A 108,156-nucleotide genomic window follows, 5' to 3' on the forward strand; every position below is an offset into this window, starting at 1 on the left:
TTTTCCTTTTTAAATTAAAATGTTCAAAGCAGGCTTGAGGTGTAAGTGTTTAAAGATGCAATTTGCGCTTTCGTGTTGAATTTCATACTTCGATACAATCACAAGGTCTTTTTGTGTTTGTACATTCTTCCTTGGTCTACCCCTTTCACTCATTAGAAAGCATGTTACATTTTCAGTTGTGTTTCACAGCACAGTCTGCGCTTGTACACAGTCCATTGCTGGAGCTGGCATATAGTTGTGTAATACAATTTGCTGATAAATGTGAAATCAGAGTGGTCTGCTTGCTGTACTCCATGGATAGAGGAACTTATCCCTGAGATACGTGAATGAAATCCTGCTTTCAAAATCAAATTAAAAAGGCTTATTCATACTGTATAGTACTACCAGCCCTTCTTTATTAATTGCACTAATTTGGAGAATATTTAATCTTTTTATAGACAAGCTTGGCTTCAAGCAGTCTGTGTTTATATTTGTATTACCCTAAACACGGGTGAGCCCCAGTGAGAGTGCAGCTCTGTGGCACGTCTCGGCTGGCTTCCTGGGGTTAGGTAAGAGTAGAATACAAGTTGCTGGTAGTTACACAATGCCAGCTTGTCAGTTCCCACCAGAATACTGTGTCCAGTTCTAGTCCCCTCCTATACAACAAATACTTTCTGGTACAGAGAAAGGCAAGCAGGCTAATCCATCGCACCTGTTTTGCTGTGTGGGTCTCGTAAGAATTGTTAAGAACGATGCTCATCTGGTTCCTAGTAGCCGATCGATCTCAAAACTTTTTGAGGTTGGGTATTAAAGGATTTAGTGATTCTGTCTCAACATGAGGTAACCCATTCCATACCGCACCACTCTGTGAAGACGTGTTCCCTACCCTCTGTCCTTATTCTATTTCCACTTAAAATTCCAACTGTGTCCTCTGGTCCTGGTTTCTGTGCTGCACTTAAAGTATTAGGGTTCATTTTGTCAACTCCTTTTAACATTTTAAAGACTTCAATCAAGCTTTATTCTTTGTTCTAGACTAAATAGATTCAGAAATGCAGATTTGAAAATAAGCACATTTTCATTTTACAAAACAGATATCTGGTATCGTACTCTGCTCCGTTTGCTTGCCTCTCTTCCAGGTGGCTGCACCAGTCTGTTTACATTACTTGCAAGTATTTCAGCCATGTAGACACACAAGCGTCCTACCTCTTTAAAGAATGACCTGTGTGGGAGACTGTTTACTATATTTTATCTGTAGTTTACATTACTGCGCACTCAAACGTCTTTACAGACTAAACTTGCTGCATCTCTAGTTTGTTTATATTACAAGCTTGCTTCCTCCTCAGCTGTGAGTCTGCTCTGACCGCCCCTCTCTCGTCTCCATTGCTGGTGTGCAGCTGTGAGTCTGTGCTCTGACCGCCCCTCTCTCGTCTCCATTTCTGGTGTGCAGCTGTGAGTCTGTGCTCTGACCGCCCCTCTCTCGTCTCCATTGCTGGTGTGCAGCTGTGAGTCTGTGCTCTGACCGCCCCTCTCTCTTCTCCTTTGCTGGTGTGCAGCTGTGAGTCTGTGCTCTGACCGCCCCTCTCTCGTCTCCATTTCTGGTGTGCAGCTGTGAGTCTGTGCTCTGACCACCCCTCTCTCGTCTCCATTGCTGGTGTGCAGCTGTGAGTCTGTGCTCTGACAGCCCCTCTCTCTTCTCCTTTGCTGGTGTGCAGCTGTGAGTCTGTGCTTTGACCGCCCCTCTCTCTTCTCCATTGCTGGTGTGCAGCTGTGAGAGCAATAGGGAGCCCAATTAGTGCAGGGGAGTTCTGAATAGAAGGGGCTGCCTTTCATCATCCCCGGAGACACAAACACAAACCCTGGAATCCTTCAGACAGAGCCGCAACCCTTTCATGAGCAGAGACTCGCTGCCTGGCAACCAATGAATGGCCTGGGCCCTTTTTTTTTTTTTTTAAATACTATGTATTATTAATTTGCTGCTTGTGAATGAACACTCATGAAAGGTGAGGGACAATGGCACTGCAGGCAGGAACGCGGCCACACGAGCTTCCCTCATAGCGAGCAAGACAGTGCTCTTCAAGACTTAAACACTGTCCGCCTCACACAGTCCTAGAAAGACTACTGGTGTCCAAGGTGCTAAACTGGGACTACCTAACTCAATTAATAGCAATCGAGTTGTTAGAATAGACCACTGCTGTATTTTCAGCAATTCAGTTGACAATTTATCTATGGGCCGTGTGCGTTTAACCAATGATATTGCGTTTTCTAATCACCTGATTTCACGCTCAATTTTGCTGAATAGGAAGTGTGGCTAGACGCAGGAGGAAATCAATTTTTTTTGTGGTGGAAAATGATAATGGGATGTTAGATTTGCGGAATAAAAAGACTGCAATAAAAAGGAAGACGACTGTAAGGAATTAAATGTTTTTGGTCCACACTCGAGTAAACATGTTTACTGCAAACAGTGACCTTCTTAAAACTGCGTTTAAAATGGTCAGTGTGTGGCACATTTAGCAGAACTGACAATAGAAACTGCTTGTGTATCTCCGAGCTAATGGAGTGCCTGTTTTAATAATTTACATAGATACTAAAAATGAAAGGACAAGGCTCTACAGCACAGGGATTTGCATACAGTATAAGTGGCAGCCAGAAATTAAATATTTACGTTGGAAGTTGTTTCACCTTTATTGGAGCAACCATTAACTTTTCACATGCATCAAATCCTATGCAGGCCCACTTGCGTAATTGTGCTCATTTCTCTACTCGTCTCATTTCAGTGTGAGCGCTGTCTTTAAACAATGGCTTCTTTAATATCACATGTTATAGTGCAAAATAATATACTTGTTTAAAGATGGCGATCACATTTAACAAAATGTATGCAAAATAGGTAAACACTACCTTATTAAGATTTCCATTACATGAGAGTAGATGTTAAAACTTCATGCTGATTTGAACTCAGCTCTCGCCAAGATAAGCACCAACTAAGACGTAGCTTTACAGTAAACTAATGTGATCCATAGGTGTCTCCATCCATTTGCGCTTCCTTCCATATGATGATGTAGATATCCTTCTGTCAGGTGTTGATGGCTGAAGTGTAATGCCGGCTCCAGGGATCAGCTTATTGCCTCCCTGGCGCATCAGCACACACAACGGCTGCGATGCTGGCTCCGGGGATCAACCACAGTGCGGCCTCCCCAGCGCAATTAAAACAAGCTCAATTGCACAAATCCTGCAGGATTTTATACATGGAAAAAATACAAATGTGGCAAAAAAACTTAATTTCTGCAGATATACCCTGGGGTAGTTCCATAAAGGTGAAACAGCTTCCATAGGAAATATTCAAGTTCTAATTACACACATCTGTCCATATGTCACACTTTTCTATAGACCTGAAAAACAGCTTATCCAGTTGAGCTGGAACTTGGTATTACCATTATTTAGCATACAGTATTGAGAGTATTAGATTCTGGGGATATAGGGAGTGTCTGTACATCTGTCCATCTGTCACTTACATTCCTTCATATAGCTGGAGAACCATGTATCCAATTGTCATGAAACTTGGAATTAAAATTATGTAGAGCCCATTATTGAGAGGAACAGATTTCTGTGCTCTGTGGAAATGTCTGTCTGCCCATGCATACACCTGTCTGTTAAACACAAATATCTGGAGAATCAGTTACCAAGCTGTGATTAAAAATGTTGTTGATAAATTTTATTCTATACATACCTTTGACTTCCAATTTCAAAACGTTCATTCCAGACACTGGGGTCAAATTCACTCAATGTTTGCATCAGTAAAAGGTTCTAAAACTTTAAATAAACAAGGCAGTAAGTAGAGTAGGTATTTTAAAATGACTAAGTAGCACCACATTGGATTTTATAAACCTGCATTGTAACAGCCTTTCAGTTTGATTCGTGGTACTTGAGTCACAGCAGCTCCTACAATGCAGTGGTCAGTGTTATGTATAATTAACACTTGAGACTCCTGCATTCTTGTAGGGGTGAAGCCGTGTATTCACTGTCTCTTGTGTAATTCTAGGCTCCACAAGTGTGTTTTTACAGATTCCTTTGTATTTAATTAGTGGATGTTTTATTTTATTTTTATATACTGTACGCATTATGTTTATATTACATGTTTAGTTTAGCAAATCTAGAATTTGTCATGAAATATAAACATGTTAAATAAAATATCTGTTAAAAAAAATGGCATTATCAATGTGTTTAATATTTAGAACCGCTTGTTAAATATCTTATACAGTAGTACAGTAGTTGCATTTTTCACAGTTCTCATAGACATTGCTCACTCGCGCTCTGTTTAATCATATTCCACAGCCGTAGTCTCCGCGTGCCTTAAATTCTGACCAACTTTCTAAAAATAGCATCCTGCTGACGTCCCCCAACCAATCGGGGATTAGCCAGGCGGGGAGGGGTTATCGAGGCCATGTCGTCATCAAACCATTCCAAAATATCCTATCGGAATTATACGTGTGGATGGGTTGCTAGGTAAAAGGCACATTTACCTCATGGAAACTGCCAACCAAAATTCTGAAATAAAAAGGGGGGCGGGCAGAGAGCTGGAGGAAAATAATAGGTGACGTCATCCGTCGAGCGAGGGGGCAGGATGGAATTGTGTTGACAGAATAGAATGGACCAATCCAATGCCGGAAAAATTAAGGGTTACTAGGAAACTACCAATTCGCAGACACCAGGTCACTGTCCATCATGTTTGAACAGTCCTATGGGCTGCTCTCATGGGCGGGTTCTTTGTGTGCCCGGAGTTCCGTCAGCCTTAAAATTGAGGATTAGGGGGGGCTGTTGATCTTCGCTAATTCTAATCGATACTGGGTTCAGAACTGGGATCGGAACCACGTTTGGGAACGGAAGGGGGTGTGACCGATTTGGGGGAACGGGCAATCGGGACAGTGCGTATCGCTGAACAGTGTAATCGCTCTAAATACAGGGGGAGAGCCGGGGGCCGCGGCAGGGCCTTTGAGGAGGGATAGGCGGGGAAGGGGAGCCGAACCGGGTGGACCGGACCGGGCACGACCCGGGGGGACTAAAGAGACCAGCAAAATTAACTACCCAGTGATCTCAGGCGGTGGATTAATTGGTGGAGAAACTAGCGAGTAGCAGTAAAGAGACCGAGCCGGACCCGGCAAGAAGGACCGAGAGCAGGGAAAGAAGCGAGCCGGGGCTGAAGCTTCGCAGAGCCGAGCTGGAAGGATGGGCAACACGCCCACGGCCAAAAAAGGCAGCGAGATGGAGAGTGGTAAGTAAAATAAATAAAAAAAACAGTACGATTATGTACATTAATTAGCGAGCTGTGATCTGTTATATCACACAGTGACTGTATATCTGAGCTGTTGGAATACGGAGCGTTGTCGGTTTGCAAATTTATTTTTATATATAATTGCGTGACGGGTTTGAGATTGTACACACTGTCTTTATAACCAGTGTTCATGCTGTGGACATTACCGTTCCTTCTTTTGCCTAGACCCGAAGCTGGGGAATTGGATTGTGCTGCAGGTTCGGTACCGACAATGCATTTGTACTATCGCGATGAATCAGATCGGCTTCCTAAACTAACCGAGATACTGCTGGGTGCGTTCACGGAGATCATTCTGCGCAGATATTGTGTAGAATCTGACCAGTTTAGCCAATGATCTTCTATGAACTGGACAGATTCTGCACAGAATCTGCGCATAATGATCTCCCTGAACGCACCCACCGACACCGGGCATTTCAAAGCAAGTAGCTTATCTGAGTGTCCTCGACTAAGGAAGTAAAGCACGTCACAGGTACCTACCTGGCAAAATGCCGGAGCTATCGATTCACAGGTGTCGTTGGCCCGTCGAGGTTGCCTTAAATTTAATTTTAATTTTAGTTGGGGGCACATTTGCGATTTTACCATTTAAAAAAAAAAAAAAGTATGTAAAATCACATATCAACGTAAACTTTAAGTTAACTTTGCACGTTACACGAGATCAGGTGTGACCGCTGTCTTCAAAGAAATTACGATTATAATACTAATAACATGAGTCATTTGTAAAAAGATGGCCTTGTATAGGTTTTGTGTGTACTGCGAATTACGAATGTATACGTTAGCAGCTGGTTTCTGAGACCCTATTAGCAATCGTCTTGCTCTCCTTCTGTTTATGGGTAGTGCAAGACTAGTGCTAATCCGGGTCGGGAAACCCAGCCGTATACACATACCCCTTCTGGAGCACGGTACAAACCCGGCCGTATACACATACCCCTTCTGGAGCACGGTACAAACCCGGCCGTATACACATACCCCTTCTGGAGCGCGGTACAAACCCGGCCGTATACACATCCCCCTTCTGGAGCGCGGTACAAACCCGGCCGTATACACATCCCCCTTCTGGAGCGCGGTACAAACCCGGCCGTATACACATCCCCCTTCTGGAGCGCGGTACAAACCCGGCCGTATACACATCCCCCTTCTGGAGCGCGGTACAAACCCGGCCGTATACACATCCCCCTTCTGGAGCGCGGTACAAACCCGGCCGTATACACATCCCCCTTCTGGAGCGCGGTACAAACCCGGCCGTATATACATACCCCTTCTGGAGCGCGGTACAAACCCAGTCGCTTTATAGTTTTGATTAACAGTATTTTTTTTATCTTCTAGAATATCAAGTTTGGTTTGAAGCAGCTTTGGAAAGTGTAACACATGAAATAGTAAACATTTAGCTGAGACGTAAATGTAATCATTTTAAATCCAAAATCGTGTACTATTGCAGAAATACATTAATTCTAAAATAGAAATGGTTGTTCCATTAAACCTATGACTTGGTACTGAACTTGGTCTAAAGAACTGCTGGACACATTTCTACTGTTTTACACACCTCTAGGGCAGATGGCTGTTATGTTGTGCTCATTGCAATTGAGATAATGTTGAACACCCACCTGCAGACTATCTGGAGAGGGCTAGTTCATTGCAGTTGGTTCTATCTTGCAGACTCTTGTTAGCCCCGTCCTCCATACTGCCTGCTAGCTGATCTCCAGTTAGTACGTACTGTGAGTACATTGCCATGGGCCCTGTGTGTCGAGTATATTAAGAACAGAAGAAATTCCAGAACGAGACGAGGCCATTCGGCCCACCTATCCTCGCTCGCTTTGGTGCCAGTGTGATCTATTAGCACTCGGAATGGAAAAACAAAAAAACAAAAAACTCTGGGAATCCGTGGCTTAACGGACCGCCCTTCCTCCAGGTGGCGAGCTAAAGGTCTTATTGTGGTCACAGAGAGGGTTATACAGTATTGTTCATGACAGCATCCAGTCTATTCTTGAAGGATCTGACAGTCTCTGCTTCAACAACTCTGTCCGGCAGCCTGTTCCAATGATTCAACACCCTTTCTGTGAAAAAGCTCCTTCTCCCCTTGGTTCTGAATATGCTCTTCTTCAGCTTCCACCTGTGACCCCTGGTTCTGTTCTATGACCTGTGAAAAATAATTGTCAGCAAGAAGCAGAAAAATACAGTCCAACAGACGTGTTAAACCAGAGAGGCCACAGAGCTTCCACTGAGCAGCTGTGGAATAGTGTATGTATTTCCTACCCACCCCTCTCACAACTAACTGTACAGTGTATGGAAATAATGTAGGGATATTTTTACATTTTGTCCAGTCAACATCACGTGAAGTTTTAGTTTAATAAACTAGAACAGTGGTACTTCACTCTGACCCTCGAGACCTCTAATGCAGTCCAGGTTTTCACTGCAAGCAGGTTCTATTGCAGTTCATTGAAGCTGCCAAGAGGCAATTAACTCATTTAGGACCTGGTTGAAATAAAGACCAGGACTGGAATAGATCTCGAGGGCCAGAGTTGAGTACCACTGAACTAGAAGGATGTTTCACACGTTTCCTCCCTGCCACTACAAAGGTGTGTACACATTTTCAAATCAATACAACAGGTTACAAGAGTCCCACGTTTTCATAGAGACAAAACTCCATTGACACAGGGCAACATACTCGAACAGGATAAGTACTGCAAGCTGCAAAGTTGAATTCTTGGGCTCAGTTTTATGGTTTTCCACAGTTTAATGTGCTCTTATCAGTAGTCAGATCTTGTTTGTTGACTGTCCAGTTTGTTTACACTCCCCACAAGTAGTTCTAATCGGGGCTTGTGAAACTAACAGTAAGGTTGTGAGGGGGGACGTTTTTATTCTTACTAAAATAAATGTAACAAATTCAGTGAGACTTCTATCTGAAATGTTGGATTTATTAAGCATTTATTAAGGTATTTTTAAATTCTGCTCTATTGAGTAGTTATGGATCACGATTTTGTTCTACAACATGAAACATGTGTTAACTCCAGTGTCAAATCAGGCCTGCCAGTGTGCAGTTCTTGGGAGACCTGCCAGTTTCATGTTTGTATTGTGATGTGGACGGCAGTCCACTGGGGGGCTGGGTTGAGATCACTGACTCTGCTGAATTCTCACAGCAGTAGAAAGTGAGATTGTTTGGCCACAGAGTGCCCTTAACCCTTTAAGATGCAAGGGACATATCCTGCAAATACAATAATGCTAACTTTCTTTTTGTAATGAGGTGCACAAACAGGGTTTACAGTTTTACTGACAGGTTGGGTCTGTCATCCAATTTGCCAGTTTCCTCCTCATGATACTTGAGTCACTCTCAAATGTATTTTAATAAGAAACCGTTTGAACAAGTGCTCAGTTCCATGTGTACCTGAAGGGGTTAATAGGGGTTTTGTTTCTGAAATCCTAAAAATGCTCTGCAGTAAAGTCTGATTTAATTGCTTATCCATCAGTTGAGCTCACACGATCATATAGAAAAAGTGATCCTTAATTTACAATCGGACTGACCTTCTGTACAGCAGTCTGTCTGGCCAGCCTGAGCCAGGATTAAGTTGCGAGCAGGGGGCCTGTCTGATTGTAGTTGAGAACCAAGGTTCTACTCTTTTGCTTTATAATTTTGGTTCTTTGCTTGTGTTTCAATGTTGATTTAAAAAAAAAATATATATATATATATATATATATATATATGTATTTAAATGATCTGGAGACAGATTACTGGGTGGAGCGCGGTCCTAATACCAAAACAGAGGTTATGCTAGCGGGCTCACAGAGCCAACTACAAGGAAATGAGGGATTACATGAGCTTGACCCTTGCAGTCTCTCATCAAAACTTAAACTAGAAAGTAAGAGTTTGAGACTCCTGTTAGGGAAGTTACTGAAGTATTTTTTTACCATTTGTGAAATATAGCCAAACTTAGACCAATTATTTCTGTATCTGATGCTGAGAGACTAATGCAAGCCTTTGTTTCATCTAGAATTGATTATTTTAATGTACTTTTTTCTGGTGTCACAAAACACATGGTATGCCGCTTGCAGCTTGTTCAGAATACTGCCGCTAGAATTCTGACTAAACCAGGAAAAGTGAACATATTACCCCTGTTTTGGCCTCTTTACACTGGCTCCTTGTGCAGTATAGAGTTGATTTTAAGATTTTTTGCTGTTAACCTAGAAGGCCCTGAATGGATTAGCACCTAGTTATTTGCAGGAGTTACAGTAAAACATGCACCCTATTAGATCAGCTACAACATACAGAATGTGCTGAAGTAAAAGATTCAAGAAAGGTGGAGAACGTAATGAACTGAAGCATTTAAACTCTCCTAACTGGGAGAAACTGACGTTTGTTTGTTTGTTTGTTTGCAATAAATATATTCGACGGCGTGCTACAAACATTGGGTTGTTAAAGTGATTACCAGGGCAAGTATCGGAGAACACAGTTTTTTTTGTTTGTTTTGTTTTTTATGATGGGCTTATAAAATAACCTGTCATGTTTATTGTGCACATGGTTTATTTAATTTCTCACAACTTGCCAGCAGGTGGCGTCTGTAGGAAGTGTGGCAGTCTCATGTGTTCCTGTGTGTAGCACTGATCAGATGTGCTTGTGCCTGGCAGCTAGATGTGCTTATCTGTACCGGCTACACAAACACAACCAAGAGACCAGGTGAGCACATGCAAAGCCAGCCAGTCAAAGCAAATTGAAAAAAATGAATAGGTTCAATGGATTTACTGTATGCAATCCCAACCTTCGCACAGAGCACCTTGGCATACGTAGTTCTGGAACCTATTTAATGAGAAGAGGCTTTGGGACAAAAGACTACACCTCCCAATATGCAATGTGGGAAATACTTTAAAACATTGTCAGGTTGTATCCCTCGGATTCATTTCACGAAGTAAACCAGGTGGACTGTCCGCAAGGTCTGCTTCCTTATTTTTAAAGTAAAATAAAACCACAGGATCTGTTTATTAATGTGTAATCTTTAATTATTAAACACAGTAAAATACAGCAATTTGTTGTTCTTTTTGTTACTCATAAAGTGTCAATTTACACTTCCACCAGCTACATATGTCTGAAATGTGCAGTTTTTAAAGTGTGTGTTTTCATAGCAAAACCTGCTATCTGAAACTACACTAAATTACCAAAATCTCTGTTACCTCCTTGGTAATTTCACTCCTGTCTTCTGGGTCAAAGCATCTTACAGGCTGGGAGCATGTCGGTCAACAGCAGAAGCAGCTGATTCGTTATTGACAGGAAAGAAGCCAGTGAAGGGGTGGGGACAATTTCACCCTCCACGTGACTCATGAAGTGCAAAACATGACTTGCAGATGATTTCTTTAACCTAGTACCAGATATCCTGTTGCAAATTCTATCAAGACTTCACATGAAGACCTGTAATGAATGGGAAATGTAGTTCTCTTTGAGACCTTGTTTTACAATGGAGAGGCCACAGAGTATCTCCTAGTTTGTTTAAAAGCTGTCAAATAACCGTCTGTATGTAGATATTTTTTCCCACCAGCCCCTCTCGCAGTACGTTCTTGGATGGGTGTCTGCATGGCACTGCATTGCCTTGCGCTCCTGCAGGATTAGAGGGTAATTGGCTGGTGAAAGTGGTCTATGGGTCTCACGCTCTGCAGTGCAGGGGGAGACTTTCCAGGCTGGTCTATCTTCCCAGTGTGGCTCGTATAGGTAGGGGTATAATGATCGTGTATTGATGAATTGTGATACTTTCTTTACATGATAACGTAATAGAGGGGTGTGTCGTTTGTATTGCGATTCAAAACCGAAAACACAATATAGCTCGTTGTAGTTCTGTAAGGAAGGATGCATGTGTTTTATAGTTGATATGAATACATACACCACTCACTCTGTCGGGGTCCAATATAAATCTACTAGATTGAGGGCCCCAATATAGTGAGAGACCCATAGAAAAACAAATAGGCTAACAAATACTGTACAACCACTCCCTCGTTTTATCAGGGGCGTCAGGGTCCAATATAAATCCTCTACGCAACCTGCTTTCTCTCATTTTTTTCATATAAAACCAGCACACTGATTTATTTTGTACTGCGGAGGGTAATTGTTTCTCATCAACTTAAGTCTCGTGAGTCTTTCTCTCCTTTCTCAAAGGCACAAACCTGCTGCATTGAAAGAATCCATTCCCAACATAGGATGCTTGTTGCTAGGGAGCTGACGTCACTGCCCTGTGACTTGCTAGTGCATTGCTGCCACACGTGCACACCTTGTTGGCTAAAATAAAAACCGCTTCAGCAAGTAGATATTTCATGTGCTTTGTGTTGTTGTGCAATGTGTGTGTATATGAGAACGGTATGATATTAATGCTTTGTTTAAAACTTTTTTGTGTATCTATCTAATATATATATATATAATATAATGCGCCTATGTATATTGCAGCTAAGGCATGGACAGTTAGACTAAATGGGGAGCCAACTCCAGGACCACGATGTATCCGAACCCGCAGTACAGCGAGGGCTGGGTGTACTCCTTATTTAATTAATAAGAAAATGCTCTATTATTTGATCTTGTGTCATACAAGTAGCACATCAGGACCATCCCATGTATCCTGATGCATGTCGTATCGTGACGTGACGCTACACCGCTAGTTGTATGTTAGGTGTGACGAGAGGCGATTGCCTTGGGGAAAGGAAGCCGTCTATTAAAGTGAGGGGTGAGGTGACCGTCTATTCAAATTGGGTTAAAAATAAAACAACGTCTGCAAAGACTCTTGAGGAAGCTGGCCTCCGCTTGGGATACGATGCTGTAAAAGCATTCCAATCACAACGCCGTGCCAGGGAACCGGTCCAAAGCTAGATTTAAAAACCTGTTGCTATTTATACAAACTTCCTGGAATTTACACGCGTTTTATGGCTGAGCAAGAGATAAGGTATGCAATTCTTTCTAAATGGAAAGATTTATAACATTGTACTGTATGTAGATAAAAAAATCCAGCGTCAGCTGTGGCACCAACAATGATTTACAGTTCCTGCAAGTTTCTAGTTCTGTGTTTTACAGTTCGGCTACGAAGATGGCTTCAAAGAACTGAATCTATTTAGCCGTCTTTAAAATCTTAAAAGTGTTTAGCAAGTTAACACTGTTCAATACGTGAACCCATTTGCTGCTTTCATTGATTCCAGTGATCTTTGGGTAGCCATGTTCGATTTCACGCTGTGTGTCCCTTTAGCTGTATAACTACAGGATTTCATCATTAAACTGCACCCAACTTCGTACAAAGACCGTCAAGCCCTTTGTGAACTTGCCAGACTCTGTTTACTTACACAGCTTGATTGATGTGTAATACAAGAACTGTCACGTGTTTGCAGTGATGAGGAAGTGCTGTAGGAGTTACTGAATTCAGATTCCTGGGCAGGTGTGTGACCAGCCAAGCCCAGATACTGTTTATTCTATAGAGCCAGCAGTGGAGACGGTTGAGGAGGTGTCTGCCACTGTTACATAAGAACAGGCAGAGAGCATCAGAAACATGAGCTGGGTGAAATACAGGCAGAGCCTTTACATTGTTCAGGGGTGTGCAATTTTTAAAGAACTTCTTGTCCAAAGGACAAAAATCTACTTGTCCCCTCCCTGTCGACCAAAACACACACAAAAAAAGTAGAATATAACTTGTAGGATTTTGGTTTCATTTAACAGTGAACACAATCAATCAATTAGTGATTAACATGGGCAGATCTAGCCTTGTAGCTTGACTGGTTTACTAAATTCTTCAAGATACACAAAAGGTTCCTTGTGACCCCACCTCCCAATAAATTTATAACATACTTTAAGGAAATGTTACTTTCAGTGCAGTTTGGAACACATTTGCTGGTAAGTTTTTAAGTAACACACCAAAAGTAAAACTATAATAAGCAATACTTGGAGTTATTCAAACATAAAAGTAGCTTCTGCCTGTTTTTTTTTTTTTTTATATTAAAAAAAAAAAAAAAAAAAAAAATTTAGTGGTCACCAATTTATTTTTATTGTTTTCTCCCCAATTTAGTAAAGTCCAATTATTTTTAGGCTCAGCCCACCGCTACCACACCTGCGCTGACTCAGGAGGGGTGAAGACAAACACACGCTGTCTGCAGACTCGCCGTGCAGCCACCTAAGGAGATACAACATCGGACACCCTGGACGACCTAAACCCTCGCCTCCCCCTGGGAGCTCCTGTCCTCGGTCGGCAAAGCAATAGCCTGGACTCGAACCGGCGACGTCCAGACTATAGCGCGCATCCTGCACTCCACACGAGACCCTTTACCGGATGCGCCACTCGGGAGTATTTACATTTTTTGCTGCCAGAGGAGCTGCAGCTTTCTCCGGGAGACGCTTTAGCCCCGCTCTGGCAGCCGAACCCGCTCTCCTCACACTTGGTTCGAACTGGACTCCTGATCGCCATTTAGCCAGGCTTGTTATGATAACTGCTAATTAAAATGATCCACGAGTGGGAATGTTAACTTTATTTATTTTTTTGTTAAAAAAAAAAAAAAAAAAAAGAGTATTCACGGAAAGTTTAATTTTTGTTTCACTATATGTGCATTATAGAGAGGGAGTTACTTTATTTAGTATTTTAGTCAGATGTATGTCCTGCGGCGCCCCCTACCCCCTCCCCCGTTTTATAACACTCTTCGGTTCTAACACTAATATTGTGTGTCCCCCGAGACCCGCGTTATAGTGATATATATATATAAAGCAATTCATATCTATCGGTACACATTTGTCAATCCAGTTTTTTTTTTTTTATGTGTGTAATTATACATATATACAGTACTGTGCAAAAGTTTTAGGCAGGTGTGAAAAAATGCTGTAAAGTAAGAATGCTTTCAAAAATAGACATGTTAATAGTTTATATTTATCAATTAACAAAATGCAAAGTGAGTGAACAGAAGAAAAATCTAAATCAAATCCATATTTGGTGTGACCACCCTTTGCCTTCAAAACAGCATCAATTCTTCTAGGTACACTTGCACAAAGTCAGGGATTTTGTAGGCATATAGTCAGGTGTATGATTAAACAATTATACCAAACAGGTGCTAATGATCATCAATTCAATATGTAGGTTGAAACACAATCATTAACTGAAACAGAAACAGCTGTGTAGGAGGAATAAAACTGGGTGAGGAACAGCCAAACTCAGCTAACAAGGTGAGGTTGCTGCAGACAGTTTACTGTCAAAAGTCATACACCATGGCAACTGAGCACAGCAACAAGACACAAGGTAGTTATACTGCATCAGCAAGGTCTCTCCCAGGCAGAAATTCCAAGGCAGACAGGGGTTTCCAGATGTGCTGTCCAAGCTCTTTTGAAGAAGCACAAAGAAACGGGCAACGTTGAGGACCGTAGACGCAGTGGTCGGCCAAGGAAACTTACTGCAGCAGATGAAAGACACATCATGCTTACTTCCCTTCACAATCGGAAGATGTCCAGCAGTGCCATCAGCTCAGAATTGGCAGAAAACAGTGGGACCCTGGTACACCCATCTACTGTCCGGAGAAGTCTGGTCAGAAGTGGCCTTCATGGAAGACTTGCGGCCAAAAAGCCATACCTCCGACGTGGAAACAAGGCCAAGCGACTCAACTATGCACGAAAACACAGGAACTGGGGTGCAGAAAAATGGCAGCAGGTGCTCTGGACTGATGATTCAAAATGTGAAATATTTGGCTGTAGCAGAAGGCAGTTTGTTCGCCGAAGGGCTGGAGAGCGGTACACGAATGAGTGTGTGCAGGCAACAGTGAAGCATGGTGGAGGTTCCTTGCAAGTTTGGGGCTGCATTTCTGCAAATGGAGTTGGGGATTTGGTCAGAATTAATGGTCTCCTCAATGCTGAGAAGTACAGGCAGATACTTCTCCATCATGTAATACCATCAGGGAGGCATCTGATTGGCCCCAAATTTATTCTGCAGCATGACAAGGACCCCAAACATACAGCGAAAGTCATTAAGAACTATCTTCAGCGTAAAGAAGAACAAGGAGTCCTGGAAGTGATGGTATGGCCCCCACTGAGCCCTGATCTCAACATCATTGAGTCTGTCTGGGATTACATGAAGAGAGAGAAGCAACTGAGGCTGCCTAAATCCACAGAAGAACTGTGGTTAGTTCTCCAAGATGTTTGGGCCAACCTACCTGCCGAATTCCTTCAAAAACTGTGTGCAAGTGTACCTAGAAGAATTGATTCTGTTTTGAAGGCAAAGGGTGGTCACACCAAATATGGATTTGATGTAGATTTTTCTTCTGTTCACTCACTTTGCATTTTGTTAATTGATAAATATAAACTATTAACATGTCTATTTTTGAAAGCAGTCTTACTTTACAGCATTTTCTCGCCTGCCTAAAACTTTTGCACAGTACTGTATATATAATGTGTGTAATATATATTGCACACACACATCTCTATCCTATCTATATCCCAACAAGTACACACTTGACCACAAAGTAGTTTTATGAATTAGACAACACGATTTTATCTAATCTGCTAATACCCTGGTGACCTGTGGTGGTTTTTTTTGTTTGTAACTTTTAGATTGTAAATGTCAGGTTCATGTATTAAGAAAGCAGTATTGCTTATTTGCTAATTTTACAAAAAACGTAAATAATACCTTAAGTTTTAAAAGATTTGTCCAGAGGTTCTCTTGACAGCCATTTCTGGGTAACCAATAGAAGATCAGCTTCTTCCACAGCTAGCCAATCAGAAGTGATAGGGGTGGGACGTAAGCACTTTTTAAAATGTTCGTGTGTAGGTGCTAGACTTCCGCAATTCAATTATCAGAAACTTGCGTGGCTCTCTAGAAATATACCCGGAGTGTTTTTCTAGCAACAGAACGAACATAGGACAAACAAATAAATAAAAACTACTTTTCCTACGGGCAAAGTGTAATGGCAAAACTTGTTGTCCCGATATGAATCGCGCAGCCCTGTTATTGTATGGACATATGCAGAATCCATGTTTATAGTTTGACACACACACTTTTGGCAGTATTCTAGAATAATGCATGGGGTAGTGTGTAAGAGGATGATTTAGAGGATGACTTCTGCCAGAGTTCTAGAGCTCTGTGTTGCTTGTTGTAGAAGGCGTGGTCTGTGTCTGTGAGTTATTCGCTCACCCTGGGGTCACGCTCTGTTCCTGGCTTTGATGAAAGCCTGTTTCCAGTAATAACCATCTGGTTATTGCTAGAAATATCAACTGGATGAGCACATGTTGTGCATCCTGTTGACATTTTCATTGCAGTTGTTTTATTTTCCCATGTGGTGAAGTTGGTTATGTCGAGTATAACTAGGTTCAGTAATTCATGTTCAATTGTGAACAAAAAAATAGTTTACCCCAGGGTACCTACGGTAATATAGTATTTAAAAAAAAGTTCTATTGAAAATATACAGAGCACTCAGTTTATACTGATATAAGAATCAACTGTATATAGTGATCAAAACCACTGGGACAAAGTCATTCCTTTACTAACCATGCTAAAATAATCCGCTTGTAAGACTGAAGCAATCCGCTTCTAAAAATCAATTTCGGGGCAAACTGACTGCATGTAACATGATACTGTGTCAAGTGCAATGACGTGTACAGCCAATAAAGCTGTTTGTGAATTTGATCACATCTCGCGTGATTAGGCACGTACGCAGTGTGTATACAGTATATAATCCTGGTCCGCAGGGACTCCCTGTAGAAAAAAAGCAAGGCGTTCAGTTTACGTGTGAGTCGACACGGCAGGAAAAAAAAGAGGCTTTCTGAAAAACTGAAAAAAACAAGCCACAGATGCTTAAATGCAGTGGTAGTCCTGACAGTAAAATACTGTAATGTCATTTTAATTATTACATGTGACGCCACACGGCAGTTAAATTAGGCACCCTCACGAGACAATCGCTTCTCAAGTATACTGTAGTAAAATAGGATTCTGCAGCCTTGAGTAAACATAATTGTGATCATATAACAAGCTGCTTTCCCATGAGGACTTGTTTTGATGTATTGTCCTCCGTGATTGAGCGTCATTGACATCTGTATACTGTATTTAAACTGCTGATGCGTGAAGGCACACTTTTGCTAATTGTAATATCAGTCTGCTTTTAGAATCCACTGCTTATAAGAATGAAATCATTTTTTGTATGTTGTGATCTTACACTTTTTTTTTTTTAGGATGTAAATGTATTGGTGTGTTCTGGCAAGGGTCTATAAATAACAAAAACAACATTTCAGTCTACTGTCTCAAACAGATTTTACAATTGTAATTTGTAATTCCAATTAGTGTCAGTGTAGCTGAGCTTTGGCACACCTGTGTAATTCTATTTTGTAATTGTAATTGGCATATAATTGATCAATTACACTCCTTTCCAAGCTTAATCATCCACAGTTCCATGTTGTTTGACATGGAGTGAACATTCTTCTGGCATGTTCAGCTACTTTTAGTGACCCCATTTGTACCTGTGATTACCGCTTGGTAGAATAAACAAGTAAACATGTTACTGTGTGGAGCTGTTTGTTACTTTTTAGTGTAATTTATAATTGCAATTACTGCAGCATAATTGTAACTAATTTGTAATTTAACAAAAAAGCATTGCAATTGTAATTTCAGCAAACAATGCTGCTGTAATTGTAATTCCTATAATTGTGATTGACCCCAGGTCTGGTCTCAACACATTTATTTTTTTATTTTTTATAGCTCTTTTAACAGTGGTAAAAATGGTCATTCAGTGCTTGGCTGTGGGGTGACATCTGTGACACACACTTGGCTGTGAAAGGACACAGTTGGAAATTAAGTGGCGCTAGACTCAGGACAGAGGGAAGGAGACACTGCTTCACATAGAGTGGGGAGGGTAAGGTATGAGTTACCTCGTCAATCGCTGGGACTAAGACACAACTGGACAAAGTTTTGAGATCAATCCGGTACTAGGATCCAAAGACCGAACCAGTAGAGGGCGCTTCTGTTCTCATGTTCACTTGTGTAACAAAAAAACCAAACATTTAAAACGTGTCCCGTACGCATGGTTAACTAATACACGCATAGGAGTAGTCAGTCAGACAGTTTATTGGGTGAGTTTCAGGAATATTGTATACCGCAACACAAAACCAGTCCACTCCGCACCGCACAGCGAGCAGTGAACCCTGCTGTTCCTGACTGTGCCATTGTTTCTATGAGCTCAGATATAGTGACAATACTTGAACTATTTTCATTTGAGGCAAATGCCTTCATTGCCCTTGGCATATTCCAGCTGTTCTTGAAATCCTATCTTATTGTGTGAAATTGGTGGAACCCAAGAAACGTGGCTGCAGCAAAGCAACAATGTAAGGTTGGTCTGATGCATTATTCATGGTCCCTCACTGTAAACGCAGTAGTACCTTAACAGTTCAGTTGAGGGTTTGGATCGCTTTCATTCTTCTCCTGAACTTGTGACAGTCATGTGTTTCACTGTGTGTTACAACAACAAAGTGCTTTCAGTAGGAATCCTCCACTGTTAGGAGATTTCTTTTGAAAGGGTAGTAACACAGCTTAGCCTCTCGCTCTAATAGGGCTACCGATTTTTCCATTCTGGGGAACGGGAAATTCAGTTTTTATCAGTTTAAACATGGCATTTCTAACGTAAATATAATGTTGATAGTTAAGATCAGTAAATTTGATAAATATTACCACAATTTGGTTTTATTAAAGCCAAGATTTTCAATCGGTCTATTGTTGCTGTAATAGTAAGTAAAGCACCTGAAGACACTTCAAACCTCTCGTAATGTTTATAATGCTCATTGCTGGCATTAAAATAAGCAGGAAAATATTACAACACTTAAGAAAACAAATGTCCAGCACTAATTATTATTTATTTCTTAGCAGACACCCTTATCCAGGGCGACCTTACAATTGTTACAAGCTGTTACATTATTTTTACATACAATTCTATTATTTTTTAGACTATTTGACATAAAATTAACCATTTATACAGTTGGGTTTTTACTGGAGCAATCTAGGTAAAGTACTTTGCTCAAGGGTACAGCAGCTGGGATTGAACCCACGACCCTCTGGTCAAGAGTCCAGAGCCCTGACCACTACTCCACACTGCTGCCCTGTGTTGTGAGAATCATATGCACGGTCTTCCAATAACACTGTAGTTCAGTCTACAAATAAAGGTGTTTTGAAAAGAAATGTTTAGTTTATTGCTGGCATTATAATACCAACAACAATATGAAACAGTTTAGTAACAGTCCAGCAATGTCATGTGGGAGTAATCATATGTACAGTACTCCACAAATGAAGTTTAGCATTTTACTGGCATTACAATAATAAGGATAAAATATGAAACTGATTTAAAAAAAAAAAAAAAAGGCGTGCTGACTGACTCGTTAGTGCTGTGTCACCCGATTAGTAATTTAAATGACGCCTCTTTTAATGTGAACGCATAATGAATCCTTCCAATTTTCTTTGCTAATTCTGCCTGATTTGCAAAATTGTAAAGAGGTGTGTCTCCAGACAGAATGTCTTTATGAAACAAACGGTGTGTAGTGTTGTGGCTACATCCTTTACACAGTAAAGTGATCGATTTCCTTTAAGGAATGTATAGCTAGAAAATTGCTTTGAGCTTGTTTCTTCTTTGTCAGATAATATCATTTAATTAAGAAATGGTCATGGTTTAACATTGCTAATTCTAGCTTTATTAAATGCAGGTAGAGTGGGGTAAAAAAAATAAACAGTACTGAAATCCACAATTAATTTAGCTTACTTACTTTCTTCAGGTAAGCCACACCTTGAACAAGTTTTTTAGCATGGAAGAATGCAGTGCTTTGCCATTTTTCTGTCGCAGTCTTTTTTGCTTTCTTGTTCTCTACATGTTTACTACTTGTAATGTGATCTTTAATGGTATTGACTCGTACGTGATCAATGGAATGACAGCAAAATGTGTAGAATAGTCGCATGATGAATGAACTCAACCTGGCTGGTGTAGTGCAAAAAAAAATAAAGAAACACTGCAAAATTCCATTCCCACTGCCTGATTCCGCCATCACGGAAAATCAGTAGCTCTACTTTGTCCTACTCTGTTAAATGAGTGTTTGCAAGCCATGCTTTTAGACAATCTTGCACCGTTTGGGTCACCTGGAGGGTGGAATTGGCCCCGCCCCATTTTACTGGCCTCTTTCCTATCGATAACCAATCGGCTGCTGCGTCCCCAATTCATTGTCATGCTTTCAGCCAGTGACATGACTCCGAAGACGCTGCTGGGGTGAAACAGACTTCCTGGGAGGCAGGATCAGCAGACTGGGATTGTCTCTGGTGTAGTACCAGACCTCCTGTTTTCAAATGAAAATGCATAACACGTGCTTCTTTCAAAACTGCACATTTGAGACCTACGGAGCTAGTAACTAGTATGTGAAAATTCTCCATGAATAACGTTGTGTGTGTTTTTTGTGTAGACCAGGCCAGGCTCACCTGTGTTTTCTATGGAGGAAATGATTTTAAGTCTCTTGGCTCATTTTTTCCCCAGTAGAATCGGTGGTGCCAAGTCAGAACATTGCTACAGAACAGAAGGCAAGCGTCACATGTTATATGTCTATTGGCAGCAATGTTTTTGCAGGAGTTTAGATTTTAAGAGGGCCAAGGAAGGCCAGAGAGGGACCTTATTGACACTTTCGAAGAAGATAAGTCATTTTTACTGGTCTGAAACCACACGGGACTAGGGTTGTTTAATATTTAGGAGAAATTGAAATTATCAGTAGGTTTACCATTGTCAAAAGTGTACCAGAAAGTGTTGGCAACGGTGTTGATTTGTTCAATATGTCTGCTAGTGTTGGATGATATTGTCTCTTTCTGTTATTGATTTTTATCGGCTGTAACTTATCACGATAATCATGATTATCAACTGAAATATATAATGTATCAAGTTTTTCTAACGTGTCTTATTGCTAACTTGTTTACAAAAAGCAAAAATAACAACCACATTTATTTGTTTGGTAGATTTTTTTTTCAAATTTCAAAATATATAGGCTACACGAAAAAAAACAAACTTAACCAAACTGCGTTTTTAGACTGGTCAGTCTAGCTCACTCATAGCCGACCTTTTATTAATGAGTAATTTATTTAAACTTATATACTTGCCAAAAACTAGTTTCCCACGCTTCTGCAGTGACATGTCATGAATTACTGTCACTGTTCAGATATGCCTGCATTATTATCAGCTGAGCACAGTTAAGAACAGGCATTAAACCACAATGGCGGATCGTGTGGGGAAAGCCTTACAGCTGGAGATCCAGGGTGTCTACAATAGCAGAGACACCCTCACACTAATGATCTTTGAACTGTTTTACACTGTCTGGAGTTTTACACTATGGAGTAGGGAGGACCTGTGGAGTAGTGATGATTTAAACAAGCTAAGGATGTTCTTAGTTTTTCAAGATACTCCTACTGGCTCTAATGTATGTGTTTACCTGGATATCAGTAAAAAAGGCCTACGTGTTGACACTGTGAGCAGACACTTTCTGTAGTGTGTGTGTGGTGCAAGTTGTTTGTTCTGTCTTTTTATGTTTTCAGTCCTGGTACAGGAGGCGTTTTCAGCTTCAGGCCCACAGACTCCCCTCCTCCCGGCTGCTACCTGCAGCAGGTGGTAATGAAGGTCACCTGCCAACTGTGCTGTTACTATGGGAAACCAAACAAAGTATATAGAGAGAAAGCAGGGCCTGTATTTTCCTATTGGTGTTTTTGTGACTGTGTACAGTGTTAGTAACACGCACTGTACCGAGTAGAACTACCTTCATACTATTTCAATGTTAAGGAGCCTGTAAGTAGTAGGCCTACAGACTCTAGGGAGTCTCTTTTTCATTAGCTGTCAGTGTGGTCGGTTCATAGCAGATTTGTACCCTGTTTATTCTGTGAAGCACGGTCAGCTTGCTCTGAAGACGTGCTTGTGATTTTGAAGCAGGAGCACAGTGTCCTTTCCGTCCCATTCCTTGAGGAGAGGCTGTTTGGCATGTCAAGGCTTGTCCCTAGCTTCCTACACCATTTGCGGGTGCTGTATTTGTACACCTGGTACCCTGGGACACTTTATTCATACACTAACCACTTAGCTGTGGAACTACTGTACAGTGAACCCTGTGGAATAGGAATGTGACCCAACACTGATTTCTCAAAGTTTTACATGCGAGCATTTGCAAACTAAGCTGGTCTGGTTCCTATAGCTGATTGATATCAGAACTTTGTCAAGTTGGGTCTTGAAGGATCCAAGTGATTCTGCCTCAACATGACAAAGTAACAACAACATAACTCTATCTCCACTTAATTTCGAACTGTGTCCTCTGGTCCTGGTTCCTGTGCTGCACTTAGTTAATTAACCCTAACCAACACTGTTAACTCCTTTTCAAGATTTTAAAGACTTCAAGTTTAAACAACATGGAAAATAGCTCATTTTCAAACATTTATTTAAGTTCTGAATTCCCTCCTACCACGCACAAGAATGTAGTAAATGAAAGTTACTCCTGTATCCCTTTCGCAGCTGGTTTCACCGATACCTTACCTAAATAAACATTGGGTAGTCTAAGATTAGCGCTAAACTGGTAGCAACAGCTTTAAAATCCTTACTCAAAAACCTTCACAAAAACAAAATGACTTGACAAACAGGAAACCTTTAACAGAAGGAATGTTTCTGTTCAGCCTCCTGGTTAAGGGCTAAATCGTGCTGAAAATGTTCTTGTTTAGTGGCAGACCTAGTCTTGACTGCTGTTTGCAAGCTCTGTGCAGAGGGGGAATCTGAGCAGGATGTGCCGCTGTGCTGGAGGGGTTTCCTGGTTGGAGCTCCTGAGTTGGATGTGTTGGTATTGATGCAAGGAGAAGGAGGTGTTCATCTGGGCGGCCTCACTCCTGAGGATAAGGGAACCGGTTTGCCAGCATCCTGAGCCAGCCCTGCATTCCTGAGTCGTTTGTCTTCACCGGGGGTGGAGAGGAAAGTTGGTTTGGTTTTCTGTTCAGTACGACACCTGAAGACTGCAAGCTGGATGGGCCTAGGACTTTGTTTCTCTTTGATTGTTGGCAGGTACCTGAATGGAAAAAGCTGAGACACTGACAAAGTTCTGTGCCTGCAAAAGAGTTTGAGTGGTTTTGATTTTAATTAATTTTTTTTTTTTTCCTCTGGAACTCCTCGTTTTAATTTATTACTACATTATTTAGGATGATGGATTGTTAAGACAAGCCTTTTCATTTTACAGCCCCTTTGCTACCAAAAATAGTTCAGCTGTAAATACGGAACGTGGGAGTGTTTGCGTGTGATCAGGCCCTGTCCAGTGCAGCTTCTTTTGAGCAAAGCAATACTGGGAAAGCTGGAGGAAGAACGGCTGTAATTGCACTGCTTGAAACAGGACCGCGTTGTAAACCCTGCCTGTACACTTGGGGAAAGCCTCTTGAGACTGCCAGGCCGGTTCAGTGCTGTGAAGTCTGCTTCACACAGGCGAAGCTGGAAACCTTAGCTGCCTTGCTTAGGGGCACAGCAAAGGGAGAAACTAATGTTGAGAAGGACCTTTGAATAGAAAGCTTTCTTCTACTGTTACAGCAAGTGTTACTTGCTGAGGCTAGTGACGGCCAGTTGCAGTTTTTTGTGATTTTTGCATGTGCTGTATAGACTGTATGAACCAGGCTGGGAGAATAGGATTGTCTTTTTCAAATGGAAGTATGGGAAGTGCCTGCCAAAAATAAAACTCAAAAAGGAAGCCCTACAACCCCACTGGAGTAGAAGGCGTTTCTTTCACTGAAGCGTCAGCAGCATACATCCAGAGACCTGCTAGTAATAGCGGCTGTGTCTCATTCTACCTGTGGTTACTGCTCACGAGTGCTGCTCTGATCCACTTGCTGTGTCTGTCGGTGGGGCTCTGCACTGCCCCCTGGTGTGCCCCAGTGGGAGGGACACTGGTTGGCAATGTCGGCTCTTCACAGGCTGGCAGGACGGCTGTTTCAACGCAGCCCCCGCAATGAAGGCCAGGAAACTGATGGGGGAACCGAATCTGTGTTTGAGGACCAAGAAGACAGTAAGAAATGTGGTGTGTGTATGACTGCCATGTTCTATCCTGTGGCTAACCAAGCCTTTAAAATGTCACTGGTCTGGCTTTAAGGGAGTGCTAACCACAGCTTTCAAATGCATGTATTGCCTCAGAGAAGCACAAGCTGCATTCACAGGCCTGCCTCTTTTCTCTGTTTCTTTTTTACTTTACCTACTGCAGTTTCACTTAGCAAGCAGAGAAACTCCATGTCTTTCCATATGTGTTGCAGGACCGGCTCGTTTCTGTACTTTTAAAAGCTGTCTGCAACCTGGCTTTAATGTTGGGATGGGGCTGGCATGCTGTAACTTTAAATTTTGCAGCCTCCTGGTCTAATAGACACTTCTGTACAGAAAATAATTATTCAGGGAGGAGATTTTCAAAGCTGTGTGTCTTTTAGCCTGGCCACATCTCTAGAGTATTGCATGTTATTTAATGTGTGCTCGTGAAAGCATTGCTAATGGAATTCTCATACTCTTACTGCTGGTTTTGTTGCATGCAAAGTACGGACATGAGCAAAAGCTTCCAGTACATGTATATAAATAGCTTGCAAGCTACATTTGGAGTTAAGTAGCTTGTTTTTTTTATTTATTTAACAAAGGGAGGGGCTGGATTGTCATTGTCTGCTTTTTGAGTGCTGCACGGAACAAAGTAACTTCCTGCATATTGCTATATTTAGATAAAAGAAGTTGCATGTCAAACGTTGACACTCAAACTTGGCTTGAATGGGCGTAACATTTGACCGTCTGCATACCCAGAATAAACTTGTAAAACTACCCTGTTTTGAATATATTCACTTCTGAAAGGAATGAGAGAACCATGACTTTTAAAATCCATTTTCCTCTAAGTAACTTTAGCAACATTCTCACTGCCCCCCTTTGTGTTGTGCAGAAGATCTTTTGGTTTGTTCTCTTGTTTTTTTTCTTGCTGCACTAAGTTTCAAATGTAAACTGCCTGGTACATAATCCCTCGACCACTCGAGTGAATCTCACCTACATCACAAGGCATTTCAACTTTTAAATTCTATCTGCATGTATTCAAATGTAAACAAGGGCTACAATGAGGGGGCAGTGATAATGTTGCTGCTAATAAGAGAATGGATTTTAAACCCTTTAGCGCTCCTTTTTAAACGGAGGGGGAGTGGCATGGATACTGTGCTTGTGTCGGAAGGAAATCTTAAAACATTGGGTTATCATAACCGTGGTTCTCTGAATTAAAAAGGTAACTGTTACCAAATGGGTATTTACCTCCTAAAGACCCGAAACCTGAATAAGATAACAAAGCTGCAGAACTGAGCTTGTGACGCAGTCATGCCCGCCCTGAGGGTTAAAGGACAGCATGCACAGATCTCTGCATAGTCTTTCCTTTCAAGCCTGCTGCAAATGATGGACACAGCGACCTTGACCTTGACGAACGTGTCGCAGCAGTATGCATGTGCTCAGGTAGCTGACGAACTTGTCGCAGCAGTATGCATGTGCTCAGGTAGCAGTGTGGAGTAGTGGTTAGGGCTCTGGACTCTTGACCGGAGGGTCATGGGTTCAATCCCCGGTGGAGACACTGCTGCTGTACCCTTGAGCAAGGTGCTTTATCTAGATTGCTCCAATAAAAAAAAAAACAACTGTATAAATGGGTAATTGTATGTAAAAAAAAATAATGTGATATCTTGTAACAATTGTAAGTCGCCCTGGATAAGGGTGTCTGCTAAGAAATAAATTATTAATGGTTACATTTCTATTTCAGGGAACCAGGGTTATGATAAACGTTCCCTTTTCAAGTACGAAATATAACCATTACTGAATGGGTCAGTATACCCAAACAGTCGCGTGACCGGAATGCTACAATATATTGTATAAAATATTTCTGTTCCGGCACTCATGTCATCCTGACTCACTTGTTGCTGGGCAGATTCTGCACAGCAAGCACGAATGAGTCGATGGTTGCTAGGCAACAGTATACACTTGCGCAGCTGCTAGCCGACGAACGTGTCACAGCAGTATGCACGTGCTGATGTAGCTGACGAACGCGTCGCAGCAGTATGCACGTGCTCAGGTAGCTGACGAACGCGTCGCAGCAGTATGCACGTGCTCAGGTAGCTGACGAACGCGTCGCAGCAGTATGCACGTGCTCAGGTAGCTGACGAACGCGTCGCAGCAGTATGCACGTGCTCAGGTAGCTGACGAACGCGTCGCAGCAGTATGCAGGTAGCTGAAAAATGCATCGCGGCAGTTTACACCTGGTTAACGTGGCAGATTTTGGAAGATAAGAAACGTTGATTATGGATACACTTGTAATTCGAGGTAAAGCTTCAGCTCTGACAGCAGAAACGAGTGCTAGTGGCGGCTCGGAGGAGGCACTGCCTTATCTAATTTTAAAATACGTTTATTTATATATAATATGCAACATATTTATTTTACGCGGAGGCAGCCGTCCGATCCAAATTCTCCACTCGGTCACCGCTGTACGTTCGGGGGAGGCAGATACAGGTAGACACGCTCTTGCCTCCTCTATAGTTATGATTAGCACGTCCATAAGCTAAGTATTTATAAATACAAAACAAACACTAAATGTACAGTAACCTGCAACTGATGGCTTCTTTCTTAACTCTAGAAGTCCCTGCCTCCATGGTTCTGCTTTCTTAATATCTTTGTTACAGTATTTTGCATTCTTTCTTGATATTGCCAACAGCCGATAAGCAGCTCGGTTTGAATATTGCTTCGGCTATTTTAAACAAACGGCTGGTAAGCATTGCGTTTATGAAGTTTGCTTTGTTTAATTCCAATGCATTTAAAAGCTACAACAACACACTGCCAATATCTGCAAGTGTGCGCTCCATCATAAACTCATTGCACAAAAAAAAAGCTTTCTTGACTGGCGTATTGAAACGTCACTGATAAACGCAGCTGACTGACACACACGCACAGCCCGTCTCTCTTAAAGGGGAACACACCAAAAGGCTGATTGCTAGAACGCTTTCTGTTTCCGTCGTGGAAGCTGCATTTGCTGCCAATGCCATTCCTCTCGTAGCCTACTTTTTAATATTTATTTCTTTAGCGAGGCGGTTAATTGATCAGGGTGGTTATGTGATGGTTAGATATGCGACGTTCCACTGTATTGCAATAGAATAGAATCAGATTTCCTTATACCATATATGACCATAGAATATGATTTGTCATGTGGTATACGTTTTTTTTATTTTAACTAAGCTGTAAATTTAAAAAAGGAATTTTTAAATATAGGTCCACATTATTTGAAGGATACATGTGTGTGAAAATTAGAGGACAGCGAAGCATCAAACAGATTTTAAATTGCAACTGCTAAAGAAATGGCCTGAAAACCCTCTGCTGTTTTGATATTATTTTTGTGAAACACCTAAATGATGCAAACACAGTGGATTGCAAACTGTACAAGTGGCTCTTAACATATGACGGCATAACCCATTTCTGCAGTTCTTGATGTAAGTTATTGTCGGATGAATTGTTGTGCACCCATGTCTTGCATTAGGTAAATCCTATAACACTTTGCTGCCTCATTAGACAGCTCTTCTTCCTCCTTTTCTTGAGTTCGCATTGTGCTCACAGATGGAAAAATCACACAGTGACACTGCCAGTGAACACGTGTGATTGAAAATTCCTCGAGGCGCGGTCATATTGAGCTCAGTCTAACAGCATCCCTCCCTCTGTTTGCACTTCATTAACCAATAATACAATAAGTCTGTCTCGTCACTTAGTAGTAAAAAGAGTGACAACAGTAATACATTATGATAATGAGTCCTTTTCTCGCCCTTTTCTCACAGAACGAGATTAGACAGAAATCAATTGAATTGTGACAGAACAGGCCAGTCGACGCTGAGCAAGTTTGTGAATGGGTTGTAGATCAGATGTGCTGTTGCTGGGGGCTCCCGAGTGGCGCATCCACCTGGAGTGCAAGATGCGTCCTATAGCCTGGAGATCACAGGTTTGAATCCAGGCTATGTCGGCCGTGACCGGGGGTTCCCAGGGGGCGGCACACAATTGGCCGAGTGCCGCCGGGGTGGGGAGGGCTTAGGTCGGCAGGGCAATCCACGGTTCACCGCACACCAGCGACCCCTGTGGCTGATGAGGCGCATGCGGGACTGCCGTGGAGCCTTTCAGATCTGTGTTGTCCTCCGGCACTATAGGACTGATAGCTTCGCTGTGGATCCGCAGTGTGAAAAATGACGGCTTGGCAGGAATATGTTTCGGAGGACGTGTGTTTCGGAGGACGTGTGTTTCGGAGGACGCGTGTTTCAGCCTCCGGTTCCCGAGTCGTTGGGGGGGTTGCAGCGGTGAAACGGGATTAATAACACAATTGCCAATTCCAAATTGGGGAGAAAACTGGGGTAAAAATCATTGGAAACGACTACATTTAAACGACTCTGTTTTTTATAAATTGAGGTGTAATTTCCGGCGGTGCCGGTGGTTATTTCGCGCCCTGGTGTAACGATTCATTGTGGATCTATGTTAGTGCTATACTATTAAGAGGAAAGAACTCCTTTTTTAAACCCTTTCTTAATACTCATTGAAAAGGTCCCAGTGATCGTACTACTCATGCTAATAGGTTCGAGAATTGATGCGAAATCCTTTGTTTTAATGAGAGGCACAGCGATTTAAATGGTGCTAATGAGGTCTGATTGGCACTCCTTTTGAAGGGGTCCCAGTAATAATATTGCTATATCTAAAGAAGGTGTGAGAATTGGTGTTTGCCTTGGTTGGCAGTGGCACTCCTTTTGAGGGGAGCAGTGATAATGTTACCTGTGCGAATAACAGGGCAGAGAATTGACTTGAAAGCCTTGATTGGCACTCTTAAGGGTATTAAACTGGCAGGTGGAGGCTGACTGGAATGGGGGAGTGACCTCTCTGCATCACAGCACAGCAGTTCAAAGCTGTTACTTTCAGCCGTTCTGTGTCGCTGCTTTCCATTTACCTCCGTTCTATAAATCTCTGCTTTCCATTGACCTCATTCGGTCCCCTGTCTGACGTCAGTTGGGGGGCTTTAGCGACTGGGGGGCTGGGTTGATCGATGGGGTGGATCAATTGTCAGGACGTGGCTGAGGCCGCGGGCTGCTCAAAGTCTTTGGCTGTTTTTCCACGACGCTTTGATTTGGGAAGCAGTGCACCCGAAGGCACTGTATTCCATGGCACAGCAGCAAAGAATGCTAACTCTTTCTAGGAGCCAAGCAAGCCTTTTGAAATCCTTTATTACAGCTTGGAGTTTTACATCAAGAGATCTGCTTATCTCATTGTGAGAACATCAAGTATGACAATCTGATGGATCGGGCTATATGTACAGATTCAGTTGTAATTTAACTTGATAACTCTGTGCTAAAGAATGTGCTCATGTGGATACGCAGATGTTTCTGTACTGAGAGATAGAAACCTTCTAATATGATCAGAATCCATTACTTTCAGTAGTTTGTGCTGCAGTATGTTCATAGAGTATCAGAGTCTGGGGCTCACAGTACAAATAACATGCTTATGGCCAGCGACCAGCAATCCTAACCTGGTGCAATTTTAGGTGTACTGCCAGTGGATACAAACATGACTGACTGTTTTTTTTAATTGCTTTCAACACATACATTTACAGCACTGCACAAGCACTTCACATGACATTTTCCGTTCTGTTTCCAGGGAAAGGGAGACGATACATTTTAGTACAATAGGAGAGGTCTCTCCAAATCAATCTGCTTTAATTTGACATTGGATTTTGACTGATGTTAATTGGCCTGCTAGTACAGTACAGGATAAAGTGATGTCATCAAATGTTTAAAGAGAGAAAAAAAGAGATTGGGGGTGAATGTTGCCAAATATAAACAAAGTTTCAAACAAATGATCCAAATAACGATTTGGACAAAATGCCACATTAAACACGAGTCCTCTTTCCTGGAAGCTGCTTTGCTGACCTTTAGAAATGGGTGCGGGCGTGGAGTTAGTTCTTTGCTGACATTTGGAAATGAGTGGGGGCGAGGTGTTAGTCCCAGATGGGTCTCCTCTTTTTAACCATTTTTATCTGACATCTTTTATACGTCCTTTTTAATGTTACAATCTTCTCCTATGCAAACAACATTGTCTGCTATGCAAAATAAGTGCAGCTGTTCTGCTGACAATACTTCTGAATGTATCACTTGTGCATGCTGCTGTGGGATATAGATCTCATGCTGTGTATCAAGTAGCAAAGAGTATTGGCTGAAATGTACATTCCTTATAGTTTTACATTGTAGTTGAATCTGAATTAGAAAGATATAGATATACAGATATATCATTTTATTGTAACAAAACCGCACCCACTCGGGTTCTTTGCCCCTTTTTAAACACCGACCCAGGACACGAGAAATGGATTTTCACTGCGCTGATGCGCTATTTTTAATAAACAAATACACAAAATAAAACAAACAAAGTACACAGCACACTCCAACAAAAAGGATTCACACTACCTTTTCTTGTAAGCCTGCACACACTCCCAAGTGGGCTCTTCACGAAGCAGCCTCGTGCAGACTGACTGCACGCTTTTAAATAACCTGCACCTGGTTCTAATTTACAATCACTACCAGGTGCAGGGGATAAGTAACAATAAAACAATTAACAAATCTAACTAAACAATAAACAAAACAATTTGCTAACAAAAATGTGCCTGCGCACATGTTTTATGCAGGGAGGATATTAACCCCCTCCCTGCTGTGAGGTGTGTATGTCCTGAATTAGTTTCTGGGACAAGTTGAAATTAAATCAATTTAAAATATTGTTGTAGTATATTTAGCCAAGTTAGTTGGCAGAAGACGGACTATGAAAGCTCACCCAATCGGAGTCCTAGTTCTTGGACAAACCTGGTTCAGTATCTGTTTGTTCTACTGTATCAGCTTTGCCGTGGCAACACAAGTTGCTGCAGGAGCCCTTTAGACATCTACAGGGAGTCCCCTGATCGTAAGGCCTCAAGGGACAGAAGGTGGGACTTAGAATTGTGCCAGGGGCCACCTCCTGTAACCAATAGCAACCAACAGGATGCTTCCTGGTTTCATGAAGGCCTCTGTAATTGTATTGTTTCTGAACGGATTTGGGTAGGTACAGTACAATATGTGTTAACTCAGATAAACAAGATACATTAAGTACGTTTTTAAAGAATATTTGAATGTGTTTTTGACCTCCTTACCTTTTATGATATAGTCATTGAGTGGTAATGCAACTCCGATTCTGTGCCCATGCAAACACTCCCCCTTTTTAAGGTATTACAGGATCAGCTCTTCAGGGATAGTTGATTTTGTCTTTCGCCATAGAAATCTGTAACACAGGCTAGAGCAAGTGTCTGTTTAGAGATAGCTCCACCTGGTGTACATTGTGAGTCACGTTTCCATTGGCATTGCCACAGTTTAGAATATATACTAAACAATTGGAGACACAATTAATTTAGTTTACTTACATTGGGGAAAGCCCTGCCTTGAGTGTGGTAGCTCAGGTCTACGTTCTTCAGCATAGAAGAATGCAGTGCTTTGCCATTTATTTATTTATTTATTTATTTATTTATTTATTTATTTATTTATTTGCTGTCTTGCCTTTTTGTTCTTTACATGTGTATACAACTGGCAATATGATCTTTTAATGGTATTGACTCGTACACGATTAATCGAATGACAGCAGAATTTGCAGAATCCCGACATGATGAATTAACTCCGCTTGGCTGGATGTAGTGCAAAAAAAACAAACACAGAACTGGAGTATCAAGGAGAAAGACAACACTGCCATTCCATTTCCAGTGCCTAATTCCGGACTTCTGCGATCACGGAAAAATCAATAGCCCTATATATAGGTTATATATATTTCTTTTGCATGCATTTTGTTGTGCTGCATAAAGGCACATACTGGCTGATCTAGCAATTGCATAAAAAAGCAGCTTCTGATCTCCAAGCATCTCAAAACAGATATTTTAATATTTGCAAGAAGAACCACTTGTAATGATTGCAAAATTCTTAAAGGTACGTTAATGGTTTTTTAAAAAAAATAAATAAAAAAAATGTACCTACTGAAAGCTTAAAAAAATTGAAAAAAGGATCTGACATTTTATTTTCACTCAAGTATCCCTTTAATGATCTGTGGGTGTCTGTGCCCCTGTGTTAGAGCAGAGCCTGAGCTCCAGATGGGATTGGGTGGCTGTGTGTTTGGAAACCTCCCCTCTGTTAGGGCTGGGATCGATTTGTGGAGTAAAGGCTATTCTGCAGAGAGGGAGATTGTGTTTGCAGAATAAATATTGATATAAACCAGCTTGCAGTTTGATTTAACGTTTGTTTAATAGCAAAGGCAGAGGTGAACAGGCAGGCAGAGAGGGGAGAGGGAGACGCCAGAGGAGGAAGAGAAAGAAAGGAAAGGGTGAAAAAGGGGAAACGGACGCTGACAGCGGAGTGAGGGAGAGGAGCGTTACTGGAGTTTTGAGAGGAGAGCTGGGGATTGGGGTTGCTTGCCCTCTCCCCCTTAACTGGTGTTGATTCCACCCCCTCGTCAGAATGCTGTAGGGCAGACCCAGTGAGAGACTAGGCAGCAAGGGGAGGAAGCATGGAGGGTAAGGACTCTGGGAGTGTGAAGGGTTACGTTGCAGTGAAGCATGGAGGGTAAGGCCTCTGGGAGTGAAGCATGGAGGGTAAGGATTCTGGGAGTGTGAAGCATGGAGGGTAAGGACTCTGGGAGTGTGAAGGGTTACGTTGCAGTGAAGCATGGAGGGTAAGGCCTCTGGGAGTGAAGCATGGAGGGTAAGGATTCTGGGAGTGTGAAGCATGGAGGGTAAGGATCCTGGGAGTGTGAAGCATGGAGGGTAAGGACTCTGGGAGTGTGAAGCATGGAGGGTAAGGATTCTGGGAGTGTGAAGGGTTACGTTGCAGTGAAGCATGGAGGGTAAGGCCTCTGGGAGTGAAGCATGGAGGGTAAGGACTCTGGGAGTGTGAAGGGTTACGTTGGAGCCAACTGTATCTAAACCTGTAGAGACTGTAAATGCCATCTGTTACTGTTGTGGAAAAAAAGCAGGGCTTCTGTTTTTCTTATCAAAGACTGCTTGTTAAAATGTTCCAATTATATCTCCTAAAGAACCTCTTAATTTATGAAATCTGGATTACACAAACAAAAATGCTTTTAGAATTGTATACAACATTTTGTGAAATATAATCCATCTGCTTTCATTTTAAATTTTGATCTCCGTTTTTATTGCAGCAGTTTGGAGTGATCCGTGTTCCCTTGATTACTCACGGATTTGGTTAGTTCACGGTTAAAGGCCAGGTTGACAGTAAATTGTTCTAATTGACTGCCCTCGATATTTCACGATTTTGGTACAAACGACTAATGTTCCAGCACTGTATTCCATTGGAGAAGTGTTGCAGAGGAACACTACTAAATGATTAGAAAACAATCAGAACATATACTGGTTAAGCTGAAAGGGGAAAAAAACACCACTTTGACATATACAAATTCGTATATCGTCTCAGAAAAATGTTGCAACACTTTGAAGTAAATGGCTGTAATTTCTTTAGCCCTTCAAGTGTCCCAAACCCCATTTTAGTTGTTATTTTTTTATTCTATATTCTGCTTTGTGTTTTCAAAGAGGTACAGGTATAAAGTGTTCTTCTGTGAGCTGAGGGACCTTGCAATACTTCCTGAAAGGTTTTATTAATGTTTGGGAAAATTACAAGACATTGTTTCACCTGAGTGATTTTGTGACATTTATTTTCTTTCTTTATTTGTTTATTTATTTATTTATTTTTACACATTTTAGCTGACTTTGCCTTTCTGTCTTTGAAATTCATGAAAAAGCTATTTTTAGTAGTGGAGATTTGAACTTGAAGTGTTACGTGTCTTGTATCCTTTGTCTAACAGCAATGCCATACAAATCAATATAGTGCATTTCATTTCAACACTGGCAATGTCTATCAAGGCTTTTTAAATTGGCAAAATAAGACTTGCTTTTATACTTGCGTAAGTGGGAGATCTGGAAACTTCCTTTGTTTTGAAGTGGTAATTGCTTCACAGCCTGGTTGAAGATGGGTGACAGCACACCTGGGCATGTAGGCCTCACAAGGTCATGAACAACAAAGCCATCCATTTAGTCTAGTCTGGCCTATTCACCTGCTCTGCTCTAAAGAACCCATACACTCTTTACATGATTTTATTTCATTTGAGCTGATGTCACATGGGCTGCAGCTGTTTGATGATTGGGTCGTGGGTTGAGAGCCCCTGTTGGAGAATAGTATACTATAGAAGTATAACGTACTTTACTGATGTTCCACTCCAATAAGTAAAACAAAAACAGATATTTTTCAATGTTTGTAATTTATTATTCTGTAGATGTTGGCGTTTCATAGATATAAAGGTACATTGTATTCCGTTACCTGAAGGATCCTACGACACACCCTCAAAGTGTTATTGAATTCTTTTTTAAATATGGGCAAAATACAAGACATTCTTTCACCTGAGTGATTTTATGAATTTAGAGCCTTTTGTTAAAAACAGACAATATTATAACAGCAAGAGAACATTCAAGAGGAGGTTAAATGTGTAAGAGACACAAATGGCAAAATCATAGATGAAGAAAATAAAATAGCAAATATATTAAATGATTACTTTTCACAGGTTTTTGCAAAAGAGGACACGGACAACATGCCCCACATGTCGACCTGTTCCTATCCAGTTTTAAATAACTCTAGCATAACAGAGGCAGAAGTTTTGAAGGGACTAGGAGCTCTTAAAATAAACAAATCCCCTGGGCCGGATGAGATCCTCCCAATAGTACTCAAAGAAATGAAAGAAGTTATTTACAAACCGCTAACCAAGATCATGCAACAGTCTCTTGACACAGGGGTTGTACCGACAGACTGGAAAATTGCAAACGTAATACCGATCCACAAAAAGGGAGACAAAACCGAACCAGGTAACTACAGACCAATAAGCCTGACTTCTATTATATGTAAACTTATGGAAACAATAATAAGATCCAAAATGGAAAATTACCTACAGTGGCTCTCAAAAGTATTCACTCCCCTTGGACTTTTCCACATTTTATTGTGTTACAACATGGAATCAACATGGATTTAATTAGTTTTTGCCACTGATCAATATAAAAAAAGTCCATAATGTCAAAGTGAAAAATAAAATCTACAAATTGTTCTAAATTAATTACAAATACAAAGCAGAAAATAATTGATTGCATAAGTATTCACCCCCTTGAGTCAATATTTGGCACCTTTGGCAGCAATTACAGCCATGAGTCTATTTGGATAAGTCTCTACCAGCTTTGCACATCTGGACACTGCAATTTTTGCCCATTCTTCTTTGCAAAATTGCTCAAGCTCTGTCAAGTTGGATGGGGACCTTTGGTGAACAGCAATTTTCAACTCTTTCCACATATTCTCAATTGGATTGAGGTCCGGGCTTTGACCTGGCCACTCCAGGACATTGACCTTTTTGTTTTTAAGCCACTCCAGTGTGGCTTTGGCTGTATGTTTGGGGTCATTGTCCTGCTGGAAGATGAATCTTCTCCCAAGTCCCAGGTCTCTTGCAGACGTCAGCAGGTTTTCCTCCAGGATTTCTCTGTACTTTACTGCATCCATTTTGCCCTCTATCTTCACTAGCTTTCCAGGCCCTGACGCAGAGAAGCATCCCCATAGCATAATGCTGCCACCACCATGCTTCACAGTAGGGATGGTGTTCTCAGGATGATGTGCGGTGTTAGGCTTGCGCCAAACATAGCGCTTAGCGTTGAGGCCAAAAAGCTCTATTTTGGTCTCATCAGACCATAGAATCTTCGTCCACTTGGTCTCAGAGTCTCCCACATGCCTTCTGGCAAACTCTAGCTCAGATTTGATGTGAGTTTTTTTCAACAATGGCTTTCTTTTTTGCCACTCTTCCATAAAGGACAGTTTTGTGAAGCACCTGGGCTATTGTTGCCGTATGCACAGTGTCTCCCAGCTCAGCCGTGGAAGACTGTAACTCCTTTAGAGTTGCCATAGGCCTCTTTGTGGCCTCACTGACTAGTGCCCTTCTCGCCCGGATACTCAGTTTTTGAGGACGGCCTGTTCTAGACATTCACAGTTGTGCCATATTCTCTCCATTTCTTTAATGATGGACTTTACTGTGCTCCAGGGGATATTCAACGCCTTGGAAATGTTCTTATATCCTACCCCTGATTGGTGCTTTTGAAGAACCTTATTCCGGATTTGCTTTGAATGTTCCTTCGTCTTCATGATGTAGTTTTTGTTAGGAAATGTACTAACCAACTGTGGGACCTCCCAGAGACAGGTGTAATTAACCTGAAATCATGTGAAACACCTTAATTGCACAAAGATTTGAATCTATTCAGTCTTGAACAAAGAAGACTACACGGCGATCTGATTCAAACATTCAAAATCCTAAAAGGTATAGACAATGTCGACCCAGGGGACTTTTTTGACCTGAATAAAGAAACAAGGACCAGGGGTCACAAATGGAGATTAGATAAAGAGGCATTCAGAACAGAAAATAGGAGGCACTTTTTTACACCGAGAATTGTGAGGGTCTGGAACCAACTCCCCAGTAATGTTGTTGAAGCTGCCACCCTGGGATCCTTCAAGAAGCTGCTTGATAAGATTCTGGGATCAATAAGCTACCAACGACCAAACGCGCAAGATGGGCTGAATGGCCTCCTCTCGTTTGTAAACTTATCTTCTTCTACATTGAGGTGTGTTATTGACGGGATGGGTGTTCAGGTCAGTATGAGGTGTGTTATTGGCGGGGGGGGGTTCAGGTCAGTATGAGGTGTGTTTATTGACGGGATGGGGGTTCAGGTCAGTATGAGGTGTGTTATTGACGGGGGGGGGGGTTCAGGTCAGTATGAGGTGTGTTATTGACGGGGGGGGTGTTCAGGTCAGTATGAGGTGCGTTATTGGGGTGGAGTAAAGATTCCATGTTTACAGAAATTCAGGTGGACAAACATTTTTCAGTTAGGGTGCCTTCATCAGCGTAATTGCACAAAAACGTGCTCAAGAAGCGGAAGATTTCTGAATCATTTTGGTGGCGGACATCTCAGTTGTTAAGACCTAATGTTTAACCATTCACTGAACTGGAGTGTGGACATGTAGAAATGCAGAAGCACTAGTACTGCATGTAGATATTGTTTGTTTTTCTATAGTGTCTGAATAACTCCTCTGTCCACCTTTTAATATAAGAGCCACGTTCAGCACTTGGCCCAGGTTTGTTTGAGCCTGGACACTCTAACCTCTTATCAGGTCAAACTACAAAGTCAACTACAACAACGCTTCATCTACTAATGCAAGAGCAAACAGAGGTGTGTGTGTGAAACAACAAGTTCATGAATGCCTGGTCTGTTTTAACACTGCAGACCTGTGGTAGAGGTTTAGACTGGATTTTAAGAGGATAGGGTATGGAACAGGTTACCTACTGTATGCTGAATCACTGGGATCCTTTTTTATTTTTATTTTTTTTGTTATTTGGAATCGCAATTTTTCCTGATTTTTTCTCCCCAATTTGAAATGCCCAATTGTTTATATTTCAACCCGGCCCACCACTGCCACCCCTGCGCTGACTCGGACAAAGACGGACACACGCGTCCTCCGAAACGTGCGCCGTCAGCCATCCGCTTCTTTTCACTCTGCAGGCCCGCCATGCAGCCGCCTCAGAGCTACAGCGTCGGAGGACCACGCAGCTCTGGGCAACTTACAGGCAGGCCCGCAGGCGCCCGGCCAGTCCACAGGTGTCGCTGGCACCTGGTGAGCCGAGGCCACCCTGGCTGGCCTAAGCCCTCCCCAACCCGGGTGATGCTCGGCCAATTGTGTGCCGCCACCTGAACTCCCGTCCACAGTCGGCAGTGGAATAGCTTGGACTCGAACTGGCGTCCTCCAGGCTATAGGGTGGGATCCTTGATCAACCAGCTACTGGGAGCTCAAAGAGCACTGCTGGGCTGAATGGCCTCCTCTCCATTCGTACATTTTCTTATTTACATCATTATTTTAAGTCTGTATTGCTTCTGCTCTGACTTCTCATTCAGTGGTAGGTTGTGCTGTGAATGTGGGAGCCTTTCGAGGTGCTTTCTTTTTTTTTTTTTTTAAATTGTACTGCGCCTTGTAATAGCAGGAAGTGAATGTCAGATTCCCCTTTTTGCATTCACCACATTTGAACTTAGTATATTTTTTTATTGATGTATTTAAAAATAGTCCTATACAGATTAAAACAACAAAACAATGCACCGTATAGTACTGTACAGTGTACACAGAATGTGTTTCATTGTTATCAAGACTGTTGAAAGAAAATGGTAAAATAAAAAGTGTGCTCGTTTTAAAATGTTACAACTAAAAATGTAAAGAACGTTCCAAATTGATCAATCAAATTGTTTCAAATCACGCTATCGCATTGCTAAGCCAATATGCAGCTTTATCTAAAGAAAGTAATCCTGAGTTCAGCTGGTTGATTTTAGGTTAAATATACTTTTCCTATACACTGTCTGGTAAACAGAAGAAAAAAAATCCAATTAACCCTTAGCGGTCCATTTATTCAGCGCGTCTCAGGCGCGTCCGGTCCAATTTATTGTCACATGCACAGTTTATTTTAGACACGCTGTTTAAAAGTATTTTTTTTTTACAGTAAAACAGGTTTAAAAGGCACTGTATATCAACAGGACACTCAGTACAGCCCCGCCCCACCCCTTGTTCTGTTTTTTTCACATACCTCTTGATAGTAGTGCATACCGATAAATCATCTCCTGATCACTCGTTTTATCACCAAACTCCTCAATAATGTGATCCAAGTCATTTATTTTTATTACTATTACATCTAAAAAAAAAGCTATGTAAATGTCTGTGATATTCTTTGAGCGCTGGATGCAGAAGCAGCTATCTTGTTTGTTTATGTCCGTTATCTATGTGATGCTGGGGCTATCTGTATTCATGAGATACTGCCCTTTTTTTCGACTTCTCTTGGCTCCTATCGATCTCAGTCGGCCATTGAATGGTTTTCTCGGCTTTTTCCGGAGAAAAAACGACTAGAGACCTGTTTTTTGCGTCTCTTTGATGTCAGACAGGGTCCGACATTGGACCGGAAAGGGAAAATTGCAATGTTGGACCAGGTCCGACATAGGACTGCAAAGGGTTAATTAAATTTGCATTCCTAGGCTTCACCAAAAATCTTCTAATGATGCCCAGATAGCCTTCAATTCATCATTTTTGTTGTAAACCTCAGTGTTTCTGCTGGTGGATATCCAGCCAGTCTCGTTCCGAAGGAGAGTTGTCAAAGCCAGATTTCCGTTTGGACTTTGTATTGTCGTAACTGACAGAGCTGTAAAGATTGCAGCAGTGTGTGTGTTTACAGGACTGGAGGACAGAGGGAGGGAAGTAATAATTCACTGTTGGCATCACCCAGAGCCGTAACTAGGCATATTTGTGATTTATTTTAGCAGCCACATTTAACCCTTACAAAATCCTTTCAATATCTCTGTAATATCCTTGTGTGTGTGTATATAACCTTTTAATTAAGTTCATGTGTGGCTGTGACGGAGAGCGAATGAATCCTAGTCAACAATCTCCCTCCCGACCTGTGAGGGAGCTGTATAACAGGAACAGAGTGCCTCTTACTGGATGGTCTGGCAGTTCATTCCAGGGTCAGTCGGAAGCCAGCCATCCAGGAAGGGGTCACAATGCCAGAAGGCATCGCTCTAATGCGGTACATGATGTGTCAGTCATGGATTGGAGGAGACGTGATTGAACTAGCTATCGCAGGGGGCGTGACTAAGGGAATAACGAGGTGTGACGATGTAATCTGTTCCTTTTGATGTGGTTACTGAAAGGACCCGTTTGGGAAACAGAAGTAATTACCGTGAGTGTTAAGTGTTTTGTTTGTTGCTAACTGTCTGTGCTTATCATTATAGAAGGCTAACCTCCAGGAGCTGTAGTGCTTATCATTATACAAGGCTAACCTCCAGGAGCTGTAGCTAAACCACCAGCAATTTAAACCCAGACTACACTTCACCATTGTACCCGAATAAAGCTGTAAATCACCACTTTCACGAAGAGCACTCACTCTGGACTTGTGACCGTGTTGTGTTTGTGCTGGTCTTGTTTAGTGTATTATTATTTTGGGACTAAACCCTGTGGTTTGCCTGAGCTAGACATGTGTCTATCATTCCTGAGCAGTGCATCACCACTGCACCTGTGCACTACGAACCACTTTGCCACAGTGACGTTTTCTCATAATCATTGATTGTGCTGTAAGAAAGCATGGATTGAAAATAATCGTAACAAACGCAGATGCAATGACATAATGGCTTGAAGCATATTCAGAAAGACAAACTCGCATTTCCATCTATATAGTTACAAAAAGAAAATTCTTCCGTTTCCCTAAAGATCCAAAAGAATTTAGAATTGAGCAAGAGCCATGCAGGTTTGTATGCGAATTTTAAACAAAGTCATTAAGCGTACATATTTTAATGCATTATAAGAGCTACGTAATTATCAAATAAACTTGTTTTATAATGGTCTGTCATTTTGTTCTGAGTTTTTTATTCCAATAAATACTGGTACCACATTTAACATCTTGTAGTTCAGAATGGTGAATTAAGGGCCGTGTTATCTATTTGCATTTTCTTATCAATTTAATTTCTTACTTGTTGTCTATCCTATTGTAATGTTTTGGTTTACCTTTATTATGTAGGTGCTTAATACATGTTCTGAAACGTGCCTTTACATTTCATTACATTTATAGTAGTGCTGGTCCTGAAGGCTGCAGAAGTGAATAAATAAGCAATACACCACAGGGGACGCGAATGACACAGAAATGCCATAATAATAATAATAACGAACTGGTTACACTGTTTTTTTTGTGTAGAACCAGGTTTATCGTCGTTAAGACCATTGCTAAGGAAGTGACTCATTCCCTTTTCTAGTCTAGAGGCGCATGCAAGCTTCATACTATGCTAGGGGGGAAGTGACAAGTGAAAACATTGAGAACTGCAGAACAAAATTATTACTCGAGTGGCAATGCATTGAAGTCATTTCTATGCCCCCCCCCCCCCCCCCCCATGGCTTTGTGCCCTGGGCGGCTGCCCCGCTCGCCCACCCCTGGTTACGACTCCGGCATCACCACAGTGGATGTGACTCGGAGGTCAGCCCAGTGAATTAGGACTGCAGTTACTGTGCTCAATGTTACTCATTGTTTTTATGTCTTTCTGTTACAGTGAAGGAGTTCCTCGCAAAAGCCAAAGAAGATTTTCTGAAGAAATGGGAGAATCCAGCACAGGTAAGGATACCCTAATGTCACGATACGACATGCATCATGATACATGGGGTGGGCCCGATGGGCTTCTTGTGTGATGCACACTAAGATCAAATGAGGATTTTAATGATGGGCCATTTTGTTAAAAGACAAACATTTGTATAGGATAGTAGTCATACCAACTATAAACACACTTCATTCAATAACTATTTGGTTAACTACACAATGAGCTAAGCTGTGGTCTTGCCTCATGATACAAACATTGCATACCTCTATTCCGATACCTCTTGTAAAGAAAGTATTGCTATTCATGGAACACAATCGTAACACCCCTAGTAGGCCAATTGTAAATCTCCTATTAGTTTTAAGCATTCAAATAAATGAAGCACACAGACAAAGCACCATATATGTGCATTACAAGCATTTGAGATTCATTTCTAGTCAGTTTTGAAGTCCTTCAAACAATGTCTCAGATGTCGCAGTGGCTGATATTGGCTGAAATTGATATATAATAAAGTTTATTGCATTGTAAAGCAAACATGCAGCTTTATTTGAGGAAAGTAATGAATTAGGCTGTTTCATTTTAGGGTGAAACATATTTTTCTCCCCATGCGGTTTCCTTGTTTTGTAAACCGAATACTCCATAAACATTTGAGTCCTGTGGTCATTTCACTCACGAGGACAGACAGCGGTAGACAACCCACACTGCCCCCTTCAGGGGCTCACCCGGGGTATTCTGCTACCTGCATTCCACAGGTAACTGCACTACTCTATAGCAGGGCTGTCCAACCTTTTCCTTGGTATAAGCCACTTTTAAATTTCAGACTAAGACGCAAGCCACAACAGTAGATTTCACCATGAGGCTTGTGCCATAATTACATTTAGGGCGTAAAATGATAACGCACACAGCAGGCTAGTGAATGGTACAGCTCGACCTGGTGGACACTAAGAACAGCATGAGCAACTGTGCAGCCAGCTCAGGCACTTTCAACACATTGTCAAAAATTTGGTTGCATGTTTTATGAAGGTTTTTATATTGTATTTGTTTTTCACTAAGCACCCTGCTAAAACAAATAGCTCCACATCCCCTTTTTATGCTGCCATATATAGTCAATAGTTAACTCAGCGTATTGTAGCGGCCGGCTGTGAGTGGGAATGGGAAGGCGGTATTGTAGCACTTGCAAGTGCTGTTGTCAGGTTTATCAAGCAAAGGAGTCAGGCAGACACCAAATAGCTCTTTTACTGTGTTTTATTGTGCAGACAGTGCCAGTCAACAGCAGTACAGCACGCCCACTCTCACTCTCGCTCTCACGCACACAACCGGCAAACAGCCACTCCCCCACCACTCCACCCAACACAGACAGACATGGTGACAAAACATTCGAGGGCTATAGAAACACTACAGCAAATGCACAACTGCAATAGAAATACTATCTCATGAAAACGAAATAGTTCTGCGTTTGCAGATTTATTTTGATAAAAATGGGAATATGTTATGAATATTTAGTATACATTTGGTTAGTTTGCTGTTCTCAGTGGTGTCTTTGCCGCACTGTCAGTAAAGCAGTCTTTCTTTTACTGAAAGTTTTCACTGTTGAAAGTGAAGTGCCTTCCCATTTGACACACAGACATACACGCACAACAATGACGACTGTCTTTATCAGTAATTTATAATTGATAATTGATTATAATTGATTCTACCTGCTAATCGGCTGTTGAAATTCTGAACACAGGTTGTATGTTACTGTAAACTCTCGGTTGTGATCTTCATATACATACAGCACTTGTTAATTAAATTTTTTAAACAAAGTGGGGGCTTGCACCTTTTTGAAAAGTATTTATTAATACTTCCATTTTATTTCTTGAAACTACGTGCGGCGTACCCACATAATCTGAAAATAAATACTAACTTTCTGCAAAACTAAACATTGCTAAACAATACTTCAGACTGTAAGATAAAAACAAACTGGAGATAAAACATGAAGTTTATCCTGGACACAGAGGTGCCTGCCTGTGTGCTGTGACCTTTCAACTCGTTTATTTTTTTGTTCTGTAGGGTACTCAAACAACCGTTAACAATTTAAACGACTCGTTATTGAAGAAAAAATATATACTGTTTCATTTTGAACACGGTAATAAAAACAATTATTTGCCATGCTGATGTTTATATAGGTTACATAAGAACATTTACACCGTACATGCACACAGAAATAGGAATGTGTGTGGTTTTTTTTTTTTTTTTTTTTTTCCACAGAGCTGACTCTTAGGTGATGCACATTTTAAGATCGGTGAACACATTGTCAGTGCCAAACTACACATTGTAGCCTGTGTCTTCAGTGGGCTCTTGCGAGCTGGACGCTCCTGCTCGACAGTATCCACTATGCAGTACGGAGATAGAAGTGGTAACAATACCAATGTGAATCGTTTATCATTGTGATGAAACACTGTTAGGATATTCTTTAGCACATTGGAGGGTTATTGGAGATGGCTGTCTTCCTCAGCATGTGTCACTTGCATTTTTCCACAGGGTTGTAAGCAATGGAGATCTGCTTCCCAATATTCCCAGCTCTAACTTTGCTGTGGAGGGGATATGTATGCTAGAGTCATACTAAGCTTTTTGTTCTTGCAGTTAGCGCACTGTACTATTACCTGTCCATTTTACTCACACACAAGGAGGCCTTGTTCATTATCCAAATGTCAGGCTGATTTGCCTGGGAAAACCTGTGGGATTAAAATAACCGCGATCTAGTTCTGAGTACTGGCTAAGTCTGCCACCTCAGAACTTTAAACGGAGCAGAGGGGGAAGCCCAGAGCCTTGCTTCGTATTGCCCTGTGTTTAGATTCCATACATCAATTAAAACCTGGAGCAGTCCAGCTGGGATTGAAACATAGGAGGAGCATTGGAGCAGGGTTTAGTGGTTAGAGCTGAGGGACAGGCAGAGTGGGTCTAGTGGTTAGAGCTGAGGGACTGGGAGGGAGGCAGTATGGCTCTAGTAGTTAGAGCTGAGAGACGGGCAGTGTGGTTCTAGTGGTTGGAGCTGAGGGGCTGGGAGCGAGGGAGGCAATTTGGCCCAAGTAGTGGTTACATTATACTGAACCAGGCCTTAAAGTATTTATTTTTTAATTACCCAAACCATAGCAGAAGTCTCTTGCTGCCCCTTCCTAAATAAGCTGCAGTGACCCCAAGTGGCCAGACATGGGGGATGCTCCTGGGAATTTCTTTGTCTTCCTGATCATTTTCATGCCTTTAACTCTCTGGAGGGCAGGATTTCACAGACGAGTTCAAGCTGTCAGTGAGCCCAGGACTGAGTGGCAGATAGGGGGTTAAGGTGATGACTGAGATCAGCAGGGATCCTAGGAATCAGTTTGCTGTGGAATAGCACAACAAAAGGGGATTTTTTTTTTTGTTTTTGGAAATTTGTTTACACTTCGGGAGAGGCAAAAAACATGCAAGGCTTTTTTTCTTGTTTTGATAATAAACAAATCAATACATGTATCATTATATTTATTTTTATATATATATATATATATATAAAAATATAAAGTGCTTTCGGTATTCAAGTTCAATGTTGAATGAGGCTTCAGTTTACTTGTCAGTATTCAGAGCGGTTCGAAGATGCTGAAAACAATAGAAATCACCCCTAAAGATTGGATCAATGAGTTTGGCAAGGATGAATTTGACGTCGATGGTAATTTGCCGTTTTGTACTTCATGCAGCAAGGCTGTAGATTACACTTGTAGGCAGACCATTGCAGAACACATGGGAAGCGCTAAACAGAAATTGATGAAAGGAAACCTTAAACAAGACGAGGCTGAAACAGCAGGGCCATCAAACACTGAAACAGACCACTGTGTTTGGATCATTTCAGCATCTTACAACTGCCAAAGAATTGTGTGAAACTGTTTCAGATTTTGTCAAAATGTGTTCAAGATTTTTTGACAAGCATGTTAAGGGAGGGGGTGCTATTCCAAAGAGACCAATTGAGCTGGAATGCTGCAGCTCTTAACACTAGCAACTCGGGTGACGAAGACGAAGTTAGTGGAACGAATACATGCACACGCACACACACACACACTGACACACACATACACACATACACACACACACACTGACACACACACTCACATACACACACACACACACACACACAGTTTACAAAAGTTTACATACCCCAAAGGAAATTTGAGAAATTTCTAGAAATCATAAAACTAATAATTACAAGAAATAGATGTCTTTAATTTTATTTCAGCAATTTCTTTGCAAAACTCAAAATGCTGATTCAAAAGTATTCATACCCTGACCATGAAAGTGAAATTAATAGCTAGTTGAGGCACCTTTTAGCAATAATAACCTCTTTTTAAACGATTAGGATATTTGTCAATGAGTTTTTGGCATGGTTCTTTTCTTTAGTGATTGTTGATCATTCTTCAATGCAAAATTGTTCCACTTCATTCAAATTCCGAGGACTTCTCTTGTGCACAGCCTCCTTCATCTCACACCAAAGATTCTCAATCGGATTTAGATTGGCACTTTGACGAGGCCATTCCAGAACCTTGGTTTTATTCTTCTTTAACCATTCTGAAGTAGATTTTGATGTGTGCTTTGGATCGTTGTCGTGTTGGAACATCCAGTTGCGCTTTAAACCAAGTTTTGTAGCGGAGGGTTTCAGATGATTTGCCAATATCTTTTGGTATGCTATGGAATCCATTTTACCATGTACTGGAACTAAATGTCCTGCGCCATTAGAGGAAAAACAGCCCCATAGAAGGTGAGGTGTTTTCTTTGTACGCCTCAACAGACTTTCTCCAAACATAAACCTATCAGCATGACCAAATGGCTCTTTGTTTTTTTGTTTCATCACGCCACAAAACCTTTGACCAGAACTCCTATCCATCATTCAAATGCCGTTTTTTGCAAACTTGAAGCGACTGTCCTTGTGACTTTTGCCTGAGTGGCTTTTACCTTTGCCTGCAACCATTGAGACCTTCACCATGCAATACTCGACCTATGGTTGAAATGGAAACACCAGTCCCACTTGCAGCCAATTCACCTTTTTTGAATATCTTTGGATTGCAGTCAATCTCGGATTGTTATTAACCTTCCTCACAATTGTTCTACTTGTTCTTGGTGAAATAACCTTTCTTCCAAACCGAGGGAATGTTGTGACAGTATCATGAGTTTTGTACTTCTTGATAATGGAAACAGTAGTTGAAATTGGGATACTCAAATGCTTGGAAATCTTGTATCCTTCTCCAGCTTTATGACAATAAATAATATCTGCCTAAGGTCTTCAGATAGATCTTTACTTTTTCCCACTTTTTTTGACTTATTGGTAATGACAGCAATCATCCTATGCCTAACCCTTTTATACTCCAAGAATGTTCACCTACAATCCAGCATTTTCTAGACTTTTCTAGAATTAGGTTCTGCATGATCATACTGAAACTTCTAGCACCTTGTAGATAATACTATCATAGCATCAAAGGATATGAATTTCCTTTTGAATTAGCATTTTTGGAGTTTAAAAAAAAAAAAATCTAAATAATAATAGTAGACATCTATTTCTTGTAACTTCTTTTTTTTTTTTTTTTTACTCCACAAAAGCAAAACTTACTAAAAAAGATTTTTCCTAAAATTATTTGTTTGAGAAGTTTCTAGAAATTATATATTTCCATTGGGGTATGTACATTTTTTACTACAAGTGTGTGTGTTTTTATTTATTTTAACAGGGAACTATATGTAATTGAAGTAAAAAGAAAGGAGAAAAAAAAGAAGGAAGTTTGTTTTACTGATTTTAATGGTGCTGGTAAGCATGTAACTTGCTTAGAATTTAAAAGTGTAACAATTTTTGTTTATTTAGCAGATGCATTTATCCAGATAAAGTAATAAATTAAAATACAACACACAACACGTCCTGAAGTCGAGGGAGCTAACGAAAGTCAAGGTCAACTTCTACACGGTAGAGCCTTCATTAAGAGGAGACTATCCCTATTAGAAAACTATCGCTCATGGTTTTCTTTAAAACAACACTTTAAAACTTCAATTTACCTTGGAATTGTAATGATTCGTCAGGTACCCTTCCTCTGACAGAGGTTTTAGGAAAATACTCCAGAAGATGTTCATAAAGGATAGCATACATAATGAGATTAAAAAGCATAACTGGTAAGTTTGATTCACAGTTGATGCTGTGACATTCCAGCGGGCATCTCCTGTCAAGTTGGAGCCCGCTAGCGCTGGAAGCTGATTGGCTGATGGTACAGAATGTTTTTCTGATCTCCCCTTCCTGTAGAACACAGCCTCTCTGGATCAGTTTGAGAGGTTGAAGACTCTGGGTACAGGCTCATTCGGGAGGGTCATGCTGGTGAAGCACAAAGAGACAGGCCAGCATTTTGCCATGAAGATCCTGGATAAACAGAAGGTGGGTCCGAGTCAGTCTCTCCTGTATTCTCTGTGCATTGCGATGTTAATCAAGGGAATGGTGATAATAGACTAGTGAATCTGATGCTGTTTATTTGATTATGTTTTTTGTACAAACACAAGTCTTCAGGGCATTTAAGAGATTGTAGCTAACAAAATGTCATAAATGTTGCCTGTTTTCACTTTAGCTGGGTTTCGCATGTGTTCAGAGAGTGTTACAGCACACAGATTTTTTTAAAAACTTTATCTGGTACTACTTAATGTAGGAGGCTGTGTGGTCCAGTGGTTAAAGAAACAGGCTTGTAACCAGAAGGTCCCCGGTTCAAATCCCACCTCAGCCACTGACTCATTGCGTGACCCTGAGCAAGTCACTTAACCTCCTTGTACTCAGTCTTTCGGGTGAGACGTAATTGTAAGTGACTCTGCAGCTGATGCATAGTTCACACACCCTAGTCTCTGTAAGTCGCCTTGGATAAAGGCGTCTGCTAAATAAACAAATAATAATAAAAATGTGAAAAGAAGCTCTGTTTCTATGACTTCTTCTCGGTTATCTGTTTGCACTTTCTAGGCCATTTATCCTCAGCAGTGTTTCTTGGGTCACCCTCCAGGTGACCAAGGAAGTGCAGCACTAACTGAAAGAATGGTTTGCAAACAGTTTCTTTTACCAAGTATAGTACCATATATCATGCTTTCAGATAAAATACACATTTATTATAATGTGTTTCTTTCAAAACTGGGTATTTGAGATTATATATAATGAATAGAAGTAGATGCCCCATTCCAATTAGAAATCGTTCTCGTTATTTTCACTGTTGAAGCTTTTACAAAACGCACCTGAAGAAGAGACTTGAGATCTTGATTTAATTTGATTAATCTTCAAATCTGATAATTATGGTTGAAACACAATGCACAGTGTGTTTCTTATAATTAAAACCACATAACAGAAAAGAAACAGGAAAGAAATGAAGCATTAGAACAATGTGTGTGAGATTTATAAATCTCTTTCTCTCTCCTCCGGTCAGGTGGTGAAGCTCAAACAGATCGAACACACGCTGAACGAGAAGCGAATCCTCCAAGCAGTCAGCTTCCCATTCCTGGTCAGGCTGGAGGACTCCTTCAAGGTACTGGAGCCTGTGGGGATACTGCTGATTTTAATACAGGCTTCGAAATGGGATACTTCTGTAGAAACATGGCAGCTGACACCTCTGTCCCCTCTCTCCTCCCTGCAGGATAATACCAATCTGTACATGGTGATGGAGTACGTGCCTGGGGGGGAAATGTTCTCACACCTCAGGAGGATTGGTCGCTTCAGGTGAGTCCTGCAGTGCTTGCTCTCTCCACTAGAGGGAGAGAGTGGGAAGAACCTTTTTTTGTGGCAATGGCCCAATGTATGGCTTTTTTATCTAGAAAACTGCTTTTAGTTTCCGGCCTGTGCTTACGAAGCTCATTCTCCTCTTGTCTCTGCAGTGAGCCCCACGCCCGCTTCTATGCTGCCCAGATCGTCCTGACCTTCGAGTACCTTCACTCTCTCGACCTCATCTACAGGGACCTGAAGCCAGAGAACCTGCTGATTGACCATCAGGGATACATCCAGGTAGGGCAGCAGCCTTCAATCCCTGCGGCAGGGTTACAGCGCACAGTCGCGGAGGAAAGTAGCTGCTTCACTAGAAAGGAAAGAAAATCAATCTAAGTGGAATGCCCTTGCAAGTGCAATCGACTCCCCTGAAAGTAGAGCCTGCAGACCCTAAAGAGAACTGTCCTTTTTCTCATTAACTTACCTCTTCATGATATTTGCAGTCGTTCTGAGAGTGGTTGCTCAAGATTGAGTTCTACTTGAAGTGCACTGAACTGTTTTAAAAAGCCCAGCAATTCTGAGGTCAGCGCAGTGTTGTAGCAGATGACAAAACATAAGCCTACTACAGTAAAGAATTATTAGTAATTATCAGTTAGGTTTGCCTCAAGGAGCGGGTGGGGGATCCTATAGTTTTGTTGTCAAGTAGCTTAAACAGAATTACAAGTTCAGATTACATGCTGTGGTTTCTTCCATCTTTGTATTTCTACACAGCATACTGCCTAACTATGCATCCAGTATATGTAGGCTATGTTCTTGGTTCTTTTTTCTATACTTCTGATTTGAAATATAGCCTACATTTCAAAGTTAGTACAGTATACTAATACTACCTCCTACTATGTATTAATAATAATATGCACATTGTGAAACCTGTAGTTTTCTGATCACTTTATTTCAGATATGACAAAGTAAAAATCAGGGCCATGGGGTGACTTCAGTAGATTACCCCCTTTAATAAAAGAAGCGCTTTGCCTGGGTGGCTTCATTGTGTTCTGCTGTCTGTGCTGGTGGTATAGGAGTCGTTTCAGGAAGTGTCGTTTTCTGTGGAAGTGCTCTGTACACCCCCTCTTTTGCTGGTCGTTCCCAGGTAACAGATTTTGGGTTTGCCAAGCGGGTGAAAGGCAGGACCTGGACGCTGTGTGGGACCCCAGAGTACCTTGCTCCCGAAATCATCCTGAGCAAGGTGAGTGAATGAGCACAGCTTCACACTTCCAGAAGAGACACAGTGGAGCCCAGGCATACTGACCCTTATACAAGCTTCCTGTAGTCAACGTGTAATAAAGCGCACACACACACACACACCCAGGAGAGACACAGTGGAGACCAGGCATACTGACCCTTATACAAGCTTCCTGTAGTCAACGTGTAATAAAGCACAGTGAAAACAAGGAAAAGCACAAATAGGTATGGGAAAGAATACTTAAAAACATGGAAAACCGTGGCAAACTGGTAAAGTATAGCCATGGTAAAAACCAACATCAGCTCTTAATCTCCAGGGGCCAGTTTTTCAAAACTTGTAATCTGAATAAAAGTGATCTGAATCTTGTGATCAAGATTACTTTTATCGGATTGTTTTAATTTGTTGTTTTCAGAATGTCACTGCTGGATTACATTTTTCCAGATTATAAATAATTACGATTATGAAATCTGTGATGTGGTTGGTGGTTTTTTTTTTTTTTTTTTTGTTTGTTTTTATAAAAGTATCATTTTTATCCAAGTTTTGAAAAAACGTCCCCTGCGTGTAAAGAGGCATTTAGCATGGTCATGATATTGGAAGCTTATACAAAACTACATGTGTCACATTTTAATTGAACTAGATCTAGACAACCGCTAATCCATTTGTGACCAATGTGGTCATTGTTTAGAGCAATTTATTGGGAGTATCCTGTTGAGCCCTGTCCATTTTTCTATACTTTTTGGATTACATAATTCAGTGAGCTAACCTCTCACCCCGCTCTCTCTCCCTCCTGTAGGGTTATAACAAAGCAGTGGACTGGTGGGCCCTGGGGGTGTTGATTTATGAGATGGCAGCGGGATACCCCCCCTTCTTTGCAGACCAGCCCATCCAGATCTACGAGAAGATCGTCTCTGGGAAGGTGAGTCTCTCCAGCATTGTGAAGTGATTGTATTCTGGCGCTGCTGAATAAAACAACACAGTAAAAGATAGATAAAGGGGGCCTGTTTGCTAGCATCTGTTCCAGTTTTTGAAGGAAGGAGAAAACTAATGTTGTATAGCTGACCTTGTACCTGGATTAAAAGACTGGGTTGTTTACTGCAGCTAGGGAACATGCTAACATTTGACACAAAGGTACAGAACATTAGGTTGTCATAACCCTGGTTCCCTAAAATTGAAATGGAACCATTGCTAAATAGGTATTTACCTCCTGAAGATCTGAAACCTGAATAAGATATAGCAAAGCTGTTCAATCAAGTCTGTGACGGCCATGCCCGCCCACGAGGGTATAAAGGATTGCGCGCACTGATCTCAGCGTCATTTTTCCTTCAACCCTGCTGTAATCATGGACATGAAGGTTAATGGTTACATTTCTATTTCAGGGAACCAGGGTTATGATAATAACCTAACGTTCCCTTTCCAGTGTGAAATGTAACCATTACCGAATGGGTCAGTATTAGGGATGTCACTGTATACCGGATTTAACAGTAGCTATTATCTATCGTATCGGTCAAGAGAAACGCAGTAAGCACACACCAATGCAGATAATCAAAGTATATTTACTACTATATAACTAAGCCTGTGATGCTACAGGCATTTGTATTATTTTTTATTTTAAACAGTATTGTAAAGATGTTGCCGTCTCCTCGAGTTGACAGTGTTGTAGGGATTTTGGTTTTATGTATTCAAAAATGTAATACAATTTAACTTCCCATTGGGGGGGAAAAAGAAAAATTGCCCTAACTTTTGTAACAGTGTCAAACCCACCTTAACTTTTTCTTATTTCCTTTTGTTGCTGTTAACATGTTAACATGCGGTCCAAAAAAAAACAAAAAAAAAAAACAATTTGCAGGCGCCATCTTCTCATTAGGTTTTGCACTCTGCTGAGAGATCAGTGGGCGGGCACTGCATGTCTTAAAACGCACTCGATTGACTATTGCTAGGTATCACTTTGCTTGTCTTAACTAATAGGATGTCGTCCAAACTGATAAAGATTAAGAGGGTGTTCAGTTGCAGTGGTCACATCCTCACTCCCTATCGTTCTAGACTGAGCCCAGTGGGGGGGGGGGGGGGGGAGGCACTGCCTTGTCTCACCTTCTGTAGCTAGGGCACTTGTAGACTGCAGTGGCCCTCTTCATCAATGGTAGAATCTCTGCCGACAGGGAGAGCTTAACCATAGGGGATGTGCTGTCTGACTCCACGTCCTCAGACAGGAATGCCAGGTCCTGTTTGCCAACCTCCTCAGAGGCGGAGAGGGAGAACACATCATCCTGCTGCCAATCCACGCTCGTGGCCCCCTGGGGCCCCAAGGGCACAGACTGGGCAGGCTGCACCGAAATTTCACACAGTAACTTGGAGCACTGTTCCTTGGTGGGAAACTGCTGCCCAGAACTTCTCCATCTGCTCAGAGTCCTCCACCACCACCATGAACTAACAGCCTTCGTAATGGTGATGCAAAGCTGTCACCAAAACAGCATCAAGATGCTGTGGTAGAGATTGCAAGCAATCACAACTGAAGCAGCCTTAGTCCTGAGCAGCGATAGTCTCTGTGAAAACAAAGACATTTCTCAACAAAATACAGTAATAATAACAATTACTTTAATTATGCAAACAGTCTCCAGCTGGAGATATTGCAGCCTGGGGGAAGAGAGCAACGTCAGCTGACTCATGTTGCTTGATCCCTGGGAAGGAGCGACTCAAGCCACTGGCTTCATGCGGGGCACAGGGCAGCAGCGGGACAGAACAAACAGGCTGTAGTGCACAAATACGCGTAATTAGTGAAACTAATACAGCGATTTATTGTAAAAACACAAATGAGAAAATCTATAGAAGAAAAAGTAACAGGTACTTATGTGAATAGGCTCTCCTGTCAGGCCAGTTCTTGAAAGGAAAAATGGGACTGAGGAACGTAGATCAAGGGTGGCCTTTTTTCCAACCCTGTTCTACATTGTTTAACCAATTAAAGCAACGTACGTGTACAGCACCATGCTTATTACAGTGACCGTGTCTCCCTGTTCCCTAGGTGCGGTTCCCCTCCCATTTCAGCTCGGACCTGAAGGACCTGCTGCGGAACCTGCTGCAGGTGGACCTGACCAAGCGCTTCGGGAACCTGAAGAACGCGGTAGTCGACATCAAGACCCACAAGTGGTTCGCAACGACCGACTGGATCGCAATATACCAGAGGAAGGTGAGCGCTATCGCCAGGACAATACACTGCACTAGCAGCATTCTCACTGCTCCCCCTCTAAAGGGAGCACTAACCAAGGCTTTCAAGTCTATTTGCACTAGCAGCATTCTCCCCTACCTCTATTCCAGGTGGAGGCTCCTTTCATCCCCAAGTGCAAAGGCCCGGGTGACACCAGCAACTTCGATGACTACGAGGAGGAAGAAATACGAGTCTCCTTCACAGAGAAATGTGGCAAGGAGTTTTCAGAGTTCTAGAGTCGGCCCTTGAGAGAGAGAGAGAGAGAGAGATACCAAGAGGAGAGGCCTGCTTTGTCAGCTACAAAACTACAAGCAAACCAACGCTGTTTATTTACTTTTTTTAATACATTTTGTTCATTTTTGGTTTGGTTGGGTTTTAAAATGAAGGACAGGGTAAATGCCTGGCTCAGTACAGTATAGTAACATTTTATTTTTTACATTTTTAAATGGTTTTATCCAATTTGACCCATTTAAATAGAAGAAAATACAGTATACAGCTTTTGAAATATGTTCTGTTATTAAAAAGCTGTAGATGTTTTTTTTTTTTTAATAATTAAAGGGTAACATAGATGGTATTGTAAAAAGCTGATTTTTGAAAATGTATTTCCTACATTTGTAACGTGCTGTCACCAAGGTTTGCAGTTCCCCGTTGTACTTTTAAACTCTATTTAGCAAAGACATTTTGCACAACTATTGAACTAGATCAAAATGAGGCTGTGGTGTGTGTTTTTTTTTTATATATATAAAGAGACCACACTCACTTTTTAGGTTAATGTTAATTTGTAACAATATATTTAGACCTCTCTTCATTGGCACATAGAGAGAGATGAAAATGACCAGACCACTTTAAGGTCAGTTGGCGAGCTAGAAAACGGACTCCCTGTCTGTCGGAGCTTCAGAACTGAGGACTGGTTGGAATGACTGATGTAAACCGACACAAGAAACATTTGCAGACGACCCATTTTTGCTTAATCTTTCTGGGAATGGGGTAATTGTAAAGTTGTTTTGTAGCTCTGTAGCGTAGATTATGTTTGTCTGCCAACCCTTCAAGAAGACCTCCTTTTCTGTTTTATTACAGTGTTGTCTGCTTACTTTACATCACACTGTGAAAGAAGTTTAAAATTCCCAGGAAAGAGTCTTTCTGCATTTGTTTTAACTAAGCTCTTCCATGGGGGGAAAAAAAAAATCAAAACAACAACTTTGGTTAATTGTTACCGAAAGCTATTGAAAATATATTCATTACCGTAAATGTTTTCCGTTTTCGTCACACTTTCTTTAATATGCATCGTAAACTCGAATTTAAAAACCAAACGAATGCCCTGCATTAGTGTAGGAACAATAACCCATTGTGATATATACTTTTAAATGATTTATCTGTATTGTGAAAGGAATGCTGTACACCGAATGGTACCTGATGCAGCTCTAATTCTTTCGATGGTTTTTGGTGGCTGATTTTGCCAGTTTGTACAGCTGAGGCGAAGCCAGTGAAGATGTATGGGTTTATTCACGTGATTTATGATCATTGTAATTATTGTGAGAATTGTAGGCCAGTTATCTAAAACAGAAAATGGCATTCGCCCCTAATAACTCCACTCTGTGAACCAGTCTGCTGAACTTTGCTGGATTTAAATAATCCCTGGACAGCCATGCTGAGCGTGTGTGGGACGATGGTAAAAACCTCAAGCAGCATGGGAGAGAGGATTATTGAAAACACAGCAAAAACACGACCGTCCACTGGCACGTTTTGAGTACTTCCACAGGGGAATCCGTTCCAGTATCGATGCTGCAGGGTACAGCATGTAAATCCTAAATATCAAAAATTGTTTCTGTTGATATTGCTGGAGACAGGCACAGGAAAGTAAATTGTTCTAAACACTCCACAGTGCTAAGTAAAGCTTTCATTTAATTAAACACTCTATTTATATAAACCTTTTGAAATATCTGAAGCAAGTCATGCACCAGGCGACCAGCGCCATCTTGTGGTTTGGAGGTGAAACTTGGCGTGTGGCTTTAAAACAAACGAAATATTTCAAATTGAGGGGATTGTTATTTTGTGGTGAATTTTGTATGAAATGTTAAATATCGTGTGTCCTCTACAGAGGCTAGTGTGTTTAAACTGAGGGAGTCCAGGTTGTACAGTAATGTGGAAATGCTTCCAGCACTGCAGTAAACTTTTGCTTTCCAAGATCAGTGTTTATGAAGATGTGCACGCTGTTGGTTTGTGGTCAACATAATGTTTAAATGTGCTGGCTTTGTCTCTTTGTTTTTATTTTATGTGTTTTTTAAAGCCAAGTGAACCGCCAATCCTGTGGTTTTATGATTATAACGGTTATCATCCGAGTTCTGATTGGTGAAAGCGCACTGTCCAATGGGAAGGCAAGATTCCATACCAGATACTGTATGTAAACTGAGACCTGAACAGCATTCCCCTCTGAATGAAAAACTGTCATCTGTAGCTTAAACAATCAATACTAAAAGAAAGTAAACGATTGCCAAACGTTTCGACTTGAAGGAATTGACAAATGCTTCTCGTCTTTGTCATTTTATTAGGTTTCTTAATGAAACACTTAGATTGTGGCTGTGACGAATACACATGGTGAATCAAAACTCTGAACCTTTTTTTTTTTTCCTGCCTTTTCATTGAAGTGTTTCTGGACCATGTTACGCAATACGCAGAAATGCTGGACTTGTGTACAGAACTATTGGGCAGTCATTCTGAGTGCAGTTACAGGTTGGCAACAGAAACTATATTTGTTTTAATTCATCACAGAAGCTGAATACGCAACTCGGACGCACAGATCAAGCAGAGCTGTAACCCAGAGTGAGGCTTTCTCTCTCTCTCTCTCTCCTCTCTCTCTCTCTCTCTCTCTCTCTCTCTCTCTCTCTCTCTCTCTCTCTCTCTCTCTCCTCTCTCTCTCTTCAAGCTAGAAAATGGTTGCCATCTCCTTTTTTACTTTGTCATTCAGTGTTTCACTTTTAAACAAATACATTTCAGTCTTAGGTCTTTTTTTAGGGATATGATTTTATTTTCTAAATGTATGTACAATCACATGATTTCTTATTTGTTTGATTTCTTCCCATGACACATATACAGTTATTGGTGTGTTGTTAAACCCTCCCCTCCCCTAACACCACCACGGGAACTAAGTTTTTTTTTTTTTTAAAAATCCTCCATTTCTGCCTTTCACAGTCTTACATCATCCTTTTATCTTCTTTTCCATTAGAGAATCTTAAACGACAAAGACAAAAAAAAGACAAATACAATTACAAAAAAAAAAAAAAAAAGTCTAATATTTTGCAACATACAAGTATCATTCCAATAAAGTTTTACTTGGTAAAATTGAAAATGATTGTGCTTTTTTTTTGTTATTTGTGACTGAGTGCTTTATTCTTGATTTTCAAACCTCAAGTAATTTGCACCTAGAACACTGTTGTGACCCGTCTGGATTCCTGGCTGTGCTGCCAGCACTTTGGCCATGACTTACATACATGAATACACTTCATTAGTATTGTATGTGTTCCTGTCTGCTGGGACTGGCTATTTGTAAAGCTGAAACAAAACATCAAAAGTAAGAATGCGATTAGATGACCACGAGTTTCAGTTCGGCACTCACTTTTCTAGTTGGTACTAATATATATATATATATAATATATATATATATATATATATATATAAATAAATATTTATTCACTTCCAGGGGTGCTTGTATTTCTGTATATCGATTTACCGCAACACCTTTCTCGTGGGTGTTTTAGCATCCATCATATCTTGGCTCCGGAATGTATGGAATTCTGTTAGCAGCCTATTGACCAGAAAGCTGAACACATTTCCCCTGTGCTTGCATGCTTGGACTGTCTTGCTTCAAGATGCACATGGCTTGGCCCCTGCATAGCTGAAGATCTTGATCATCCCCCACAGACCCTCTTAGTCATTTCTCTAATCTGACCTGGGTTTACTCTGCATCCCCAGGACCAAGCACTCTGGTGACCAGGATTTCAGCTTTTCTGCTCCTAGGACTCTGGTTCAGTGGATGTTTTTAATCTTGTTCAAGTCTTACTTGGTTCATACAGGATTTTCCAAAATGTAGTAACTTTTGGTGCTTTTGTTTTATTGACTTGTATTTTTTTTTCAGGCGTTTTCTTTTTTTAAAGCGATTTGGGGGTGGATTCCACTGAAAATCACTACGTGTCAAAGATTATTGTTGAAGGCCTATGCAAAGGAAAGAGTGACGGTCAGGTGAGGGTCTTCATACTTGTTGCACAGGAAGTGACTCTACTGTATGCGGTCTGTCTAATGACTGCCTGCATGTATGTCTGTCTGTCTTTTGTGTGTGTGTGTGTGTATATATCTCAGAACCGTTGTTTCAGGGGATGTATTTTTTGCAAGTTATTAAGAATGTCTCAATCGGGGGCATATTGAAGTGCCCTGTCTTTGTGTCTGATTGTAAGGTTATTCAATTGTAAGGTTCTTGATTATCGGAGGCTGGGTATTTGGGGTTTGGGTTTGTATGGGATTATCAGAGTCTTGGTATTTGGGGTTTGGGTTTGTATGGGATTATCAGAGTCTTGGTCTTTGGGGTTTGGGTTTGTATGGGATTATCAGAGTCTTGGTCTTTGGGGTTTGGGTTTGTATGGGATTATCAGAGTCTGGGTATTTGGGGTTTGGGTTTGTATGGGATTATCAGAGTCTGGGTATTTGGGGTACGGTTTGTATGTTAAAGTGACATTATGTACAGTGGGTGACAGTTGTGTGTGTGTGTTTTTTTTTAGTTATGATTAGCTCTAGTGCTAATGTTGTATTGATTGTAAGTCACTCACATTTTATTAATATCAACATTATCACTGACACTTCATTGGGCTGGGTAGATTTTTGCTCCTTGCTGGTACGCGTTTTAGTTTAAAATGTAAGATTCCAGGACTACAATATAATGCAATGATTTTAGATTATAATTTGGGTTCTCTGTTTTTGGTGTTAGTTATATTTAAAAAAACAAACAAACAAAAAAAACCTGAATTTAGAAATGTTAAATCAGTTCTACTTAAGTCCTGGGGGAAAAAAATCTGAATGTTTTCTTTATTATGTCTTAAAAATGAGTAAAAACTAAAGGGTATTATTTGTAAATGAAGCCCCTGGTGCTGTGTGTGTCTTGCAGAGGCTACAGCAGCACCGATTGAGCCCAGGATTCCTTTTTATTACTCTACGTTTTTGCAAGGTATGCAAATAATACTATTCAGCAATTCTGAGCTATGTGATGCGTGTCTGGATCACTGTCAGTGAATGGATTCATTTCAAATCAAAACTGATTTGCTGCCGCCTTTTCTTTGATTACTAGTATGTTTGTCTGGCTGGAGTAATTATTCACCCTGACGAATGTGTACAGTAAGTGAATAAAATCAGAAGAAAAGAAAATAAAAAGCTTTTGTAGGGTTTATGTTAAAGGTTGTGACTTGATCTTTAAAACTCGCAATTGAAAATAATAAATACGAAATAAGTATTGTAAGGAACCCGCTATAATCGGTCGTGAAGCCGGTTCTAAACAGCAGTTATTTTATTAGGTGCATTTCAGTCAGAGTCGCACAACAGCTGGACAGGACTTTCTCGGCACTTCTCTATCCCCTCCACCCAGAGTAGCTTGCAGGCTCTCCTTAAACCCCCCCCCCCCCCCCAGTATACAACAGCTGCAGCATTTTACACGCTACAAGGAATAGGAGCATTTTGGTTTTGCTTTATTATTGCTATCTTACATATCAGACATTATATTAAAACCTGCTAATAATTGTTGGCAATAACTTACTGGTGGATCGCCGAGCCCGTTGAGATGCACCAAAATGGATCGCAGTGTTTGGTGTATTGGCCACCACTGCACTAATGAATTCTATGGGGAGCAGTCTCTGCGGCTGTTGCAAGCTCCTGGGTCCCGTGTGCTGAACATGGTTGAGTCACGGGGCAGTCTACTGGAATTTCACAGGCAAAGCTGCAGGCTCCTCGCACCACTCAGCTCTGCAACGAGCTCAGAGTCCCTGCAGTTCCAGTGCGCCTTTTGAACAGTCTCGCAATGCAACACAGACGCAGCACGAGCGTGTGCTCGTCGTTACAGTATTTTGAAAAATAAAAATAAAAACCTGAAAATGTATTTGTGTTGTGTGGGTTTTTTTTTTTATTTGACATAGAGTAGTCAACGCATATAGAAACACCCTTGTTGTGAAACACATTTTTCGCCAATGGAAATGCTCCGCCTAAGGAACAGGAACTTTTCTTAAACAAACACCTTTTTGGCACCGATAGCGATTCGTTACTGATACAGTACTGTTTTGACTGTCCTTCCAAAGGTACCACCAAATCATTCCTGTCGTTTTGTATTCTTTCCACGAGTGCAAACTATGCTACAGCGAAACAAAAAGTTGGAATTTTGTCGAGCTCCAGAAAAAAAAAAAATCATTCTGTTAATATTTTTGTGATTTTATTGCTCCTGTACTACTGGTATTAAAAAATAAATCTAGAGCTGCTGCAGCATTTTTTTTAAACGTGTGCAAGGGGGGGGGACTGTGTTAATTTAATGACAGTTAGTTTATTAACGTTAGTTACTTTATTATAGTTTATTAACATACACTTGCCTATTGCTTTTCTCTTATTCTATTGATTTCATATGCCGATGCATGTACGTCAAGACAAGTAATATTGTGTGTTACTTATTTATTTATCGATTGATTCATATTGTGTCTAGTGGTCAACTCTGTCTTCAAGAGTACTTCAAACACAAGAGAACACTTTCCTTCCTTCCGAGGGGTGCTTACTTACTTCAGTATAATTGAGTCTTCTGGGTTTCTGTTTTAACTGATTAAACACTGATAAAACACCTCTGATACAAAAAACAACAACAAAAATATTCCGCGTATATCCAATAAACACAGGAAAAACAGTGGTAATGGTTACTCAATTCACGTTGACACTCCTTCCTGACATATCTAGCATTGATTCGTTCTGAATATTTTAAACCCACCCCAACTACGGAGTGCCAGCAAATTCCAGCATTTCTATTGGGGGCAACAGACAGGGAGGATTGTAATTTGCTTGTGATATTTAAGAGATTACAGTTTAATATGGAGGTGTGTTCTTGCTCACGGGGTTTGGATTTACACTTTCGTGGGATTTAAAACAGAAATACAACTTGTGGCGAAATTTAAAAAAAAAAAAAAAAATGCCTGGACACACAAAACCCCCACAAGAAAGTGCCCGTGCCCATTACGATTTCGTTGTGGAAGACAGCAAAGGAAAGAAGGTTTGGGGGGAGAGGTGGTTGGGGGGAGACATTTCAGGGCAACCTGAATACTGCATCCTTCATAGGTGTAGATGTCAGGATAGGCACAAAGTGATGTGCTGGTGCAAAACCTCCATAAAGCTGCCATAAATCGTGTTTAGCTGCTGTAGAGTCTGATTTTACCGGTCGCTAAAAATGCAGCGTATGTAAAGAATGGTGTTCACCTGGCATTCTGCACCTGCTATCAAATTTGCTCTTTGCCATGTTTAATCCATTACAATTATATTGAAATGCATTCAAATGAAGAAAAGAGCATGGAATTGTACGGGATCTGGATACTAAGTGAGCACAAACATTATAATGTGATGGAAGGATTTTACCTGGCACTTAGGCAGTTGCTCACCCTCCAAAAACTTTACAGCTGCAGACACCTGTCATTAGCTTCAGGATAGCTGCTGTGTTACACTTCCTGATGCGGCGACACTTGGCTCTTGTTGAGGAGAGGCAGGAACACGTTCGGAGGAGAAGGGCAAGATGAAGAAGACCCTGCATATTCAATCCCAGGGTCACTTTGTTTTCGGATGCCGGAGGATGCGGTGCTAAAGCGTTATCGTCTCACTCCACAGGTCATCCTAGACCTAATAGCTGCATTGAGGGATGAGCTAGACCCCAGCATCTATCTAGGGACCGCTATCCCTGCACATGTGAAAGTGCTGTGTTCTCTGCACTGCTTTAGCCTCTGGTTCCTTTCAGACTACGGTTGGAATGTCTGGAGGGATAGCCCAATCCACCTTTTCTAGAGAGCTAGGCAAATTTCTGGATGTCATGCTAAAAAAGGGCAGGCCAATACATAACATTTCCTAAGGATATTTACACGTAATTTTGTTGCGCATGGCCCTTTTTGTGTCGCCCCTTCCCAGGGATCAAGCAATTTGAGTCAGCTAACTTGTGCTCTCTTGCAGGCTGCTTAGCTTAGGTAGTAACCGCTAGTTAGTGACTGCTTGCAGCATCATTCAAAGGCTGTCAGGGCTCTTAACAGCAGGCTTCTCTCTGTCTCCTATGCGTTCTGACTGTTTGGGTTAGCCAGAAGCTATATAGGTGGGCATCCCTGTATACTGCTTCTTGCGGTAAAGCGAAGCATGTAGACCTGTAGGTCACCGACCCATTCCGTTCACAACCTGGCACCCGCCGAACAGGGATTGAGGTTATCACACCGCTACCATTCCGACTCGGTGCAAGTCACTGCACGTGTACCGTACCAAGGGCACCGTACCGACCCTGTGCAAGTCACTGCACGTGTACCGTACCAAGGGCACCGTACCGACCCGCTGCAAGTCACTGCACGTGTACCGTACCAAGGGCACCGTACCGACCTGGTGCAAGTCACTGCACGTGTACCGTACCAAGGGTACCGTACCCGACCCGGTGCAAGTCACTGCACGTGTACCGTACCAAGGGCACCGTACCGACCCGCTGCAAGTCACTGCACGTGTACCGTACCAAGGGCACCGTACCGACCCGCTGCAAGTCACTGCACGTGTACCGTACCAAGGGCACCGTACCGACCCCGCTGCGTCACCGCACGTGTACCGTACCAAGGGCACCGTACCGACCCCGCTGCGTCACCGCACGTGTACCGTACCAAGGGCACCGTACCGACCCGGTGCAAGTCACTGCACGTGTACCGTACCAAGGGCACCGTACCCGACCCGGTGCAAGTCACTGCACGTGTACCGTACCAAGGGCACCGTACCCGACCCGGTGCAAGTCACTGCACGTGTACCGTACCAAGGGCACCTTACCCGACCCGGTGCAAGTCACTGCACGTGTACCGTACCAAGGGCACCGTACCGACCCAGTGCAAGTCACTGCACGTGTACCGTACCAAGGGCACCGTACCGACCCGCTGCAAGTCACTGCACGTGTACCGTACCAAGGGCACCGTACCGACCCGCTGCAAGTCACTGCACGTGTACCGTACCAAGGGCACCGTACCCGACCCGGTGCAAGTCACTGCACGTGTACCGTACCAAGGGTACCGTACCGACCCGCTGCAAGTCACTGCACGTGTACCGTACCAAGGGCACCGTACCGACCCGGTGCAAGTCACTGCACGTGTACCGTACCAAGGGCACCGTACCGACCTGGTGCAAGTCACTGCACGTGTACCGTACCAAGGGTACCGTACCCGACCCGGTGCAAGTCACTGCACGTGTACCGTACCAAGGGCACCGTACCGACCCGGTGCAAGTCACTGCACGTGTACCGTACCAAGGGCACCGTACCCGACCCGGTGCAAGTCACTGCACGTGTACCGTACCAAGGGTACCGTACCCGACCCTGTGCAAGTCACTGCACGTGTACCGTACCAAGGGCACCGTACCGACCCGGTGCAAGTCACTGCACGTGTACCGTACCAAGGGTACCGTACCCGACCCGGTGCAAGTCACTGCACGTGTACCGTACCAAGGGCACCGTACCCGACCCGGTGCAAGTCACTGCACGTGTACCGTACCAAGGGCACCGTACCGACCCGCTGCAAGTCACTGCACGTGTACCGTACCAAGGGCACCGTACCGACCCCGCTGCGTCACCGCACGTGTACCGTACCAAGGGCACCGTACCGACCCCGCTGCGTCACCACATGGGTACCGTACCACCCGGTGCGAAGGCACCAAACCGGTACTGAACCAACCCTGCACCGTCCCGGTTCCATCTCCGTTACATACCGTTTGACTCGGTGCAAAGTCACCGACCCAGTTCCCACCATCCCTGGTCTAGTACCAGATGACTTGGTTCGAGTTTTGAACTGCCTGTTAGTTTTTTTATAGTACTGTACACTGTGCTGTTATATACAGTACTGTACGCTCTGTACAGTACTGTGCAGCGGCGTTGCTGATTGAGCAGACTGAGGCAGCAGTTTTTGCGGTACTGTACACTGCGTTGCTGTTTGCATCATGCCGGGGTTTTATCTCTGTGACGTATGCAAGGCCAGTCTCCCAGTGGAGGATAGCACAGCAGCTGCTCTTCCTGTCTGGGACCAGAGCAGGCAAAACAAGCACTCGCTGACCGCAGCTTTGTTGTCTCAACAGAGTGCTTACAGTAGTGGCGTTCCAAAGGGCTTGATGGCAGAAGCTTCCCAGACCCTTCCATTGGGTCGCCTGCACATGCGCCCTCTGCAGGTCTGGTTCAGCAGCAGGGTTTTTCAGCCCACGTTGAACTGCAACCGCATATTGACAGTGTCTCATTACTGTCTAAAGGCACTGTCTTGGTGGAAACAGCCGGCCCATCTACGCCTAGGCATAGAGCTGGTGGGTGTCACCAGAAGAGAAGTTGTCACTACGGAGATATCCAGTGTGGTGTGTGGAACCCCCCCTTAGCAGGGTCTCCACATCAATGTTTAAGAGCTGCAGGGAGTTTACCTGGCCTTGCAGAATTTTTTGCAGTAGGTTCGAGGGAGACATGTGCTTGTCCATACAGACAACACAACAGTGGTGGCTTACATCAACCGCCAGGGCGGTCTCGGGTCACCCAGTCTCCATTGTGTGGCCCACAGACTTGTGCTGTGAGCGCACGAGAATCTCCTCTCACTGGGGGCAGCATCTGCCCGGGGTGTTAAACTGGGCAGCGGAGTTCCTCTCAAGGAGAGTTCCCAGTAGCTCAGAGACCTCTTTGCCTCCCAGGAATCAATCCACTGTCCCCTCTGGTTCTCCATAAAAGGGGAGATGGTGACCCATTGGCAATAGATGCCTTGGCACACAAGTGGCTGAGGCATCTGTTATATGCCTTTCCACCACTTTCCATCCTCCCACTGTGTCTGGAGAAAATCGGTCAGGACCAGGCCAAGGTGCTGTTAGTAGACCCATATTGGCCCATGAGAATCTGGTTTTCAACCCTAATATTGACTTGGTCTCCCCAGGAGATCACTTCCTGGCAGGGCAGTTTTTAAAAGGGGCTTGGCGGCTTTGTCCGCCTGTGAAGGACCTTGTTCCTCGCTGGAGGCTAAACGTGGTGCTTAATGCACTCATGAAGCTTCCATTTCAGGCTCTGCATTCAGCTCAGCTGAAATTTAAAGTGGCTTTCTTGCTTGCTATCGCCTCCGCAAAGTGGGTGAGTGAGATACAGGCATTTTTGATAGCGAAAGCCTGATTCATTTTTACAGAGGCCAGGACTAAGGTTACGCCCCATACCAATCCTGCCAATTTGCTGAAGAGTATCTCTGTGTTTTCATGTCAACCAGTCTGTGGATTTGGAGGTTTTCCATCCACCTCCTTTCCAGTCTGAGCGACAGCTCCATACGCTCTGCCCAGTTCGGGCCTTGGCGTACTATGTTGACAGGACAAAAAGTTGGAGGTGGTCTGTTCAATTTTTGGGGGCAAAATCCCATGGTCAAGCCCTGTCTAAGCAGTGGCTGTCAAAGTGGGTAGCAGACACGGTCAGGACTGTCCAACTTGCCCCCTCCAGAAATGCCCACTGCCCATTCCACCAGGGTCATGGCAACTTTTGTGGGCTTTATTCCAGGGTGCATCAGTTGGAGACATTTGCAATGCAGTAGTGTGGGCTACTCTCCATACCTATACTAGCTTCTACAGACTTAATCATCAAAACCCTGGTTTTGGAACTAGTGGTAAGTGTTCTCAGTCGACCCTTACAACACAGGCATAGAGGTGAGTTCTCCCTCAGTTTTTTCACCCTAGCTACTTGTTACTGGGGTTCCGTATGGTAGAGCACAAGGCAGCCTCTTGGTCGTTGCGTCCATGATTGCAGCAGTCTTGAAGGAAAAATGATGCTGGTATCTGTGTGTGCAGTCTTCTTATGCCCTCGGGGGTGGGACATGATTGGTATACAATATTCAGGTTTCCGGTCTTTATTAGGTAATACGGTAATGATTACATTTCTATTTCAGGGAACTTTCCTTATGCAGTCGGTTATCTATCGTCGAAACCTCGGGAACACCACATGCAGGATATTGGGGTGAGTAAAGAAGTTCAGCTTGCTTTGGAAATCGGTGCATGTTTTCCTATTTAATGAGAAATCAAGGCAGTTTTCTTACTAACATTATAACTGCATCTCTGCTGGTTTGTGGTGCTGGGGTGGGATATTTGTCAATTTTAACCTCGAAACTCTGATCTTTTATTTACTAAATATCATCTTATCCTTTAAAATAGATCATTTTCTTGTTTTCAAATAAAATATGCAATGCCTTTGATACTCATGAAAGCAGAATGACTTCTTTCTGCACTGGTGTGCCAAGACTGGCCAACATTCAATACGATACCTGTCGCGGTAGTCACCATTGCAGTAAGACATATTTTAAAACGAAGTAAGATTGACCCACCCAGTCATTCATATAGTGCATGTTTATTAAAATATTTTGAAGAGAGAACGATTATCTCTTCACCAAGATAATTAGATAACAAGGGTTCTGAGGGGGATTAATGGGGACCCTTCGTCCTTCATCATTCCTAGTAAATGGATAACATTTTGGATACCGCTGCTCTTGTATCATAATTAAGTTTAATTAAAATAATGTGCTTATATTTGAAGAGGAGTTGATTTATATATTCAGGGATAGCAAGATATTTGGTCAAGCGGCTGAGTTGTGTAATAAGAGGAACCCCCCCCCCCAGTAGGTGTGATCATCACATTTCCTAGAGCATTACTGATAAAGCTATAGGTAACTGGTCTCTACCCACATCCTGTGAGCACAACCTGAACTGTTTTACTAACCGTGGTGTATCACCACAAAGGAAGACAATGTCACAGCACAGTTAAAACGAAAGACTCCCCCTGCCCCCAGTCTTAAGAACATTTGACTTCTGCAAGTTACACAGGAAGTGGTGCACATGCTAATCCTTCCTACCAAGTTCTTCATGACTCATTCATGACTAGTTCCAATTGAGATCAGCAGGTCTCATTGTGTATTTCATTTTTAGAAATGTTTTAAACTGTGTGAACTCTATGGAGTTTGAGAAGTAGCCCTGCCATATATGCATTAGCAAATAGATACAAAGTAAACTTAACATGGTACAATTATACATGTCATGACTGAAGGGGATATAATCAAATGACTTCTGACAGCCTAGGTTCTTTTCTGCCTTCTGATTGGGTAAGACGCGTATGTCACTCCCAATCACAGTACAGCGATGCTTCCAGGTGCATTGGATAGTCAGCATCTGCCATGTGTGCTCACCTACGGCCATTTTGGTGCTTACTGTACTGTAAACAGCAGAGAGGGTAGAAAATAGCTATGGTAACCATATAAATCACACCCAAAATAAATAAGTGACAGTTATTTTTTGTGGTAAGTTTCTGAGGGATGTTACTAAAGCTGTACTGGTTTTATATGTCTTTAAAACATTTTACAAAACATCTGGTCTGTTTTATGGGGATCTTGCATTAATTTTTAATTTAAAAAAGAAAAGGGTTTAATTGTATCTTGATGCATGGTAACCCTGATTTCAATTATGCATGTGAAATGGTTCATTTTAAATTTAAATAAAATGTTAAGATGGGAATAGACTCTCCTTTGTCACTGTAAATATCTCTGATCGTTTAAGAGATAAGGTTTACTCTTCTATGAAACGGTTTGATTTGAGACATGTGATGTTGCCAAAGGTCTACAAGATGATTTTCTTTGTTTTTCTCTTGGCCAAAAAACAAATTTCCAAACATTCCTGTGTAAGAGGCAGACGGGCCAGGCTCCCTGCTCCCTCCTCCCTGCTCCCTCCTCCCTCCTCCCTCCTCAAGCTCACAGTTCCAGTGACAGTGCTGGCTCTCCTCCCACACCCGACATGTAATCTCAGCCTTGTGAAGAGGAGTTCAAGCTCAATGTGTGAACGCAACAAACAAACAAACAAACAAAACTGAAAAACGACTGTACTGGTAGTGATTCAAGTTTAAAAAGAACAGTCTGTGGGTGAATAATTGTCTTGGCTACTCCTAAAATGTACATGTTTTACAGTGCCTATAGTAAGGATTCACCCCCCTTGGACATTTTCACAGTTTGTTGTGTTACAACCTGAAATCTTGATGCATTTAAATGGGATTTTTTTTTTCTTTTGATTTACACAACCTACTCAACACTTGAAGAGGCAAGATAATTTTTATTGTGAAACAACAGTTAATGAAAAATAAAAAACTGAAATGTCTTGGTTAGATAAGTATTCACCCCCCTGAGTCAATACATGGTAGAACCACCTTTGGCAGCAATTACAGCTGTGAGTCTTTTGGGGTAAGTCTCTATCAGTTTTGCACATCTGGATCGTGCAATATTCGCCCATTCTTCTTGGCAATATGGGCAGCAGTGTGGTGTAGTAGTTAGGGCTCTGGACTCTTGACCGGAGGGTTGTGGGTTCAATCCCAGGTGGGCGACACTGCTGCTGTACCCTTGAGCAAGGTACTTTACCTAGATTGCTCCAGTAAAAACCCAACTGTATAAATGGGGTAATTGTATGTAAAAATAATTTGTAAAAAACAATGTAATTGTATGTAAAAATAATGTGATATCTTGTAACAATTGTAAGTCGCCCTGGATAAGGGCGTCTGCTAAGAAATAAATAATAATAATAATAATAATAATAATAATAATAATAATAATAATAATAAAATTGTTCAAGCTCTGTCAAGTTGGATGGGGATCATTGGTGGACAGCAATCTTCAAGACTGGGCCACTCTAGGACATTCACTTCCTTGTTTTTAAGACACTCCAGTGTCTCTTTGGCTGTGTGCTTGGGGTCATTGTCCTGCTGAAAGGTGAATTTCCGTCCCAGTCTTAGGTCTTTTGCAGACTGAAGCAGGTTTTCCTCAAGGATTTGCCTGTATTTAACCATCCATTTTGCCCTCTACCCTGACAAGTTTCCCAGTCCCTGCCGATGAAAAGCATCCCCATAGCATGATGCTGCCACCACCATGCTTCACAGTAGGGATGGTGTTACCTGGGTGATGTGTTGGGTTTGTACCAGACATAACGCTTTGCATTTAGTCCAAATAGTTCAATTTTTGTTTCGTTGGACCACAGAAACTTTTGCCACATCTTTTCAGAGTCTCACACATGCCTTTTTGCAAATTCCAAGCTGGATTTTTTTCAGAAATGGCTTCCTTCTTGCCACACTTCCATACAGGCCAGATTTGTGGAGTACTTGAGATACTGTTGATACATGGACAGTTTCTCCCATCTCGGCCAGGGAACGCTGTTGTCATTGGCCTCTTGCTGGCTTCTCTTACCAATGCCCTTCTTACCCGGCTGCTCAGTTTGGGAGGACGGCCTGCTCTAAACAGATTCTGGGTGGTGCCGTATACCTTCCACTTCTTAATGATTGACTTGACTGTGCACCAAGGGATATTCAATTCCTTTGAAATCTTTTTATACCCCTCCCCTGATCTGTGCATTTCCACAACTTTATCCCGGAGGTGTTTTGAAAGCTCCTTGGTCTTCATGGTAGTATGTTTGCTTTGAATGCACTACCCAACTGTGGGACCTTACAGAGACAGGTGTATTTAATCTGAAATCATGTGAACCACTTTTATTGCACGCAGATGGACTCCATTTAACTTATTGTGTGAATTCTGAAGGTAATTGGTTGCACCTGAGCTTATTTAGGAGTGTCATAGCAAAGGGGATGAATACTTCTCTAATGAAGACTTTTCAGGTTTTTATTTTTAATTGATTAGTTTCCCCCCCCCCCCCCCCCCATTTTTTCACACATTGAAAGTGTTGAGTAGGTTATGCAAATCAAAGGGAAAAAAAGTCAATTTAAATGCATCAAGATTTCAGGTTGTAACACAACAAACTGTGAAAACATCCAAGAGGGGTGAATACTTACTGTAGGCACTGTATATACATTACACATACAGAATTAAATATGTCACAGCTTTAACGTTGTATGCTTATTGTGTCCTTTTTAGTTTAATTGTAAAATATGTGACAAAAATGAAGGGAATGACTGAAAACAGGGACTATATAAGTACATTTTGTTAGCTCAATTGTAGCATTTCAGTTACACAAACATGTGTTACCTGTAATCTAATCCTGGGTGCAAGGTTCAGTTAAATTATAATTACTGTCGGGGAAGATGGACCTTGGTCTGCTGTAAGCATCATCTCCAGAGATGATCTTTGAAAAAGACCTGGTAGAATTGAATATATTACGTTTAATACATTTCTTTTCTGGTAGAATTGAATATATTACGTTTATTACACTTCTCTTAGTCCTATAGCCAAGTACAGAAGAGAGCTGCAGAGAATGAGCGAATGTTTTCTTGTGTAGGGCGTGTGTCGAATGACATTTCATTTAAAATTTCATTTTTCAAGCCCACCGTGGGCCAAAAAAACACCTTCTTGATGTACCTTCTCTGAAAAGGATTATGGGAAAAGCTGCTTAAATTGTCGGTTTAATGTGTCCCACAAATCAGCATTTCAATGATTTTTTTTGCAGACCAGGGCTATGTATTTTAACTTCAAGAGGTACCCCAGAATTTGTCATAACATGGTGACCCTTCTGAAGTTACAAATATATGACATTAAAATATTTGTGTGTTATCCAATGAGAAACCCTCTTGTGCCTATCTGAGCCAATCAGTAATGCAAAAAGAAGGGCATCTCATTGGCCGTTCTATCAGGTGAGCCCTGAACGCAGTGTCTTTTCTTTGTTGTGCAATGTCCCGAGGGGGGTGGTGCTTCCACTCTCGTCCCAATCACATGTCTGGCAGATGACATCACAGGAAATCAGGAATCCAGAGGGAAGTCTCAGGAAGCACATGTGGGCTACAGTACAAGGGAATCTAGTTTGAAGTCTGCCCCTTGGTTTAACCCAGTATAGTAACATGGCCCAGTGATGCAGTGTTTGAATTCAGGAGGAAGCTGCTGGCTTGAAGGGTGGCTTACTGAATACAGCGGTGGCCCTGCCAGACTGCATTTATAACTGAGCACTGGGAGGCAGTGCATATCCTTGTGTTCGAGCTGAGGGACTGGGATACAAGCAGTGTGTCCCAGTGGATAGAGCTGAGGGACTGGGATAGAAGCAGCGTGTCCCAGTGGATAGAGCTGAGACACTGGGATAGAAGCAGTGTGTCCCAGTTGATAGAGCTGAGGGACTGGGATACAAGCAGCGTATCCCAGTGGATAGAGCTGAGAGACTGGGATAGAAACAGCATGTTCCCTTCTCTGGAGGTTTCAGCTCAAGTACCCCTTTACAATTTTCTCTTTTACTGAATGGTAACACAGTAGACATAAAAGACAGAGTAATCTGAGTGACAGATTACATCTTTCCTCGTATACTGTAATATATAATTTGTCACAACAGGGACTCTGTATAGCATTCCGTGGCTTTGCACTTTCTGTAGACACCTTTTTGTTTTTGCAAATAAGAAATGTATCCGTTTTTGACTCTAAACCATACACAGGATAATCTGGATTTACACTACTCTACAAACACCGAAAACACTTTCAACCAGCTGCTATTGCTGTTAATAAAATGTAGTTGCGTCTCATAAATAAAATAAAAGCATTGTATTGCATTGTGATTGTTTACCTGAGCATTTATACTTCTAATGCAAATAGGCCGTGCTTCACTGATTTAGTATTCAATTATACGAGAGTTGAAAGTTGAAGTTCATGAGCAATGCAGAGCTCTCCATAAGCAGAATCGCCAAACGCCTGCTTCACCCACCCTAATATCAGCGTGGAATTCCGCTCAATCGAAATCACGCAGTGCGTACAGGTGGATGATCATTTTGAAACTACAGTATAGTCCAACTATAACCTTTGAGCTGCTCAACAAAAATGAAATGCATGCACAGTGGTTTAGTGAAAAAATTAAAGATCTTTTTTATTTTTGCATTTTGTCCTGCATACCCACTGACCCTTAGAAGTACCCCCGGTTGAAAACCTCTGTCCTGGTGGATAGAGCTGAGGGACTGGGATATAAGCAGGGTGGGCTAGTGGCCATTACTAAGGGGCTGGGAGACACCATGGCCTAGTGGTTAAAGTTAAGGACTGGGGTGAGGTATGCATTGTGTCCAAGTAGTCAGAGCTGAGTGAGAGAGAGAGGGCTGTAGTGGGCCCTGATTAGAAGTGAGATGGAAGGCAGTCCGGTCTGTGCTTTGGACCGCCATAGCCTGTATTTTTGTGCAAATTAGAAGCCAAGTAAGGAACTCTGGGAGTGGGAAGCACTCCATGATGTAATTTTAATTTGAACGTGTCTCGCAGTGCAGTGCAGATATGGTATGAGACTGTATGAGAATGCGTTAGTATCCCAGGCAAGATGGGGTGCAGTGTTTTTGTTATACTGTATTGAATTCAATTGTTTCAGCAGTGGTTCTGTGCCAATAAACATCTGTGCTTACGTTTCTATCCTCACGCGCGTACAATGCATTTACATCACGAGACGTTTGCATGCTTCGTTGGTTCGATGACAGCGAATGTCATTGGTAGGCACCAATAATGGAAAATTACACAGTATGGAGAAAAATGTATGACAGGGAGGGTGCGCATTAAACACCACAATCACTTCAGGTCGTGTGTGTGTGTATATATATATATATATATATATATATATATATATATATATATATAATATATATATATATATATAATATATATATATATATAATATATATATATATATATATATATATATATATATATATATATATAATTTGTTTTTTTTAATGTAACTGGTATTTTTTTCTGTATCAATTTTTATAACTGTCGACAGGTGTCTTATGTAAGTAATCATTCTGACTTAAAATGATGTCGAGTATACAGTATGAGGTTATTTGTTTTTGGTTTTAAGAGATGTTAATCCTGTAAACAAACCAATACTGTATGAACATTGCAAATGTGTACTTCATAATATTTGTAAGATGTTTACAAATGTTTTATAGTAAAAAGGAAAATAACAATGAGGCCATATATAATCTTTTACCGGTTCCCTTTAAAAAAAATAAACACGGCATTTGAGAAGGCTGAAACGTCTCGGTTCCACCTTAAATGACGCTGCCTCTACTATTCTTCTGTGCGCTATCTCTGTCGATCCTCCTTAAGCGCACGCTGTGGGCAACGCAGGCGTACAGCAAGGCTTCCGCTTCATTCCCAGCCGGGCTCGGACCGGATCGGAGCACCTTCGTCACGTCGGAGAAGAAAGCAGCACACCGCACACCTTAACCGAACCAAACACGCCACCATGACCGAACCTAAATACCGGGAGTGGATTCTGGAGACCATAGACTCGCTGCGCTCAAGGAAAGCCCGGCCAGACCTTGAGAGGATTTGCAGGATGGTCAGGAGGCGACACGGGTCAGACCCGGACCAAACCCGGACAGAACTGGAGAAGCTTATCCAGGATCAAACCGTCCTGAAAGTCAGCTACAAGGGCTCAATCTCGTACCGCAACGCCGCCAAGGTGCAAAGGAAAAGCAGAAAAAAGCTGGTGGAACCGGAGGCAGGCGGTGACAGTGCAGCCGCTTCTTCAACTGGTCGGACAACGGGCGCAGAACTAGCCAAAAATGCAAACCCAGCTCTTAACAGTGCTTGCATTCCCGCAGAAATAAAGACATACAGCTGCAAGGACACAGCGTGTCCTGGGGAGGTGCAGTGCAATGACCCCCATTCAAACAACACGGGAGAAAACAGCGTGAAGGATGCGGGAGACGTGGACCCGGGTAGCGGAAACAGTTCTTGTATGTGCTGTGGCGCAGCGGGCTGCAAAAGTGAACCTCACAATAATGGTACTGGTTGTACTAGCAGCAGCAACGCGAATGGCCCGAAAGACAAGAAGCTGCAACAGACTAGCGCTTTGAGTAACGACACGAGTACTCCTGTGAACTGTGGGAATAATATTAAAACACGGGGTTCCCGCGGGCCAGAGCCGGGCGTGTGCAGAAGTGCGTGCAGCTGCACGGATCATAAAACTTGCAGCCACCGGCACAACAAGCAAGCGCCGCTCAAGAAGTGTAGCAGCAGGGTCACTTACAAAGCCTGCCGCAGCGGCGCAGCAGAGGCTAAACCTGATTTAGGGGACCGGCTTGTGGCGTCTGTTCGAAGTCTTGCAGAAAAGAGTGGACCCTCCGCTAGTAAGACGAGTCACACACCGCTCGGTCTGAAGGAGATCCTGGGGTTCCTGAGCTCACAGGAGCGCCTCTCCCAAGAGAAGCTGACCCGCAGTAAAGTGAAAGTGGTCTTGGAGAGAGAGGTGGCGAAGGGGCGGCTGCGGAGGACGAGGTTCGGGAATATCACGCTCCCGTTGCGGGGAGAGGTGAGGAAGCCAGCCGCTAGACTGGTGAAGCCTCCGCAAGGCAGAGGCGGCAGAAAAATAAAGGTACATAATTCGAAACACGTCGGGTTTTATTTTATTTATTTAATTATTTTTATTTTTGTTTTTATTTTTAATTTGCATTTAATTAGCACAACACGTCGATATACAAGAAAACAAATAATTAACAGATCACAAAAGCAGCTGTTGTAATACACCAGCGAAGACCACAGAAACATAATACTCTTTAAGAATACATTTTCCCCCGAAACAACATATGCATGTGTTTTTATCCTGGTTTTATAAGTGTTCTGAATTTTTATAAATCAGTTTTAATTAACCTTAAAAATGATTTATATGACTTCAAAGTGATGCACTTTAAATACCCTACGTGACCATGACAGTCCGTTCATTTACATCATGGTTCTAAGAGGAGATCTACTGGTATCGTATTACGTGTGTGTGTAATATATATTTCTTCATGACGTATATTTAAGTCATTTAAATGACGCTGGTATAAAAACACACTTTTATGGAAGTCCACGTGCGATGTCCACAAAGGGTAGCAGATACTGTGGTGCTTAATTTAAAATAAAAATAAAAAAATAAACCTAAAGAGAAAGCCGCACTTGTATTAATTGTGTTAAGCACGCGTATTGAAGTACAGTGTCATTATTGTTCTATTGCACATTGCCTTGAGACTGTCTGTCTAGTATTTGCAGACCGGAAAGCTGCATTCAGACACGCTGTACTGGTGTGCGCAGGCAGCTGAGACTGTTTCAGACGCCTGTTCCGTTTATTTTTAGACGCTGAGGGAATTGCACTGGGTGTGTCTAGGGCAGACCGGCCGGCAGCATTTCTAGGTGAGAATGGCTCTAGGTGTATTGCAGTGGCAGTGCCGGCCAGCTGTGAATGGGCCTTTTAGATTGCTTAACATTTTCTACCGAATGAAATCCATAAATCTGAACAGCTGCGTTTGTTATGTTAATGGGAAAGAAACGCATGTTACAGCAAACACGTATAAGAGATATCTAGTACTGTATGTGTAACGGTTTAAATGCCCTATTGAATCATTAAAGCAGCTATTGGGTCATGTGCATGGCAGGTAAGAGTGATGCGATTATTTTATTAGCTGTCTGGTGACCGTGCCAGAGATCTGAGTTTTACATTCACTGAATTGTGGGCACAGTTGGGGCTTTTCATTAGCTAGATATTAAAAACGTCAGAAAGCAGCGTTTTTAAAGGAGCGCACATGCCCAGTTAAGCATCCCTCTAAAAGGTTTAGAGTTTTTTTTGTTTCCTCCACATTAGCAGTTTAGAGGCATGTTGACCGTCCTGTGGATAGGTAGAGGTGTCAATGCAGGGAGATAGGGAGAAGGTGTCAATGGAGAGAGACAGAGAGAGAAGAGAGGGTGGTGGGTGTCAGTGGAGAGAGGAGAGGGAGAGGGTGTCAATGGAGAGAGGAGAGGAAGAGAGGGTGGGGTGTGTCAGTGGAGAGAGGAGAGGATGGGGGTGTCAATGGAGAGAGGAGAGGGAAAGGGTGTCAATGGAGAGAGGAGAGAGAGAGAGAGGGTGTCAATGGAGAGAGGATAGGGAGAGGGTGTCAATGCAGGGAGAGGAGAGGGAGGGGGTGTCAATGCAGGGAGAGGAGAGGGGGTGTCAATGCAGGGAGAGGAGAGGGGGTGTCAATGCAGGGAGAGGAGAGGGGGTGTCAATGCAGGGAGAGGAGAGGGAGGGGGTGTCAATGCAGGGAGAGGAGAGGGGGTGTCAATGCAGGGAGAGGGAGAGGAGAGGAGAGGTAGGGGGTGTCAATGTAGGGAGAGGAGAGGGGGTGTCAATGCAGGGAGAGGGAGAGGAGAGGGAGGGGGTGTCAATGCAGGGAGAGGAGAGAAGAGGGTGTCAATGCAGGGAGAGGAGAGGGAGGGGGTGTCAATGTAGGGAGAGGAGAGGGAGGGGGTGTCAATGTAGGGAGAGGAGAGGGAGGGGGTGTCAATGCAGGGAGAGGAGATGGAGGGGTGTCAATGCAGGGAGAGGAGAGGGAAGGGGTGTCAATGCAGGAAGAGGAAGAGGGAGAGGAGATGGAGTGGTGTCAATGCAGGGAGAGGGGAGGGGGTGTCAATGCAGGGAGAGGAGATGGAGGGGTGTCAATGCAGGGAGAGGAGAGGAGATGGAGGGGTGTCAATGCAGGGAGAGGAGAGGGAGGGGTGTCAATGCAGGGAGAGGATAGGGAGAGGGTGTCAATGCAGGGAGAGGAGATGGAGGGGTGTCAATGCAGGGAGAGGATAGGGAGAGGGTGTCAATGCAGGGAGATAGGGAGAAGGTGTCAATGGAGAGAGACAGAGAGAAGAGAGGGTGGGGGGTGTCAGTGGAGAGAAGAGAGGGTGGGGGGTGTCCGTGGAGAGAAGAGAGGATGGGGGTGTCAGTGGAGAGAGGAGAGGATGGGGGTGTCAATGGAGAGAGGATAGGGAGAGGGTGTCAATGGAGAGAGGAGAGAAAGAGGGTGTCAATGGAGAGAGGATAGGGAGAGGGTGTCAATGGAGAGAGGATAGGGAGAGGGTGTCAATGGAGAGAGGATAGGGAGAGGGTGTCAATGCAGGGAGAGGAGAGGGAGGGGGTGTCAATGCAGGAAGAGGGAGAGGAGATGGAGGGGTGTCAATGCAGGAAGAGGGAGAGGAGATGGAGGGGTGTCAATGCAGGGAGAGGAGCGGGAGGGGGTGTCAATGCAGGAAGAGGGAGAGGAGATGGAGGGGTGTCAATGCAGGGAGATAGGGAGAAGGTGTCAATGGAGAGAGACAGAGAGAGAAGAGAGGGTGGGGTGTGTCAGTGGAGAGAGGAGAGGATGGGGGTGTCAATGGAGAGAGGAGAGGGAAAGGGTGTCAATGGAGAGAGGAGAGAGAGAGAGGGTGTCAATGGAGAGAGGATAGGGAGAGGGTGTCAATGGAGAGAGGATAGGGAGAGGGTGTCAATGCAGGGAGAGGGAGGGGGTGTCAATGCAGGAAGAGGGAGAGGAGATGGAGGGGTGTCAATGCAGGAAGAGGGAGAGGAGATGGAGGGGTGTCAATGCAGGGAGATAGGGAGAAGGTGTCAATGGAGAGAGACAGAGAGAGAAGAGAGGATGGGGGTGTCAATGGAGAGAGGAGAGGGAGAGGGTGTCAATGGAGAGAGGAGAGGAAGAGAGGGTGGGGTGTGTCAGTGGAGAGAGGAGAGGATGGGGGTGTCAATGGAGAGAGGAGAGAGAGAGGGTGTCAATGGAGAGAGGAGAGGGAAAGGGTGTCAATGGAGAGAGGAGAGAGAGAGAGAGGGTGTCAATGCAGGGAGAGGAGAGGGAGGGGGTGTCAATGCAGGGAGAGGAGAGGGGGTGTCAATGCAGGGAGAGAGGGAGGGGGTGTGAATGCAGGGAGATGAGATGGAGAGGGAGAGGGTGTCAATGCAGGGAGAGGAGAGGGAGGGGGTGTCAATGCAGGGAGAGGAGAGGGGGTGTCAATGCAGGGAGAGGGAGAGGAGAGGAGAGGGAGGGGGTGTTAATGCAGGGAGGGGGAGAGGAGAGGCAGAAGGTTCCCGGTTCAAATCACACCTCAGCCACTTTCTCATTGTGTGACCCTGACTTAACCTCTTTGTGCTCCGTCTTTTGGGTGAGACGTAATTTTAAGTGACTCTGCAGCTCATGTGTAGTTCACACACTCTAGTCTCTGTAAGTCGCCTTGGATAAAGGCGTCTGCTAAATAAACAAACAAATAAAGAGGGAGAGGAGAGGGTGTTAATGCAGGGAGAGGAGAGGGAGGGGGAGAAGGTGGGGTTGTTCATGCAGGGAGGGAGAGGAGAGGAAGGGTGTGTCAGTGTAGGGGGAAGAGAGAGAGAGAGAGAGAGAGAGAGGGTGTCAATGGAGGGAGAGGAGAGATTGGGGGTATAAATACATGGAGAGGAGAGGATAGGGAGGGGGTGTAAATGCGAGGAGAGGAGAGGAGAGGTGGGGGCATTTTGCTTGTCTAACCCAGTCAGTCCACCTGCATACTACATCACATGGTATTCCTGAATAGGTGTTCCCCTTTTCAGAATCAGGGAAAGGATTTCAATAAGCAAGCTGTCAGAATGTGCAGAATGACAGCACGGATGTCTGTTCTGGTAGTAAATGGCTAACATTCATCACTCCAGGTCTTTGTGCTAACCATGCCTTTAATAATTCACATGAAAAAAATAAATCCAGATTATAAAGTGTTAAATCATTTAATTATACAGTAAGACTTATACAACTGTGTCAAATGCACAAATGTTGGGCTACTGCTGCCGTCAACATATTTAATAATAACATTGTAGGAGTATTTTGATTCGAGTTAGGTATGTGTAGCCTGTGGGAGCTGTGTGTGAACAGCACCCATCATTGTGATCAGGCTGTGATAGTGGCAGGGATGGGTGGGGGGGGCGGCAGGGATGGGTGGGGGGGGGGGGGCGGCAGGGATGGGTGGGGGGGGGGGGGCGGCAGGGATGGGTGGGGGGGGGGGGGCGGCAGGGATGGGTGGGGGGGGCGGCAGGGGTGGAGGGGGGGGCGGCAGGGGTCCTGAAGGAAAGGAAACTAAATAGGAAAAAGGAAAAGAGAGAATTGAAAGTAAAAAAAAAAAACTTGCTTTAAGTAAGGAAAATCTTTTACTGCAGTGTTGTGACTTTGTTAATTCGGTAGGGATAATGTGACGTGAACTGTGCAATTAATTCTTGTTGTTTTTGTTTACAATCGTCAGTTGTCCTACAAGCAAGGACAGAAGTGGATACCTGCTGTCTAAATCAATGATCATATTGTGAGAAATGTAGTGAGGCTGGTGTAGGTCTGGAGGTGAAGCTACTGGTATTGTATCTGTGCTTTTGTTTTCAATTGTACAATACCTGTTAGTCTGTAATGGAGCTCACGGTCTGGAGTTGCCTATCCCTGTCTTACACAGCACAGCACACAACACTCTCCACACAGGGGTTTATCACCCATAGAACAAACAAAGGCAAGACTTATCATTGGACTGCTGTCCTGCAGTGTTTAATTCATTTTCTTTTTTCAGGAAGAGAAAGTCATGGAAGGAGGAGAAGAACCAATGGAAACTGAACCAATGGAAACCGACTCCTGCGAAGAGGAACCAACAAGTGTGTCTGGAGACCAAAACCCAATCAAACCGCCTTCAGAGGACCAATTGGAAGAGCCGAAAAGTGATGTCACCGGCACAGAGGAGTGTAACACAAACCAGGTTCCCCCTGAGGAGGACGACATTAAAAGTCTTCCCTTGGAATCTCCTGCTGCTGAACAAAGTTCCGCCTGCCAAGAGGCAGCACCAGTACAGGTAGTCAACCCCTCTTCCCCTCAGACAAAGGAGTCCAGCTGTGAAACTGGTCAGTGCAATGAGGAGCCGGAGGAAGAGAAGAAAGCTCCTGGCAGTAACAATATTCCTTCTGAACAGAGTGCGGAGTGCCTCCCTTTAAGCAACATTGTGAAACCATGCAGCAGTGAAACAAGCCCCCCTGAGGAGTGCCCCACCGAAGCCTCTAAAACTGAAGAAATGCCCCTAGAGCTGCTGGACAACACAGGTAAATAACCCTGCTGGTTGTGTACAATGTGTGCGATTCTCTCATTACAGTGGCATTGGCTTGAAAAATGTATTTGACAGTGCAGCCCTCGGCAAAATGTGAACCCTTTATTTATGGAGCTTGTTTTGTGTTGAAGACTAATAATCCCTGCTGTGGCTAAAGGAACTTGAACCCAGGCTACTGAAAAGCATGCAAGATTAGAAAGTTAGTGTGCCTTCTGTGCAAGTATTTTATTTACTAATCATCCATTCTGTGAAAATCGTATATCTCTTGCACTGACAAGCCTATCGTTGTGATGAGGGCTTTGTCCCAACACACAGAAATGTAATCATTGGAAAGTAAACTCTGATTTCTGATTTATCTGAACAACCCCTTGGTAAGCCCTCTTGTTTGCTTTTCTAAGCCTCAGTCGCTGCTATTTACAGAACAGTTCAGTACTGTATGTTTTCTTTTCAAAGGTAAAGTGCTGAACTGCATCTATTTGGGAGGCTTCTTGGTTGGGAAAGTCATATAAAACAGTCTGTCAGTTAAAAGCACAGTTTGATAATCAGAACAGCCCCTGCTCCCAGTTAGTTCAGATCCGAGAGGTTTTGCTGTCGTTTGATACTGACGTCTTAGTCAGAAACATTGTGCTGGTTACATGTGTGGTCGGAGGTGCCGTGTTTTTGTTTTCTGATTACTGCTTGATTGTATCTTCAGAGGAAGCAGATCCCAGCCCGGTGGAGACCGAGAGAGAGGCAGTCTGCCTCCCTCTCCACCGAGCCGTCCAGAGCAGAGAAGAGGAGCTGCAGACTGAGAGCAACAGTGTCCCTGCGGGCACTGCAGTGGAGGTGAGACGGAGTGTGCTTCCCTACAGCAGGGTGCAAACTAGGACCGCGAGACATTTATATCCTTTATATACCGACCTGCCAAATAGAAACAATAGGCACTCGTGTGTGAAAATGTTAGACCACTTTGTGCTTTAATTAAGCATTTTAACCCTTTGTGGTCGCAATTTTCCCTTTCCGGTCCAATTTCGGACCCTGTCCGACATCATCAAAAAGACGCAAAAAACAGGTCTCCAGTAGTTTTTTCTTCGGAAAAAGCAGAGAAAACCATTCAATGGCCGAGTGAGACGGATAGGAGCCGAGAGAAGTCGAAAAAAAAAAGGGCGTATCTCATGAATACTGATAGACCCGGCATCACATAGATAACACGGACATAAACAAACAAGATAGCTGCTACCGCATCCAGCGTGCAAAAATGATTTCCATTACATGAGAGTAGATGTTAAAACTTCATGCTGATTTGAACTCGGCTCTCGCCAAGATAAGCACCAACTAAGACGTAGCTTTACAGTAAACTAATGTGATCCATATGTGTCTCCATCCATTTGCGCTTCCTTCCATATGATGATGTAGATGTCCTTCTGTCTGGTGTTGATGGCTGAAGTGTAATGCTGGCTCCAGGGATCAGCTTATTTTGTCTCCCTAGCGCATCAGCACACACAACGGCTGCGATGCTGGCTCCGGGGATCAACCACAGTGCGGTCTCCCCAGCGCATCAGCATGACAACCGTCTGGATTGAGCTAAGTAGGGTTCATCTCTGGGGTCTTCAAGTGGGCACCTTCCATCCTCGGTGTTTCGTCGACTAGCCCACGACACCTCAAGAGGGCTCGACGGTGATTCTGGCGTCCCAGCATCATCCCCCTCCGGCCCCCACTCAACTCAGCCCAGCTTACTTACCCGTACATCAGCGTTTCTTTCTTTCTATTGTGCTTGAGATCCCCAGCCAGAATCTTTCCGTCTCAACCACAGCCAGTTGCTGCTCCTCTCTGCTGCTTCAGATAAGTTCTTCACTGTGCAACGCAACTCTTGGCCACTGAATCCGACATCTCTGAGAAACCGGGTTGTAGAGTGTGCCACACCTCCCCTGGGAAAACCGGGACTCTCCATCCTCGCTGTTCCGCTTCAGTGGCTAGTTGAGCATACCGCAGTTTCTTCCTCTCATACGCCTCATCTACAGCATCCTCCCATGGCACTGTTAACTCTACAAGGTGAACAAGGCGTGCTGATCCAGACCACAAGACAATGTCTGGTCTAAGGTTAGTGGTGGCAATCTCAGGTGGAAAAATAAGCCGTTGCCAGCATTTTCCAGTCTAGCAGCTTCCAGTTGTCCTGGACAAGGATTGGTTTTAACACCTTTTCTTGGTGGTTGCTCTCCTGGGCGGAGGAATGTTGTCTTTTGTGTGTAATGTTTTGATGGAACAGGTGGCAACTTATTGGTCATGTTACGCTTGTCTTCCAATGCTAAGGCCAAACATCGCAGCACCTGGTCATGGCGCCAAGTAAACCGTCCTTGGCTAAGAGCCACCTTACATCCTGTCAAAATGTGCCTTAATGTTGCAGGTGATGAACACAAAGGACATGAGGGATCCTCTCCTACCCAGAGGTTTAGGTTCTGTGGTGATGGGAGAACATCATATGTTGACCTGATGAGGAAACTGATCCTGCTCGGTTCCATTGACCATAGGTCTTGCCAGCCAATCTTGCGTTGTTCCACACTCTCCCTTCTCATCCATTCTACCTGCTTGGCCTGGGAAATGGCCTTTATACACCTCATCCTCTCCTACTGCTTTTGCACCTTGTTGACTACCAGCTTCCTCCGTTGAGCTGGGGCTGCCTTGTGCCATGTAGGAGGAGTTGAACTGAGACCAAGACCCCCTCTTCCATGCTGAACTTGCCCCATGATATCACCAATTCGAAGGGCAGCCTTTGCATTCTCCACAGCTTTCTTTGCCGCCCACTTTCTTCCAGTTTTCAACACAGGTGCTGCCTCCCTTATGCATTTGTCGCGTGACTCTACTAATGTCATTTCCAGTCTGACCTTGGTGCACTTAAACTCCTCGGTTAGAGCGGAGACTGGTAGCTGCAGTATTCCTTTACCATAAAGTCCCACTCTGCTGAGGCAGCGTGGAACTCCCAACCATTTCCTGATGTATGAACTGATTAAAGCTTCCAGCTTCTCTACTGTTGTCAAAAAAACCTTGTACACAGTCAGTGGTCACAACAACCTCGGCAGTAGACCAAACTGAAAGCACCAGAGTTTTAGTTTGCCTGGTAAAGCGCGGCTGTCGATGCTCTTCAACCCTTCCACTGCTTGTTGTCTAACTTCTCCCACACGAACTGTGTCCTTTAGATCCCCGTCGTACCATCTCCCAAGACTCTTCACTGGCTTCTCAGACACTGTTGGTATTGCCTCGCCATTAATGAAGAACGTTTTATCTACTACTTTACCTTTAATTATAGAGATGCTCCTTGATTTAGTGGGCTTGAATTGCATTCATGCCCATTCAATGTTATTGGTTAATTTGCCAAATAACCGATCAGTGCAGGCTACTGTTGTAGTCATGGTTGTCATGTCATCCATGTATGCTCGAATTGGTGGTAGCTGCATTCCAGAAGCCAAGCGCTCTCCTCCCACTACCCATTTTGATGCCCTAATGATTACTTCCATTGCCATGGTAAAAGCCAGTGGAGAAATGGTGCATACTGCCATTATTCCAACTTCTAGGCATTGCCATGTAGTGCTGAATATCACAGACATTTGCAGAGCTTTTTTTAGATGTTGTAGTAATAAAATAACGACTTGGATCGCATTATTGAGGAGTTTGGTGATAAAACGAGTGATCAAGAGATGATTTATCGGTATGCACTATTAAGAGTTATTTGAAAAATATAGCGAACGAGGGGTGGGACGAGGCTGGAGATGCAGCACTGAGTGTCCTGTTGATATGCAGTGCCTTTTAAACCTGTTTTACTGTGAAAAAAATACTTTTAAACAGCGCGTCTAAAATAAACTGCACGTGTGAAAATAAATTGGACGCGCCTGACAAGCGCTGAATAAATGGACCGCTAAGGTTTAAACAACGTCTGAAAAATCTGTATTTTACCATTTGTGGCTATGTGTTCCTTTTCTGTTTAGTATTTTAAATGAATTGCATGTGTGGCCTATTAAAGTCATCAATTAGATAATCACTAATTTGCCTATTTTTGGTTACAGTTGTTTGATTTCATATGAACTCAAAACTACAGAAGCATTGGGGTGTTCTAAAACGTTTGCACACAACTGTATAGCTGTGGATGAGCTCAGATCATCCTTCACTTGAGCTGCAGCAACTCATAGATTTTACTAGTTGACTAGTTGGTGCCAGTAGTTGAGAGATACCTGACTAATGTGTTTCCAATTTCAGAAGCTACAGCTTTGTGCTCTGCAGTTGAAATTTTAAAAAGTAGCTTTTGGGTTGATTTTGTTTTAATTCAACCCACTAAAATCCTATATTTATTTCAAATGAATATAAAATTAATGAAACACTGGGGATATTAGCTTTTTTTACATACGTAATTTTTTTTTCACAATTTATGCACACCTTTTAAAAGAAGGCGTTTTAAATCGTAAATCAGAGGCCTAAACAAGTTTAACTGTCTCTACTTTCGTATAATAAACGTTCTCTAGCAGAAAAGCTGACAAACACATTTGCGTGTCACCCTCGTATTTCACGTGACGTTGGTTTCTTGGTAAATTCAGAGACAGAGTGTTGCCCTGCAGTGTGTACTGTAGTTTACCATAGTGTAACGGGCATTCATTTGCATATTATTGAGGATGATGGAGTGGTGTGGGGAATGCATCAAAGAGTGTTATCTAAAAAGAGTGTTGTCTAAAGCCCCTTTCACACTGGCACTGCTACCCGGATCCTGGCTACCCGGGTCACAATCCCACGTTGAGTGAAACCACGTACCTGGGTCGAGCGAGACAAAAATGCATGATGGGCATTCGTAAGCAGATGAAGTAACCAACAGCCTCGCCTGCGTGGAGGTTTCACTCCCCCAAGGAACATTTCTGTTTATTCTGTTTAGCTATATTTCTGTTGATTGAGACACACCATGAGCCAGATTGCAGCAGGGATGAAGAAACATTTGCTCCGACGATTCTGAACAGATGAAAGGGTGGTCATGTGAACGTTGGTGTTCCGGAGCATTGCGTATTACGGACTTGCATCTTCAAAAAGCAGCGTGAAATCTCGTTGCGACCCGGGTAGAGCATGCCAGTGTAAAAGATTATGATTCGTTTTTTAAATTTGCTGCGTTTCCTGTGAATGTGCTAATACCATATTGTTTACAGTTGATGTCCTGTCATACTGGCCAGTTCTTGAATTAACTGATTTTAAGGAAGAAAAAGAAAAAAAAAAAAAAAAAAACGCTGAATTTAAGCACATTGCTGAGCTCATTGTTCGTGTCTACAAGCAGATGATCCCGTTTCCTAGGTGATCAAAGACATGCACTCTGGTTGTCTCCAGTCTTTCGTGTTACATTGACTTATACAATAGATTATAACAGTGGTTCCCAACCTTTTTCAATGTAGGGACCACCTTGGTGTTTGGATTTTTCCAACGGACGACATGCACACATTTTTTCACAACAGCATTTCTAAATGAATGTTTGTGTATACAGTGCCTTGCATAAGTATTCACCCCCCTTTGGACTTTTCCACATTTTGTAGTGTTACAATCTGGAATTAATGGATTTAATTGGGATTTTTACCATTTGATTTACACAACATACTTAACACTTTGAAGGTGCAAAATATTTTTTTTATTGTGACACAAAAGTTAATTCAACAAAAAAAAAGACATTTGTTGGTTGCATAAGTATTCACCCCCCTGAGTCAATACTTGGTAGAAGCACCTTTGGCAGCAATTACAGCTGTGAGTCTTTTTAGGTAAGTCTCTACCAGCTTTGCACATCTGGATCCTGCAATTTTTGCCCATTCTTCTTGGCAAAATTGCTCAAGCTCTTTCAAGTTGGATGGGGACCGTTGGTGAACAGTAATTTTCAAGTCTTGCCACAGATTCTCAATCGGATTGAGGTCTGGGCTTTGACTGGGCCATTCTAAGACATTCAGGTTCTTGTTTTTAAACCACTCCAGTGTAGCTTTGGCTGTGTGTTTAGGGTCATTGTCCTGCTGGAAGGTGAACCTCTGCCCCTGTCCCAGGTCTCTTGCAGACTGAAACAGGTTTTCCTCTAGAATTTCCTTGTATTTGGCTCCATCCATCTTGCCCTCAATCCTGACCAGTTTCCCAGTCCCTGCTGATGAAAAGCATCCCCATAAAACGATGCTGCCACCACCATGCTTCACCGTGGGGATGGTGTTCTCAGGATGATCAGCAGTGTTGGCTTTGCGCCACACACAGCGTTTTGCGCTAAGGCCAAAAAGTTCAATTTTGGTCTCATCAGACCAGAGAACCTTTTTCCACATGTTTGCTGTGTCTCTCACATGCCTTTTGGCAAAATCCAAATGGGATTTGATATGGGTTTTTTTCAGCAATGGCTTTCTTCTCGCCACTCTTCCATAAAGCCCAGCTTTGTGGAGCGTCCGGGTTATAGTTGTCCCATGGGCGATTTCTCCCATCTCAACTGTGGATCTCTCCAGCACCTTCAGAGTTACCATTGGCCTTTTGGTTGCTTCTCTGACTAATGCCCTCCTTACCTGGTCACTGAGTTTTGGTGGACGGCCTTCTCTAGGCAGAGTTGCGGTTGTGCCATATTCTTTCCATTTTTTAATAATGGATTTAACGGTGCTCCGGGGGATGTTCAAAGTTTAGGATATTTTTTTATAACCAAACCCTGATTGTTTGCTTCTCCAGAACTTTATCCCGGACTTGTTTTGATAGCTCCTTGGTCTTCATGATGCTGTTTAGTTAGATATGCTCTCTAACAAACTCTGGGGCATTACAGAAACAGGTATATTTAATCTGAGATCATGTGACACTTTAATTGCACACAACTAATTATGTGACTTCTGAAGGCAAGTGGTTGCACCAGAGCTTATTTAGGGGTGTCACAGCAAAGGGGGTGAATACTTATGCAATCAAGACTTTTCAGTTTTTTATTTGTAAATAATTTTGAAAACTATGTAGATTTTTTTCCCCACTTCGACACTATTTTGTGTAGATCAGTGACAAAAAATCCTAATTAAATCCATTTTAATTCCAGGTTGTAACACTACAAAATGTGGAAAAGTCCAAGGGGGGTGAATACTTATGCAAGGCACTATACATGTAGAAAGTAAAGTATGTATATAACATACATAACTTAATGAGATTCCTGGGCTTAAGTCTTTGCTATCAGGTCAGCAGGAATGTTGGCATTTTGCACATTGAAAGTTGCTGATGGCAAAATTGTTGTGTTTTTTTTTTAAACTTTTTTTTCACATTCCGAATGCTTTTTAGATATAGCGTCTCAATGTTGCAGGTTTAAGAGTTTTGTTTGACAGATAATGTACTGGGGCTTTGGGTTGTCCTCGGATCCAGTAAATGTAAATATCAGTGCTGGTCCCTGCAACCGTCGATTGGAGAGTGTACAGGATGTTTCTTCCCACTTCTTGTGGGCTGTGATGTGTATATTGAACAGGATTGGTGGCACACAGCATTATAGCATGTTGGTTAAATATGACGGCGTCAAGAACACATTATTTCCAGAAGTATAGAATTTTACATATAGTCTTGTGAGATGTTAACCTGGCTGAATAAACCCATATAATAACATGGAGCTGAAATCGATCGTTCACACTACGGTACAGTTCACAAGTCAAGCTACAAATGTAGCCTCTTTTTGTTTCACATTAACTTCTGTTACTATAGGCCGCTAACCTCTCCAAAAACATATGGAGATACAGGTCTATTCCTATATCCCTGGCAACACTGTAGCACATGTTTCATATCGTTGAAAATGAAAAGTAATTTATTCATTCCAACCGGGTTCGGAATATCCAATGAAGTGCGCTATTTTTATGCAGAACGAAAAGGCTGGGAGAAGCAGATTTGTTTGTTTGTTTGTTTGTTTGTTTGTTTGTTTGTTTGTTTTCTTCCCTGAACAGTGGACACATTGCAGTAGATAGCATGAGCACAGATTAGAAATATGTGCATTTACATGAATGCTACATGTAAACACATTTTTTAAATAATGCTGGCTAAAAAAAAGAAGTCTAATTTTGACAGACAAATGTGCCTTCATAATGTGTAAGTTATTTAGTTAGTATTTGTTTCACATTAGAAAGCTGTTTCAGTGAATGGCGGCTTCACACCTGTAATAAAAGAAAACAGATAAAGGGGAAAATGCAGACTACATACATATCTTAATTATATATCACGTGGTTAAAGGTATATGTTGTGTTGCTCAGTAATATTAGTAGCACAACGTGTGATTGTGTAGAAATGGGTTTTTGCATGAACTGCGTACCTGAATTTCAGTAGTTGTTTGCGGACCACCTGGAGTTTACTCACGGACCACAAGTTGGGAACCACTGGACTATAACAATGCTGGCAGGGTACTGTGCATTAAAGATAGGACATTGCATTACATTGTATTTCAGTACAAATACAATATTGTTGCAACACGGTTTGAACATGCATGTGTTTCGATTTGTTTTTTATAAAACTTGATGCAGTTTTAAAGTTTGCAAATGTTAGAAGCAACGTAGTACACACTGGGCTGTGTTAAAGTGTAGCAGGACCACTGTGGAATAGAGATGGTGGTGCAGGAGATCACTGCACTGCAACACAGTTCTGTGGCACAGCTTTATAAATACATAATGTATACAAAAACAAAGCCAACTAGTCAACTGCTGATTCTGCACATCGGCTTCTCCTCCAGTCAACTTGTCCACTTTTCCACCAGTTGTTGCAGCTCTACCTTTCACTGTCATGCTGACCCTACGACACCCAGCTCATAATATCAGCACGAGCAGAATGATCACAGAGGGACATTGGGTTTTCATGTTTGTTTGTTTGTTTGTTTGTTTGTTTTTTCGAAATGCAAAGGAATATTCTTTAAAATGTTAGGACACATTATTTTACTGTGCCTTTTGAAACCTGAGCCACGTATTCATGTAGGTTTCACAGCAGTGTTTTGGGTCGCAGTATAATTGCTTGATTCTGTTTTGTATTTTAATGTAATTTTACTGTGCTGTCCCTCCTTTAGGATGAGAAGATGCTCCATAGAGAATGTGACACGCTGGCTGCCTCGGTCCTGTCAGTACCGATGGAGAGCTGTGAGTATCTATATCAAATCTGTAGTATGTGGATGTTAGCATGATGACCCTGACGTGATACTGGAGTGGTGGTGGTGATGTGTGTTCCTGACATACACGTCGCACACTCTTACACTTGGCACAATAAGGATGCTGCCTGTTCAGCTCACAGGAAATGCACAGCACTTTAATCACTGTGATCTTGATTAGCTGGAGTATTGGTATCAAGCTCCGGAGGGACTCATTAACGAGAATAAAGGAAGGAATCTGTCCAAAGAAGTCACTGTTTTGGAAACAGCCTTAAACTATAGAATGATTTAAAGACGTGCTTTATAGCCTCTAAATTGTCATACGAGTTGAATTTCTTACCTGTTTTATCAGGGTTACTAACTATTCAAGCAAAACTTCCCTTTTTAGTCCACTTCTTAAAGTACACATAGCTAACAAAATAATTCCAGTAACTCTTTTCTAAAACATCTTGGCATCACTTCGTCGATCACACATATTCCTATATGAAAGAAGGCACACATGTGAAACGTGTATTTTATTTTTACGTTTATTTAATCTCATTCATCTTTCCCATGCGGCGCTTCTCGTTAAAGGAACGAATCCGACACAGTTGCTTCTGGGAGTTTGAGTCCTTGTAGGAAAAACGATTCAGAATGTTTCAGTTCTTTATACAAAGGCTTCCTGAGAGCATTTCTTTAATGCATTTCTCCAGAAAAAAAAAACAAAACATTTGAAATGTTTGCCATTCATTTTCTTTTAAAAGAACTTACTCACGGAAGGTAGACGCATCTGTGTTTCCGATGACTGCCGTGTTTTCCAGTTGACCGGGAGTACAGCATTGAGCTCTCTGCAGTGAGCGTTGATGAATATTCTGCTCTTCAAGCTGCCTGTGTTGCTGTGTTCCCTCAGGTGGCTGTGCAGTGGAGGCGGGCGTGGCTCCGTGTTTGCTCACCCCCTCCGCGTCGCCGGGGGAGACGGTGGGGACCGAGCAGCGAGTCCTCAACGGAGACGTGTGAGTGGATGCTTTCACTAGCAGAGCGAGGCACTGGGAGTGTCATGCAGAACCATTCTGCTGCATCACAGAGCAGAATGGTGAAAACAGTGGTTAACCAAGGCAAAACAAGTTCAATGTACAGCATTAGCAGCAAAATTACCTTGCAAATGTAACTGGGTCAAATGTGTGAAATTATCCTTCCCCAATCTATTTGTCACCTTTCATCCCAAATGGCTGGTTTCACAGACCCAGATTAGCTCGAATCTTGGACTCCCTCATGTTGTCTGAGATCAGTGCCAACTGGGCTCTGTGAAGCGCATACACTATTGGTCGAAAGAAAACATTCAATAAGAACTGTCAACGCTCCTTAAAATTGTTATAGCAAAAATACGTTTTGGCTGTGAACAATTTAGGTTCAGAGTCTACAGTTCAAAGTAGGTAAGTGTAAGAAAATTCCACCAGTTAACACAGGGTTCTATTTTTATGGTTTGAATGAAGTATTTAATTGTTTTTAAAGCTGAATTGATCAGTTTCCGTCAGTACCGTTCAGTTGGTAGCAGCAGCCTGTGTAAATGACACATGCCAGAAGTCCATCGGTTAATAGAGGGCATTGTATCTTACAGGATCGGACAGGATTAGTTCTGCTGTATTTTTATATTGCTAGATCTTTGGTATTCTCATGCCCTGTGTTTTTCTAATCATATTACTTTTAAGGTGGTTCAGGGTTCTATTTTAATGATTTAAACAGTGGCAGGTCTCAGTACTGCTGTCTAATGTCATTTCTGATGGGTCTAGATCTACGCCCTTCCATGCTCCACATGCTCTCTCCATATTTCCTGTAAATTGCCTTTCTCTACAGCAGAGACAGTCTATGGTTTTGTTGAAGCATGTCCAGTCAAAATGTAAATTGATGTGTTTTTAAACAAATAACATGATTCCTGAGCACAGAACATTTGATTCTCTGCCTTTTTGGATTTAGGAAACTAATCCTATTTACAGTTTATTCCAGTTCCTGTGATTTTCTGTTTCATTATGCGCTTCCTTGTCATCAGTGTGTCTCTTTTAGTAAATCAGGCTGGGCAGCTCCTGTCCAGATAATTACACTGGGCACCAGCAGAGTTAATACATCATGAGAACATAAAGGCTTGAATGTTCCTGGGGTTTTTAGAGGCTACTTCGTCGTTTGCATAAGAGATGTCCTCTCGCGCTAAAACTGTGCAAAATGACAAGAGACATGGAACACACATCGCATGAACTTATAAGAAAAACAAAACAGATTGTACTCGGGAACTACAATTAAACATAACTGTCTGGTTTCACAGACCCCACTTAGTCCTAATCTTGGATTACGTCATATTACTATAGGTGTGGTAGTCCAAGATCAATGCTAATTAGGGTCTATGAAACTAGCCAAAAGTGTTGTTTGTTTTTAACTTTAAAATCGTACCTTCGGTTCTGTGCCTGGGATGACCTCTGTAAACAGGGTAAGATGTACTGAAGTTCTGACAGGTCCTGAGTGAAGATTGGTTTATTTCTCATACGTGGCGTATTGTTTGTGTCCTCTGCATGCAGCTGTGTGAAGGTAGAGAAGTGTGCTGTGGACCCCGTGGACTGGAGCGTGGCGGACGTGGTGAGCTACTTCACTGCAGCCGGATTCGGGGAGCAGGCCGGAGCCTTCAAGAACCAGGTCAGTGTCTGCAGTGCAGACGTAGGTCACGTGACTCACTTTGGTACTAATAGCACCAGGGGATGAATGTCACCGACAGGTTGTTGTGGGCGTCTGGATTGCTGCTGCTGCTGGCCACAAGAGGGCAGCACACACACTTTACAATTCATATTGGTATGATCATCATTACTGTGGGTATTCGCAGTTCCACTGTATGCAGTGGCCCTGCTCTCCAGTGGAGGACAGAAGCACACCTTTTCCTTTCAGTTCTACAGTACCATGCCGAAGTTCTGTGGTATGGGGTTTTCTGAGTTGAAATCTAGGGATCAGGTAGCAGACTGGATTGTACACCCAGAACTTTAAACACCCAATCATAAGATAAGTAGAAGCAAGTACTAAAAGAAACTAGGAGAGTGACATGGTCCGCATTCCTTCAGGGCTTTCTTTCCTGTCAGTAACTAACAAGCTGCTTCCCCTTATGACCAGCATGCTTTCAGTCACTAACAAGCTTTGACACCGCTGGGGTGAAATGACAAAACCAGTAAAGCAGTAACAGACTTCCTGGAAGGGAAGGCAAGCAAACTAAGAACTTTCTCTCACTTAGTGTTGTACCAGATGTCATGTTTTAAAATGAAAATGCATGTGTGCTATATCTCCACTTCAGGGAATGAAAGGCACAACAGGTGAGATTTATGACATTTTGTGAGCTACAACCACTATAAAGAAACATTTGTGAACTCAACCCCTCTGTTCTGAACCCAACAGGAAATCGACGGCAAGTCCCTCCTCCTGATGCAGCGCAGTGACGTGCTGAAGGGCTTGTCAATCAGACTGGGCCCGGCCCTCAAGATCTATGAGTTTCACATCAAGGTGTTGCAGAGGAGTCACTTCCAGGTGGAGAGCGCCCTCTGCTGACAGTCCAGGGGAATGAACAGGGACACTGCTGCAGAGGGAAGCCTGGACACCTTAAACTCTTTATACCAGCGGGATGCCATCGGCGCAGAACCATTTTTTTTTTGCAGTTGTTGTTTTGAAACCCTGCAAGCCCTCATACACCAGCAGAATCTCCTCCTGTTTACACTGACTCTGTTTACAGACTCGCCCGCTAATCTGGGATTACGCAGCGGACAAGCGTGCTCAGTAATGCTTTTCAAATACGAAGACAAAACGATAATAATCTAAACATCAGCGACTCTAAATACAATAAAAATACAACAATACATCCATTTTAAATGTGTTAGTGGTGTTAACATCTGCTGCTGTTTAGACAATTACAAAATATCCCAGATGGTGTCATTCCAGGCTTTGTCAGGGGTATGTAAAAAGCTTGCACCCGTTTTTGTACGACAGAGAAATGCTTCACCCTTGACGTGCGCAGTCGGCTTCCGGAACCGTGATTTTAAAATACGGGCTGATTTTTATTGATATATAAAAATGTTCTTTTAAACTATGGAATTAGTGTTTGTGTTAGTAATGCTTCTTTTTGAGAACTCAAGTGATCTCTGCGAAATATAAAAACAGCCAACGCCCATCCCCCTAAACGACCTGGGCATTCGCTGCACAGACCTGCTGCGTGTGGAAAAGAAGGGGGTCACAGCTCAAATGGTAGAGGATGCAAACCCATTAAAGGTTAGAGAAAGTCACATCCAGACTTAATCATTTTTCTACAGCATGTACAGAGGGCGGACTCTTGCTAGTTTTTTTTTTTTTTTTATTGTCGCTGCTATAAACAAACAGTACCTATGCCAGAGAAACGTTAGGATGCCAGGGACTGTTAATCAGAACATGTTTGATTTTCCAATGTCTTCCATCTTCATACAAGTTCAGTTTCATTCTCACAAATCCACCGACCTTCCCTTCGATAGCTGCAGGGCAACACTGTAAGAGAACCCCCCTTTTTGACTGCGTTCACACAATAGCCTTTAACCCCTGTTGTAATTCAGTAGGAACTTCTAGATTAGTCAATTCATGAATTCAGAAGTTTGCGGGACTCGCTACACAATCGGCCCCTGTGGTGTGAAGAGGCACAGTCGCATTGGGGGGCTCGAGTGAGTACCTGCATGTGGGGAGGGCTGCGAAACAGAGTTGTACTATCACAAAACTGAAACCAACAGTGACACAGAGGGCAGTAGAAGTGGTACTGAAACCTTAAGTGACTTTACACTTAAATAGAAACAAACCAAGCACAACGAAACAGTAACGCGAGGAAGCCAAGTTCTCCTGAAGCTTCCATATTTTCCTTAAATGTTTTAAAAACATTTCCTACCTTTTTGTTATAGCAGCATTATCATTGGTCCCCATTTATCATTGCGCTGAAGATCCTCTCGTTCTTTGCTTGATTTTTTCTTCTTTCAAGTACTGCACGCCATGTATGCTGTTTTAAATGCCTTCACCCCTCCCTGTACTGTAACTGATCTACAGTGGGAGTACGGTCTGATCTTGGGTGTAGAGATGTCCTGCAGCCTAAGAAGTGATGAGGTACCATGAGGGATACCTTTATGTTTTTTAAAAATGAAATGTCGTATATGTATAATGAAAATGAGAGTATACAACACAGATGCTAGAGGAGTAGCAGTAATGTTGCTTAATACTCCTAAGTGTTTAGAAACGTGTTAATGGAGAGGGATTTAAAGCACAGCATTTTGAAATGCTCTCTTTGGGGAATGTTTGTTTTGTTTGTTTCAGTGCGTTCAACCCCATACTCGTCCTGTCGCATTATATTTTGTAAATGAGCTGCTTTTTGTTTTAACATGTTCTGAATCTCTTGCCCCACAATGCATTGTTAAGAAGACTGCAAGCAGGGGTACCGTGACAGGGACTGCGAACGTTCTCAACAGAGACTCAAATACCTTTCCATTTATACTCGTGAAATTATTCATTAAAGTTGTTAACTGTTGTGTGACTTGTTTCCCTGGATTTCTTTATTTTATTTGTAATAAATAAATAAATAAACAAAACAAAAAAAAGCTTTTTAATTCAAATCTAATTGAAATAAAGGTAAGTTCCAGATGAACGAAGTATTGTTTATGCTTTCTGAATTTCTGAAGTGTTGTATTTGAATAATCTACATGTCCTTTTTGAAAATCCAAAGCGAGCAGAGAGTGTTGTATTTGAATAATCTAAATGTCCTTTTTGAAAATTCAAAGCGAGCAGAGAACAATACTGTGCTAGTTATAAGATGTTAAGCATTTTGGGAACAAGAGAAGCCTGTTCAACTGGCAAGCACATCATTTGCTTCATTTAGGTGAATCAAATGACAGCTGTATTCATAGAGCTGAATCTTTTTATTTTTCATTTTCTTGTGTTTTTAGATGTTACTATTCGACATTGTAAACTCTTCTATGAATTTATAACTGCGTAAAACAAGAATTGTTTCACTGAGGATGGATTAGACTCTAGATTTGGAATGAGAGGCATATTGAGAAACAGCACTTGAGTTTTTATATTCATTTAAACGCTCTCTCGATGTGGGAAATATGCATTTGGCCAAGTATTCCACCTTCTTGTTAGGTTATCTGATTCCTTTGTGTTTTTTTTCATATGAAATGCTGTAAATTAAATTCCAGGCAAGAAAGTACTACTTAAATAACACCGACTTGATTTCAAAAGACTGCAGAAATCAAGACTTGTTCACTGCAGTAGAAGAGTGGCTTAGCAACCTGAGCAGCATCTGTAAAAGTTAGCTCGGGAACGTTTTATCGTGGTGTGCCATGCCGGGAAGAATGCTGATGGTAATTCCAGGCCTGAAGCCAAAAAAGTAAAAAAACAAAACAAAAAAAAAACCTTATATATAACGTATACAAATACATTTGTAACGACTGGCACCCTAGATAAAGCCCAAATGATCCACATCAGAAATGAAAGCATGCTTAGAATAAGGTGTGAAATCTCTAGTGTTACTCTCGTGGTATGTGAAGAGACACCAAGACTATATTAGAAGAACCTAGGGATACTAGTGTAACCTTAGGGGAGGATGTGTCTTGCAGGTAACTGAAATATTTTTTTTTCAGTTTTTTGTTAAGTATATGGAAAACTACAGTGGTAGACAGAAGTATTCACCCCCTAGCAATAATGTCACATTTTGTTGAATTACAAATAATGTATGCACAGTTTTTCAAACAAACTTTTTATTCAAAGCTGTAGTGGTTAAACTGAACACCTCTATGAGGAGGAGGTTAAATGTCAAAAAAACTTGCAAAGAAAATGTACAAAATGAAATTTACTGGTTGCATAAGTATTCCGCCCCTTAAGTCAGTACTTGGTAGAAGCACCTTTTGCAGCAAAGAGTCTTTTTGGATAGGTCTCTACTAGCTTTGCACAGTAGGATGGTGACATTTTTGCCCATTCTTCACGGGAAAATTGCTCCAGTTCTGATAAGTTTGTTGGGGATCGTCGATGGACTGCAATCTTCAAGTCTCCATAAATTTTCGATTGGATTCAAGTCAAGACTTTGACGGGGCCACTCAAGAACATGAATTCTCTTCTTATTCATCCACTCCATTGTGGCTTTGGCTTTGTGCTTCGGGTCATTGACCTGCTGAAATGTGAATTTCCTCCCCAGTTTCAGAGTCTTGGCTAATTCAAACATGCTTTCCTCAAGGATTTGCCTGTACTTTGCACCATCCATTCTCCCCTCAATCCTGACAAGCTTCACAGTCCCTGCTGAAGAGAAGCATCCCCATAACATTATGCTGCCACCACCATGCTTGACAGTTGGGATGGTGTTGGGCTTGCGCCAGACGTAACGCTTGGAATTTAGACCGAAAAGTTCAATTTTTGTCTCGTCTGACCACAGAACCTTTTTCCACATATCTGCAGTATCATCTTCATGCTTTTTCGCAAACTCCATACGTGCTTGAAGATGAGGCTTTTTGAATAATGGCTTCGTTCTTGCCACCCGTCCATACAGGTTTGTGTCTCAGACACAGAACTTTGCAGATCTCTCAAGGTCATTGTTGGCTTCAGAGTAACATCTTGAACCAGTTTCCTGCTTGCCCGGCTGGTCAGTTTGGGAGGGCGACCTGATCTGGGTAGTGTCTGGGTGGTATGATGCATCTTCCACTTCTTAATGATGGACTTCACTGTGCTGAGAGGGATAATCACCTTTGAAATTTTCTTGTACCCTTCTCCTGCTCTGTGCCTCTCTACCACTTTATCCCTGACTTGTTTCAAAAGCTTCTTGGTCTTCATGGTTGCTTTGTTGGTCACTATTTGAGTTGTAGCTTGAAATTCTTTATGTACCTGAGGGAAATTATCTACAAGTTAAAATACTTTGAGTACACACAGGCTGAAACTATTTCACTATTTTTGTGACTTTTCAAACAAATCATTTGCACCTAAGCTGATTTAGGGCTGCAGTAGCAAAGGGTTTGAATACTTATGCAACTGAGATTAATCTGTTTTTTTTCTGTAAATCTTATTTATGTTCTATATGCATTTTTTTACTTTATCAATGTGGAGTAGTTTGTGTAGATTCTACATGTAAGTCTAATTTGAAAGCATCATGGAGTACACTCAGGTGCCAACAAAATGTGAAAACTTTGCAGGGGGTGAATACTTCTGCAAACCACTGTATATTAGCGTAACATTATTCAGCAGGTTTCATTAGACTTTATGAAGCAAAATTAGTTAATTCTATAGGGTGATGCAACACTTTGGCTTTAGCTGTGCACTGGGCAGTGGTAGCTCATGCAGCCAGGTTTGTTCTAATGCTATTGCTGATCAATGTGGTTTATAGTACAGCTAAATGGCTGATGAGAGACTATCCTGTGTAAACGATTATAGTTTTGCTTTTTCAGAAATAAATGTTGTCTAATTGGAGCGAAGTGCCTCCTCACTTCATTTAAACGTGCAACACTATGCTGTGAAACTGTTTGTATTTTTACTGAGATTGACATGGCACCGTTTTAAGAGATGGCAATTGAGAATTGTAAAAAAAAAAAAATGAGATAGCAGTGTTGTTGACTTTGGAATAGTAAAACTTATTTTCATTCTTTCATATAAAGTGTGGAGTATTGGTTAGGGCTCTGGACTCTTGACCGGAGGGTCCTGGGTTCAATCCCAGGTGGGGGACACTGCTGCTGTACCCTTGAGCAAGGTACTTTACCCCCTTGCTCCAGTAAAAACCCAACTGTATAAACGGGTAATTGTATGTAAAAATAATGTGATATGTTGTAACAATTGTAAGTCGCTCTGGATAAGGGCGTCTGCTAAGAAATAAATAATAGTAATAAAATGAACCCACATGAGCCCTCGGACATACTTTATTATTTTACACACTTTTTTTACATTTATTATTATTATTATTATTATTATTATTATTATTATTATTATTATTATTTAGTCATTTAGCAGACACTTTTATCCAAAGCAACTTACAGAGACTAGGGGGTGAACTATGAATCAACAATTGCTGTAGAGTCACTTACAATAGGACCTTGGTTTTACATCTCATCCGAAGGACTGAGCACAAGGAGGTTAAGTGACTTGCTCAGAGTCACACACAGTTAGTGGCTGAGCGGGGATTAGAAACAGGGACCTCTTGGTATCAAGCCCTTTTCTTTAACCACTGGACCACCAAGCCTCCTTAAAATGTACAATTTACTAATCATCTGTATTACATTATAACACATACAGTATGTGCCTTTGTTAAAAAAGGTGCCTTAGACCCCGTTCACACTATTGTGCTGGCCCAGGGCTGCTGCATATTTAGCGCTGCAACCCTGTTCACATTTGAAATAATTACCATTCAATATTGATCCACTGCCATGGCTAGCAGAGCATTCAGCTTTCGCGCGCATGGGAGTACAGGGCGGTGTAAACAGATTGGTCATGTGATACGAAAATGCGGCCCTAAGTCTGCTTTGCGTTCATACATATGTAAAGGCCGGCCCTGGTCCTGGATTGCAGGCCCTGGGCTGCATTGAAACGGTGGCCTAAATCTAGGCCGGCCCTGGGCTGCCTTTTCTTTTTTAGAGCGTTCACATATGAGAAAAGGTGGGCCTGAGGGAGCCCGCAAGTGTGAATGGAGTCTTGGTCTCAAAACCTTGATTTACAAGAAATGCATTATTTGTGCTGTTTGCTGTGTCGTCCGTATCGCAACAGTATCTTTTCAACACAGTCCTGACTGCGCTGCTATTTTATTCACATGTTAAAGGTAAAGCCACGAGGGAATTACTGTTGCTTCAGAACGTTCGCCAGGAGAAAGAAGAAAATAACTGTAAGCATCGCAGTGTATCCTGATCATGCTGGTGCTCCTGATTGGAACAACACAGAACACAGCAAAGGTGCTTTTCTATAAACACTGCAGGGGCTTCTGGACTTCTGGAACACCGAGTACAGTTTTAAGCAATGGGTTCTTGGTTTTTGTTTTTTTCCCCACTGTTTGAGTGGGGTTATTAGTTTATTCTCATTTTTAAAAAAGTTAATAAAGATTCTGGTAGCCTGGTACAAGTTATTTATTATTATTATTATTATTATTATTATTATTATTATTATTATTATTATTATTATTATTATTTATTATTAATAATATGTACATTTTGAATGATTGAATTTACTGTGCTGTTGAAAAATTATTATTTTTATTAAAGTAATTATTTCCATTCCTATGAAATATATTTTAGTGCTGATTTTGTATTGCAGGTTGCTGTTTTATAGCAGTTCTTCATCAGTCTGTGTTTTCTGTTTTTCAACCATCTTGACACTTAAAGAAAGGGAGAGATGAGTTACTGAATGATGCACAGGCATCACATAAAATACTCAAAGCCTTCCTTTCATGATCTTACACTCTCTGGCTTTTATTTTGTATTTCAACTTAAATCAATGTTCTCAATCTTTTGCCCTGCCTTAAGCTATGTTGTTTAGGTAACAATGCGCGGTTTAGAGATTTACTCAAAAGTAAGTTTACCAAGCTTTCGAAGGACTCCTCATTGTCTGCAAAATCTTACTTGAAACATTTCAGGTTGGCCCTGCCTGAGCCCCTATACCACCACGTGGCAGCAGGGGGTGCTAGTGAGCTGCCAGTTCTGCCTGTGTCTGGCAGGAGCTGCTTTCTGAACGCAGGTGGTAACCTCCATTTCTCACTGGCTGCCTTGCTCGCTTGGTCCTCAGGCAGCCTCTTCTGGGTCATGTCTTCTCTGTTCAACCTCCTCTACCTGTCCTGACTGTGAGGGCCATCTTGGCTGCAGGTTTCTGAATATATGTACTTGCATGGATTTAGTGAAAACTCAATATCCCTATAAACGGTGCAGCTAGGAAACTGCAAACTGACAAGCCTTGATTTCATTACATCCTGAATGGACATGGAACCCCTTTATCATACAGCCAAACTTCCACCCAGTCTAATAGGTTGAAACTCACACTGCGCAAACGTCTTAACCACTGTGCAAGCCAGGCTCGTCTGCAGGGGTGCTTACATTAAAACAAGAAAAAAAGAAAGATGTACTCGTGAAATAATCAACATAATAGTTGCTATGGCATCAAGATCCTACAATTCACAGAACATTGTTTATAAGAATGGAAAGATCAGTATCTCACTGAAGCATACAACTAAACACAACACATAAGGGAGGGGTACAGAACACTTATTTATGACTGTATGGGTAAGACCAGTCTCCTCTTTCCCAGTACTGTAGTAGCAAAAGTATTTTTAAATAGTCACTTCCCTATAGTGGTTGAATAACTGGCAGTATTTGTAATTGGAGGAGTTGTAGTTGTTGTGGTTTATTATTGGTAAAGAAACAGGAACTAAAAAGGAAAAAACATAGTTTGTTGCCAAGGAGGTAAACAATAAATCTTGTATAAATCAGAAAAGATCATCAAACTCTTTCCTGATGCCACTGTTAAATTGTTTAATATCACTGTAAATTTTATATTCTCAAAATCATATGTTTTTTTTTCTAATTAATTTTAAAACCTACCCTCTTGTTTATTAATGGGGAAACAATATTAATACAGTATAACAATATACAGCAGAAATCCATTTGCTGGTTGGTTTTACATTTCTGTATAAAAGATACAAGACGGTAAGTATATTTTTGATTTTTTTTTTTTTCAAAGCTATTATTGGAAACGTGTACTGATCGCTCTTTCAAGATATTGTATTGCTTCACTTCGGGAGGGTCAGGTATTCCACTTTTACAGGTCTAATGAAGGAGCATAATGGAAACACGCGAGCCATAGAAACAGCCAGTCTGTGAGGCTGCTGGCACTTAGAACCTTCTTCTGGGAGTTCTAGAAGAACTCCAAGGTTCCAAATGTTACAAAGTGCAATACAAGGACCATCTGAAGTGTGGCAGTGCGGATATCCGCAAGGTCAGCGATGCTAAATGTAAAGCTTAAAAAATAAATGTGGGATTGTGAAAATGATGCCAATACATGTTTTTGCTGACAATATAAGCATTTGGGTGACACAGTATGTGTTCCCTTGTTTGTAAATCAAAATGTGATTTTAATGCTATTAATAAATGAATCCTGCAGCACGGTTATTGGAGCAGTTTTGAAGTATTCTGTAAATATTTTACAGTTATGGGACTCTCGTTTTGTTTTCAAAAGATGTGGGCCCTGACATTGTGTACAACACCAATGAAGTACCATGTGGGTGTATATCAATAGAGATACATAGCAAGAGAGAGAATGCATGCATGTCTCCAGTCATGTGGTTTTCACAATCACGTCATCGTCTAGCCAAAATTGTAGATATTAGTACTGCCATAGCGTTATTTTTACTCCCCATTGACGCTGTACTTTATACATCCAGGGTAGGCCAAAAACTCCCTTTTTTTCGGATGCGACCTCCTCCATTGAGATGTGACGATCACACTGGGCAGTGTGTTCAGGTAAGATTTAGTGGAATGATGTTGTTTGGTCTGTACTTCAAAGAACTTCCCTTTAGCATTTCCACTTAAAAAGCCCAATACCAATCCATAGAGAGGGTCTGTAGTTCCTATGAGCCAAGTGAAGCAGAAGCACGAGGAGAAAGAGTCGGGTTACATCCAAAGGAATCATTTACAATTCAGACAAAATTTCACTTTTAACAAGACTGATACAAAATAAAGACTGTATCTGTAATCCGCAACAACAAAACCCTGCTCTAGATTCCTGGTACCGAATCGCTGCTTCCAGTGACTGGAGTGGCTGTGACACACAACACACAAACAGATGAAGTACCACCTGCTTTTAAACTTTCATGTTGGATTGAAAGATCTTCACATTAAATAAGCAAGCAAAAAAGGTCTTTGGTGCAAGTAAATCAAATTCTGAAATATAAAACTGGTCAATAACCCAGATTTCTAATATTCTCACCTCTTATTAGCATGGGCAACTTTAGCACACAGCTTCCCAGTCTTTCTGTTCCTATACTCATTAGCAAAAGAGACAATACCCATTCTTATCTTTTTTATGAAAAGAATCATTTAGAATTGGGTTATTTTTGGGTTATACTCCCTATGCAAACATAATATTTTAATGAGAATTTGCCTATCTACATACAGTACAGTACATGCTTTGTGAGGGGACTTCATTTGTGTAAACGCGCTGACAATGGTACATGGTGGGTATTTGACTGGCCAGATGGTAAACTATTATTCTAATTTATTATGATTCACACCTGTGTCGTTCTCTAGCCTTACACTGTATTGGGTGTATCTTAGGCCATTATAGTAGACTATGCATGTTACATAACATTTGCATTTACTGTCTGCTTTACATGCAGACCTTTTTAGGATTTCTTCTAAATAAACATATTTACCTTTAATAAAACCTTTGAAATTATCCAATGATCTCTAATGGCAAAGCAGAGGTTCTGTAGTGTCTAAGGTGCAGCACAAGGCCGCAGTTGGTAGAATGGCACTACATTGTCATGTCTGGATATATAGCAACAAAAGCTGTTTGGAAGCACATTTTTCTGCTGCAAAACTAGCAAACAGCACTAATTCATTATGTAGACATAACCTTTCCTTAGCTCTAATCACACCTAACCCTAACCCTAACTCCGAGATTAAATCTTGCCCACAATTCTTTGCAGAAACGATACATTTCTATGGACCTACAGCAAAGTGAAATTAAAACGATTTGACATGAAACCGATAAAAGAAAGGGAATACAACAAATGATGATAAAATGTGAGCGGTTTTAGAATAGTTTGAACACAATGTCTAAAATCAATAGAGCCTTGTGTTTTATTCACTGTTTTTTCACCCCATACGACACATATTGCCAGCAATAGTTGCATTGCCGTTTGTGTCAGTGGGCAGACATGCTGTGAATAAAACACACTCCCTGCGTACACTGAAGAAGTCTTAAGGGTAGTCTTGACTCAGAACAAATGCGCAAATTCACTGGCTGGGAAGAATGGTGATTTTAATTCTGGGATGGCAGCTAAGAATGCAAAGCTTTAGGGAAGATCCAAGTTACCCAAAAATGTTTTTAAGTCCGAACGAGTTGTGAATGTTATTTCAAGTGAAACAATCATCATTAAGAAACTGAATATATTTTTTAGCACATGTGCTGCTTTTATACAGGAAATATATTCATTAATTGAATGGGTGCGTATTTTTCTGGAACACATATTATTGTATATTGTAAATAGTTTCTGCACACAAACAAAAATATTTTCAAAATAAATACATATAAAATATCATGTAGGGTGCCGCACGATACAAGCCGATATCTACTCCACAGGAGGACTTGGATAAAAATCAGCTTGTACACTATACTGCACCCTGTGCTACTTTACAAAAAACATACTTAAACACAAATGATTAAAATGTATAGATCATTTTATCCCTCTGATAAATCATCTGATACAAAAGCATTTCACATAAATATCAGAGTCTGCTATTTATTATAAAGACATTTTCAGATGGCTGCATCACATCAATATCAGAATCTGCTATATATCAAGAGGAGCGGTAGTTACAGTGACTATCTATATGTAAGCGCCTGTTAGGTTGAGTGCCGTACATGCGTGTGGAATGTAAAGTTGAAACGGGGGCGTGCGCGGTACTTAACTTGGCTTTAAATTGGGAACGGAGACAAAGAGTCAAAAGAGCAGTGCAGGTCGAGCGCAGACAGACAATCAAGGCCAAGGGAGTTCTGGACAGATGCACACCCATTGTTTACTAGGCCCCGTTGATGGAGGTATTGGTTCTTCGTGAGCTTTTCTTTCGGTCCAAACTATTGTTCGTAGTTGAAGCATTGTGTATGGCGGTTAAGCAGTCTGTGGTTGTAACCAACCTGTACATGCTGAGTGGAGAGTTGTTGGTAACTTGGTGTCTAGTACTCCCTAGGGAAGTTTGTAGACAATCTACAAGTAGTTGGGAGACCGTGGGTGGAGTTAAGCTTATGGACTTTTGGTCCTGAGTTGTGTGTGTCCGTATACCTGAAGTCTTGTCGCTGCTCGTTTTAGGGGGGAAACATGCATGTTTCGGCTCGATAGAGGATTGAGGTATGTAATGAAATATTGTAAAATAAATCCAGTAACTTGGTGCTGCTAGATTAAAGCACACACTCAGTGAAGGATAATAATACTGGGGACCAGTTGAGTGGTTTGCTTTGTTGTGTTTTTTTTCTGAATTTTTTTGCTTATTTTTTTTGTTATACGCCACCCCCTCCCTCTGGGACGCTACAACTTACTATATACTAAATGAACGGATCAAGCTTATTAGGATATTTTGCAAAATCAGATGAAAGCTTTCAATACAATCGGGGTAATACATAATCCTTATTTACAAAATCTTGTTTGTCTATTTTTACTTGTTAAAAACTGTAACGTTACATGCAGGATTTGAACCGTAGCTAGTCATACTTTCACTCCAACTACATAACCGCTACACTACACAGATTCACATCTGTGGCTACTGTTTACATTTACCCTATCCAAATGGCAATACATTGCCTCAATATAGGGTGATCAATTTTGCTATTCCTGTAATGAATGTGTGTGTGTGTTATTATCAGTAATGTGTTAGAACAGCTAATTGCTTCTGCATTTCACATTGTTTATCAAGTCACTTCTGTAGGAACAATTCAATAATTGATATTTAATGTTTATCTGGGTTGATTAGTTCTCTTATTAATAATATTTAATTGATGTGTTACAAAGATCGAGGATTTACTATGAACACACATTCACGCGCAGACACAAGGAATTTTAATCAACAGTAGTATTTTATTAAGTACACAAATAATAAACAGAAATCAGAAAAGTCTGAAAGTAAATCTCTTCATCTCTAAGCACAAAACACAATCCAAACCCTCACTGCACTCATGCTGGCTAGCAGGCAATTGAAATATGACACCGCCTGTCTCCTCACACCTAAAGCAGCCACTGCAGCAGCTCAAGCAAGCTGTGACGTAGCTAGTTGCTTGCTCACATACACACACACCCACATACAAGCACAGCCTCAACTGAAATGATGCAGACAATCTTAGAATATATCACATTAAGCTTATTAATGGTATATAGATTAAGGATATGGCAAGTTTACTTTTAAAGCAATTCTTCATACAATACGAGATAGATTACTTATGGCAGCTAAGAATGCACCAAGTTTCACTAAAAGTTATTTCACACGCAAAGTGTGCAAACTAAATAATTAACAGTTCAATTCTATGTGAATGTGTTACAATTAATTAATTTACAGTGCCTTGCATAAGTATTCACCCCCCTTGGACTTTTCCACATTTTGTAGTGTTACAACCCGAAATTAAAATGGATTTAATTGGGATTTTTACCATTTGATTTACACAACATACTTAACACTTTGAAGGTGCAAAATATTTTTTTATTGTGACACAAAAGTTAATTAAACAAAAAAGACATTTGTTGGTTGCATAAGTATTCACCCCCCCCCCCCCGAGTCAATACTTGGTAGAAGCACCTTTGGCAGCAATTACAGCTGTGAGTCTTTTTGGGTAAGTCTCTACCAGCTTTGCACATCTGGATCCTGCAATTTTTGCCCATTTTTATTGGCAAAATTGCTCAAGCTCTGTCAAGTTGGATGGGGACTATTGGTGAACAGCAATTTTCAAGTCTTGCCACAGGATTGAGGTCTGGGCTTTGACTGGGCCATTCTAAGACATTCAGGTTCTTGTTTTTAAACCACTCCAGTGTAGCATTGGCTGTGTGTTTAGGGTCATTGTCCTGCTGGAAGGTGAACCTCCGCCCCAGTCCCAGGTCTCTTGCAGACTGAAACAGGTTTTCCTCTAGAATTTCCCTGTATTTGGCTCCATCCATCTTTCCCTCAATCCTGACCAGTTTCCCAGTCCCTGCCGATGAAAAGCATCCCCATAACATGATGCTGCCACCACCATGCTTCACCGTGGGGATGGTGTTCTCAGGGTGATGAGCAATGTTTGCTTTGCGCCACACATAGCGTTTTGCGCTAAGGCCAAAATGTTCAGTTTTGGTCTCATCAGACCAGAGAACCTTTTTCCACATGTTTGCTGTGTCTCCCACATGCCTGTTGGCAAAATCCAAACGGGATTTGATATGGGTGTTTTTCAGCAATGGCTTTCTTCTCGCCACTCTTCCATAAAGCCCAGCTTTGTGGAGCGTCTGGGTTATAGTTGTCCCATGGACGGTTTCTCCCATCTCAACTGTGGATCTCTCCAGCTCCTTCAGAGTTACCATTGGCCTCTTGGTTGCTTCTCTGACTAATGCCCTCCTTACCTGGTCACTGAGTTTTGGTGGACGGCCTTCTCTAGGCAGAGTTGCGGTTGTGCCATATTCTTTCCATTTTTTAATAATGGATTTAACGGTGCTCCGGGGGAAGTTTGGGATATTTTTTTATAACCCAACCCTGATTGGTGCTTCTCCAGAACTTTATCCCAGACTTGTTTTGATAGCTCCTTGGTCTTCATGATGCTGTTTGTTTAGATATGCTCTCTAACAAACTCTGGGGCCTTCCGGAAACAGGTGTATTTAATCTGAGATCATGTGACACTTTAATTGCACACAGGTGGACTCCATTCAACTAATGATGTGACTTCTGAAGGCAATTGGTTGCACCAGAGCTTATTTAGGGGTGTCACAGCAAAGGGGGTGAATACTTATGCAAATCAAGACTTTTCAGTTTTTTATTTGTAAATAATTTTGAAAAATATGTAGATTTTTTTCCCCACTTTGACATTATGGACTATTTTGTGTAGATCAGTGACAAAAAAATCCTAATTTTCCAAGGGGGGTGAATACTTATGCAAGGCACTGTAGTTCTATGAAAGGAAAATGCAACTGGAATTAAAACTCAACGGTTCCTTGAAGCTTAGACTTTTGGTCCGCTGTTTTGGAAACTCAATCTGTTGAAATGTCCTGTACAAAAGGCTCTCCTCTCATCAACAAAGTCTTCAGTCCCACGTTGGATCAAACTTGGCAACAAAACTTTCAATTATCGATAGAATGAATAAACAGCTGCAGCAAAGTCTTCAGTCCTTGGCATAGGATCCACAACAGCGCCCATCCGCTCTGTCCTCTTCGCTGAATCTTTTACCTACGCAGGTAGGAGGGCACAGTTTCTTTTGGATACTGTGGTTTTAGGTGTACAGCAGACCCAGACTGGTTTGTCTGATATCAGTCTCTGTAAGTTTTACGGCAGTCCTCCAGCCGGGCCTCAGTCTCGTTGCTTGTGATCGTTGACTCACTTCCAGCTTGCTTTCTCGTCTTGGATCCGTTCTTAGGCAGAGTCCCGGAGTTGCAGCTTTGCTTAGCATTCAATGTGGAGCGCAACATGTTTAGTTTTGCTTGGATATTTATAGTCTTTTTACTCTGCTGAGTAGCTATTTTCATGAGGTCATTTGTGTATCTTGTCTCTCTAAACTCCCAGACCTTTGATGTTTTAATGTCCTTTTCCACTGGGATACCACTAGTTTATGTCTTCCTTGCATCCAAACAATTGTTTGGGTCGTGTGAATTATCTGCACATAATTCAACTGTCCTTTCAGCCTAATCCAGTTCAGGCACCACCTAGCCCCGGTCCCTCGTTTAGTAGGTCACAAAGTTCACTATGTCTGCAAGAAAGAGGCTGTCTTCTCAAGACAAAGCAGTTTGCCCTGTTTCTCAAGACACACAGTTTCATTAATTAATCCTGTTACATTTCCAATACACGTTCATGTATTATCATACTCAGGGAATATGTCCCACACTTCTCCAGCTGTGCTTGAGAGTGCCATTTTACCAGACATAACGTGAAAGTTCTTATGTTTTGTTTTGTTGGATTTTATGTAAACACCAACTGTTTAAAGAAAATACTTGTTTCATTCAGTCTATCACCAATCTGTCCATTGGATTACATTACAATTGATCACTGATTCTTCTATGGGATTAATGCACGCTTCGCAAAGTTCTGAATTGCACACAAATTCGACGAGGAACGGCCCTCCGAACCAATTGAGCTGGTCGTACAGCAAGTACAAATAATTATAGATTTTTTACTTTGCTGCATTCCAATCTGATATTACAATGTTATGTTATAAAACATTTTGTTAAACATACTGCAACACTGAGGGACAGTGCTTAAAGGCTTTATACCAGAAGCCCAGTTCAAATCCTGGCTCAGCCACTAATAATTGGTCTAAGTTTGGCTATATTTCTCAAATGATAAAAAAGATACCTTTAGTAACTATCCTAATATGAGTCTCAAATGATAGGTCAGGA

At 42.1% G+C, this 108,156-nt stretch overlaps 2 protein-coding genes across 6 annotated transcripts; both read left to right on the forward strand.

Annotated features, from left to right (window-relative positions):
• The first annotated feature begins 4,732 nt into the window (after positions 1 to 4,732).
• Positions 4,733 to 57,039, forward strand: LOC131706555 (cAMP-dependent protein kinase catalytic subunit alpha). 4 transcript variants are annotated; one of them, XM_059007846.1, is made up of 10 exons: positions 4,733 to 5,245; positions 41,508 to 41,569; positions 47,836 to 47,964; positions 48,986 to 49,084; positions 49,193 to 49,275; positions 49,431 to 49,557; positions 50,402 to 50,497; positions 51,288 to 51,410; positions 53,511 to 53,675; positions 53,804 to 57,039. In XM_059007846.1, exons 1-10 carry the CDS (start codon positions 5,200 to 5,202, stop codon positions 53,927 to 53,929), a joined length of 1,056 nt encoding a protein of 351 aa, XP_058863829.1. In that variant the 5' UTR covers positions 4,733 to 5,199; the 3' UTR covers positions 53,930 to 57,039. The 4 variants fall into 4 exon arrangements, with proteins under 4 accessions (XP_058863829.1, XP_058863827.1, XP_058863828.1 ...); XM_059007844.1 differs by lacking the exon at positions 4,733 to 5,245 and adding an exon at positions 23,260 to 24,308; XM_059007845.1 differs by lacking the exon at positions 4,733 to 5,245 and adding an exon at positions 23,261 to 24,296.
• A 15,925-nt stretch (positions 57,040 to 72,964) lies between these two features.
• LOC117402168 (uncharacterized) lies at positions 72,965 to 94,515 on the forward strand. Of its 2 annotated transcripts, XM_059008054.1 has the most exons (8): positions 72,965 to 74,270; positions 79,247 to 79,522; positions 79,640 to 79,766; positions 80,466 to 80,596; positions 88,785 to 88,854; positions 89,752 to 89,854; positions 91,409 to 91,523; positions 92,268 to 94,515. In XM_059008054.1, the coding sequence occupies exons 1-8, from the start codon at positions 73,137 to 73,139 to the stop codon at positions 92,415 to 92,417; spliced, it is 2,106 nt and encodes a 701-aa protein (XP_058864037.1). In that variant the 5' UTR covers positions 72,965 to 73,136; the 3' UTR covers positions 92,418 to 94,515. The 2 variants fall into 2 exon arrangements, with proteins under 2 accessions (XP_058864037.1, XP_033858943.3); XM_034003052.3 differs by having other exon boundaries at positions 79,247 to 79,766.
• Positions 94,516 to 108,156: the final 13,641 nt, after the last annotated feature.

Source organism: Acipenser ruthenus, chromosome 36 (genome assembly GCF_902713425.1).
Source record: "Acipenser ruthenus chromosome 36, fAciRut3.2 maternal haplotype, whole genome shotgun sequence".
Classification (NCBI taxonomy): Eukaryota; Metazoa; Chordata; class Actinopteri; order Acipenseriformes; family Acipenseridae; genus Acipenser; species Acipenser ruthenus.

Coding starts and splice junctions, on each gene's coding strand:
- LOC131706555 (XM_059007844.1), top strand. CDS start 24,188: ATGTCGGCTCTTCACAGGCTGGCAGGACGGCTGTTTCAACGCAGCCCC. Junction 41,570..47,835: donor AATGGGAGAATCCAGCACAG/GTAAGGATACCC, acceptor CCCTTCCTGTAG/AACACAGCCTCTCTGGATCA. Junction 49,276..49,430: donor AGGAGGATTGGTCGCTTCAG/GTGAGTCCTGCA, acceptor TTGTCTCTGCAG/TGAGCCCCACGCCCGCTTCT.
- LOC117402168 (XM_034003052.3), top strand. CDS start 73,137: ATGACCGAACCTAAATACCGGGAGTGGATTCTGGAGACCATAGACTCG. Junction 74,271..79,246: donor GAGGCGGCAGAAAAATAAAG/GTACATAATTCG, acceptor TTCTTTTTTCAG/GAAGAGAAAGTCATGGAAGG. Junction 80,597..88,784: donor CTGCGGGCACTGCAGTGGAG/GTGAGACGGAGT, acceptor TCCCTCCTTTAG/GATGAGAAGATGCTCCATAG.